The sequence below is a fragment of the Eucalyptus grandis genome, chromosome 3, assembly GCF_016545825.1.
Source record: "Eucalyptus grandis isolate ANBG69807.140 chromosome 3, ASM1654582v1, whole genome shotgun sequence".
NCBI lineage: Eukaryota > Viridiplantae > Streptophyta > Magnoliopsida > Myrtales > Myrtaceae > Eucalyptus > Eucalyptus grandis.
The window spans coordinates 33,516,258-33,660,436 of NC_052614.1; the positions used below are offsets into that span (position 1 = coordinate 33,516,258).

Consider the following 144,179-nt stretch of genomic DNA (forward strand, 5'->3'; position numbering starts at 1 on the left):
ATCCTTATATGCACCTAGGAGTAGTGTTTGCTAGGTAATGTCACCACCGTTCAACGTCGTCGATTAGATTTTGACGTCGTGTCCTTACATTCATCTAGGAAGAGTGTTCACTAGGTGTTGTTACCACTGTCCAACGTCGTTGATTAGATTCTGATGTTATATCCTCATAACCATCTAAGAGCATGTCTATTAGGTGTTATCTTCATTATCCAGTGTCATCGATTAAATTCCATCATTATGTCCTCAAATGTACTAGAGAGCAGTGCTTTTTAGGCATTTTGTTAATAGCTAGCGTTGTCAAAGCATCTTCGATATTATATAAACCACTTTAATCGTAACGGACTTTCATTATCATGTTAAAGTGAGTTTATATGACATTTGATTAAGTTTCGACATTGATTATCGTTGGTATTAAGCTCATATTAAGTTGACGACTTCTTTAGATTCGGGATTATATGGTGTATAGTCTCTTTCTCATTTGACCAATTTTATCCAAAGTTAACATAGAACCTGAGTCTCTTTTAATAAAAACTAATATATAACACTTGGTGAAAGATATTTCGTTGCGTGGTCCAAAACCAACCAAATATGTATCAATTCTGGGATTTAGGTGTCAAAGTATCAGCACTAATGAATTTAGTTTAACTTGTAACAATTGTATTTGAGTACACATGGAACTTTTCTAGACAAGGCAAATGATGCCACTGGTGTGATGTGATTTCTCGCTATGTGGTTACTTTTCCTGCCTATTTTGATTGTTAAAGCAAAGTTGGTGGGGACTGTGCTTAGCCCTGCTCTTTGTTTTATGAATTCTCCGGCATCTCTCCTTTGTAAAAATTAGCTTTTGTTTAGACTTCTGTTGATGTCTGCTCGAGTTCGTGACGTTTTGTTTGTTAGCCCATACAGCTGTGGATGTGAATGAAATGACCGCGTTCAAAGAAGCCGGCCCAAAGGAAGGCTAAGAGACGAGAACAGCAGCATAGTCAAGCATTGCGGAGGTGATGTAGGGTTCACTCGATGTGGATCGAGCAAGACATAGAACTTTAATATTTCGCGGACTACTTCTCAAGCTCTCAAGCATAATTTTCATCGAAACATCCTTATCAAGCCCATTTTCAAGGCCCTGATTACATTATCCGCATGAGTACAGAGGCATATGGAGAGATGAGATGGCGATGATTGACATGACACCTAACCTCATTCCTTGAATCATATGAATTCATGCCTTGACGAAACGATGATCCCCTTGAAAATGAAAAAGCCAAAGCTAACTAATGAATTCTTTGAAAGTTTGTTTGATCTCTTTTTGATTTATTGGAAAAAAAAAAGGGACTTGTCTAATCTGGGTAGATGTGATGCAAACTAAGAAGTTGAAGAAATTGTCTAATCTGGGTCGATACATGCACCATGATTAGAAGATGAAGAGTTCCAGATATTTTCCTCACCTGGTACTTTTTTGTCGGAATTGTTTCTGGTACTTGAGATGTGACTTTACACCCAAATCTTTCTGCGATGATGATAAAGATTTGAGAAAGAATTATTTTTTGTACTATCAACAATTAAGTAATTAAGCGCATGCTTTTTTTTTTCTTTTTAAGGATTAATGACAAGAAAAAAACTTTAAATCAGTATAATTATTACAAATTTACCTTAAACCTTAAATTGATATATTTATAACAAATTTATCATCTATTAATTTTCATTAAATAAAATTAATATTAAAAAAACTACAAATTGACGCACCTGTGATAAACACAGGATAAAAATTCAAACAAGTAATATACCCGTCAACCATCACTTATCATTCAACTCAGTATTTTGACAAACTGACCCAAAAAAAAAAAACTCAGTATTTTGACAAGAAAATTTAATGGAAACAATAGAGGGTAAATTTATTATAAGCGCTTTACCAAAAAAAAAAATTTATTATAAGCGCATTAATTTGAGGTTTTTGTGATATTATTCCTTTCGTTTATAATCGTTCCTCATGAGGATTTATAACTGTCGGATCTCATAATAATATTTCTTAATCATAAATTTATGTTTTTGTGTTGTTGCGATATTTTGTATGGGAATTCCCACAAAAAACACATGATTATGGTAAGTTACAATAGAAAAATCGATCTCTGAGAAACAATAAAAGTCCCTTGAGTAATCAATGTCATTTATGGCTTGTGCCGGTCCATGCGAATGTTGGGTTTCGCCCTTTATAAGAGTTATATAAGAGCCCGATCAAATGTCTTCTTCGCTAGATAGAACATAACAACGTCACAAGTTTATCATGAACCTATGGTGTCTAGCATGGGACGATGTAGAGGAAGACGTGTGCATAGACCTTCCATGCTATGCAGATGGGCGATTCAGGGGGTGCATGACAAACCTTAGTTTATGTTCCAAAAACAATTTTTCTATTATAAACTTGTTTCTTGAATAGAAATCCGTTTGATGAAATTATTTCAATTTTTTTTATTTCTAAAATAGATTTTTGTTCTATAAATAGGTTTGGAATAGAAATCAAAAGTAAAAATTTTATATTTTGCTATGTTTGAAATAGAAATAAGAAATAAAAATTATTCTCATCGTTTGTCTTTACTATGAATCGGTCATCCATCCGTCGACACCGACCATCGTCCACCAGTCGTCGGCTGCTACGGCCGTCGTCGATCGTTGCCGGTCAATACTACCGGTCGCTGGTCGGTCGTCGGTTGCGCCCATCATCCGCCAATCGTCATCCGCCAATCACCACTTTGTTTGAAAGGGAAAATTTTGTGTCGTTATCAAACGAATTTCTATTTTTAGAGTAGAAATTTTGTGTCATTATCAAACGAGTATTTTTACTTAGAAACTCATCTAAATATATAAATAGAAAAATCTATTTCTCTTCTAGAAATCAATTTCTGGCTAGAATGGTTATCATTTGTATCCTTAGTGTCACAACTTTAACGAAGTGTCAAAGAAGGATGCGATTACATAAATTGAATAAAGAAAGAAAATTATCCAAAATTTTTTAAACTTATTATATATTTTACCAATTTAATTGTAAATATTTTAATTATATCAATTAAATTTTAAACATCTTCATGTGTTGTTGATTGAGTCAATCCGACCAATTTTAACTGAAAATCATTGATGTCATCGCCAATCATCCTACATATCATGGCTAATGTTAAACATAAGTAATTTTTAATATTTTATTTTCCTTTTTCTTTTTCTTTTCCTTCTTCACTTTTTTTTTTTTTATTAAGAGCTACAAGGGGCCGCTGGCAATAACCTTCATTTACAACCAGGCAAGGACTGAGACCTTTGCCCAACTGTGAGCGAGGGGTGTGCAAAAGCCACAATCCTCACTAACTGCAAGAGCTTCATGGGCCTCAACAAGTGGCTCGTGAAACTACTTCGAAATGATTGTCAAATGGTCCAGTATTTTGCCAAGGGGCTTTGAAGGCTGAAAGCCTTTTGGGAATGCTGAACCAAATGCACCCTAACAATGCCAACATCATGTGCTAAGTCTAGATGTGTACGTACAATTGCATTCATCATGCTTCCTATAGCTAAAACATATGGAACACTTTCCATGTCTTTATTCTCATTATCAGTCATAGGACTTTGCTTTGCATTTAATTCAAAGTGGGCAGCAAGAGGAGTACTAACCACTTTAGTTTTGTCCATATAAAATTTTTGAAGAATCTTCTCGATGTACTCTTTTTGCGACAAAAACAACTTCTTAGCATCTCCATCTTGAATAATTTTAGTGCCAAGAATTTGCTTCATTGCGCCCGAATCTTTCATGGTAAAAAAACTTGCTCAATTGTTTCTTCAACAACTCAATTTGTGAAGCATTTCTGCCTTTTAACAATTTCTTTCTAAAGCAACAATTTCTTTGTTAGAAGATGGAGTCTTCTATGTACAAACGCTCTCTGCCTTTTCTCATGCGAGGAGGGCAGAGAGACCCAAGACACGAGAGAACCCTTTCTAGTATTCACTTCACTTGTCACCATCAGGTTTTGATGAGGATGCCCAAACAAGTGTCAATGCCTTCATATATGGGAGGTTAGGTTTCCTATGAAGTGGTAATAAATAGGAAGGAGATCCTGCGAACTGCCCATGAGTTATGCCTCTTACTCTTAATATAAGGAGGTACTTGATTATTTAATTAATAATTGATTCATAGGCTTTGTTTCGACGACCTGTTGTGCTGTACATCTGCACCATGGTCTTCCCCCTTAGTGTTTTTCCTACACAAGTAGGATTTGGGGACTTGTCTTTTTCCCTAAGAAAGAGAATATCTTCTCTTTTTTCTCACAAGGCCATTTATATCTGAGCAAGGCTTATCTTTAAATCCCTCATAATGGAAGATGCTAGAAAAATTTAATCTACCCCGGTAAGATGTGGACACGCATTCATGTGTGCGAGAAATTAGCATTTGAAACATTAAAGAACACCATTTAACTGAAAAAATAAATAAAAATTTATTAAACTTGCGTGCTAAAACCGTGCAACTGACGTGCGCACGCTAATTTCATTGCTTAATTATAACAAAACCCCTAATTTTTTTATAACTTAATAAATCATAATTTCTTCTATGTTACTACCAGTTTTTATCATCTTTCATTGTGTAATAAAAATCTCATTCACTAAAAAAGATAAAAATTTATTAAACTTGCGTGCTAAAATCGTGCAATTTACATGCGCACGCTAATTTCATTATTTAATTATAACAAAGCCCCTATTTTCTATTATTTAAAATAATAATTTATTCTATGATACAACTGGCTTTTATCACCTTTCATTGGTTCCCTATGAAGTGGTGATAAGTAGGAAGGAAATCCCATAAAATTGCCCCATGAGTTATATCTCTATCCTAAAAATGGTTGTGAGCTGTTGGACTATTAATGGATTCTTGAATTTTCCTCTAAAGTCCTTTATGGTTCACTGTACATAAATCAAGTGCGGCAGACTTGTCCCTCGCAGTGTTTTTTCTACACAAGTAATTCATGCAAGATCCCGAGAATTCTCCTTTTTGCTACCCTTGCCCAACTGTGAGCGAGGGTGTGCAAAAGCCACAATCACTGTTAGCAAGAGCTTCGCAAGCCTCGACAAGTGGCCAGCGGCCCCTTATCGATCCTTAACAATAAAAAAAATAAAAAAAAAAGAAGTAAAGAAGGAAAATGGAATATATATATATATATATATATATATATAAATTCAAAAATATTATAAAATACGAAGAAAAAATTGTCTATGTCAACGCATGTCGTGCCACGTAGGAGTTGGTATCTACATCAACGATTTTTGGCTAAAATTAACCAATTGGACTAAATTAACAAAATGTGAAAATGTTTAGAACTCAGTTAACGTAATTAAAAGGTTTAGGACTAATATGATGAGATTGCATAAATCGAATAAAAGTGTGGAGTAAACATTTTCCCTTTTCACAAATACATTGGTTATATATATATATATATATATATATATATATATATATATATATATATATATATATATATATATATATATGAAATTTTGGATTATACATTGACTACATAACTGTTATTTTTACACAAGCACCCTAAAATCAAGGTACGTGTCTATTATCATGTTATATAAAAGTTTTATGTGTACATTCGATATCACTTGACGGATTCTTCTATATAAACTTTCAATTTTCCTATATAATGCATGTCGTATGCGTTTTTTTTTTCAGATATAATTGCTCAAAACCCCTTGAATTTTGAGATGTTGGGTATTAACCCTCGAAATATCAAAAGTTATAAACTATTACTCCCTTGGACTTTAGCACCATTGCATAATAATCCCTCAATTTTGAAAATTACAGATAAACCTCTCCCTCCTCTCCCCTTGCCCCAGAACTTTTATCTTTTGTTGCAAGTACTAATTTTTTCTATCTATATAATTACAAATGTTGCTTGAATAACCTTTATTTTATGTTCAATGAAGTCGAGAAATTAAAAAGAATTCGTGGTTAATGAAGCTACAAATATCTAGAGGTTATATTTTGTCCACAAACAATAGTTAGTCCATTTTCATGTAGACAGAAAAACTAGTGATTGCAACATGAACTGTTAGGAGTAATATGTATCTTATCAAAATTAGGGACTATTTTACAACTGTTTTAAAGTTCATGGGGTCGGTCATCCATGATTTCTGAAAGATTGGGATTGGTTGTGCAATAGTTATGAAATTCAAGAGAATTTTGAATAATTATGTTTTCATTTTCTTTTCTATAGCCAAGCGATAATAGGGTCATTAAAGTGGAGGTAAGACAGTGCAAGTGTCATAACTTTTGTATGGTTTTTACATGAGTGCCATAACTTTTTTTTACTTAATTGAGTGCCACAAATTCGAAAATTCATTTACTTTAAATGCTATTGCTGATTTGCCTCTCAAAAAAATCTAACGTAAATGCTAGTCATCTTATGTTGCTTCATCGACATTGACGTTGCCTTTTTAAAAAAAAAAATTATTTCCTTTTTTTTTTTTTTTTTCCTTTTTCCTAGGCTAGCGAGAGGCCCTTAAAGAAAAAGGAAAAGGAAAAAGATAAAAAAAAAAAAAAAGCAAAACAAAAATAAAGTTCAAAAAAATAAATCAAAAATTAAAAAAATCCACGTCATATGGGAAATTAATAAAACAATATCTAAGTAGGATGTTTTATCGAAAATAGTGCTCAAATGATCGATTTTACTCCGATTTAACATTTAAGTGAGCGAAAAAAAAAAAGGTTACGATACTTAATTGAGCGTTGTACAAAGGTTATAATAGTTATGCTGTTCTTCTCTCATAAAAATGTAAAAAGATAAACCTGATTTACATGACTTATTGGTAGAGTTGGCAATATGGGTTGTAGGCCTACTTTTTAACTCATTTTTGGTGGCCAAGTGGGATGTAAGTTTCTTGAATTGGTTGTTGCATATTTAAACGTGTTAAGAAAATAAGGTGGGTTAAAGTGGGTTTGAAACAATACCCATTTCTAACCCGTTTCAATAAAAAGAGTGAGTCTGGGGTCCATTTGTCGCCATCATTCAAGGAAGGAAGTAGGCAACGAGACGATTTTGACCTAAAACAGAGGTAGAAAACAGCTATGCCTTTCTTTTCCTTTTACATTTTTATAATTTTCTGTTTGTTAAACTTTCAGAGATTGCGAATGCCAATTTAATTAATGAAAAATATCTGATTGATCTTAGCCTTCAAAACTTAACATAAAAACACAAGCCAATTAATTTAGTGAAGAAGTTGAGATGGGTCTATCAGGTAGGTATGGGTTTAATGATCGATCGGGTCAAATAAGGGTTACAAATATAAATAGAGATGTCAAGGTCAAATGGGTTAAAATGAATTGACCGTTAACAACCCCGACCCTAATATAATCATATCTTATCCATTTGATGCCTCTATTTGTTAGGTTTGAAGCTACTCGGTTATATAGAATTACATACCACCTAGAGAAGTTATTGAATTACAAAATAGCGATACTTATATGTTAATAATACATACGACGATATACTAGTTGCCGTCCGCCGATCACTGCCATCCGAAAGGAAAAAAAATTGTGTTGTTATCAAACAAATTTATATTTTTAGAGTAGAAATTTTGTATCGTTATCAAACGGATATTTTTGTTTAGAAACTCATCTAGAAATAGAAAATCTATTTCTTTTCTAAAAATCATATTCGACCAGAATAATTATCATTCGCACCCACAGTGTAACAACTTTAATGAAGTGTCAACGAAGAATGCGATTGCATAAATTGAATAAAGAAAGAAAATTATCCAAAAAAATTAAACTTATTATATATTTTACCAATTTAATTGTAAATATTTTAATTATATCAATTAAATCTTAAACATCTTCATGTGTTATTGGTTGAGTCCATTCGACCAATTTTGACTAAAAATCATTAATGTCAACGCCAATCATCCTACATATCATGGCTAATGTTAAACATAAGTAATTTTTAATATTTTTAATATTTTCTTTTCCTTTTTCACTTTTTTTTTTTTTTTTTTTGTTAAGATCTACAAGGGGTCGTTGGCAATAACCTTCATTTACATCCAAGCAAGGACTGAGACCCTTGCCCAACTGTGAGCGAGGGTGTGCAAAAGCCACAATCCTCACCAATTGCAAGAGCCTCACGGGCTTTGACAAGTGGCCCATGAAGCTACTTCAAAATGGTTGCCAAATGGTCCAACATTTCGCCAATGGGCTTTGAAGGCTGAAAGTCCCTTGGGAATGCTGAACCAAATGCACCTTAACAAATATCAACATCATGTGCTAAGTCTGGACATGTACGCATTCATCAAGCTTCCTATAGCTTAAGCATATAAAACACTTTTCATGTCTTTCTTTTCTTTATCAGTTATAGGACTTTGCTTTGCATTTAATTTAAAGTAGGCAACAAGAAGAGTACTAACCACTTTAACTTTGTCCATATAAAATTTTTGAAGAATCTTCTCGATGTACTTTTTTTGCGATAAGAACAACTTCTTAGCATCTCCATCTTGAATAATTTTAATGCCAAAAATTTGCTTCGTTGAGCCCAAGTCTTTCATGGCAAAAGACTTGCTCAATTGTTTCTTCAACAACTCAATTCGTGAAGCATTCCTGCCTTTAACAATTTCTTTCTAAATCAACAATTTCTTTGTCTGAAGATGGAGTCTTCTATGTACAAACGCTCTCTGCCTTTTTCTTATGCGAGGAAGGCAAAGAGACCCAAGACACGAGAGAACCTTCTAGTATTCACTTCACTTGTCACCACCTATAAATCAGGTTTTCATGAGGATGCCCAAACAAGTGTCAATGGGAGGTTAGGTTTCCTATGAAGTGGTAATAAATAGGAAAGAGATCCTGCGAAACTGCCCATGAGTTATACCTCTTCCTCTTAATATAAGGAGGTAATTGATTATTTAATTAATAATTGATTCATGGGCTTTGTTTCAACGACCTGTTGTGCTGTACATCTGCACCACGGTCTTCCTTCTAGTGTTTTTCCTACACAAGTCATTCATGCAGGATTTGGGGACTTGTCTTTTTCCATAAGAAAGAGAATACCTTCTCTTTTTTCCCACAAGGCCATTTAATATCTGAGCAATGCTATTTTTAAATCCCTCATACATCAACGATTTCTGGCTAAAATTAACCAATTGAACTAAATTAGCAAAACATGAAAATGTTTAGAACTCAATTAACGTAATTAAAAGGTTTAGGACTAATATGATAAGATTGCATAAATCGAATAAAAGTGTGGAGTAAACATTTTCCCTTTTCACAAATACATTGGTTATATATATATTTTTAAATGAAATTTAGGATTATACATTGACCACATAACTGTTATTTTTACACAAGCACCCTAAAATCAAGGTACGTGCCTATTATCATGTTATATAAAAGTTTTATATGTACATTCGATATCACTTGATGGCTTCTTCTATATAAACTTTCAATTTTTCCTATATAATGCATATCGTATGTGTTTTTTTTTTTTTTCAGATATAATTGCTCAAAACCCCTTGAATTTTGAGATGTTGGGTATTAACCCTCAAAATATCAAAAGTTATAAACTATTACTCCCTTGGATTTTAGCACCATTGCATAATAATCCCTCAATTTTGAAAAGTTACAGATAAACCTCTCCCTCCTCTCCCCTTGCCCCAGAACTTTTATCTTTTGTTGCAAGTACTAATTGTTTCTATCTATATAATTACAAATGTTACTTGAATAACCTTTATTTTATGTTCAATGAAGTCGAGAAATTAAAAATAATTCATGATTAATGAAGCTACAAATATCTAGAGGTTATATTTTGTCCACAAACAATAGTTAGTCCATTTTCATGTAGACAGAAAAACTAGTGATTGCAACAAGAACTGTTAGGAGTAATATGTATCTTATCAAAATTAGGGACTATTTTACAACTGTTTTAAAGTTCATGGGGTCGGTCATCCATGATTTCTGAAAGATTGGGATTGATTGTGCAATAGTTATGAAATTCAAGAGAATTTTGAATAATTATGTTTTCATTTTCTTTTCTACAGCCAAGCGATAATAATAGGGTCATTAAAGTGGAGGTAAGACAATGCACGTGTTATAACTTTTGTATGGTTTTTACTTGAGTGCCATAACTTTTTTTTTACTTAATTGAGTGCCACAAATTTGAAAATTCATTTACTTAAATGCTATCGCTAATTTGCCTCTCAAAAAAATCTAACGTAGACACTAGTCATCTTATGTTGCTTCACCGACACTGACGTTGCCTTTTTTTTAAAATATTTTCAATTTTTTTTTCCTTTTTTTTCCTTTTTCCAAGGCTAGCGAGAGGCCCTTAAAGAAAAAGGAAAAGCAAAAAGATAAAAAAGCAAAACAAGAATAAAGTTAAAAAAAAATCAAAAATTAAAAAATCCACGTCATATGGGAAATTAATAAAAAATATCCAAGTATGATGTTTTATCGAAAGTAGAACTCAAATGATCGATTTTACTTCAATATAACACTTAAGTGAGCCAAAAAAAAAAAAATTACAATACTCAATTGAGCGTTGTACAAAGGTTATAATAGTTGTGCTATTCTTCTCTCATAAAAATGTAAAAAGATGAACCCGATTTACATGATCTATGGTTAGAGTTGGCAATATGGGTTGTAGGCCTACTTTTTTAACTCCTTTTCGGTGGCCTAGTGGGATGTGAGTTTCTTGAATTGGTTGTTGCATGTTTAATAAGGGGGTTAAAGTGGGTTTGAAACAATACCCATTTTCTAACCCGTTTCAATAAAAAGAGTGAGTCCGGGGTCCATTTGTCGCCATCATTCAAGGAAGGAAGTAGGCAACGAGACGATTTTGACCTAAAACAGAGGTAGAAAACAGCGATGCCTTTCTTTTCCTTTTTCATTTTTATAATTTTCTTTTTGTTAAACTTTCAGAAATTGCGAATGCCAATTTGATTAATGAAAAATATCTGATTGATCTTAGCCTTCAGAACTTAACATAAAAACACAAGCCAATTAATTTAGTGAAGGAGTTGAGATGGGTCTATTAGTTAGGTATGGGCTTAATGATCGGTCGGGTCGAATAAGGGTTACAAATATAAATAGAGACATCAAGGTCAAATGGGTTAAAATGAATTGACCGTTTGCAACCAAGACCCTAATGCAATCCTATCTTATCCATTTGACTCCTCTATTTGTTAGGTTTGAAGCTACTCGGTTATATAGAATTATGTACCACCTAGAGAAGTTACCGAATTTACAAAATAGTGATACTTATACATTAATAATACATATTATGATATACTAGTTGCACAAAAGAAATGAGTTATTTTAGTCGAAAATTATTATTTTTCATTTATCATTCTTCAAAAGAAGTTACATTTAACACGAATAAGATACTAAATTCACCGACGCTTCAGTACTTAATTTTCGATAGGGATACTTAGAAAATATCTTTTCCCCCTATTTCTTTACAAGCATTTCAATCTTCAGGTCTTTCTTTTACGTTGTTGTTTTATTTTAATGACTAACATCTTTACACATTGTTAATTTGCCATTTCAACTTAATCCATGTAAGCATAATATTATCCCAGCAACGTATTTAGGTAAACGGGCGAGCACGGCTCTTCACAGATCGGGGTTTAAATCCGGAAAAAGTGCTCAATAAAGATATGGATTCGATTCGGATACGACACGGATCGATTCCGGATCACATCATTTTTTTTCCAAAGATAATTTCAAAAACCTCATCCGATTCCCCCCTGTTCAACAACCTAAATTCCAAACGTCCAGGAGGGAAAAGGAAAAGCTAGAGAGAGAGAGAGAGAGAGAGAGAGCGCCCAAATGGGAGGGGTCGTGCCGGCGTTGACGCGCATCTGCTCCAGCTGCTGACTCGACACTGAACCGCCATCCTCGTCCTCGTCCTCGTCCTCGTCCTCGTCCCTATCCCGCGCTCTTATCCGTGATCGCGACCTTCCTCTTTCGTCGTCGTCGTCATCAAAATCCCCCCAAGAATCCCTCCGTCTCTCCCTGACCAGAAGAAGCAGAAGAAGAAGCAGAAGAAGAAGAAGAAGAAGAAGAAGAATGAGGCTGGAGACGCAGGAGACCAGCGGCGTGTCGTCGCCCCGTAACCGCCTCGTCTTCGCCTACTACGTCACCGGCCACGGCTTCGGCCACGCCACCCGCGTCGTCGAGGTCCCCCTCTCTCTCTCTCTCTCTCTGTCTTCCCGTCTCTTTTCCCTCGCGATCGTCCTCCGATCGTCCTCCGATCGCCGCCCCGATTCGCCGGCCCGGCGGCGTTCGGGGCGTTTCCGGAGCTCGGTCTGGTGGTTTGACTCCCGTCTTTTGCTGCTGCTGCTGCTGCTGCTTTTTTTTTTTTTTTTGGTGATCATTTGCTTTGGATGTGCGGTTTGCGGCAGGTCGTGCGGCACCTGATCCTCGCCGGCCACTGCGTGCACGTGGTGACGGGCGCTCCCGACTTCGTCTTCACTTCCGAAGTCCAGTCTCCCAGGCTCTTCATTCGCAAGGTACTCCGCTCTTCATTTGCGCGCGCGTTTAGGCGACGGGCGGGATGTTCGGGTATTCGATCGGCGATCGGCGATCGGCGATCCCCTGGATTGTTCGGTAGATTGAATGATGTTGGAACGAAAAAAAAAAAAAAAATTGTTTTGGAATGAAGAAAAGGGTTCTGGCATTTTCATTTTCCTTAATGAATACGAGATTGTAGAAGGCTGGCAACCCCGGGTTCTAGTCATTTCGCTTTACGGGATTTTCTAAGTAGCCATTGCAACAATTCTCTTTTTTGTTTTTTTTTGTTCATGAGTTGCGATGCTGCGTGAATTTCAGAGGCTAGTTTGCAAGTTCCTCTTCATGGGTTGTGTTTCCTGTTGTTTCCCTGATCCTTTTGAGCTTTTTGGTATTGGCGAATTCATGGTTAAGCTAGTGGTCCCGCATTACCTTCGTTTCAAGGGAGCTGTCTCATTGAGCTTGTTGTTCTTAATCCGTGAAATTATCAGGTTCTACTGGACTGTGGGGCAGTTCAAGCAGATGCATTGACCGTGGATCGCCTCGCCTCCTTGGAAAAGGTACTATAACTCACTCAGTTCATCCTAAGGCGTGATGCTTTCTTAGTTATGTTCATCTATTTGGAGTTGATACTAGTATTTTCTTGGGTCACTGTATTGGTGTAGATTTTAAGAATTGATGATATGTCAGTTTTTAGTTTTTACATTTCCGCCACTTACTCTTCTATTATAATGTGGCTGCCTAGTACTCTGTGACGGCTGTGGTCCCTCGTGCTTCTATTCTGGAAACTGAAGTGGAGTGGCTGAACTCCATCAAAGCAGACTTAGTGGTAACCTGCTGACTTGTCTTCATCTATCCTTGAGTGTGAATTCAATCTCTGATCACTCAACTGATTACTAGAGCTTCAATGTTGACTGCTCTTGGACTGCTTGTTTTCTCTAAAGATAGTATTTGGTTTGGATCATCCACAAATCATGGAACAGTAAAGATGAAATTTGGCTAATGAACAGATCTCAGATGTTGTTCCAGTTGCATGCCGTGCTGCAGCAGATGCTGGAATTCGCTCTGTTTGCGTCACCAATTTCAGGTGACCCTGACTGCTACCTGCTTTACCTTGGATTGCAGTTGCTTTCTCGAGCATTCATCTATAATCGGTTTTAAAGTGTTTACATTACTGTTCTCGATTCTTTGTACTCTGTGTTGGGGTTATGCTTATCTCTATCAGCTACTGGCCAATCTTAATGGGTGTGAGGTCACTTCAAATTATTAAGTACTTTCTGGAAAATTCAATGCTTATTTATCGGAGATTATTGGCTTATTTTTGTAATTTACATAGTTTTCCTGTGAAACCTGTTTCTACATGTCTAAATATGCTAATTTATGAAAAAGAATATGAACTTTGGATCTTGGATTCCGTTTGATCTTTATCTGATGGGATCTGTGCAGTTGGGACTTCATCTATGCGGAATACGTAATGGCTGCAGGAAATCATCATCGTAAGATAGTTTGGCAGGTATTTATTTTATTACAAAATTTTCTTAGCACCTCTTTTTTGCTTGTTTGGAATGACCAATGTTGTGCATATGCAATCAGATTCTTTGCTTTACGCTCATCTTTTGTGGAGACCCCTGCTGAAAATTCTGTCCTTTTCATATTAGTGAGCTTTTAGTGTTACACACACACACACACACACACACACATATAGAGAGAGAGAGAAATATGGTGCCACTACTTTTTTAATTTGAATGACAGGGTTAGATAAATTGTGCAGAAGAAAGTAAAAATTGGAGGCATGGGCATCAAAATTACTCTTGACCTGTAACTTTGCAGAACCAATCCTATTGAGTGATTCAATCATCCTCAGGCAGAATAACGTTTCCCTAGTTAGTTAATTTCATAATTAAGCCTCTAATTACTTCAAAGAGAGAGGGAGATTGCCCTTCCGTTTTTGGGAATTCCTCTTCCTCCTCATCCTCTTGCTGAAACAAAATTCATACACAGTAACCTCATACACGGTAACCTTCTACTAACAATGATGGCTTTTTCTTACCAAGTTGAAAAACAAAGTGTACTAAATGTGGACTATGTAGTTCTTTGTGAATTTCCATTCTTCAGTTAGAAGGCCCTAATTATATGAAACTGAAGGTGACGATTATATAACCTTCACGAAGTTTAATTATCTGCCTTTGGAATTTTAAGTCAGTGAGATAATTTAATTCTGGAACTTGGAATTTTAATCTTCACTTAATTATGACTCTGTACAGATAGCAGAAGACTATTCACATTGTGAATTCTTAATCCGGCTCCCGGGATATTGCCCAAGTAAGTTATTAAATTGATCATTCATAGCGATGGGTGTTTATATTTATTTATCTCAGTTACAGCTGGACATTATCCACATTGTGATTTTTTCTTGACATACACCATTATTTTACAGTGCCCGCTTTCCGTGATGTCATAGATGTACCGTTGGTTGTTAGAAGGTTGCACAAATCCCGTAAGGAGGTTTGATCGGCAAAACTCAAATTGACCTCCTTTTTAGTCCAATATAGTGTATAATGCTGTATCTCAATGTAGGTGAGAAAGGAACTTGGGATTGGGGATGATGTGAAGCTAGTTATCCTCAATTTTGGCGGACAGGTGACTTTAGTTTGGGTGGTTGATAGTCTTGTATGTCTATTTTAATAGGCATGTGTTTGTCAGGTCATTGAAGTTATCTTGCAGTGATTTGGGTAGCCATTTTTTAAGAAACTGCTCTCTCTCTCTCTCTCTTTCTCTCTCTCTCTCTCTCTCTCTCTGTCTCTCTCTCTGATGATACAATGATTGATTTACTTTAAGAAGACAAAAGATACAATAATTGGAGACTGAAAAATTTCTCTAGATTAAAGGGTGAAGTATTGATAGTTGTAGCCAGTCTGTTTCTTCAACTACGTGACAACAGTACACTTCCGACTTGAGGTTTCATGTGATCTTATCATCTTTTATCTGATGATTTTACATATTCTGCATCATGTGTTCATTTAATAATAGTGTGAATATATTAGCAATTTGTGCTTTGGAGAATGCTGATATGTCACTAATTTTAAGCAGGAATTTTTACTTGTGCCAGCAGCATTGTTTGTTTCCTGAACATTTGCTCTCTTATTCATTTTTGTCAAAATTTGCTTTGCCTGCAGCCATCAGGCTGGAAATTGGAGGAAAAGTACTTGCCTCCCGGTTGGTTGTGCTTGGTATGTTCTGTAGCATGTCCTTTAGCCCACGTTTTGCAAAAGCCACTTTCATTATGGCCCTAGTTCACCTTCTTACGACTGATAAGATATTTAATTTAGGTTTGTGGTGCATCTGAGAGGGAAAATCTTCCACCGAACTTTGTAAAGCTTGCTAAAGATGCATACACACCTGATCTCATTGCAGCCTCTGATTGTATGCTCGGTGAGTGGGGAACTTGCATTGGCATCTGAAGTACATTATTTCGCGTCTCTTAGTTAGCTTATTTCTGTCATTATATCAGGAAAAATTGGATATGGTACTGTCAGCGAGTCTTTAGCATACAAGTGTCCATTTGTATTTGTGCGGCGTGATTACTTCAATGAAGAACCATTCTTGAGGAACATGCTGGAGGTACTTCTCACTGCATCTGTATATGTATATTTATCTGTAGTGGGAATGCTTTGATTTTTTTTTTTTTTTTTTTTTTTTCACTTTTTGGATTGATTTCTGCAGTACTATCAATCTGGAGTAGAGATGATTAGGAGGGACTTGCTCACTGGCCATTGGAAACCTTACCTTGAACACGCGCTCAGTCTGAAACCGTGCTATGAAGGTGGCATTGATGGTGGCGAGGTAACATTTCTGGAACTTATGAGACTATCTGGTAGGACATTACATCTTTATAGGGAACTTGAAGGGAATTGACAACCACTCAAAACATGTAAATCTCTTTAGACATCATACCTTAACCTTCTAAAGCATCATGCTTAGGGTTCTTTTAAGCATCACAGTCAAGAGAAGGAGGAGGAATTAAGTGCCATCACTACCAAAGGGGTCAATTCAAAGCAAAACTTGCTGATCTTCATAAACTCTATCAATAGAAGAAAATACGAGTCTACATTAGACTCCTCTGAAAGAGCCTTACTCCTAGTTGAAGTATATATACAAGAAACAGTATATTCTACTCATAATGAAAGCAGGAAATAAGATAATATCCTAATAGTTCTCTAATCCTAAATGATAAGAGTATTAATTTAACAAACAGAAGAATCCTCATCCTTTTAGGACTCTTATTTTAGTTGTGGATAAATGTAACACCCCTATCCACCAGAATTTGGTAAAAACAGTCATTTGCTTGAACAAATATGAACTTGTTAGCTGCATCAAAGTATTTGATTTCTTCCAACTTTTTGTGGCTTCCATCATGCGGCGAGCTAAAAGAGCAAAACTATATTAATAATGCCAAATGCAATGATGCTTTTTAAGCATTTTAATCTGTTCAGCTGCATGCCAGTGACATTCTATTAATTGAATTGGTTCCCAATACTTTGTGATGCAATTATCCAGGTAGCAGCTTACATATTGCAGGAGACAGCCGCTGGGAGAAATTATGCATCAGATAAAGTAATCTTAAATGAACTGTTATTTCTTAACCCTAGGTTATTCTTCTCTAGATGGTATTAATCTTGCTGTTCTTGCTGTCACAATGTAGTTTAGTGGAGCAAGTAGACTGCGTGATGCTATAGTTCTTGGGTATCAGCTGCAAAGAATGCCTGGAAGAGACCTATGCATCCCAGATTGGTATGCAAATGCTGAAAATGAACTGGGCCTTGGCGCTGGATCACCCAAAGTTGGAATGAATGAGAAAAATTCCCAAATGAATTTGTGAGTTAGTTTCACCATTTGCCATACACTTGATCAATTTTGGACTGAGTTGGCAGTTGTTGACATGATTTTTCTACCTTTTGTAGATGGTCTGATGATTTTGAAATTCTTCATGGTGATCATCATGGGCTCCCTGATACAGTGAGTTTCTTGAAGAGTTTGTCAGAAATTGTGAGTGAAGGTGGAAAGAGTCCAGAGAAGAGGCAGATGAGGGAGCGTAAAGCAGCTGCTGCACTCTTTAATTGGGAGGTCTGATTATCTTATTTGGATTAGTTTCTACATTTTTATTCCTCTTCCTGTTTGATAAATCGAACACTTGTCAGAGTTCTTAGGAGATTTCATCGGCGTGATGTGGGAGGTAATTGATTGTGTATCAGTTCTTTTAAAAAGGTCTCCAATGGGGGCAAAAGTCATGAATCCTTCTGACTTTTGATTTTCACAAAAGTCAGTGAGAGATGCACTGCAAAGGGTCCCGTTTTTAGTTTCAGTAATTGTAAGTGATGCTTAGTTGCGTTTTTGTGCAGTGAGTGGAGCTGTACGCTGATCATGGCCATTTTTTGACATTTTTCTCACTTCTACTGTATATGTGGAGTGGGTTGATACTTCCATATGAGATTTGGTGGCAAATGTTGTAATTTTGATTTGACTGTTTTCACAATAATTAAACAGGAAGAAATATTTGTCACAAGAGCACCTGGAAGGTTGGATGTAATGGGTGGAATTGCTGACTATTCAGGAAGCCTTGTGTTGCAGGTTAGAAAGTCCTTTTTTTACTACTTTTTACAATCCGACAATGGATAAAGTCAATTATGTAAGCAGAGTCTCACTAAAAGGAGAGCATTGGTCTTTGTTGCGTTCCTTTTGCATTATTTCAGGAACATCCTATTTCTCATATGATTTTTTTTTTTTTAATGTTACATATGATCTTACCTTATTGTAAAACTACTTCGAGATCTGTCATGGCAATCTAGATTGATAACAGATAAACAATAGATGATCTAAATTGACGGATGCTGAAATTCTTTTCAATTATTCAGAATAATTGTGCTCAGATGACAACTATTAATTGGCTTTTAATGTGGCTGCTGCTTAGATGTTTATGAATGTTCAGTTATCACCAGTTGTAAGTGCATATATTTGAATTGCTCTAGTAATTGTACTTTACCCTTTTTTTCTTTCCTTCTTGCTTGTTTCAATCTTAGAAGGATGTTGTGGATCAGCCCATAGAGAAAATGCCAATTGGGGCTAGACTTCATGATGATTTATAATCGTTATAAGGGTTCCAATTGGGGCAGGACTTCATGAGCTTTCATAATTTTTTAAGGATTTCCATCAGAAGCATAGTTGTTCTATAGAGGGAGAGGCTATTTTGTGAATGAATTGCAGATTATCAAATTTTATGAGTAACAATTTGTGTGGTGAATTGCAGTTTAAGCAAGAAAGGATTTGGGCTTTGCTCATCTGCTTGGCCTTCTAAATATCTTGACGCCCCTTGCATTTGCTTTCCATACTGCAAGTGTTTTTGGCTTTGCCTTGCCTTCTCAGGACATAACCCCTTTCATATCTTAGGGATAGAGTTATGGAAGGCATCCCTTTGCCAAAGTTCCTTTGTTTAATGCTTTGACTTTCATTTTCTTAGGTTCAATTGAGTGGACATGCGTGAGATATAATTGCATTGATCCTTTTACTGCTGTCTTCTTTTCTTCTTTTATCACTGCCTTTCAGCATAGCATAGTTTTGTCAATCTATACCTGTAATTTGTATTGAATGTGACCATGTTTCCAAGATCATTTGCACATGCATGTTTAAGCCTTGTCACTTTATATTCTCTATGCCCAGAATATGTTTTCCTTCTGTTCAGTTACAATTTCTTTGTCTCCTATTGACATGTTTACCTACAAGTACCACCCTATTTCCCACCTAGAACTTGAAGCTCTCACTTGTAATTTCACATTCACCAGTTAAAGCTTGTCATGGCATAAATAGTTTGGTCTTGCTCCAAGGTGGTTGCTTTATCATGGGTTTTTACTTCCTATGCCATTTATTTGTGGCTTGCTGGGAAACTTTATCATTTTGCCATGGCATGAACGAATTTGGATGTTGTTGTATCCTTCTCTTTTCTCACCTTTTCTTTTTTATTTGACACTGTCATTTGCATTCTCATAATTGAAGCCATTCCGCCATTCGATAAAACAGATCTCTCCAAGTTTGAGAAGTATTAATTTCAGTTGCTACCCTTCTCTCTATTACTTAACTCCATTAGAAATTGTAACTCTCTTTAGTCGAATTTCACTTTTACAAACTTTCAAAATACAAGTTTTATGGGACTTTTTCGCCACTTCTGCAAGTTTTGCCAATGGAGTAGACTAGTGTGAGGCATTATGTTATTTAGTCCAATAACATGCTTCTGCACTTCCTGCATTCAGATGCCTATTCGTGAAGCCTGTCATGTTGCTGTTCAGAGGAATCATCCAAGCAGGCACAGACTATGGAAACATGCTCTAGCTCGGCAACAAGCCAGAGGACAAGGACCAACTCCTGTTCTTGAGATTGTATGTTTCCAATTGACAATAAAAGCCTTTTTTCAAATTTCTACTTGTTGTTTAACAGGTATCTTTACCTTTTATTTGAGGACCTGAAGGAGACTTATATTTGTCTTATATAGGACAATTGTTAGCCTTTTGGCACTTTATCTCTAATTTGAACAGAATAAGTCTTGGCCTTTTAGGAATTTGTCTATATTTTTGAAGTGAACGACTCTTAAAGTAATTGTTATTGTATGTAGGCAGTACCTGATTTAATCTTTTTCTTTTGAAAATGCTTTTCTTAGGTATCATATGGATCAGAATTAAGCAATCGTGGACCAACTTTTGACATGGATTTGTCTGACTTTATGGATGGTGGGAAACCAATTTCATACCAGAAGGCAAAGGAGTTCTTTGCCTGTGATCCATCCCAAAAGTGAGTCTTAGATCCTATCTGATCTCCTCTTCTTTTTGGGTGTATACCTGCATGGTACTCACATAAATTCCCATTTCAGGTGGGCAGCTTATGTTGCAGGCACTATTCTTGTTCTAATGACGGAGTTGGGTGTACGCTTTGAGGACAGTATCAGTTTGCTTGTAAGGAGTTTCTCCACATCTGTTCAACATATGTTTAGTCACATATGGTTTTTTGACCATTTGAGTGTTTTCTCGACTAGTTTTTCTTTCTTCTACTCTATATTTGTTCATGTCCATTTTCTTTTTCTTTTTTTGCTTTATTGAGCTATCTTTATAAGTGGAAGATCTGTCAGTCCTTCAAGTCCATGCATATGAACATGCCTGAGTTATTTATCATTTTCAAGTTCTTGAACCTGACTATTGGCATCTCAGGGCTTAAGCAAGACAATTAATTCGGCATAGCTAACTCTTTTTTATTTATCGCATTAGTTTGTTGGAATCAGCTTATAATTCTGGACATAATTTATTGTCCATATGGTTGTTGGCAACTTTCTTTTGAGCTTTCCTTGTTTGGAAGTTCTTTTTTTATTACTCCATGACCAAAAGCATTTCATTGGTGTAGCATGGATACTTCATCTTTTGCTAAGAAGTATAGAGGCTACTGTGTTATTTTCTATAACACACTGTATCGTTGCAAATAGTTTTGACCATTAGAATTGTACATTTACTAGGGCATGTGTCAGATTTACATGCCTCTCCTACTATGCTGTTTAGACTACTGTAGACTTTTACTACCTTTCAAGTGTTCTCAACTTAGTATTGCACAGATGACACATGTCAACTGTTTGTTCAGATAGTTATTAGAGTCATTATTGTGGTAAATTTGTCTTATTTCCCTGATTTTCCTGGGATTTATGATTATGATACTGGTATTTGATAAATATTTTATCATCTATAAGTATTTGATATTCTTACACAATGCTGATTTCTCTATCCAGATACTGATTATTAGAATTTTTCACTTTCAGGTTTCATCTGCTGTTCCAGAGGGCAAAGGTGTATCTTCATCTGCCGCTGTTGAGGTTGCTAGCATGTCTGCTATAGCTGCTGCTCATGGTAAATTCCTCCGGTCAACGTGTCATATATGATTACACTTCAAATGTCGATGATTTTATGTTTTCTGGATGGATGATTATTTTGACTGCATCTCATTTGGATGAGAAATTTTCTTTCCCCTTACGATAGGTGAAGGGCATAGAGGAGCCAAATCCAAGACCTCTTGGATCTTGGATGAAAATATGGATAAAAACAACTTTTAAAAATTTCTTTGAAGTACCCATGTTTGCACATAACATTTTAGTGAAGAGTTCAACATTTCTTACCTAGGGGTTCATAGCAGGCCTAGAGACGTGGTCTCCCCCATTTAATAGATTAATCTTGGGAAAAATGAAATGTCTTATATGGTAATAGAGTCACAGGTCACGTGTTTGAATCCCGATACTTCCCTGTTGAACTATGCTTGTTTTCCCGCTTCCTCTAGTCTGTTTAATATGCTGTTGAACTGTTACTTGAGGATAAAAGGACTAGGAAAGATACAATTGTTTTTAAATGCTTCAATAAGAAGACAACTATATGAGAATCAAAGGTTAAGGAACTATTCAAGGAGACATGGTAGAAAACATTGGGAGAATACTAGAATAATTGGATCTCACTGACATCTGGTAGTGATGGAGCAGAATTAAATTGAAAATTTTTTAGGATTTTGAGGAGAGAGGGAGAGAGAATTAATAAAGAAGGCAAGATAGGTTTGTGCAATCTGTGACATCACTCTTCAGCTTTTCCACAACTACTCATTATAACAAGGAGTCTTGACCATATTCCATTTTGAACTTTGTATGAATTAATGTATTTAATGATCTTCTAAAACATGGCAGGGTTAAACATTAGCCCACGGGATCTCGCTTTGCTTTGCCAGAAGGTGTGGCTCACAGAACAATCTTCTAATTAATTTGTTATTCTATTTCTTGATTTTAGTTAAGTCATTATTTCTGTATCTTTGGCTTGTCTTGTAATTTTGGAAAACATATGCAATAGGTAGAGAACCACATTGTTGGAGCTCCATGTGGTGTAATGGACCAGATGACTTCTGCTTGTGGTGAAGCAAACAAGCTTCTTGCCATGATCTGCCAGGTAAGATTTTCAGGTCTGATTGAAAGGTCTTCTGTGCTTGTTGGATGAAAAGTCATGTGAGAATTATGCTGTGCAGCCTGCTGAGGTAATTGGACTTGTAGAAATTCCCAGTCATGTCCGATTCTGGGGAATTGATTCAGGAATTCGTCACAGGTATAATTTGTGTGTTTTATTTTTATTCTCTCATTCTGATTTATGATTCCAGCCTCCTTGCTTGATGCAAGCATGTACTGTTTCGTCTGATCAGCCAGTTGTCTTTTAATAGTTCATAATTGTGGGTTTTGACAGCAGATCTGCTGTCTTATCACTGGTTATTCTAGTTTTTTTCTTCTCTAGTGTTTTTACCTTTTTCCTCATTAGATCAGGATTGAATTTTGCATTTAAATCGTTCTTTCTTAAGCTAATTCCCCACCATCCCCCCCAAAAAAAAAAAAAAAAAAAAAAAAAACTTCAAATCTCATTTTTGGTTTCATTTTAGAATCTTTTATTTCTAAAAATGTAGTGCTGAACTTGAAAAATATGTGCACGTTTTCCCTTCTTGCACGCACCCTTATTTCATAGCTTCTTGGTTCCTCTCTACGAGTGGGATTAGCTCCTTGGCTTTCCCTGAAGAATGACTTTGGGTCCTCATTTGTTGGCCACTTTTTCCTGTGTCTCACAACCTTTCTACTATGTTCATGGCCCTTCCTTTTGAAGCACCATGTCACCCTTAATCAGTGCTTGTGGTTGTCTGTAGCTTGTGTGAGTTTGCTCTCTGTTATGTTTTCATTCTTTTTGTCTTTTAGTTGGCAATGTTTTAGCTTTGGATAAATTGGTCTTTTCTATTGGCAGTGTCGGAGGTGCAGATTATGGATCTGTCAGAATTGGTGCCTTCATGGGTCGAAGGATGATAAAGTCCACAGCAAGCACGATGTTGTCTGGGACTCTGTCGAATGGGAATGGGACAAACCAAGATGAACTGGAGGAGGATGGTCTTGAACTTCTTGAATCTGAAGCTTCATTAGATTATCTATGCAACCTGTCACCTCACAGGTGTCCTTCAAATGTGATAACATGCTTATAGAATGAATAGAAACTTTGGTCACCATTGTTCCCTAATTTTTCAATTTTCTTTCTAAACTGCAGGTATGAAGCTCTGTATGTCAGTATGCTTCCTGAGTCCATTTTGGGGGAGACATTTGTGGAAAAATATGCTGATCACAATGATGCTGTCACTATTATCGATAACAAGCGTACTTATGGAGTGAAAGCCTCTACTAGACACCCCATTTATGAAAATTTCCGGGTCAAGGTAAGGATTTTGACCTTTTCAGATGCATCTTTCCTCATTTATGAAGATTGGTTGCACTAGTATCTTTCTTTCTGGTTTCTGCTATCAGCCAGACAAAGGGATAAAAAGGAACCTGATTATAACCCTCGCTAATAAGGCACCACAAAAAGAAGTTTCAAGATGATATAAAACTCACCAATATCAGTTACACAAAAATTTGAAGTATGATTTCTTATGTAGATACTAGGTTGTTTCTCTACTTTGTATCACCCATAGCCACTAAAGGAAATCACTTGAAGAAGTTCTGTTGTTACTTTTTCCCTTGTTTATGCTTTTGCTTATGAGTAGATCTAAACCTGTCTGATAATTCGTGTATAGGCTTTCAAAGCTTTGCTGACATCTGCAAGTTCAGATGAGCAATTGACGGCACTTGGAGAACTACTATATCAGGTACATAAAGAATGTCAAGATTGCATGGCTTGTTGATTATGTCCTTGACTGTTGAATTGCATTTAAATAAACAAAACTTGAAAAAAGAGAGAATGTGGTGATGTCTGTTAGGCTAATCAGTTTGTCTTTAAATGAAGACCCTCATACATGAATTTTCATGAAATAATAGAAAAGTTTGAATTCTGCTGTCAAGGTACTCAGTAGAATAAGGAATTCTCATTATTGAACATGTATCATAAGCAAAATCATGATGCATATTTCAGGTAAAAGATGTCCTGTTTTGGAGATTGTGTTTTATAGCCCCGTCTCTACGGCATTAGATTGTTTCTTTGGTGACGGAATTTTTCTTATAGCATTTCATACAAAATGAGGTTGCTCTACTCTGTTTTTTGTTTCTGGTGCATGATCTGACTACTTTCTAGAGTAATTTGATGGTATCGCTGCTAAAGAAGCAAATAAATCACCGTCAACATGGGACCTGTTAATTTGGTTTGAGTTCCAGATAGCAGTCACATGCTCCTAGCTAGAGTTGCACTTCATCACCATGGTCAATGTGGTGTATGGTTCTTTGTGCGGGGACTGCGTCAAATGACTTCACGTCATTTCTGGATTATGGAATTGCTTGATGCTTCCACTTGGTAATTTTTAATCACATTCAGCAAGTATGTGGCTAACCCTGGAGCTTAAATTTTCTTTTGCAGTGTCATTATAGTTATAGTGCATGTGGACTTGGCTCAGATGGAACAGAGAGACTCGTACGGTTGGTCCAAGAGATGCAGCATAACAGACTAGCCAAACATGATGATGGCTCCTTATATGGAGCAAAGATTACTGGTGGTGGTTCTGGTGGTACAGTCTGTGTAGTTGGCAGAAATTGTCTGAGAAGCAGTCAACAAATTCTCGAGGTAGTAATATTCCTTTTCCTTTTCGTCAAATATTATTATAGATTCTTTTGTTGTGCAAATTTGTGACATTTCAACGTGTCCATTAGTTGATTTTGAAGTAATAACCATGGTTGGAATCCTTTTTTTTCTGAACCTACGTAATTATCAGCTCCTGCTTTTTCACGTGGCCCAGAAATTCATAGTAAGGGCATCTGTTGGGTTGAAAAAGGCTGAGGTTATTTATAGTTCAATAATATGGACTTCTTCCATTGAATAATCATGTTTTTCGTTTGCTTTGCAATTGCATTTTCCACAAAATACCTGGAAATTTTAGTGCAAATCTTTCCCTATCTGTTATGAATCTGTGGTGTATCAAAGCTCAATTGACATGGTAACATGATTTTGGTTGTCCAGATTCAACAGAAATACAAAAAGGCCACGGGATATCTGCCATTTCTTTTTGAGGGTTCATCGCCTGGTGCCGGGACGTTTGGGTACCTGAAAATTCGCCGGCGTAGCTCCACCAAGTCAGTTGATTCTTGTTAGCCAATAGCTATATTAAAAGTTAAACAGCCTCTACAAAATAGTTATATATGCTGGCTGTGCTGGATGTCCATTGTGAAGCTCGAAGTTGCATCTGGGTACATGTCCTCTGCCTTTGTGGACATCTCCACTAGTCAAATCGGTCACTGCTACAAAGTCATTTGATATGAATTTAGCGTCTTCCAATCATATTTCATGTGAATAAGAGTTGAAGTGTCAGCTTAAAGATTGAATAGCTGCTCTTCAAGCAGGATATGGAATTTGCTTGGAGACTATAAAGTCAATAAAAGAGCGGCAATTTGCCGTTTCCATTTTTCTTCTTCTCTTTTACTTAAATGCTTCTCTTCTCTGCGCAATTTTACTTTCCAATGCAACCCGCAGAGTCGGATTTTTCGGACCAGTTTGATGAAAGAAGCCCTCTCTCTTATCTTCAAGCGACGAAAGATGTCTCCTTTTTTCTTATCTTTTTTTCTGTTTTAAATAGTAGCGTCCTCAATCGTTTCGTGCCAAAAAGAAAAAAAAAATTAACTCTGATTTATTTTGTCATATCCCCGAAGCTGCTTACAGCATAAAGGAATTATAGAAGGGCTTTTGACTTCTGTTGACATTGATTTGGTCGATGGGGTTTAAAGTCAACATGTTAAGGAGGAACAACTTGGTTGAATTCGTGTTAGTTTACCTCGACCTAAGGTGGTTTGGAGGATATATGGTACATCTTTAGGTAGTAAAAGACTGTCCAAAATATCACGCGTAATTGCAGTGAAGATATATGGGTTCAAAATAAAGGAATTGAATTAATATGTATTTGAACAAAAATTTTATATAATTTGTTTAGTGAAATTTGAAGGTTTTCTTAACTTTTTTTTCCCCTTTTTTTATTGACATGGCACCATTGATTTCTAAACTTCCTATTTTACGTCATTTGTAATATGTTTTTTGGTTATACCTATAAATTATGAGTTTGCTATATATGGTATCAAGTTTATCATTATGCTAAAAGAATCGACGAAAGTGGTGAGGTTGGTGACAATGTTCAATGTTCCGTTGCCTAGATATTGGCAAGAGATTTTTAAGGTGCACTATTGCAGTGTACTACCTCATTTCTATGGTTATTATACAATTGATTACAATGAATCATCATAAATCAATTCTCTTTTAAGTGCCAATGTTCTAATTGGGAATCCACCAAATGATTGATACGGTGATTCAAGACTTGGTTTTCAAGTTGAAGGTCACAAATTTGAATTCAATTGCCCATGCTATTCTCAATCCCAAGAAATCTTAATAGGTCTGAAAAGACGGACCTGGACTTAGATGTATTATTGGTATTAGGCTTCCTCACTTGTCCTTGGTAGAGTTCTCACCCACTCCAATAGTTGTTGAGGTAGGTCTCAATCCCGTTCGAACCCTTTTTGGGGGTAAAAATAGCATAATATGATGTGCAAAAATTGAATTATTTTTGCAAAATAATGATATATCTAATTATTGTGATTCATATTAATGTCATTAGGACACTAGCCAAAAAATTAGTTGGATTATTGTCAAAAGTGCAACACTAAGGAAGAAAATTTTGGTACATCGGATTATCGAAGTTAAGTTTTAGTGACTTGATTTTAAAATTAACTATAATTTAATGATCACAAATGAAGCTTATCCAACGAGAAAACGAACCAAAAAAAAAAAAAAAAAAAAAAAAAGAGGGCAAGTTTCCAAATCTACCGGTAGAAAAAAATGACTTAGAAGGATTGTTAAAGGCCGATTGGTTTCCTTTATAGAAACAATTACTATTGGCTTTTAAAGCAAAATAACAGTTTCACTTGAAATTACCGTTTGGACGGCCATGGATGTAATTTGATTATTTCAAAAATTAAAATTAACATAACTATTATCTTGAAACCATAATTTTTTTTTTTTTCATAATCAGAAAACTTATTTGCCTATCTATAATTTTTTTTTTTTTATCAATTGAAGAAACATTTGGTGCCAAAAGATTACAAATCATTTCTATCTAAAAGCCCTTCCTTTTCATTACAAAATTAATTGAGATTTCTTGAAATTATATTTGATTAATACCATAAAAAAACTTTAAACTAGTACATATGTAATAAATTTATCTAAAACTAATTTTTTTATCATGAAAAACTCAAGATTAATACATTTATAGCAAATTTACCTCAAATTACTACAAAAAATTTAAAATTGATACACTTGTGACAAATTTATCTAAACTAATTTTTGTGACCCAAACCGATACATTTGTGACATATACCCATTTATTACCACAAAAAATCATAAAATTGATACAAATGTGACAAATGAAAAGTAAAATCCCAAACACGTGTTATCTAACTTAGCAGTTTAATAATAAAATGTAAACAAAACTAACATACGGTAAATTAGTCATAAGTATATTAATTTGCAGAAAACTTATCAAATGTATATCGATTTGAGATTTTTTTGTGATCAAAGCATTAATTTGCAGTAAATTTATTATAAATATGCCACTTTAGGACTTTCCATGATATTAACCCAAGTACATTCGACATCACTAAGAACCGCTTTGCTAGAATTTAAAAAGCGCTCGTAAGGGCCTGTTTGGCAACTTGCCCAACAAAGTCTTTGATTCGATTTTTTGTTCCGGGAATCGTTTGGGACGAGAATCGCGTTTGGTAAATTTTTTGTTCGGGAACAATTTTGGACAAGATTTGAGAATAAAAAAATTTGATTCTCGTCCGAGAATCGAAAAAAAGAATCAAAACGGTAAAACCTTCTTCTTCTCTTTTATCATCTCGGTTGCCATTCGCCATCGCCGCCGCCATCCGCCGCCGCTCTTTGCCGCCACCGCCGGTCTGAGTCAAGTCCGGGCCGCCGGGGCAAGATCGCCGGAGGCTCGCCCGAAGCCGGGCGAGGTCCGCGAGCTCGCGGAGGCAAGCCCGGCCACCGGTGAGGCTCGGCCTCGCCAGACTAGCGAGGCCCGGCCTCGCCGGTGGCAGCCGGCCTCGCCCGGCTGCCGCGGCCGAGGCCACCGACGGGCCGGGCAAGCCTCGCCGGTGGCCGGCGAGCCTCGCCGGCGGTGGCGAGGCTCGGCCTCGCCGGCTCGGGCGAGGTCGAGCCTCGCCGTGGCCGGGCGAGCCTCGCCCGAGCTGCCGATGAGGCTCGCTGGCCATCGGCGAGGCTCGCCCGGCCCGCCGGGTGGCCAAGCGGCCTCGCCGAGGCCGGGCGAGGCCGGCTGGCCATCGGCGAGGCTCGGCCTCGCCCTGGGCGAGGCCGAGCCTCGGCGGGCCGGGCGAGCCTCGCCCGGTTGCCGGCGAGGCTCGGCGACGGCAAGACCTCGACCCGAGGGCCGGCGGCGCCGGTGAGCGTGAGGCCCTCGCTCGGTCGCCGTCCGCGGTCCGCGACCGGCCAAATGAAGAAGAAGAAGAATAGGAAAAAAAAAAAAAAGAAAAAAAAGAAAAAAAAAAAAAAAAAAAAAAGTAAAGAAATTATTTAAAATTTATTTAAAAATCAAAAGAAATTATTTAAAATTTATTTAAAAATCAAAAGAAATTAATTTGGAACGAGAATCAATTAATACGGTGCTAAAACGCAATTCTGTATTCCGAATAAAAAATTTTGAACAGGTTACCAAACACGTGTTTTTACTCGAATCGGTTAGGAACGAGAATAAAAAAAGAATCCGTTGCTATCGTAATCGATTTAGGGAACAGAATCGTTACAAAGCTGGCTCGTAAGTAACAAGCTTTTGATATTACCAAAAATTATGGATCCAGACTCTAATATCAATTTCATTAAAATTAACACAAATGTACTGATTCCCATAATTTTCTCCTTTCGATCTCGTCCTTTACATACCATGAAATGCATTGTTTAATGAAAGTGTCGTAAAATTAAAAAAGATTGTCATTTTCTAACCAAGCATTGCTTTTCATCAGGAAAGGTTTTAATAGACTAAAAATAAGTAATATTTTCACTGTTCAACATATTATAAGGCCAAATATAATGAAACGTTCTAGACCATTCATTTGTCAGGAGAAATTAAATCCAGTCATGATGTCATTCATTTTACTTGATTCACTGATTCTCTTGTAGTCATCATAACCCACAAACAACAAAAGCCATCAGCAGCCAAGCAACTTGAATGGAGTTAATCATCAATGACTCTACACAGTAAAAGATATTCCATGCGCCAACGACACAGGTGCTGTATACAGTCTGCAAAGAGTTGCACAGAGATCCTGTTTTGGAACAACAGGGAAAGAGAGATTTGACATAGGCTAAAACTTGCATCCTGCGCTCTGCCAATTTAAGTGCTCATTGGCTCGGGGCTGGGAGCACTCAGAATATCCAGCAGTGAGTTCTGGGCTGGCAGCTCCTCATGCCACAGCGGAAGGGTGTCACCAGGGTAGAAGTTTCTAGTCACTCCCTCAGAATTTATCTGAAAGTGCACCAACGAAAAGAAGGGTTCTTTAGCAAATGGGCCGCAGTCGCGTTGCAAGAGTTGAGTTTAACTGGAATGGTTGAAAGTACGAAGAAGAAATCTTACAGTAACAGTGCGAACAACACCACCGCTAGCACCATCTCGTGCAATTGCAAGGGAAACAGCCTTGACCACCAGTTGCTGCAAAAGGGCAGTGCAAGGAACTAAGAGAGAATAAGGGCCGAAAATGAGGACAAATCAAAACGGCCTCATTATCTTTTGCTGACTCTTGTTTATTTACAGGCTACCTGCTTTTCCTTTATCCCTCATCAATTAAGATCATGAATACACAACTAAAAGAACAGCTCTCAATAGCAATCTCAGAATTCGTTTGACAAAAGAAACAACAGTAGCCAAATTAACTCTTAAAAATTAGCTCTATGAGAATGTCCACGACAATGCTCTGTCAACATGTGATTCTGCATATGAAATAACCAAATTTCAAGGCTTAGCTATGAACTGGTTCATCATCATCTACATACCTCAGCCTCCTCCTTGGTCATCCCTTCTTTCCAAGCTTGATCAAAGAATCCATACAAGTAGCTGGAGCCAGATCCTGAAGAAGTCATCTAGGTTATGCAGAGACAAAAGATAATAACTTCCATATATTGTACTCTTGAAATTTGACACTAGAGCATCCGCAATTCTTAGAAGTCTCTGCCACCAATGTAAGCGAGAATAAACGGCATAATTAAAGAAGTGAAGTTCACTTCCTGAACTGCCAATAACAGGAAGATGGGACTCTGTCGGATGCAGCAAAAAGAATCAAACTAGTCGATAAGCTATAAATCTAGAACAGAATTTGAAGGACTTGCAGAAATGACATTTCTCTAAAGCACTACATTTGAAAACCACAAAACAACCCCCACTCCTGCAACAAAGCAGAAAAGCGTCCCCCTCCAACCTAGGGCAAAAGAAACTGGATGGAACATGCCGCTCCTATTCCAAGCTCATTAGACTGACCAACCACGAAAACTGACAAATTGACTAATCTTTATCAAAGGAGAAATGCAATTTGCCAAAATGGCCATGTCACACTCAGTAAAAAAATTTCTCATAGGTTTAGCAATCCAGAGAAATTAGGTCCATTAACACTGTCGCATTTTCACTGGCGATTTTAAGTCAAAAAGAAGTCATTTCAATTATAGATATTAAAGTACCTCCAATAGCAAAAGGCTGCTCTACAATTGTACCACCGAGAGGAATTCCGTAGATTTTACCACCTTCATACTTGTCCCATCCACCAACTATGAGTCCAGTTTGCAACATGTTCTGCCATTTCCCAAAAGTTCAATCTTAGTAAGTGTAGTTGCTCATGTTCAAATCAGGAATATCAAAGTCTAATGACAAAATCCACAAAGGAGTTGAACTAGTACAAATTATTTTCTTTTGTTTAAATACCTTCCACATGTATATCCATATTCAAAAATCAAAGAACTTGAAAGTCATTCTCTGCTAAATATGTACTATGTTTGGACTTCTGACGTCTTCATCCAAGGTGGTCCCCAAACTACATTGGAATCTAGTCAAACAACTTACATAACATCTTCACTTAACAACTCCAGTTAAGTAATACCAAAACAAGAGCTTTGTTACTGAAGTAGCTCAAAAGAATAGGCTCAAGCATTTCAAGCATGTTTTAAGTTTACATTTGGAGGATACTGCCAACTACCAATGCATCCTAGATAACCTTTATAAATGATTTATCAAAAAAATAAGCTATCATAGCATTCTCAAGCATAAAGTATTTCACAGCAGCTTAGCACAAAACTGATCAAAGAATGCACTCATGAGCTGATGATGTCCTTTATGGCTATATGAAGTTGTAAACATCTTCTCGTCAACAAAATATAACTGCAATCCCATGCAGATGGCAAGATCCGAGGACGTCAATAATAAGTCATGCCTTGAGCTCAGTTTGGCAGAGTCAGTGTCGAACTGAACCGGCTTAATCATCAAGAACTTCAAATTTCTCCAACCAGCCCATGGAAATCATATTCCAATACGTTAATACGTGAAAAGCCCAAATAAATTAATAGACTGAGAAGAGGTATATGAATTGACAAAGGACAATTTAAAATTAAAACCAAAAACTTTATTGTCCTTGAAATGAAAAATCAGAAAGAATATTCCCTACAATGCAGTAGGAGTGATACGATAATTAGCACACTCCTGAGTTACAATTCATCAATTACCAATGCCACTGCTTCCGCACATATATGCATGCTGGACATCAATTTGGCACCAACAAGCAAGCTACAATTGCACTCAGAAATTCAAATTTGTCACTGCATTTCGTCAATAACTTGCCACCTCTATCGTCTTAGCATAAAATTAACTCTCAACTCTGGACTTTGCGACCAATGCCTGATGCTAACTAAGGTATTCATTCAAGGAAAATGCAAATGTACACCATGTTTCAGGATGATAAGGAACTTAGGAATTAGGGTGTACACGCAAATATTGATGCTAGTACCAGAAACCTCAAAGATACAATAAGATCTAAAGTATGCACCTTGTTATTGTAAGATATCAGCCTGACAAGATTTGCAGCAACTTTGACAGTTGCAGGCTGACCCAGCTGTATACTGCATGGAAAGAAATATATCATTACACTGCAATAAAATCCATATCATAGATCATACACATGAACTCGAACTGTCAAATAAATTAGGGATCGATGCATTTGTGGAAAACTGAAATTGATATACAATAACTCTGCATCATCAAACGAAACTGAAGGATGTTTACCAACTCGACACCGATATAAAATGCAGCGAATTAACTGCTAGCCACCAAACATATCTCTATATCAGTAGATGAAACTGAATAATGTTAATAACTTGACGTATGCAGAAAGTGACAGCCTGCCATTAAAATAACAACTGTATCTGGCTGGATTACCAAAAATTAAAAATAAAAAAATAAGAAGAAGAAGAAGAAGAAGGAAAATTCCAAGATGCCCATCAGTATCCCATCCACTTCAACATCAATATGTAGGAATGACTCATGACAAAGAGAAGAACTTCCATACTTCTACTTGAGGGTTTTTCAACTTAGCCTTATATGCAAGTACTGACTGAAGACAATGGTCAAATTGTGTCAACGCCACAAAACCAGGAATGACTCATTCGAGAATAGTTAGTCAACGTTAACAACAAGGAAGGACACTTTGGGGAGGTATTTTAGGATGAGTAAATGACGACAGTAAACAAAATCAAGAACTCTGCAGTTCTACTGAAGCAAAAAGAACAAAAAAGCTCCCTCTATGAGCCATCCTGAAAATAAGTTGCATGCACCACACCATGACCAATAAACATCCTTCAATGCACATTCCAATACTTCATTACATATGCATCAAAGCATATCCGAATGTTCTACAGAAAGCCACAACTTTTAAGTCTTAAGGCGCCAATACCAACTTCTAAGGGCAAAAATGATGTACAGGATAGCAAGCACAAAACGATAACTCACGTGTGTTGATGGAGGAAATAACGGACATAGTCCGAGAGAACCTGAGAATCTGCCGCCTGCAAAGAACAGAAACTGAATCTTTCAGATTATCTCCAACCCACAAGCGGTCGTCGACGACAGCAACCAAAAGAGATAATTCTCCATTTATAAAGAGACGGAGTGATGATCGGCTTAAATTTCAGACCAATTGCGAATTCAGGGAAACAGGGAACGACCGCATTCAAAATTTCAATGCAAGATTTAATCTTTCTCCACAAGAAAGCACTTCAAGCCACTTCCCGACATCCAAAAAAAAAGAATCTTCCGACGGCGGACCGACGCAAAAGGGGTACCACGAATCGACCCAAAAACCCAACGCCCCGGAGAGAAAAAGGGGGGGAAAAGAACCCACCGATCCGGAGCGGCAAACGTACACATTATCCGTCAGCTGGCTGATCTTGTCCGACGCCCGGTTGGCAACATACATCCCTACCAGCAAACACAAAAAACCCCCAAAACGAATCAGCAAAATTCGAACGCGAGCTCGCCAGCCCCGCCAGTCCAGTCCAGCCAAAAAAAAGCAATCGATTCGCATATCAAGATCCATCAAGAGATCCTACTGACAACCCATCACCCAAGATTGCCCGCCCGACGCGGGGCGGGAAGCGGCGAGGGGGATTTACCGGTGCTGGTCCGGGAGTCGGCGCCGAGGACGACGCCGCCGTTGTAGGTGACGCCGATGATGGTGGTGCCCATCGAGTGGGGCTCGTTGAGGTCGTTGAGGCCGGGCTCCATTGCCTTCGAGGGGGGTCGAATCGGAAACCCTAGCGGAGGCGCGACGGGCGAGGGAAGGGACTCGAGGTTGCCTTCTTCTTCTGCTGGTGGTCGAAGCTGGGGGGAGTTCTTGGAATGGAATGCAGAGCGAGAGAAGGGAAGGAAGGAAGGAGAGGGCAAAGGTGGAAGCTTTTTAACCCCCCTCTTTTTCGACTCGCGCTGGCGTTCTGCGCAAGTCAGATGGGTTTATTGTGAAAATTGCATTTTCTGTCTTCCTCTTGTAATTTTTCTGTTTTTTATTTTCTTTTAGTGGAAAAAAAAAAAAGACTTTCATATTTTTGGATTAATATTATAAAAATCTTAAACCAATACACTCGATAGTTCTTGAAATGGAGATCGAGAGAAAGAGTGAGAGAAGGAAGGAGGGAGAGGGCAAAGGTGAAAGATTTAACCCCCTCTTTTTCGACTCGCCGCGGTGGCGTTTGTGCAAGTTAGATGGGTTGATTGTGAAAATGCATTTTCTCTTTTTCTTTTCTTTTTTTTTGGGTGGGATGGAGAAGAGACTTTCGCATCTATTTAATTTATTTTCGCTCCTTTTAAGCTGTTATTCTTACTATTTTTTTTTGTCCAACATCAAACTTTCAAACGTGTTTGATGATGAGATTTACCCTCGTGAAAATAAGTTTTTAAGAAAAAAATGTGTTTTTCTTATGAAATTATAATCAGAAAAAAGCAATTCCTACTTTTATAATTAAAAAAAATTGATACCATAAAAAAAAACGTCACATTTGTTATAAAATTACTCCAAACTAATTTTTTTAATTAAAAAATTCAAATTAATATATTTATAACAAAATTTATCATGAAGAACCATAAATTGATATATCAACTACCATGTGTCCACGAACTTGACAATTTGATGATAAAATTTAATGGCAATTAATGGATGATAAAATTTATCATAAATATATTAGTTTATGATTTTTTATTTATTAACCCTATAAAATAATATGAAAAAAATTTGCATATTGATCCAATAAATTCATATTTACATGTTTTGAGAAAACTCAATTGTTTATAGAAGGAATATGGTGGGAGTTGGAAAATTTAAACGAAAAAAAAAAAAGAGTAAACGAAGAAAACATTTTAAGTTGCCCTAAGCAATTGTACACGACCAATCTCTGAATTTTCTTTTTATCGCTTTATTGTACCTGAGGTCCTTAGATCTTCTACAGCTAGATTAAGCATATTGATTAGAATGATTAAATTTTTTTAACAATCGTGCTAGAGATTCAATTGAACTGCAAGATGGAAGTACAAATTGACAGTAAATCTATGGTAGAGAACTTAATGGGCTTAGTATCGAGCCCATGGATGGTGGAAGTAATTTTGGAGGATTGCAGAGTATTGCTGGCTCAACTCAAGAGAGTCTAGTATCTTATGTATCTAGAGAAGCTAATAAGCCTGCATATCCATGAGGACAACTGCCTTCCTCATAATTGGGTTTTATATCCCCCTCGCTCACTATGGATTTTATTATGTAATGATTCCGAATTTAGTTGCATCTCAGCAACAAATTAGTAATGAAAACTATCTTCCGACCAAAAAAAAAAAAACCCCACATCTTGCCTCTAGATCTTGGCACATGTTGTAAGTGTCCCCGTGGCCTATCAAGGTCCACAATATCCCTCTTGAATCATTAAAATCCGTCCTGATGTCCTCCTAACTTCAGCTCAGACTAATATTTCATCAAAAGACCCTGTCACTTGTTTGTCACGTGATTAATTTCCTCCTTCTATTGAGGGCAAATCTGTCCAGCAACAAAATATAACATAAAAGAAAAATGTAAAGATGTTATTAATAGAACCGTTGCATGATTGGCTAGCAACGTAAGTTGGCAATGGTGGCTACCTCCATAAAGGGATAATTACCAAAAGAAAAGGTCTTAAATTTATTGTACAATTGCCAATTCAATCTTAGATATTTTAAATTGGTCAATTTAATCTTAAATCTCTTATCAATTTGCCAATGTAGTCATTTCACTCAATTTTGGTTAGAAATCACTAACCTAGACATTAATTATCTTACGTGGCATTACTAATGTTAACATTGACCATTGTTGCAAACTTCCTTATAAATTTCACTATTGGCTGAGGAGGGCTGGCTAGCACACCCCTCACTAGCTGTAGGCGAGGGCTCAACCACGGGTAAGGATTGACGGCTAGCGTACATGTTGATGATTGTTCGGAAGGACTACATTAATAAATTGTCAAAATATTTAGTATGAACTTGATTAAATTGAAAAACTTCTAATGGAATTGGCATCCATATAATAGATTTATGATTTTTTTTTTTAATTTTCTCCCTGCATATATGGACACCATCCCGAACCCTGATGAGGCCCTTTCCACATGTTTTGTTCTTTTCTGTAATTTTCCTATCAAGTACTTTTTCATTTTGAATTTTTCCCTTGTTGAAAAGTGATGTGACATAATGTGGGTGGAGATTTGGTCGGAATTTGGTCGGACCATATAAAATTTAGAAATGAGTAATTTCAGGGTGAGTAGGTTCTAGGTCTGAAATTTGAGACCTGCCTAGTTATAATTAATTCATAGTTTTTGGAAACTAGAATTTACCCTATTTGTTTAGAACCTACGCGTTTGTCTACTCTAGTTCCAAAGTTTACGTGGAAATGGGTTTCTATTTTTCCTTCTTTTTTTTTTGCTTTATTTTTTTTAAATCAAGACAAATGGCAGTTATGGTAAAACAGCATTAGTAACAAAATCACTCGAAGTAAATATTGATACAAAGTAAACAAAAATATAAAACAACAGGGAAGTTAAGCTTGTTAAAAAATAAATCTATCTTATTCCAACTTCATAAAATGGGTTTTAACCAATTTTTGGGTGGGCAAAACCTGTAAGTTGTAACCTTCCAGAACCTCTCTCCACTGGAAGCAGGAACCAGACCTATTTCCATGAGCGTCAGCCCAATTTTCATCGGAATCGGACCGGTTGCACGGCTCTTGTAGAAATGGAAGGCCATTTTAGTTGATGTTGGAATTTTTTTTTGTCCCTTTCGAAGGTATTAACTCTCGGGTCCATGGCACTCGCAATTTTATTCTGAAATGGGCCCTCGTTTGTAAAGAGCGGAGCCCCTCCTTAGAAGCTATGAGTCCTTGACTCTTTAATCAATATCGGGGTTCACCACTGGGGTTTTGCCTCAGTGGTCACCTTTCCAACTTGGAAGGGGAAGGTGAGGGGTTCGAATCCCCACTTTCTCATGGAATTGAGATGGGGATGATTTAGTTTTAGGAGTGGATTTTGACGCCTTACAAAGAGATATGGCAGAAATCTAAGAGTGAATATTAAATTAGGAGTAAAGTAAGATCGACCAAAAAAAAAATTAATATTAGGGGTGAGTGTTAGAGTAAGAATAAAATAAGACCAATTAAAAGAAAAAAAAATCTCAATATCCGAGATTCCCACATACGATTCCACCGACGTTAGGACTTTCTCTGTTAGGACTTTCTCTGGCGGCGGAATTTGCATGTTTCGTCACGAGATAATGCGAAGAGTTCCCGTAAATATGATAGTAAAGAGGAGATTAGACATATTGCACAGTTGGGTATGTAGAATCTAGTGCAATACCTGGCAACACGAACCAGGATTGAAATGAAAATGAAGACACTCGCAATTCGCTTGAACAGAAACAGGACATTCCCGGCAGCATTACAACAAATTGTAACACTCTAATGCGTACTCTATGAGACCACCATTTCTCTCCGTGGTCCATAATTTGAGTTTATTGGATTCCTAAACTTAGGTACTCAGAAATTAGGCCTAACCTAGGCATGTTAACACAGTGGTAAGATTAAAAGTCTGATTTGAGTGCTGAAAAGAATACAAAAGAACAGTTTCAGAGTGTAGAAGAGTTGGTGAAGACATTAGTAATCGGGTTGAGAGAGCCTCTGAGCTACACTCATCTCCGATCGTCGGCTTTACTTCATGAGGAATCTGTGGCTATGGCTCCCTGAAGCGGACGCAGTATCAGGGACGGAACATTGTCCTTTAATGGGATGTGGGATGGCCCAACCAACTTCTTATCAATCTTCCCAACAGTCCCGAGAACTTTCCTAACTTCGTTTGCGAGTTCGATAATATGATCATCTTCATGCCCTGTCCAACAGTTACCCAACATCAGTAAAATTCGATCCTGCTAGGAACAATGGTAATGCATAGCTGTTTGAGCTCAAGCATGTGCATGAATGCTCACCAATATCAAACAAGGCCTTCTCTAATAGGAACAGATAGTCTCTATTGTTTCCACAAGGTCCAAAAGCGGTGGCAATTTGCCTAAACAATACAATCAGAAAGGGATTAACAAAAATGTCAGAACCCTAACAGAAAGTAACATGTTAAACTTTGCCGTTTTAATTACCTTGCCATGTCCTCCAATGGAGCAGGACCCAGATAATATTTGTTTGATATTTTGTCAGGAGTGGACGTAAAGCTGCAAAAACATATGATTCTACGGTCATATAACTGTGACATAGTTATTGTGTTTTGCTTCGAAGACTTATAGCATATAAGTTGAAACAAGACACATACTGCCCCAAGAATTGCATCTTCTTTAAGTATACAATCTAAAAAGAAAGGATTCAACAAGCATCAACTGAGATAGAGATAGAGATAGAGATAGAGACATAATAGAGACACTTACACTATAACTCCTTGCAAAGTTGGTTGTGACATATCCTCTTCCTGTTTCAAGAATCATGCTCCAGTGAGATATGTACTAGGAGAATCCAGATACAGAGCAGAAATTGTGCAACTTCAAAAAAAAATCAGAAAAAAAACATGATAACAGTTGAAGTAAAACACCCTTACCTTGTAAAAATCAACCAGAGTCTTCTTGTCGTACTCGCATTCTCTGCGCTCCAGATACTGTGAACAAAGAAGAAAAAAAATGCTACTATTAGGGTGCTTCCAGATATAACCTGACTTACTAACATGCAACTCTATCTATTTCATCCTGCCCAACTCATGTGCACGTATGCGCGTACACACACACAGAATAAAAAAAATAAAACCATGATGACAACATGAGTGGGGAGATGGAAGTGTAAAAGGTGGTCTTCCATGGAGTACTTCATCGATCGACAAATTTTAAGGTCATAGCAATCACCAGTGTGAAGCAATTACATTGCAAATCATGGTAATGCTGAAAGGGGGAAAAACTGAATGATATGGAAGTTGTGAAGACAAACCTCCATTGCTGCTCTTTCCTTTTCAGGGTCACCACTCACACAATACGCAACACCCCACTGAAAATAAGGAGAAACAGAAGGAAGGAGAGTTTATCAGAAAACATAGAAGGCAACTGCTTCCATAACCAGAATCAGTATTTATTCATATGAAAATGGCATATGAGCACAGCATTTTCATTTTCCTTTTCATGTTGAGCTCTATATCGATTGTCACTTTAACTCCGTATGAGAATGCATTGGATTTTGTAGGGACAGTATACTTACGCAGATGGATCCTTCAGCTTCTTCCAAAGTGCATGTCCTAGCAGGATGGTCAGGCGTGCCTCTATGATCAATGCACGCTGTTGCAACGAAATATCAAGAGTTCAAATTACTAACAATGCACGGTGGTATGTAAGCAGGTATACAAGTTAAAGCTGTTCTGAAAAGGATGCAATGGTTCTTTTGCAATCAACAAAGGCTTACCAAGATCAAACACACGCTTATAATTCTTGATAAAGCCTTTAATTTTCTCATCAAACTCAAATCCAGGGTTCCATACCAGTGAACCATAACCAAAAACCCAAAACACCATCCTTGCAGACCCTGCAAATGAACTCCAGTTATTAATCCTTCAACAAACAACACTCAAGACAGAATGCTCAAACCATCAAACGTTAAAGTCTGTTTTGGCAGACCAAAAGGGTAGGTCACCACTCTCTCTATAATCCCAAGGTCATTATTACACTGAAGACAAACTTCCAAACACCAAATGGGTTCGCAGAAAAATATTCAATTGACAACATGGAGATCCGTGTGGAAACTTTAACTGCACCCTTAGGTCTTCTCAACTACGTGCAATAAACAAGATGAGGTCCTGTAAAAACTAATAGAGCTACCCCTACTATGGCAATGACCACCCAAAGAAAGGTTTTTGTCAACCAGAGCCGAGAAAATTCTTCCAAAGTATAAGATATATACAATCAACCTCCAATTTCAAACATTACACCGATTCCTTGTAAAAAAGCCTTCAAGATTGATTTCTCGAGCGGTCATAACTAATATTGTCTGCAGCGTACTCCATGAACAGAAACAAGAAATTCAGCCTCGAGATTAATTGCCTAAATCCTTAGACTCAAAAGTTCGGTCGGTGAAACAAATAATTGGAAATGGCAATTTACTGGCTCCTGTAAGCTCGAAAAGCCAAACAAACCCAGTAATCAAACACATGCTCTGAGGACCACAGAATCGACAAACACATGAGACAAACGAAGGGAACGCGTCAAATCTCACAAGCAACCAAAAACTGGATTTTTTTCTCAAGTATCAATGCAAGGTACAATCTCTAAACTAGTTGTTACTTCACCCAGACAGAGCTTCACCACAAAAGGCCAGGATCCTGAGGAAAATACAGCTCAAAGAGAAAAGACCAATACGTTCTGCCTCAGATGGAGCCGAACAGCAGCCGTCGACTCATCGGGTGCAGCTCGATATCTCCCGTTCGAGCTCAAGCAATGTCTAATCTAATCTAGCCAGCGAAACGTAAAGAGCAGCGACCCAGAACAGCGCTGCGCAGGAAAACCACTACCGATCGACCACCAGAACAAACAACCCAGAACCCAAAAAAGCCGACCCGAATCGCGGGACCGAAGAAAACGCCACGGAGAAAGCAAAAGGGGTAACGGGTCCTTACGGGTCCGCCGGAAAATCACAGGGGGATCTCTCCTTGAGAAGACGCAGAAGCCGACGACGACGGCGACGGCGACGGCGATGATGGATAGAGAGAGAAGCGAAGAGAGAGAGATTCGGGGAAGGAGCAAGGCAGGGGGGGAATGCGCCTTAAGATTCACGGAAAAACTTGGAAATTTCGGTCTGCGCTCTCCCCCTCTCGCTCTCTCTCTCTCTCTCTACTTTCTCTCACTTCGTGCGTGCGCTCTCGTCGCAGGACGGTGGTGCTGGGAGAGAGAGAGAGAGGGGTTGGCGAGGGGGAGAAGGAAGGCTATTTATACGCGAGAACGACGACCCTTCATGAGGTGGAGAAGGTTGCGCTTTGCATGCCATCATGCCATCCATGCCCCCCATGTCCCCCATGTCATTGTCATTGTCATGAATGATCCATAGAGTCAAGGAGTTTTTTTTTTTTTTGTTAATACTTGAAAAACCCAAACCTGGTATAAGCGTAACAAATTTACTCCAAATTATTTTTTTTTTTAAAAATTCCAAACTGTTATACCTTTGATAAATTTATGCTAAATTAGTACACTTGTGACAAATTTATCCTCCGTTAAATTTTACTATTAAATTATTAAGTTAAAAAACATGTGATAATTGATTGATATTTACGCTCCGTTTTTCACAGTTTACAATTTTTGTGATTTTTTGTAGTATTAATTTGATTTAGCGAAGGGTATATTTATCACAAATTTATCAGTTTTGGGTTTTTTGCGGTTGAATAAGTTAATTTTGGGTAAATTTGTCATAAATATATTAATTTATGATTTTTTTTTGAAAATTTGTCGCGCGGATGTCTTAATTTAGGGTTTTTCATAATAAAAAAAATTATTTTGTTTTGTTTTTTTTTCCCTTTTCTAATTTTTTTTCTCTTTTCATTATTTTCTCTCTATTTATTAAAAGCAATGCTAGTTTCGATGATCGCGTTATGTGCGCTAGTATACAATAAAGAGAATCTTGCTCACGAGTAGTGTTTTAGAGCACTCGATGAGCATATGCATCGATGCTAGTGTCGCGAGTACAACCGATGTACCATAAAAGTGCGATATTTTCTTATTTGTTATTTATGAGGTCCCCATGGACTCTTTGTACCAAAATTTCCATAAAAATATATAAATATAATTTCCTACTCCTCTGAAAACTATAGATATTTCAAGAAATTCTTCGATTTCTTACGGAACAGATGAATCTTCATCTCCTTTTCACATTCCATGAATAGTCAGGAATATCCAAAAAGGCATTTAGATAATCGGTTTGATTTTAGCTCTATTCGTTCCATTTGAAAAATAACACAAATAATCCTTAAACTCTAATTTAATGTATAATATGATCCATAAATTTTAATATATTTAATGTGGTATTTGAAATTTAGTCGAATATGCACTATCGTTTTTCAATTTTTAATTTGTTTAATATAGTTTCTCAACTTTTAGTACATATTCGAACTAGTCTTTGGACTATATGAAATTGTTCAATATTATCCATGAACTAAATTGATAAAATCAGAACATGAGATATTTTCACATAGTTAGGAATTTATTTGATCATTTATTATAAGTTTATAGATTATATTGAATAAATTAAAATTTTCAAGAGCAAAATTACACAATGTGTGAAAATTATGGACCACAATGAACATATTAAAAGTTAGGGATTGTATTACAAAATGGGTCAAAATTTAAGGATCATTTATGTTATAATCCCTTTGTTTTTTAGTGGGTGGTTGTGGATGATTAATTTTTGTTTTCAATCTTTTTGACTAGTGATGCTAGATAAAAACGTCGGCTCCCATACTTCAATGATCGATCATTATTTCTCAAAATCCATTTTTAGCTACACATCTCAAAGTCTTCACACTACTTCTGAAAAATGATTTTTTTAACCAATAGGCGGGGGATAGAAGAAAAACGTGTTTTTCATTTATGAGAATGTGAAAAGGACCACATAATAGATAAGGTAAGTTCTAGCATACTCTTTCTGCACTATGCTTTTGTTTGTGTTTGAAAAGAAACCGTATCAAGTTGTCGTAGGCTTTGCAATAGCTTGGGAATAGAGGGAAAGAGGGGCAAAAAATTGAAGAGAAAAGCAGAATTTTTTATGAGAAATAAGGGGAAGGAAATCTTAAAATCTCAGGCATTTTCAACCCAAATTTTCATTCCCTTTCAATCATATATATAGTTGAAATTTGCAGTTGGCCTATTTACATTAATATAAAGAGTTATCCATGTCCTTGCATTAAAGATAAGAATATTGTTGAGGAGCCATTCGGTGACCAAGTAAAAGTGGGCCTCTTTTGCTTCATTATGTGCCCTATACAGTAGATACACATTTATAAATGTGGTCCTATATTAAAAAGGCAATTGCTTCCGTGTACACACCTAATTTTTTATTAGGACTCGATCAAATTCTTAAAGGGATGAACCGGTTTTATTCTAATCTAAACGGAAGTAGTCCGAAGCAATTTGATCATATCCTTTTTCGATGAGCTACATCTTGCCCTCATCACTCTTGGGAGTTTGCCTCGATTCCCAGAAACTTGTTCTAGATAAGAAAAACGCAAAAGAGAGATTTAAGGAATTTATGTATGATTCGATATATTATAATGAACATAAAATTAGCTTATATATATGCTTTATGAGACAACTATCTAAAGTAATATATATCAATCAAGATATACACAATCAAATGAGATATTCGTGCAATCTTGATTAATATAAATAATCAACAATAATACCATACTTGTCTCTAACATAAAGGATAATATTTTATGGAAAATCTTAAGAATCTATAATATCGCTAACTGGTCTTTTGCTATTGATTTCTTCAAAGAGAACAGCTGCCTGGTACTTATCAGTGGCATATGCTCGTATAACTCCTTTTTCTTTCAGCACTTCGCTTTGTTTTGGTCTGTTCTTCTTTCCAAGGCGGAGGACCTTTTTTGTAAGAGCTTTTTCAGTGGATGCACAAAGTTAGAGGTTCTGGGAACAAAATCTCGAAGATAGTTCACAATGGCAAACGAAAAATAGACAAATGTTTCCATAGGCAATCGCAAAGGCCATTTTGCGAAAAGGAGTGCCCGCGTTCTTAAGAAAGGGCAGGCACATCCTCGAAGCTACAAAGAAGAAAATAGGAGTACCCCTCCAACGAGATGATCTCAAACAAAATTCTCCCACGAAGACGAGCCCTCCTCAAAGACCATCTGCAAAATACAAATTATTGCAGTGATAAATACATTAAGAGTGTTATAACTTTTATACAACATGCCGCTCTTACTTGAGTGCTATTAATAATTTATTCAATGAAAAGCAGACTGACATTAATTTACAGCAGAAGTAAGCACTTGAGAAGGCAAATAATGTCACTTCCGCGTATGATGTTGAAGGATAGCAAAAGTTTCAATAACTTCATAAGTAGGCATTTCGGTGCCATAAATTTTTAAAAGTAAACACTTAGGCTCATCGATTTTTTAAAGTGACAACTTAAGCTTTTAAGTTATTGGTTTCACTTTCTTAAACACATCCTATAATAACTTAATCAAGATTCCATAGGTCTCTCTCATTCTTTGTTATCCTATAACAGTTTATAAGAATCATTATTCCACAACCTGGGCATCATTGACAAAGGATAATCTCTACACTAGCAAAATAATGACATCCTTACATCAATCCTAGGATGACGTTCTTAACATTTTAACCGAACAACATTGCAACTAAACATATCACCAGCTAAAATGTAGCAAGAACATCAAACACCTAACAACAAAAACATAAAACAAACATGGTCACTCAGCAAAAGAAAAAAGAAAAAAAGATATAAACCCTCCCATTAGGTCCTCCAATCAGTCAAGCTAAACAACATTTTCCTTTTCACTTCCTTTTTTTTCTTTTTTTGGATGGACTCTTGACGTGATTCGATCCTTGCTTTCTTCATAACCGCAACTGTGGGCACATCCTTCAATGTTTCTTTTGCTAGGAATTTCATGTCTTTTGGTGTTTGGTCTTGGCGCTGTGGCAGTACGCTGAAATCGATGTACAGTGATATCTTCGAGAGCATTTGATTGTGATGGACTCGATATTGGGGTCTTTATTGGTGTCTATTTTTGAACTGCCCTATCTATTATCAGTTTTGGAGTTGCACTTGATTGCTTCCTCTTGGATTTCGCTCAAGTTACCATTGGTTGTTTATCTGTACTTGCCCTTGACTTCTTGTTCTACACGCAACCGATTTTTGATTTGGTCACCTTAGACCTTCTCCTAGGCTGCAATCATATAACATTGATTAGTTACCATGTCAATCAAATGACATACATTAAATTAACAGCACCTTGAAAACTTACATTCAAAGTTGTCGTGCTCGTATTCACGTCTGTGGAGCCCATTCCCTTAGCCTTTTGTCAATTGCACCATGTGTTTTTTGTAGTGCCAAACTTTGAGAAAATTCTTCAGTTGCTCTTCTTTTTCTAACCTACAAAATGACATAATATAAGTTAATTACTAAAATTGGCAAGAAGAGGACATAAAAAAGCAATGGCTACAATAGACAGTTTACTTGATCACGACATGAAATTGACTAAGCAATCGTCGATTTTGTCTAGTGAACATAAGATAGCAAATGTACCTCGCACAACACAACAAATCACTTACCTCCAATCTTTATCTTCCAAGCCATCAAAAGCCCTAATTTTTGCCACCACGTTGTGCCTTTTTTAGTCTCTGTCTTGTGAGAGAGGATGATATAGAGCAAGCAAGTGCAAGTAATGGAAGAGAAGACAAAGCCTTGAATATTGAGAGAGAGAGAGAGAGGACATAAAACAGTAGCGACCACAACAAACCATTTACTTGACCACACATGAAATTGATGGAGCGATCATCGATTTTGTTAGTCAGTGGATAAAAGATAACAAATGTATCTTACGCAAAACGACAAATCAATCCTTTAGTCTTTGTCCTCCATATTCAACAAAAGCCCTAACGTTTACTTTCACGTTGTCACCTACACATGAAATGGATGAAGCAATCATCGATTTTGTTGGTCAGTGGATAAAAGATAACAAATGTATCTTACACAACACGACAAATCAATCCTTTAGTCTTTGTCCTTCCAGATTCAACAAAAGCCCTAACGTTTGCTTTCACGTTGTTGCCTTTTGTAGTCTCTATCTAGTGAGAGAGGACGATACTGAGCAAGTGAGTATGTGTAAGAGAAGAGAAGAGTGTGCCTTTCCTAGTCTCATGCAAGACAACAAATCAATTAACTTTAGTCTTTGTACTTCAAGATTCATCAAAGCCCTAATTTTTGTTTTCACATTGTCTCCTTTTCTAGTCTCTATCTAGTGAGAGAGGATAATACTGAGCAAGTCAGTGCGTGTAAGAGAATACCGTAAATTAAGAGATAGAGAGAGAGAGAGAGAGAGAGAGATCACTTTGGTTCAACAAGAGCTTGCTACTATTTTGTGGTGGTGTTCGAGTTTCGAGTTTCAGACACAAAGCATTGAACATGTCATCTAATTAGGGAAGATTTTAAAGAAATGGCAAGAAACAATAACGTTTGTTATACTTTTGCCATGTTAGACAAATTTTTCACATTAAACTTCAATTTATTTTTAAAAGTTCCACGTCAAAATGGAAAATTAAGAAAAAATCAACATAAGATAGTTTGCCGGAAATGACATTCAAGTGATTGACTTTATATCAATATAGTACTTAAATGAGTGACATGCGAAAAATATGACACTTTTAACATACTTATCACAATTATAGCACTATCTAGTTTACATCGATTGGTCAATTGAAAATCCCTAATGGGTACCTCCATAACTAGTACCCATGGCTCAAATCTACCTTTATTATGGTTCCATTTCAAAAAGCGTAAATATTGAGATATGACAGACGATTACAAGACGAATTGACGTGAAAAATCTGCATGCATTGACATGTATGTTTTTAATGAAATACTAGCGAATGATAGATCTAGGTCAAGTGTAACAATTTGAGATTTTTTGTCGGATAAAACTTAGCTTGGGATAAATATAGATAGAGTCCCTGCCAACAAAAAAAAATATAGATAGTGTACCAATTTCAAATTGTTAATGATATTAATCCCTTTTTTCATTGCATACATGATATTTCAGCTACAATTATTGCCTCCCTCCTCTCTTTAACTTCCAAAATCCTCAACCATAATTGCTCAACAACCATTAAATGAGAAAATTTATGGACATGGGGAATGTGATGGATGATGCCATGGTATGTGATCGGCATGGTCATCATGGATGGCACGTAGGTTTGGCCTAGGCAGGTACATTGAACTTGGACAAGTTTTACAATTCAAGGAAGAGGAAAGAACTTGGACCAAGTTGTTGGGTACAGCAACATCGTTTTCCGCGTTTCTGACCAAGCAGTTTTCAGTCTCGAAAGCGTGGAGGCAGGTAATGCCCTTTTTTGCCCCCTTTGGGAGGGAAACGAGGTTCATCGCATGTGGACGGAAAGTGGGTATTTATTCATTTTACTTGCGGTTTCATTAGGCAACGAAAAGGATTCTTCGGGCTTGACTTTTTCACCAATTGAATTCTCATTTCCCACTTGAACGGAAAAAGGCAGCTGTCAATTGCCGGCTATTAAGATGATAGGACAACCCTGAATGCTGTCATTTCATACTACGCTCAATCGAGAATCGTGCCAATCGCCGTAGTGCCGTGATTTTCGTATGTAGTTTGATTACTCGTGCATCATAATTTTTAGCAAAATCTGACGTAATATAACACCTGTGATGGAAGAATATTTTATTTGAAAGTTATGATATTCAAATTATCAATTGAACCCACCAGTAGACAACTGAGTTGGTTTGATTTTGAGCATTTTATTGTAGAGGTCCTAAGATAAAAAATTCTACAACTGCTAACACGTATTAAGTGAAGAGCTATAATAATAGGATTATGTACTAGTCTTCCCCGAAATATAAGGGTCCGGTCATTCAGTGCCGTCCGAGCACGAAAGACTCATAATGAAGTCCTCGGTTATTAAAAAAAATAAATTATTGATCGAAAAATTATGTTTACCTTTGGACATCTCATCGCAAAGATCCCTAGAGTCAAAAACTCCACAACGGCTAACATGTCTTAAATGAAAACTATGATGATGGGGTTCTGTACTAATCTCCCTTGATATATAGGGGCTTAGTTGGTGGAGTTCTCGGTTATAAAGAAAACAAAATTATCTATTGAAATTTTTTGTTGACCAAGTATCTTGAAGTTGAGGTATTCTTATTTTTTTTTTTTTTGGTCAAACTCTTTGACTCAGACTTAAGGTGCGCGAATTCTACTGATTTATTCTTAATTCACGATTTTCTATTAAATCACGATTTTGTTAGGTCATGTCAACAAGTGGCAACATGAAAAAAAAAAAAAAAAGTGGCAACGTGCGGCCTGCCGTCGAAGAAATTGAGGTGGGTAGGTTGTCATATCTTATCTGTCATCCATTCACTGTACATATACTTACATATTTATTACCGACCAAAAAAATAGTAAATATATTTATCTATATATTACGTTTAGTGAATAAAAATTATTATTCATGTATGTTGTTTCAAAAGTCTCTCGAAAATTGTGGCGTTCAAAGAAGTACAATCTGGCGCTTAGGGCCTGCATGGTTGCACTGCATTTGTTCCCGGAACAGAAATTTCTGTTTTTTGTTCCAGGAACAAAAAGGAAGAAACGTGTTTGTGTGCGTTTATTCCTTTTTTGTTCTTTTGTTCCAGGAACAAAAAAAGAAACAGAACACTTTTTTTTTTTTTTTTCTCTTATTTTTTTGTTCTTCTTTCTTTTGGCGGTCGCCGGCCTCGGCCATGGCCGGCGACCGGCCCGACGAGGGCCGGCGGCCTCGCCCAGCCACGGCGAGGCTCGCGCCCCCGAGGCCGACGCTCGCCGTCCCCGGCGAGGCCGAGGCTCGCCGTAGGCTGGCGAGCTCGAGCTCGCCGGCCATGGCGGCCGACCTCGCGCCGGCGGGCGAGCTCGATCTCACCCGAGATCCGGCGAGGCCGAGCTCGCGCCGGCACAGGCGAGCTCGATCTCGCCGGATCCGGCCTCGAGCTCGCCCGAGCCGGCGAGGCCGAGCTCGCCCGGCGGCGGCGAGCCTCGGCCTCGCAGCGGTGGCCGCGAGGCCCGCGCGCCGGGCGAGCTCGGCCCTCGCCGGCCGGTCCCGGCCAAGGCCTTGGCTGGCGACCGGCCAAAAGAAGAAAAAAATGAAAAAGAAAAAAAAAAAAAAAGGAAAAATAAGAAAAAAATAGAAAAAAATAAAAGAAATAAAAAAATTATCCAAATTTACCAAACATGTTTTTCGTTTATTTTTATTCCGGAACAAGTTTACCAAACGCGTATTTTTGTTCAAAAATTGTTAGGAACAAAAATACTTTTTCTATTTACGTTCCTCGGAACAATTTTTAAACGTAAACACAACCAAACGCGCCCTTAGTCAGGCACCTTCGACGCAATAAAAAGAACAGAACAGATGTTCTCAACATAATATCCGTAGTTTCATGTCATCTAAAACGCTCTATAAGATAAAATAAAACATAGGATCATTATTACGAAAAATTTCAAATTAATATATTTATGATAAATTTATCATAAAATTTTTTTATTATAAAAACTCAAAAATGATATATCTGTAACAAATTTATTACAAACTAATTTTTTGACCACCAAAAACTCCAAATAAATACATTTGTGACAAATTTACCTTTGATTAATTTATATTAAATTGATTAATATCACGAAAATCACAAACCACTACATCTATGATAAACAGAGGATAAACCACTACATTGGTATATATGTCATTTAACTCAGTAATTTAACGATAATATTTAATGAAAGCTAATAAAGTGCAAATGTGTTATAAGTGTACTGATTTGGATATTTGATGGTCAAAAAACTAGTATATATGTCATTCAATTCATTAATTTAACGGTAAAATTTAACAAAAACTAATAGAATGTAAATTTGTTATAAGTGTACTGATTTAGATTTTTGATGGTCAAAAGTTAGTTTTGGGCAAATTTGTCACGTGTGTACTAAAAGTCCTTCATGATATCAGCCCTAAAATGAAATGTGATTTAATTAGTTCAAATAGGTGAATTTTAACAATTTTCCCTATAATAGGACGCGTATTTACTTCTTTTTTTTTCTTTTTTGCTATAGGCATCATGTTGTGCAAATTCGCTATCCTTTTACAATACTCTAATCGTGCATATGGGTTCCAAAAATATATATTTTTTTAAATGTTTGAATTACTTCTCTTATTTGTCCATTAGTTATTATATAAATTAAGCTATCAGATACTCAGGTAAGAAAATTATTGTGATATTGAGTCGGCTTTTGTTATGTTTTTAATTAAAGAAAAAAATCTATCTATATATCATTTGTCGCTATTTTCCATTTAGCTCTTACATAACTTAATTATTCTTATATAAAGCATAGAGGAAGGACAAAAGTAGAAGTAAAATTGACCAAAGACAAAGGATGAAAGATAAAACAAAGAAATTGACTACCCACTTTTCTTGAGGTGAATCTGATAAATTTACTTAAAGTTCAACTCTATGTATCCCACCATCCAATTTCCAAAAAAAAAAATTCCAATTATTTAGAACTTTCTATTTTTTGAATAGAATATTTATGGAATCCCCATCAATATAGGATCGAACCTTATTCTATAATATTTACATCAGATTCCTCTTTCTCATTGTTAAGTAAGCCCTCAAGAGGGTTTAGTTAATCCCTAATTTATGTTTCGCTTCCTTTTTGTTTGTTTTGATAAACATAAAGATTAATTCTGATTCTTTCTTGTTCTATTGATTCTCTTCCGATTGAGATATAGGATCCAAGGATCTATATGTCTATACAAATAATCTGTTTATGGGTTAACGAAAATCAGAAAATGCACAAAAACTCTATTTGCCACTGCCATACAAAGAGTCTCTTCCTTTTCGCACAACAGCCAATCTCATCCGTAATTTTACGTGAGAAACTTAGAATAATGCATCTCTGCTTTTCTTTAATTTTTTGAACTTCAAACAAATATTTGCTTCTAATTACTGAAAAATAGCAAAATGGTTGCGTAATAATTTATCACCACGTTAAAATTTCTAGAGTAGTAAAAACAATGTGATGTCCAATATTTCATTTTTTTCCGTGCAATCAAAGTCATGAATTTTAATTAGGTTATGACTTTGCACCTGTGACTAAAACTCAATTTCCCACGCGTACATGAAATCTAGTCAAGGAATCAAATAGAGGCCATTTTTTAAAAAAAAAAGGGCCACTTTTGAGGCGTGGGTTTGCTCGTAAACTTGAGCATCAGGGCAAATCGCATCTCACTTTATAAGCCTTGCCTCTCGAATATAGAGGCGTAAGTTGCGCTTTTAGATAAGGTGTGATCAACACGATCGAACTCGATCCGATCTGTTAATTCCTCGAGAGATTATCTAGGTGATGGCTCGTTAGCTCTATTTGTGCCTTAACCCGTCATATCATCATAATAAATAATAAAATTACAAAAAAAAGTTTTTTCTTAGATAAAATGTTCAGTTCATGCCAATATTGAATTAGTTTTCGAAATCCTAAATAAAATTCTTTACATGACGAAAAACCAACCTAAGGCCTAAGGGTTAATATAAAGCTCTACGAATAGTTAAATAATTTTTTTTTTGAATGTCACATTGTCGCGATAACTCCAAATTGCATGTGAGGGTGAGCCTGATCCTGCTTTCACAGTCCTTAAAAAAAAAAGAAAAAAAAAGATCTGTGCATGTGATATCGTGAATTTTTCCAGATCTAATAATGATATTTAGAATCATAAAGCTAAGTACCATTTAGTTTAGAATTTGGGTGGACACAGAGAAATCTTAGTTAAATCGTAAATTTTATGAGGTACATATGATGATTTTTTTCATGAACATGATTGTCCCCAGTTCAACGTGTTGAATTGAATTGACAAACGCTAAGATGCACGTTGAAGTTGTAAAGTAACGTTAAAATTTATAGTTATCTTAGTCGTCAATTGGACAAATATTCTTCAAATCGAAAATTTAATGTTTGTCAAGTTTTAAAACATACTAAATCGAAATTCTCCTAGTGTTCGACGTAGATTACCTACAATCCTGAACCCGGGTTGTCATGGATTGTATCATTTAAACCATAATTAATTAGTATTAATGGTTAATTACTTACACTAATGATTCCCAAGGTAGAAGAATTTGGTCTTTTGCCATAATTACTCACAAACTTCTTTCATTAAGTCACCTACACGCTACCTGTCCTTGTAATAAGTCATCCCCTCTTAGATCTTCTATCTGGCCAGGTACTAGATAAACCTTGTCAATATGCCACATCTAATTGGTAATCTACATGCCCACCTCCAGCTAGCATGTTAGCACCAAAGCGGTCACTTTCATCTTGGTTAGTTTTCTTTTTGGAACTCCTCTTATCTTGGCGGTAGAATTTTCTCTACCTCCCTAAAACTTCAAAAGAAACTATTTGTGCCTTTCAATCCTAGAAATGGAAATCTAAAGGTGCGTTTGGTAATACTTATGTTCCCGAAACAATTTCGATCGAAATGATTTTTTTTTATTCTCGTTTTTGGGGAATAATTTCTAAATATTTTAAGCCGTTTAGAATCGTCCAAAATTTCAATTCCTGAATAGAATTGTGTTTGGTACCGTTATAAAAATTTCTAATTCAAATCATTTTTTTATATAATTTTTAAATAATTTTATTACTTTTTCTTTTCTTTCTCTTTTCTTCTTCAATGTCCGTCGATTGCCAGCCTTGGGGTGATTGGCAACCGGCTAGACAAAGGCCGAGCCTCACCGGCAGCCGGGTGAGGCTCGGCTAAGCCTTGGTTGGGCAAGCAACCTTGCCTACATCCGGCAAGGCTGAGCTCGCCTAGTTGTTGGCGGGGCTCGACCTCGCCTTGGTCGGGTGATGTTGACCTTGCAATGGCCTGGCAAGATGGAGCCCCGCCGACGGCTGGGCCGAGCCTTCAACGAGCTTGTCGGCAACCGGTGGCAGTGGGTGGCAGCGACGGCAAACGGCAATGGTTGCGGCAGCAACACTTGAAGAACAAGAGAGAAGGAAGAAGAATAAGAAAAAGAAGAAAAAAAAAGAAAAAGAAAAATAGGTTGACTTGATTATAGAATTGTTCCGGAACAAATAATTAATTTTTTTTTATTTCTTGATTCTGTTCCAAATCTACTTCCGGAACCAAAAATAGATTTTTGTTCTTGGGAACGAAAATTTGACCAAATGGAGTTATGTTTCAAATCTACTTCTAGAAACAAAAGAATAAAAAGCATTGTTTGGCAAGTTGTCAAACAGGCCCCTAAGCTTTCCTTTTCAAGAGCTACAAGGTGACTATGGCAATGCTTGTTCAAATTGTTTGAGATCTGTGGGATGGATCTCTCACTACTTTTGCTTTCGGAAATTCTCATGTATTATGAGGATGTTAACGAGAGAGTGTTTATATTTGAGTCTAAAGTAGTATATACCAAACGTAGTTCTATTATATGGGTTGAAATGATTTTCATTCAGTGAATTACCTATCGATTCGTCGCATGGTACAAAAATCTTGACTGAGAGTTGGTGACCCGTTGAGGGGCTTCGATATTGATGATGCTAGGGACACAACGGAGGACGAAGTTATCAATCCATGACAAAAATATAGACTTTTCTGTAGGCGATCTTTTAGAGCATAGTGTAATATGGAGATAAATAACCTTGACCCTTCCCAGAACTTTTGTATTTTATGTTTTGCTCGAACAACATAGTAAAGTTGTAAATCTAAAATGTGATAGTGGGCCCGGTCCATCTTTCTTGACAACTTGAAGCCCATAAATCTTCTAAGTGGCCGGCATTAAAGCCCAACAAAGGCCAGAGCAAGCCAGACGACAGAACCGCCCTCGACGCAGTTCGGGATTCGCGCGAGAGGTGTCGCTGCCAGGCTGCCAGCAGCGTCGGCACTCTCGACCGCCGAAGGATTCTACAGAGGCTCCTCCGTTCTCCGTGCCGTCGCGTCTCAACTGGGTCGGCGCCAACTCGGTAATCTTCGTTCCCGAAACCCCACAATTTCGCTTCTTTTCGATCGATCACCGTTTGCCGCGCTGCTCTCTCGCTTGGGTTCTTTGCATGCTCGGTTTCTTGAACGACGACGGCTCCGATCGCGCTGAGAAGTCGTCTTGTACGTGGAATTGGATATGCACTTTTGTTTTTCGCGTTTCTCGTTCTTTTTTGGATGAACCCATTAGCGTTTAGATGATCAGAGTGGGCTGCGGAAGATGCTTGTGGGTTCCCTGTTTTCACAGATGTTTTCCTTGCTTGGTTCATGGGTTCTGTGTTCGATTGCGTCCGAGGCTTCGCTAGTTCGGTGAATTGCTGTTTGCATGTGATCATTTGATGTTGTGTCGTTTCTAAGTGCCCTTTCCTGTGGGCCGAATGTTGGGTATGTGCATGTAGCCCGGGAGAGTTGGTTGATCTGTGGAGTCCCCGGAAGGAAGAAGCCGAGCATGTGATGAAGCAGGAAATGGGTTCCGGGCCCCGGCGCACGCGATCTCAGGCGGCTCCGGACTGGAGTGCTGGCAATTTGCTAATTCTTGTGAATGAGATCGCAGCGGTCGAAGGGGATTGCTTGAACGCGCTCTCTTCTTACCAGAAATGGGAAATAATCGCGGAGAACTGCACCGTGCTGGATGTGGATAGGACTTCGAATCAGTGCCGCAGGAAATGGGAATCCCTGCTTGCTGAGTACAGAAGGGTTAAGCAGCACGAGTCACGGTCGGGCGTCAATTCATATTGGTCTCTGGGACGTGATAGAAAAAAGGTTTTGGGCCTTCCTGAGACTTTTGATAGAGAATTGTTTGAGGCCATCAATAATCTTCTTATGGCGCGGGAAGATAGAGCAGATACAGAGCCAGACAGTGATCCAGAAGCAGAAGGTGACACACTTGAAGCCGCTGTTTGCAAATCTGGTAATTTTTGTTTTGGCTTTTTACGTAACTTTTAGAAGTAACATTAAAATCTGCTGATCATACTTTATGCTTTTGAAAAATTTGGTATAGTTGCTGGAGGTTCATATTATAGTAGTGATTTTATTCCACAAAGATCTCATATGAGTCTTCAATTTGATTACCTCTAATATAACTTCATTCTTGGAGCTATAACGGTTACATCACGTGTGCAGCTTTCCCAACTGTCTGTATAAATAAGTTCGACTGTTTGATGCACGCGAGCCATTGTGCAGTTGCCTTTCTTCCCTTTGTCCTTCTATGTTTCTTTATTTTGGCTTAGGCTGTATCTCTTACTTCTCCAAAAGGGTCAAAGCAACTTCCAACTTTTAAACATTCCTTAATACTGATAATTGCCTAGCTTAAAGGTCAATTGAGAAATTCATAAATTTTAATCCAGAAGACAGTCTATGGCTGCACAAGAACTAGTTCCAACTCGTTATGTTTTCCTGTTAATTTGGTCAGAGTAGAATCTTTTCGGTTCAAGATGTTGATCGATAATGGACATTCACCATGAAGGTGAAGGTACTAAGTTGTACATCCCGAGACACAGCACTACATCTTTGCTGATTAATGTGTTATCTCGTCTAGTATCTGATATATTTTGGTGCAATAGTACGGTTGATTCTCTGTCATTTAAGTGTTTTCGGAGTTGCATAAACTTTATCTATTTTCAACTTGACTCTATTTCATTGAGTCTAGATCCATTCCAAGTGGGAATCGTTGATGTGCTCCACATTCATCGAACTTGTGGGAGGACTAAATGTGTATGTACATTCAACGTTGTTTGTAAGCAGAATCTGGGTCAATTGGTCATACTTTTAATCTGAAATGTTCTAGGGATGTAATGAAATTAACACGACTCTGTCACAGTGAGGTATGAATAGTTTATACAAATTAGAAAGATGTTTTTCTTATGAAACACTTTCAGAAGGCTATAAATTCGTTGTGAAGTGACTGGACCTACATGCTTGAGATTTCACATATATTGCATCATGCAAACTAATTTCTAGGTGAAATTGGTGGAGATTCTATGTGGTTGGTACTACCATAGATGGAAATAGCAGTGTGTAAAGAAGATTTGCATATACCAGGTTCTTGGGCCAGACACCACATTCGGCCTTAGATTTTGGAAATAGCATTAGCTGAAGAATGAATTATACCATATCCATTTACATTAATTGTTTAATTATCCCTTGCTTGCTGAAGCTTCCTGTCTTCAAGTTTGGTTAACTTGCTATGCCTCTTGTTTAATTCAAATATTTCTATCCTATACATCAAGCATCGATAATTGCAGTATGGATTGAAATTAATTTGCCGTTTTTGCACTATGTGATTATAATAATTTAACTAGATGTTCTGGAATTTTGTTCATAAAACATGTAACACAATAAGTATTTTTCTTGACAGTTCTTTTGCTGGCTCATTATGACAGAATTATGATTAATAGGGTTTAAGTGATACAATTGGGGGATGTCCATATGATATCATATTGCCAAATATCTATTAACTAGTGCATGTCTGTTCAATGCATAGGTGATAATAAATGTTGAAAGTACTTGTGAGACTGTTTTTATATGAATCGCTGAACTTATGAGCCAACTGAAGTTTTGTGTTGCACTTGACATGGTCATTTATGAACTATCTAATATGGTTGGTAGATGGACTTGAGAAAAGTTTTTTTGTACACTATTACATCTGTGAGTTATTATGATTTTTCTGATGGGTGTAATACTTGTGGTGGACATAGGTTACTCCAAAAATAGGCCCAAGCGATCCTGTAAATTTGCATTGATGAATTTATGAGTCAAACTAAGTATTACGATGGATACAATCCAATGTATCTAGATTTATGGTGTATCTTGTTTACTCCATGGATGTGCTGGTACATGTACGCCTAAGTGTCCCTGTGCCTGCACAATGTTAGATTTAATCATTGGATGATGTTTCAGCATCCATTATGTGGAAGATATAATGTTGCATTTATTATATTGATAGGTCCAAGGGATTTTGTGCATCTTTACTGTTGTTTTGGTCAAACTTTTACGTTAGGTCTACCTCGATTGTATTGAGCTGAAAAAGTCGAACTATTGTGTGTCTCATCTCAATTTTTTGAATGTGCGTTGCTCTTTCAAATATGTATGGATAATTTAAGTACATTAATGTGTTCTATTGCTGTCTACCTGAATGAATGATGTTCACATGCAATCCATGGATGAGCTTGTGTGGTCTGGTGCATCTAAACTAGGTGAGATTGAATGCTTTGAGAGTCAAATGTATTAATAGAACAACTAAGTACTCTATGAATGAGCTCAAGGACTCAAATGTACACATATCATGGAATTTATGAGCTTACCTGAATTTTGATGAGTCCAATGAAATGAACTTAAAATTTATGGTGGTTTTATTTACTTTCTAGATAAGGTTAACGGACTTAGTGAATTTGCAAGTGCTGGATTATTAGTTAACAAATATCTATGGAACCACGGTTTTTTATTTATTTTTAATATCTCTACTTCTATGAGCTCATGTAGTTTTGATGACGCATGCACTAAATTTATGGGTCTTAAGTACTCTATGGACAGGCATGAGAGACGTCATGTATCTACATTGCTCAACTGATGAGTCAATTTAAGTATCACAATGTGTGATGTAATCTATCTAGATTTAGTTATAGCCAGTGTTGTTTACTCAATGGATGAGGTAGGATGAAATGAGCTTGTATAAGTTTTTATAATGTGCACCTTTGATCTATCTAAATTTGTAGCAAGTCCACATCTTGTATAGATCATTTAATTATCCCGGTGTAATTTTATGCATCTTTTTAATGAAGTAATTTGGCTTTTAGAATGGGTTCAAATAATTGATTGAAACTTGTGGTGAACAAACTGTCTTTGTTATATATGCAAAAGCACTTGTGTGTTTGTAAATCTTATCTTCCTTTTTTTTTTTTTTCAATTCAAAGTTGGTCTCATCGGTTGATCGACACATGCAAATTATTTAGGTGTAAAACATAGTTGACATTGATAGTAGTGAGATAATCTCAGTTAGTTTATTTGTTTAAATTAAAATTAAAGGTCAAAACGTTTTGAAGAAGTAAGCAAGGACAGTTGAGCATGGCATGGGTGCAGTGCCATGTGTCAATGCATCATAGGATCTTTCTCTGGATACCTCAACTTTACTGTATACTGCAAGATTATAAGATTGTAAGATAAGATGCTAAGTTGTGGCTCTTCTTAAGCCAAAGCTTTCTCCTATGTCTGTTTTGTTTAGCACATTTATAAGACTGAGCTGCTTAGATGATGTTATGAAATTGTTTGAATGAAAATAGAAAGTCAAGTTAGTCATACAAATTTCCTTAATGGGGTGGACATATGGATTGAATTCAATTTGACTTACTGATTTCAGTAAAATGACAGCCTACCTGAGAGTTTATGTTGAATATGGTTTTGTGGGTGTGAATAGAGGCAATTGCAGTAGGTCATGCAGGCTTATTTTTTACTCAAGCCAAACAAAACCAAAATTTGAGGAGCCTAATTTCTGAAATGGCTGATCTTGAAATACCTGGACTTTGGTGTTAGAATCGTTCATGAAAAATTCTGTTTTGTGACCTGAAAAATACTTCTTACCACGCCATTGCCACCAAACAAAGAAGTTAGGCTACACATTTTAAGTGAAGCTACTGTCAGGTGATTAATGAATTTCCAGTTTACGTATTATCACGGGTTTGGCCCTGCTGCGCCATTTGCTATTTATTTTGCCACAGTTATTGTCTTTTTTATTGCCTGACATGCCTCATCTTGATTTGGAAAGATTTTGCATGATGCTTTTATTCTGATAACAATGCCAGCAATTGTTTAGTTATCTTTGTATCATTCTTCTGGTCAGTGCTTGTGGAGTGTTGAGCCTCTACCCTCTTTTACTAGTTTTCCATTCTGATTTGTTGTGATAGTGATGTCATTTCTTTAATCTGGTGCCAATAGTTTCTAAAAGGAAAAGAAAAAAGTCTCGGCACGTCATTGTGATGCGGGAGCATCCACACCCCATCACGCATCACATTGTCCAAGGATTGCCCACAACGAGCCCATTAAAGGATAAAAGTACGAAATCCAGTGTCCCCGGGGAGTGCAGTGAAAATATCTCAGGTGTGTGCATGGAGTCTAAAACTTCAAGAAGTTTCTACCATGTCAAAGCCTTTGTGCTGTTTTATTTGTTTCCTCATGTGTCGTGTAGTGTCGTGTTATGGTAGTTCATTTCTTTAACTTGGTATGAGCAGGTTCCAAAAGGAAAAGCGGGAGAAGCCTGAAAAGCGGGAGAAGCCTGAAAAGCAAGAGAAACAAGAAAAGCAAGAGAAACAAGAAAAGCAAGGAGTCTATGTCCCCAAAAATCGTCGTGCAAGGACTGCCCACGATGAGCCCATTAAAAGATATCACAATGGCACTGCCAACTACGAGCCCATTGAAGGACAATGCTATGGAACTCGACGTCCCGGAAAAGTGCAGTGAAAATATACTGGAAGAAAGGCCTCAAACTTGTCGTGCAGATGCCAACGTGACGCCTGTGGAGAACCCCAAGGGAAAGAAGCTCGAGGAAAGCGGCGTCGAAGAATCGGGGAAAACGAGCGAAGATGAGCAGGAGCAGACGATGGCCTCGACATTGCGAAAGAATGCGGAGCTGATCCAACGAATCGCAAATGGGGGTCTGGCAGATCAAGAGTGCATCGAGAACTCGAGAACTGAGTTCATCAGAAGGCAAGGCGATGAGATTATTGCGTGCCTTGGAACTATCATAAGCAACCTTAACCAGCTCTGCGGAGTAGTTCAAGTCAAAGGATGCGACTAGTTATTGCATGCCTGTATATAGTTTGGGATTATTGCGTGCCTTGGAACTATCATAAGCAAACCTTAACCAGCTCTGTGAAGTAGTTCAAGTCAAAGGATGCGACTAGTTACTGCATGCCTGTATATAGTTTGGGATTCTGCATCTAGATGCTTGACATGTTGAAATGATTTAGGGGCAAGAATCTTGACGTCTAATATCTCATTGTCTTTCAGATCCGACGGGACAATAGTCTTCTCTGGACGTGGCGAGATCTTTACAAAAAGGTCATGTTTTCTCCATCGTGTTGGAGGAACCTGTTTCTGGAAAACCAAAATAAGCTCCGACCCCCTCCTCTCTTTCTTTAGCGGTTCGATCACTGTTGTCAAAACTCAACTCTCCATCCTATCTTCAGTCGCGTCTGCACCGTCTCTGGCGGCGCTTGGCCTTGCTCTGTACGGTAGCGTCTCGTGGAAATCGTTGACCACCTTGACCATAGCTCGAGCTGCCTCTATTACGGTCCAGTCTTGACCCTAATGAACAATCGCACACAACAATAGGAAAAACCAACAAAAGAGTTTTGTACCTCTTGTACATGTGGCAATTTCATCTTTTTTTTTTTTAATTTTTAAAGTCAATTTAATCATAAACCTTTGGATAATTTGCAAATATAGTCCTTTTAGGAGAAAATTTACTATAAAAGTCATAAATTTGGGTTGTGCAAACCTCGCCGGCCTTTTGCCACCTAGATCAGGCCTTGCTAATCGCCCTCACATGAAGAAGATGAACAATTACGAGGAGGGGACAAAACCGGAAAACTAAAGAATTTGCGAGAGTAGTTTTGGAAGGAAAAATATTTTAATCCTAGTTTTAGCATTCTGTAAATGCTACTTTGAAAGGCTAGATTAGAGCAGCATTGAACTTTTAGCATTTTGAAGACTAGTATTTAGTCAAAAGTAGAGGTGTCAAAATGGATCATTGACCCATTTTTGAACTTATATTTTAGTTATATGGGTTATATATGGGTTAGAGCTTTTAAAAACCCAACTAAAAATGGGTCAAAAAAGTGAGTCGATTTAAATGAGTAAAAAATGAATTAGAAGACCCATTTTTGACCCATTTAAAATATCAAGTGGGTTGGAAGTTAGAACTCATTTCTAAATTTTCAATTCAAACCCCACACAATTTTTCCATCTTTAACTTTATAAAAATGTTCTTTTTATATAAAAATTGAAATTATAATTATCTTTCATATTTCAATTTCTTTTCTTTTTTCTTTTTGTTTTTTCTTTCTTTTTCTTCCTTCTTTAGCGGGCGGTCGGCGACAAGCTAGGTGAGGCTCGAGGTCATCGGCACGCGAGCTCGAGGTCTCGCCGATGACTAGCGAGGCTTGAGCCTCGCTAGATTTGGTGAGACTCGAGCTCGCTGGCGTTGGGCGAGGCCTCGACCTCGCCAGATTGGTGAGATTGAGCCGCGCCCGATGCCGGCGGAACCTCGGCCTCGCCGGATTTGGCGAGCGGCTGGTCGAAGAAGAAGAAAAAAGAAAAGAAAAGAGAAAAGAGAAAAATTAATTAAAAGAATTAAAAATTATTTAAAAAAATAAAGAAATAAAAATATTTTTAAAAAATAAAAAAATAAAAATTATATTTTAAAAATAAAAATAAAAAAATATATTTTAAAAAATAAAAAAATTAAAAAAAAAAAAAATTAAAAATTCGATTTTTTAAAAATATTTTAAAAAAATTATAAAAATTTTCCATTAAATTTGTATTGCATAAAAGTGTTTTAGCAATAATATTAGTTTTTTTATATAAAAAAATCATAAAAATGAGTTTTTTAGGTTTAGTTAAAATTTTTTCATGTTACAGTTTTTAGTTACTCAACAATATGTTCACTTCAAATAAAAGAAGCATGTGCATAGTTTAATTCTTTATAAATATTTCAATTTATAGGTTTTTTTATATAATTTTTTTAAATTTTATTTACTTTTTAGTTTAATTTGAAGTTTTAATCAATTAGCATATAGTAGAGGTAGGTTTTCTTAGAATATTAATAGGTTTTAGCAATACGGATCGAGTCAGGTATGGGTTGGGTATGGGTTAGGTCGGGTGTGGGTCACTTGATTTACACTATAAATATGGGTAAAAACGGGTTAAATTGGTCAAATATGGGTCGATCCATTTTCGACTCGACTCACTCATTTGACAGGTCTAGTCAAAAGCTATTTTAAAATGCTTATCAAATGCTCCAGCATTTTTGAGTTTTGAAGATTGAAAGTTTCTTGAAAAAATTGAATTAAATGCAATCTCTAGGAGTCCTCCGCGGACCAATAGAAGGACTTACCGGTCCCAGTAGGCGTAAGCAAGAATGGCACGTGTTTCTCAATGCGAATTCTCGAGAAGAGGAGAAATCCCCTCCAGCCCAAGACGGAAGAAGCAGCATCTCCTTCCCACCAGGAAATCGATATGCTACAAACGTATAGACCCCAGGTCAACGAAGAGTCCAAATAGCTCCGCCACCGCTGGCACTCAGCAAAGCTCATTTACTTCCGTCGTAAAACAAAAAACATCTACAAAGCTCGGTCCGAAAAACCTAACCAAAGTGATCTCTTGGACGTGCACTTGGGACGATCGAGAAAGCAACAAAACTCCCCCGCAAATACAAGAAAGCGACAGATACAATGCTCCTCGCACAACCCAGCAAAGAAAGAATCATTAAAAAAGCATATACAAAAGAGAGATAACGAAAGTTAAGAAAATCGATAAAATCTGAAGTTGTCAAGACTTGGCCGGCCGAGAATAGCTAAGCAGCAGCTCTCGTGGTTAGCAAAATGCATTGTCAGCCATTTAGATGCTTCAACAATCAGTGCAATTCAGTGGGCTACCAAGCAATGATCCAAACGCTCACATCGATGCTTTTCTTGAATTTATGACACCATTAAATATAATGGAGTTACAGATGATGCTATTAGATTGAGATTATTTCCATTCTCTCTTAGAGACAAAGTTAAGAGTTGGCTTTCTTCTCTTCCTGCAGGATCAATCACTACATGGAATGATATGGTTCAAAAATTTCTTGGTAAGTTCTTTTCACTTACAAAGTCTACGAAAATGATATTACTAATTTTATGTAAATGGATAATGAATCATTATATGAAGCATGGGAAAGATTCAAATAATTTCTTAGGAGATGCTCACATCACGGACTACCAGTATGGATGCGGGTACAAACTTTTTATAATGACTTTAGTACAAATCTTCGTTCTATGATTGATGTAGCTACAGGGGGAAATTTAAATAATAAAACACCATAATACAATTTATTAGATGAGATGGCGTCCAATAATTATCAGTGGCCTACTGAGAGACTACCGATGCGAAAAGCTAGCGGAGTTCATGAAGTGAATGCTTTTGCTGTAATTACTGCACAATTTGAAGCACTTAATAGAAAACTAGATAATATGAGTGTTTCGGCCATGAAAATTCAGAATTTGACATATGATTTTTGTGGTGGAGGACATGTTAGCACAGAGTGTCAGGTAGGTAATAATTTTAAATATCTAGTGAAAATTCTAACTTTGTTGGGAATTTTAACAAGTCACAGAATAATCCCTACTCCAACACGTATAATCTTGGATGGCGTAATCATCCAAATTTTTCATGGAATAATCATAATGTGATGAGATCACCGTGATTCAAACAATTAGAAGAGACAAAGTCCAATTTGGAAGATATAGTCACCAAACTTGCTAATACGACTCATGACTTCATCAAAAGCACGGATGTTTGATTTCAAAACCAAGAGGCTTTGATCAGAAATTTAGAGATGCAAGTGGGTCAGTTACCAAGCATAATGTTAGGGAGACAACAAGGTTCTTTACCGAGCAACATAGAGAAAAATCCAATTGAAAATATAAATGCTATAATCCTGAGAAGTGATAAACAAGTGGGAGAAGAAGATGTCAAACAAGAGATTATCAAAGACAAGGAAGAGGTGATCAATAAACAATCAAAGGAGACAAGCAAGAGTAAACTTTTTCTAGATAATCCCAAGCTATATGTGCTGCCAATTCCATTCCCTCAATAACTCCAGCAGCACAAAATAGATAAGCAATTTTCTAAATTTTTTGATGTATTTAAAAAATTGCACATTAACATTCATTTTGTAGATGCTTTAGTGCAAATGCCTAGTTATGCACAATTTTTGAAGGAGATTTTGGCAAACAAAAGGAAACTGGAAGATTATGAAACCGTGAAATTAAATGAGGAGTATTCAACCATCCTACAAATAAATTACCTCCGAAATTAAAAAATCTAGGGAGTTTTACTATTCCTTGCACTATTAGGGATTCTTATTTTGAAAAAGCATTATGTGATTTATGTACAAGTATTAATTTGATGCCTTATTCAATTTTCAAGAAATTGGGATTGGGCGAGGTAAAAGCAACCACAGTGCCACTTCAACTGGTTGATCGATCAATTAAATATCCGAAAGGTATCGTGGAAGATGTTTTGGTAAAAGTTGACAAATTTATATTTCCTGCAGATTTCGTAGTTCTTGATATGGAGGAAGATTTTGAGGTGCCACTTATCTTAGGTCGACCTTTTCTAGCAATAGGAATAGCTCTTATTGATGTACAACAAGGGGAGTTGATTCTTAGAGTTCAAGATGGTCTTGTTTCATTTAATGTTTTTAAAGCAATGAAATATCCATCTGATGATAATTCTTATTTTAAAGTTGAGACAATTGATAAGTTGGTGAATAAGGTTTTTTAGGAAAATATTTTTAAAGATCCACTTGAAGCATGTCTAATTCAACCAAGGGACAAAGATATTTAGAATGAGGAGATAAATGAGTATGCAAATTTTATGGAGGCAATTCCACCATATTCAAGGCAAAATGCAATTAAATTCGAGGAGTTGAGACAACACATTACAAAGCCTAAACCATCAATTGAAAATCCTCCAATTCTTAAACTCAAACCCTTACATTCTCATTTGAAATATGCTTATTTAGATGGAGTTTCTTCTTTACCGGTAATTATATCTTCTTCTTTAACAGATTTGATGAATGAGAAACTACTTAGAGTATTAAGAGAGTATAAGGGTGCAATTGGATGGAAAATAATTGATATTAAGAGAATTAGTCATTCATTTGTATGCACAAAATTTTGATGGAGGAACAATATAAACCCACTATCCAATCTCAGAGGTGTTTGAACCCGAAGATGCAAGAAGTAGTGAAATATGATGTAATTAAGCTACTTGATGCAGGTATCATTTATCCTATCTCTGATAGTTCTTGGGTAAGTCCTGTACAAGTTGTGTCAAAGAAAAGTGATATGACTGTTCAGAAAAATGACAAACAATGAGTTGATTCTAACTAGAACAATTACTAGGTGGCGTGTGTATATGGATTATAGAAAATTGAATGATGCCACTAGAAAAGATCACTTTTCTTTACCATTTGTTGATTAATTGTTAGAAAGACTTGCTAACAATTTTTTTTTTTTTTTTTGATGAGAAACCCGGCCAGGCCGGGCGGGAAGAACCGGGGGCAGCATAGGTGAAACCATTACCCCGGTGGCATGGGGTGGTGGTTTCACCTGTGCTGCCCCCAGCTTCCCGCCGGCTGCCGGCTGGGTTTCCTGGGTCATCAAAAAAAAATTGTTAGAAAGACTTGCTAGGCATGAGTTTTATTACTTTCTTGATGGATATTCGGGTATAATCAAATTCTTATTGCACCAGGAGATCATGAGAAAACTACTTTCACTTATCCCTATGGTACTTTTGCTTTTAGAAGAATGCCCTTTGGTCTTTGTAATGCACCAGCTACTTTTCAAAGATGCATGATGGCTATTTTTTCTGATATAGTTGAAAAATATATTGAAATTTTCATGGATGATTTTTCCGGTTTTGGCTTATCATTTGATTCTTGTTTAAATAATTTGGCTTTAATCTTACAAAGATGTGAGGAGACTAACATTGTTTTGAATTGGAAGAAGTGTCACTTTATGGTGCAAGAATGAATAGTGCTCGGGCATAAAATTTCTCGAAATGGAATAGTTGTCAATCGAGCCAAAGTGGAAGTCATTGCAAAATTGCCTCCATCAACATTTGTGAAACTTGTTAGAGGATTTTTGAGGCATGCAAGATTTTACAGGCGATTTAAAAAAGATTTTTCAAAAATTGCTAAAACCTCTTTCTAATTTTTTTGGAAAAAGATGCTCATTTTAATTTTTCTGTTAAATGCATGCAGGCTTTTAACGCTTTAAAGGAGAAGTTAATATTAACACCAATTATGACAGCACCAAATTGAGATTTACCTTTTGAACTAATGTGTGATCCTAGCGATTCTACAGTAAGAGCTGTTTTGGGACAAAGGAAGAATAAATTTTTTTGAACCATATATTATGCTAGTCGAACCTTGTCAGGTGCACAATTGAATTATTCAACAACAGAAAATGAACTTTTGGTGGTAGTTTTTGCTTTTGATAAATTTCATTATTATTTAATTGGCTCAAAAGTTATAGTTTATTCGACCACTCTGCTCTTAAGTATCTCGTTTTTGAAAAGAAAGAATCAAAACCTAGGTTAATCGGGTGGATTCTATTGCTACAAGAATTTGATTTGGAAATCAAATATAAGAAGGGGACTGAAAATCTAATTGCAAATCACTTATCAAGAATTCCAAATTCAAAGGAAAAGGTAAGACCAATTTTGGAAGAGTTTCCTGATGAAATTTTTTTTCCCATCAAGTCCACAAAAATTTCTTGGTATGTTGACTTTGTAAATTATTTAGTAATAATGTTCTTTCTCCTAAATTATCATATCAATAGAAGAAAAAAAAAATTCTTTTATGATTTTAAAAATTATTTTTGGGAAGAACCTTTCTTGTTTAAAGTATGTGCAGACCAAGTCATAAGGAGATGTGTTCCAGACGAAGAGAAGCCAAACATTATATATCATTGTCATGATGGAGAGGCAAGTGGTCATTTTGGTGTCACCAAAACTGCAGCTAAGATTTTATAATCTGGATTTTATTGGCCTACACTTTTTAAAGATACATACTCTTATGTAGCTTCATGTGATAGGTGTCAAAGAATTGGAAATATTTCAAGAAAGAATGAGATGCCTTTAAATAACATTATTATGTGTGAATTATTTAATGTTTGGGGTATTGATTTCATAGATACCTTTACACCTTTTTGTGGAAATTTATACATTTTAGTGGCTGTGGAGTATATGTCTAAGTGGGTAGAAGCTGTAGCATTGCCAACAAATAATGCTAAGGTCGTGGTCAAATTCTTGAAGAAAAATATTTTTACCCAATTTGGCATTCCTAAAGCAATCATAAATAATAGGGGGACACATTTTTACAACAAACAATTTGAAGCACTTTTGAGTAAGTATGTAGTCACACATAAGGTTGTAACCCCTTATCATCCTCAGACTAGTGGTTAAGTAGAGATTTCAAATAGGAAAATCACAAGAATTTTAGAAAAAACAGTGAATGCCTCTAGGAAAGATTGGTCAATAAAACTTGATGATGTACTTTGGGCCTATAGGACAACATTCAAAACTCCAATTGGGATGTCTCCTTTTAGGCTAGTGTTTGGAAAAGCTTGTCACTTACCAGTGGAATTAGAGCATAAAGCATATTGAGCATTGAAATTTCTGAATTTTGAAATGCAGTTTGCAAGTGAAGAAAGATTATTGCAGCTGAATGAATTGGAAGAATTTTGCAATGAGGTCTATGAAAATTATAAGTTGTACAAGAAGCGTACAAAAAGATGGCATGACAAACACATATTCAGAAGAGAGTTCAACATTGGTTAAAAAGTCTTACTTTATAACTCTCGTCTTAAACTTTTTATAGGAAAGTTGCGGTCTAGATGGTCTGGTCCTTTTACAGTTACACAAGTATTCTCATACGGAACAGTTGAAGTTGCGTATGACACTGAGGGCACATTCAAAGTGAACGGTCAACGTTTGAAGCCCTACTTTGAAGGTGGTTACAATAAGCAAAAGACCACCATTGAACTTTATCCTCCAGAATAATGACATCCGAGATAATTTGGCTGAAAACTATAAAACAAGCACTTCTTGGGAGGCAACCCAAGCATTTTAATTATTATTTTTTTATTTATTGTTAAGTTTATGTTTTGCCAAAAAAAAAAAGATGAACTTTTCTTTATTTTATTCAGGTTAATTTTTTAGGGATCACATTTCAAGAGTTTAATTATCAAGGTCATCTATGAACTTATCTTACAACTAGGGAGTTTTCTTCTTCCTCTTTCTAATTTTCGCATTGAGGACACTGCTTCGTTCAAGTTTGGGGAGGAGACAAAAATTTTGGCTAAATTTTATTTTATTTTATTTTATTTATCATGATTGCACTCCGGTTGTAAATTTTTACGATTCCTAGGAAAATTTAAATTATTTAAATTTGCAATTGAAGTGTGAGTTAATTTTAATTCCGATTATGTTGATTCACTTACTGAGCACTAAAAGTCCTTAATTTTTGAATTGTGTGTAAATTTAGAGAACATTCATGTGAAGTATGTGATTTTCTTAAATTTCACCTAAATCTTTGATTTTCTGATTTTCTCTTGAGGTGAAATCCTAAGCTAAATATAATTGAGAAAATGATTTAGGCAATTTTTGGATCGATTGAGCCTTTCAAGCTAACCTTATTTATTTATATCCCTAGTCACCCTGTTGCGTCTTAATTATTACCCAATTTTTCATTGGCATCCATATATATTTAGCCTAACTGTTATGAAATTATATCATTGTCCCATACCCTATGAATACGTTGATTTCTTTTGGGATAAAAAATTATTTGAGCTTAATAGAAATTTGGAAGGAAGGATGGAGTATGAAAAAAAAAAGTGATTGCAATGGTTGTTTGGGGTGTATAAAAAAAAATTGCTTTTATGGTTCCCTATTCAACTTTCAATTGAGTGAGCCTTTTGGATACCTAATGGGTTAGAAATTTTCATGCCATATTAAAAGGGACTTTAAGAGAAACTCCACCATAAAGCAATTCAAAAAAAAAAAAAAAAAAAAGAAAAAAAGAAAAAAGAAAAAAAAAGGAATGATGATATATGGTGGCAGAGAAATTATCTTGAAGGAGTGAAATTTGACAGTGACATTAGCTCTAATTAGATGCTAGAAATCAACGTGTTGATGGACGATTTGAGCTTAAAATTCCCGTTATCTCACATTTAGCTCAGCCTTATGTTACAAACTGAGAAAAGTCCTATTGATTTTTGGTTGGATAATTAGCTTACATTAGTGGAGAGAGGAATGAAAAGCAAACCTATGAGGTTTGGTCATAATTATTAAGAATTTTTAAGAGGTTGCATGTCAATGTGAATTTATTTGGATTGCATATAATTCAAAAAAGATGATGACTCACACACACACACTTGGATCACATAATTAGAATTGGTCTTAACTTATAAATCAATTTTAATGTTTAGATGAAATTTGTGTTTTTATTTGAATTGTGAATTTGAGCAATTATGAAAAGATGTCACGGAGGAGGTTGTTATGTTGAGTATGTGTTATGTCTTGATTTTGCTCGAGGACTAGCAAAATGTTAAGTTTAGGGGTTTGATAACTCTATAAAAATAGAGTTATTTTACTTATTTTAGGCAACAATTAATGCAATATCTATGAGAAAATATTTGGATTTCTTTCTGATTATTTGAATTTTCCTTGTTTATGCAGAATAATGAGATATAGAGAATATAAGAAAAAAATGACAAAAATCAGGAATTCAAATCACGAAGTAGTGGAAGATAGATATCAAATCAGAATCATCTGATTTACTCCTGATTTTATGCGCAATTGCTTGGAGCTTGGATATATCCTCTAAATGGGAGAACATTGAGAGCTAGAGAGAGCAGTTAGGTTTTTGTTAGATCGTTTTTCATTTTTCTGAGAGTTTTTCAAGTATTTTAAAGAGAAGACAAAATTTGTGACAAAATTCTTATTCTTTGATTCAAGATACTGGGTTTGATTTATATTTTTATTTCTTACTCTACTATGTTCTAATTTTCTTTTGTTAGGGCTACGGTGTAGCCTAACTATGATGATGTGAATTTCATGATTTTTATGTTTTGCAATTGATTTCATTCATGTGAGTTATATATTTTTGTGCATAATGCTTTTGAGTGACTGGCCACTACTTGAATGATCTGATGTGCATGTTTGAGACTAAAAAGTGATAATATGCAATTGCTCATTATAATATATAACCATGAATTAAACGTGGATAGAGATATACCATATTATTTGTGTAGCTTTCGGTGATAAGGTGATCCAAAAGACTCATTGTAAGCTGTGAATATTCATAGTTTTTAATACACTCATGTTTATTTTAATTCACATAGAAATATAGTTGATTAATAAACTGAGTAGGTTTGCTATACATAGAAATATGATATTAAATAGATTAGGAAAGTTTGCTATCACATGTTTGATATCGTTCTTGTACTCACAACAATCTGAAATTTATATCTAGTGGTTATGGTGAAATGAGATACTCTAACATATTTATCTGATTGATTTACTGCATTTAGTCTTTAAATTTTGTTTTTATTTATTTATTCTAAATTATATTTTGATATGTTAGATAAATTTTAGAATTAATTTATTTTAGTATTTAATTAGTTTATTAATCATCGATCTCCGTGGGATGATACTTTTTCTTATCATTATATTACTTGTTCGACACGTTCACTTGCGTTTAGAATTTTACGAACATAGAGCTTGTCTAGGCTCTAACTACACTAATTATTCACCTAAGATGCATCAGTAATTAATTAAATTCACTAAACCATTCTAACTATCCACCTAATCCTAGCTTTGTCTAAACTAATCAACCCATAAACATAATTAACTTACTAGCGAGGATTAGTGAGTTAAACTCACTTGATCGACGAATGGCTTGAATCAAATTGATGAGGACGAGGCGAGGAACGATCTACTCCAAAGCGGGCCTAGCTTTCGAGGCCGAGAAGCGGGCCAAAACTACCAAAACAACCAAAATAGCAGTGACGAGACTCACTTCTTCAGTTGTTGTTCGGTGGCTACAACGGCTGAACGGAGGCTCGGTTGAGGCGAGCAAGGGTCAAGATGGATGGAAGGGGTCGAATCGGGTCCAAACGGTGGCGGTGGAAGCTTCGGCGGTGGTCCATAGCGGCGGAGACAAGCTGGACAGCTCTGGCACGGGCCGAAGCAGCAAGTTGGGCGGGGGAACAGGCGAGACGGGGCTGGCGGTGAGGCGTGACGGCCAGGTGAGCGTGCGGAGCAGCGATGGCGTGCAATAGTGGTGACTTCGGCTTTGGTGAGCGACGATGACAGTGAGAGGACTTGCTAGTTCGGCTGCTCTAGTCTTTAGAAGCTTGTAAAGCACAATGATGAAGAAGAAGGGGCTGGTCGACCACTTGAGGGGAAGGGGGAACCGGTTCAGCTAGTGGGGTCGGTTTTGGTCCCCTTGACCGGTCTCACCTCATCCCTTTGGCCTCCCACCAACTGGTGTCCACACAACAATCTTAGGCCAATTTACCCTCTTCTAGAAGCTTGAGAAGGTCCAAAATGTTGGGTCCAATGGGTGTTACAGATTTGCAAGGTTTTCCCCTCAATTGGACCTTAATTCCTCTTTAAATAAACACCAATCGGTCTCTATAAATTCAAATGTCAAGTCCTCAATTAAATTGGTATTTTTCCTTACCAATTGATCCATCTTTCTTCCCAATTGTGCGATAAAAAATGGTCCCTGACAATTTCTGGACAAAAACGGCCCTACGATCCCAAAAAGTCTTGTTTTGCAGAAAAATCTTCTGAGACTGGGTTGACGTTCCTAAAATGATTTGTGACATGACAGAACTTTCAATTTCTGAAATCGGATTTAAATTCGCGGTTAATTTCACTTTGGTGCATTTTTAGCGTGACCTAGGCTACTCGGTAGCTTTCAAAAATTTTTAGTGCAAAATGACCCGTGGTCAATTTTCTTCGAGCCACAATGAACCCACTTGACACATTAGCAATTCTCGGTTGTTATGAAAATCTCGAGGTTTCAAATACGGACATAGGGTACCAAAATGATAGAATAATCAGTCTAGTGCCGGTCGACGAGAATTTTCAACTTAGTGGAGTCACCCACGTTTAGCCACATATCTCAGTCGAAGCAATTTATCTCAAATCTCAAATCGATTTTTAATTGTGCCGTAATGATCTCTAAAGATGAGCACGATTGAGTGGCCGATTCTTGATCGAATTCTCAAATTTATTGCGTTAAAATTCCTTAATGGCTTCCTTAGATAATCTAGTTATCTCGAGAGTGATTGGCTCTGAGAACAGCCCTATAAGCACGTCAATAAAATGCCCCATTATTTTAATTGAAAACAAAACTGAAAATCTGGGATGTCATAGTGCCAATTCGGCCATAAATCTTACAATTTGACCAATTTATTATAATAAAATATTAGTGTCCTTTTCCCGTTTATGAATTTTTGTTTGATGCATGAACTTACAATTTATGCAATGTGGTCTCTGAACTAATTTATTCAATGTCGCCTTCGAACAATTGGTAAATGTCCAATTTAGTCTCTAGTCTATGTGAAAATGACACAAATGGAAGGATTACATCGAATATTTATAAATAGTTTATGAATCAAATTGAACAAATTAAAAGTTTGGGGATATCATTGCATAATGGGTCAAAATTTAGGGACATTGCATAAATTAAAAGTTTAGGAACGACATTACATATTGGATCGAAGTTCAAAAATTATTTGTGTTTTTATCCTTAATTTAAATGAGTGGGTCAGAGTCACTAGGAGTAAGACTTAATAAAGAAAAAAAATGGCCAATGAGTTGATTAGATGGAAAGTAGGAAAAAGCATACAATTATTAAGGTTTCATTTATTGCATTAAAAAATGTGACATTTATGAAAAAACATTTTGAAGAAGTCATTTTTTAAGAAAATGACAATATTTGATGGTTTTTGGTTAAAACTTAAAAATGAACCAAATTTTTTTCTGCTTTTGGTATTAACAATTTGATTTCATTGTCCTAGGGAAAATTATCAAAAAATATTCTAATTCTAATTTTAATTTTTTTTTTTTTCCTTTTTCCTTTTCCTTCTTCTTTGGCCGGTTATTGACCACATGCGAGAGACAAGCACAAAGTGGTGGCTTAAGCCTTGCCAAAGCCCAACGAGATCATAGGGTGGGTTTGGTTCAACTTTGCAAAAGGGTTTTGGGTGTAATGCAAATGCTAAAAGCTAAGTTATTTGGGATAATGTAAATTGTGTTTAATAAAAACTCTTTATAAAGAAACTTTGGTTTCAAGTAATGTTTGGTAAGAAAAAAAAAATTTATAATAGGCTTTGGCTGTATTTTTATATTAGATTTTATTAAAAAGAACTCAAACCTTTTGCTAGCTTTGGCGAAGGTTTATGGTCACCAATGAGCCAATTCTAGTGTGACGGCCGAGGTCGCCCAACCTTAGGCGACTTTCGATCTAGGTGATGAGTTGTGAGGGTCACGCGAGGCCTAGGTGGCGGTCGCCCGAGGTTGTGCAACCTTTGGCGGAGGTTGCCTGGGTTGGCAAACCTTGCCGGTCTTTTGCCACCCAAATCAGGTCTTGCTAATCGCCCTCACATGAAGAAGATGAACAATTACAAGGAGGGGGCAAAATCGAAAAACTAAAGAATTCACGAGTATAGTTTTGGAAGGAAAAATATTTTAATCTTAGTTTTAACATTCTGCAGATGCTACTTCGAAATGCTGTATATGAGCAGTATTGGGCTTTTAGCATTTTGAAGGCTAGTATTTGGCAAAAGTTATTTCAAAATACTTGTCAAATGCTCTAACATTTTTTTAAGGAGCGTTGAAGACTGAAAATCCCTTAAAATAAAAATTGAATTAAATGCAATCTCTAGGAGTCCTCCGCGAACCAATCGAAGGACTTGCCGGTCCCAACAGGCGTAAGCAAGAATGGCACGTGTTTCTCAATGCGAATTCTCGAGTAGAGGAGAAATCCCCTCCAGCCCATGACGGAAGAAGCAGCATCTCCTTCCCACCAGGAAATCGATATGCTACAATCGTATAAACCCCAGGTCAACGAAGAGCTAGCTCCGCCACCGCTGGCACTCAGCAAAGCACATTTACCTCCGCCGTAAAAAAAAAAAAAAAAAAAAACAGCTACAAAGCTCGGTCCGAAAAACCTAACCAAAGTGATCTCTTGGACGTGCACTTGGGACGATCGAGAAAGCAACAAAACTCTCCCGCAAATACAAGAAAGCGACAGATACAATGCTCCTCGCACAACCCAGCAAAGCAAGAATCATTAAAAAACCATATACAAAAGACAGATAGCGAAAGTCAAGAAAATCGAGAAAATCTGAAGTTGTCAAGACTCTCGGCCGGCCGAGAACAGCTAAGCAGCTCCACTCGTGGTTAGCAAAATGCATCGTCAGTCTCACCCCCTCCATTTGTCCCCTTCCGTCTGCTCTCCACGTCTTTAGCCCTCTCCCCCTTCGCCCCCTTCTCTCCTTTCATGACCATGGAGCGCAAGAAACCCGCCGGCTTGCAGTCGCGGCAGCGCTCGTGGCCCTCGTCCTGGCCGCCCAAGGCTTCGTCAGCTGCGGCGCCGGCGAGACCCAGAGCCTGATCAAGTTCAGGGGCTCCCTCTCGAACGCCACCGCGCTGAGCAACTGGGACGGCTCCGCCGACTCCCCGTGTACCGCCGCCGGCAGCAACTGGGCCGGCGTGTGGTGCAATAACGGCAGCGTGTGGCAGCTCAGGCTCGATGGGATGGGCCTCGGGGGCGGCCTCGACTTGGACTCTCTCGCCGAGCTGCCCAGCCTTCGTATCCTGAGCATCAAGGGCAACAGCTTCGAGGGGCCGATGCCAGAGGTGAAGAAGCTGCTGGCGCTCAAGTCGGTGACGATGTCGAGCAACCGGTTCTCGGGGCCGATCCCGGACGACATGTTCGACGGGATGAGGGCGCTGAAGATGGTGTACCTGGAGGGCAACATGTTCACGGGGCCAATGCCGAAGTCGCTGGCGCAGCTGCCAAGGCTCGTGAACTTGAACCTCGCCGGGAATCAGATCGGAGGGAAGATTCTGGATTTTCCGCAGATGGAGCTGCAGATGGTGAACTTGGCTGACAACCAGTTCGAGGGGAAGATACCTCGGGGGCTTAGCAACATGAACGCCTCCTACTTCGCAGGTGATCATCACTTTTTCTCATTTTTAACGACTTTCATGGCATACACCGTCAACATATGATTGTAGACGAGGCCGTTGGTTAGGGTATTTGCGGATTTCCGACTCAGGAATTGGATGTCTCCCGTTCAAGTACCATCAATTTCGTTCGAACTCTTACGTGTCAAGGTTACTTGCATAATTCAATTGGGTGTCACGGGTTTTTTAGGATACTTCATGAGTTTCCAGATAGCCAAATCTCTGCCCTATGATCTTGGATTATCGAAAAGGAAAAATCTTTAGTGTTTTAGTAACGCTTTCATCTTATCGACAGAAAATTATTCACGGTCTAGACTGTTTGTGTTATTTATGACGATTACGTGAAAAGTTTTACAGAATCACTGCTAAAGGACATGATTAAGATCACAGGATGATCTGGGATTATATTGTAACGCTTTCGCCAAATGCTCGCATGAAGCACGTCATGCATCGCACGTCATTCAACATATCTATAAATCTCTCTTTCTTTTTTATTGCTTATATAAATATCAATATTTATTTCGTTGACAAAGTCGACAATTCACCTAACGAAGCTGCATTTCTTGTGGGCCTTATGACAATGATTTGGTGCGACTTGATCAAACTCGGTTTGCATTTTGACGGACCATTTGAAACTTTAGTATTTATTTTTATTGATATATATAACGTGTAATATTTTTCTTTGGTATTTATTTTGTACACTGTCGGTGGAAACAAAGATATATTTCACAAGCTTTGACATACAGTCATGTGTACAGTTGAGATATGAGAAGTCTCAAAATCGATTTCAATTTCACACATGGTTAGACGTAATGAATGAAGTGAACCAATTTCTTATTAGCTTAATGAGCGGAGACATCTAACGAACTCTCGTGTGATCAAGCAGGGAACAAGGACTTGTGCGGGAAGCCTCTTCCCCCGTGCAAATCATCGAGGAAGCTACTCTTCATTGCCATCGGAGTTGGCGTCGCACTCGCCGTGTTGCTCATCGTCGGCGTCGTCCTATACAGGAAGAAATCGAACATCCACGAAGCCCACCCCGTGAAGGTCCAAAGGGGGTTCGGCACCTACGATGCCGGGCTGGCGGACGCCCAGATAAACCACCAGCAGCCGCAGATGAAGAAGAGAGGAGGAGATCACCAAGGGAAGCTGGTATTTGTGAGGAGCGACCGGGGGAGATTCGAGTTGCAAGACCTGCTCCGGGCCTCCGCGGAGGTGCTGGGCAGCGGTAGCTTCGGGTCGTCGTACAAGGCAGCACTGCTGGACGGGCCGGCGGTCGTCGTGAGGCGGTTCAGGCAAATGAACAAGCTCGGGAAGGAGGGGTTCTATGAGCACATGAGGAGGCTTGGGAGTTTGTCTCACCCTAACTTGCTCCCTCTAGTAGCTTTCTTTTACAGGAAAGAGGAAAAGCTCCTGATTTCGGATTTTGTCGAGAATGGAAGCTTGGCCAGTCATCTTCATGGTATGTACTCGGTCGCATTAATTAGAATTCACTTATTAAATTCCTCTAGGAGAAACGTATTAATTAACTAGAAATTTATTTGACTCTACTATGTACGGTGGAACCAAAGTCTTTTGTCTTCTTGGTTCTCGATGAACATCGGATTATCATTACATAGGCCACTCCAGACAGTTGATTTCTTCATGTACAGATGTATGTAGTCACTAAGAATGGTAATAAATGTGTATTTTGAATAGACAGTGTTGAACAAGTATTTTGTCCAATGAAATCTTGACAGTATTTGACTTTGGTTTATCGTAGCAAATCGTAGTACGGGACAACCTGGGCTCGACTGGCCGATTCGTCTGAAGATCGTCAAGGGAGTCGCAAAGGGTCTCGAATACCTCTACAAGGAGCTTCCTGTCCTCTCCTTGCCCCACGGTCACCTCAAGTCGTCTAACGTTCTTCTGGACCGGAACTTCACACCACTCCTGACGGACTACGGCCTCGTGCCCGTGATCAACAAGGACCACGCTCAACAGTTCATGGTGGCGTTCAAGTCTCCCGAGTTCAGCCGCAGCGACCGCACGACTAAGAAGACCGACGTGTGGAGTCTCGGGATACTGATCCTAGAGATCATCACGGGGAAGTTCCCGGCCAACTATCTGAAGCAAGGGAAAGGGGCGAACGCCGACCTGGCGACGTGGGTCAACTCGGTGGTGAGGGAGGAGTGGACGGGGGAGGTGTTCGACAAGGACATGAGAGGGACGAAGAGCGGGGAGGGGGAGATGCTGAAGCTCCTGAAGATCGGCATGTGTTGCTGCGAGTGGGACATGGAGCGAAGGTGGAGCTTGAGGGAGGCCATGGAGAGGATCGAGGAGCTGAGGGAGAGGGATAGCGATGAAGAGTACTCGTCTTACGGAAGCGAAGGAGATTTGTACTCTTCTAGGGCAATGACGGAGTGACTTCTCCTTCTCGGTTACCCATTGATGGGCTGACTACGCTGCTCGACACTACTGTTCAAATCGTCTGTTATCATGTTGTTGAAGATTTATATATTGACTTGAGACAATAGTCCGACATTTATAGAAGAGTAATTGCATAGAGAAATCAAACTTGATGAACTATTTTACCAATGTTTAGCTAATTCTAAGTGCATTTGTCATTTAAATTTCAAGTTTGCTCCCAAAATCTCAAGCGTTTAAATTGGATTAGTCTTTTGCTTTTTCAGATTTAGAAGTTGAGATTTTCATTTTTACTTGAGCCCTTTGCGAGCAACTCGCAACTCTCCGACTGCCGGATCTCGGCTGTGGTCATAGCAAAGGGGTCGTCACCATTGTTGGCAGCACCTTGGCTAGCGCTGCTTCCATTAGCTGAGCCGATTACTTTCGCCTCTCAACTTGGCTGAGAACAAGTTATTGGCATGCGCGACGATGACAACACTTGCCTAAAATGTCGAACTGGATTGGCTCTTGGCACAGTTAGCTCTCCCTCCATTGCGAAATTCGCATTCTGTCTTGACTTTGTTAAATTGAACTTGAGTTGCTTGTCCTGGCCGTGTTATTCATTACAAGATTCAACTCTTAACATAGCCCCAAATTGTCTCGGTTTGAATTAAGGTTTGAAGAAGGGGGGAAATGGCTCAATTTATCTGAATAGGGTTTAAATTTTGCACAAACTTGTTGGAACGACAGATTGAGAGTGCGGGAGCCACATTGGTCCCAAAAAACGATAAAATATTGCCATGTCGGATTTTGAGCGATTCAAATCGGCGATGGTACTTAAGTAATCATTTTTAACAAAAGTGGCACATAAGTGATATGTTGAAAAGTTTTGCCATTAAAGTGAATATTCTACGAAAAGTTATGGCTATTTTTCCATCAATAATCAATAGGAATATATTCAATAACTATCTATCATTTTGAATATATTGGTGTCGGATATACATGAAGTGGTTGCAATTATCAAGCGCAAGAGGCTAGATGCATGTGTTATGGGTCGATAGATCTAATGTTCTCTAACCCATGCGGCCTTAGGAATTTCTTCCTAAGTTAATTTTATTTACACTCGACTCACAAGGATCATAGAGAGAACTTTAAAGAGAGAAGCTCTTCTTGTATTTCACTTGTGAATGTGATAATACATTTTAGGGGAAAGAGGCCCCTATATATAGAAGTACGGGGCTAGCCATAGCCGTTGATCTCTTTGATCTAACGGTGGGTGTTTAATCTCTTGCAATCATTACGTAGATGTACAATTAACACTCGAAAAAATCCTAAAACTTCAGGAAGCTGGAGGGTTGCTTGCTCATGAATGGGCCATGGCCCTCGTTTGGGAAACTTCTGGAGCGCTTCAATTTATCGAACCCTGACACATGCTTGAATGCACATGAGTAATGTTAAACATAATGGAATTGATCTATTGGTTTAGTGTAATGCGCGTGGTCTATTCATCGGCCAACAAAGATTTGGCCAATCAGTGAGATTGTGGTTTTCTTTGAGACTATAAATCGGCCACTTTAAGATATTATTTGAGACAAAGTCTATTTAAGCCTTTTTTTTTTTTTTTTTTTGTAAAAATGACCCACTCCAAACCGTAATTTTTGCACACGAAAAGACCCTTGATTTGAAATCATTTCAAGAATAAGGGTCACTACGTAAAAGTTTCAAATAAAAGGAGTCAAATTTACAGAGGTTTTTCCATGATTAATAACTATTGGAGAGATCACCCGGTGATATATCTCACTTAAATAATGACTTTTTTCCAATGAATATTCATAATGCCCCTTTGTAAAGTTAATGTGCTTGATACTTAAACCCCTCTCTCTAATATTGCCACAGTGTCTATTCAACATAATTTGATAGTGCACCTTATATTTACATAGATATCATTTTAAGGTATCATTATAGTTCGCTGTTATGATCTTATTTGTAACTGGAATTGTAAAGTAATCTATTAAAGAATCGTATCATCATTTCCAGCTATATATAATATAAATGATCAAGGTTGAGGCCATTTCTGCCCATAAATTATATTGTACTATTACATGTATAAATAAATGCAATCGTGCGCCATTGGGATCACTGGCATCTTCAAGACTCGATCGGTTAAAGTGTAAAATGGAGGGGCTTGGACAAGTCATTTCGTTCTCGGGCTCAACCCACCTAGTTAGGTTTGCTCAAAAGCCTAACTAGACCCAATCATGTTGATATTACAAATATTTAATATCTTCATCATCACGGATATGGTCATGGGGTATCATTTTGAGGCATAACCGCAGGCACAACGTACACAAGCCCTTCCCTTGATTAGTTCTATTTATAAACTTATACATCAGCATTGCACACAAGATATAGTTTTTTAGGTGTGAGATAAGTTAAGGCAAGCCGGATGGAAATTGATGCTAAAAATTCGTTTATAAGAAGGGTACAAGAGCAATTTTCGGGTGAATTTTAGACACCATGGGAAAGGGAGCAGATCCCGTGGGAAAAGGAGGCACACGTGAAAAAAAAACGTGCATAATTTCACAGTGACATTTGATATTATGAGTATAGACAAAAATTTAATGGCTCCGTCCGTCCGTACCGAACAAACACTAAAAGAATGAACTATCATTTATTAAATTAGAAAAAAAATATGACTTCAGAATTTCTCTTTAGGCCCCATTTGTTTTTTTTTATAAAAATTAATACCATGAAAAATTACAAACTAATACAATTGTAACAAATTTACTCCAAATTAATATAGATCACAAAAAACCTCAAGCTCTATTAGTTTCTGTTAAGGGTTAATATAATGAAAAATCATAAACTGGTACACTAGTGATAAATTTCCTTCAAACTAATTTTTCATTAAATTTTATCATCAAATTGTTAAGTTGGATGACACGTTATAGTTGATGGGTTTATTAATTTAGGGTTTTACTCTCTGTTTATTAAATGGGGTGATTTTTCGTGATATTAAGCAAATTTAACGGATGATAAATTTATTACAAATATATCAGTTTAAGATTTTTTGTGGTCAAAAAATTAGTTTGGAATAAATTTGTTATGTATGTCTCAGTTTGAGGTTTGTCGTGGTATTAACTCTTTCGCTAAATTGGATAAACGTAATGAAAAATCATAAACTAGTACACCTATAATAAGTAGAAGGTAAAATAATTAATATACCTATTAACTGTCACGTGTAATTCAATTCAGCAATTTGATTATAAAACTTAAAAAAAACTAAGGTTTTTGGTGGTTAAAAAATCAGTTGGGAATAGGTGTACCGATTTGGGGTTTTTATGATATCAACAATTTTCCTCAAATTTCCTTAAACATTTTCGTGAACGATGAAATTTTTTTCGCTAAGTGATTATTTTTAAGAAAATATTCAAATCATTCATCTTTTTTTTTTTTTTTTTTTGGGTGAAATGATAGTTTTTCCAAATTCTCTATGCTATATAATGAATAATTAATGATCATTCAAGAATACACACACGCATATCATGTGCCATAACATTTGTGTAGCATTTAGTTTGGTGTCATAACTTTTCAATCGATTACTTAAGCGTCTTAACTTTTGAACTAACTATTTGAGTATAACTTCTAAAAATTGTTCAGCACAAGTGCTGTCCATTTTGATGCCTCGTCACATTTTCCAGCTGCCTAAAATCTTTCTCGTGAATACTTGAGTGGTTGATTGAAAAATTATGACATCGAAGCCGGAAGTTATGACACTTTCTTGGTGGCCTTTTCTCGACCAGTGTCCAATCCTTTTTTCCACCGAAAAAGGAAGAACCTTCCATAATTAAAGGAGCATCAAACCCTTGTGATTAAAAAGAAACAAAAGAAATAAGAACGAAGACAATGTATCAACAATCGTAACCACGAACAACTTCAACGAAACATCAAACCTGCGAGTCACTAGCTATGAAGTCGCGTCAACTAATCGAGAGAAAAAAAGTTGTCACCCGAGGTTTGACCTGCCGAAACTTGTTAAGGGAATGCCTTGCTTTAATCCGGAGAACATGCAGCGTTAGCATGCAGCCGCTGATTGCACCTGAAACAGACCGAAATGCGTGCTCTCTCTCTCCCTCTCTTTCTAGATTGAGAAACAGGAGGTTGGAGGGTTCTCTAATTTGAACTGATTAACGCCTCGGGTGCCTAATTCGAGGAGAGAGAGAGACGCGAGAGAAGAGGGAAAGAGAGAAAATTGGTGGTTCATCAATAAGAGGGAGGAGAGGGCGAGAGAACGTGGTGAATTCACAGGAGAAAGGTCGAGTTCGAACATTCGTCGTCTCTCTTTCGCCTCTCCAGGAGGCGGAAAAGTGCCGTCGCTGCCGAGTCGAGAACCAGAAAGCACGCCGTGATCTGCTGGAGGTTCGACTTATTCGCCACGAGCGATATTTGATTCCTATTTTGGTTTCTGGTCTGTTCTTCTTTCGATGTCAATCACGCGCCGATCTTCGTATTGCTGACTTTCCAGGGTTTCGGACACAGAGAGAACAAATGTGGCTTGCGAGAGAACAGTCGGAGAGAAAGGGAGGGAGCGGGTTGGTGGCCGTGGCGATCGATAAGGATAAAGGAAGCCAGAATGCTCTCAAATGGACCATCGATAATCTTCTCCAGAGAGGCCAAGTCGTCATCCTCGTTCATGTCAAGGTCAAGTCCCTCCCCACCGCGCCTTTGGGTTCTTCCCCTAGTAAGTCATCGAACTACGTTGAATTGCAACGATGAGTTTTCTAGCTGATGCATGTGCATGTCGAATTCGAGAGATCAATGTGTATAAGCCGAATGTACGCGGATTATGATTTTCAGTGCGATAATCACCTCTAATTATTCAATGTTTAGCGGGTATCTATGGGGGTTGGTTTCAACTATTTGATGCCAACAAGGCTCTTCATATGGCAGGACACGAGCTCGATCCTAAAGAACTCTTTCTTCCCTTCCGATGCTTCTGCACGCGCAAGGATGTAAGTTAGATGCTACTGCTTCAAACAAATTCAACAGCAATGCACAATCTGTTTGGTTAGGTGTTCACACATTCATTTTGACGCCAGATACAATGCAAAGATATTTTGCTGGAAGACACGGACGTAGCGAAAGCATTGATTGAGTATGTTTCTCACAACTCCATTGAGAATCTAGTCCTCGGTTCCTCGTCGAAGTCTGGCTTTCTAAGGTTTGTATTGCTTGTTGATTGATCTCGCATGAATAATCAGCGGATCAGATAATTTGTTCACATACAATGACCCCTCGCATTTGTTTTGCACGCAAAATGCATCTTTTGTTGTTTTAAAATTCACTTATCTTCCAGGCAAGACAAAAGCAACTTGGTGTGGCGTTTCGTCTGTGTTTTCATAGGCCTTCGAGAACTATAAGTTTCTCACAAGTTAAGATTATATAGCAATCTTTCTTTCAGAAACACAAAAGAAATATGCATTGGCATAAGCCTATGAAGTTCAAGATGGGATTGATTTAGTGCAATGATAATAAGTTATTTGCTAAAGCTTGCGACTCTACAACTACATCGAACACTTTAACAATGGCTACTAAGAAATGACAACACATGCTTGTGACATTGACACAAAGGTAACTGAATAAGTATACCAATGTTCATCTACATATGTGAGGTACGGATCTAAACGAAAAAACTACGCTCAAATACCTAGTTAAAATGATTTCGTAAGGCGATTATTTTAGGACTTAACTTGATAGCCTGATAAGTGCTTATCGACAGAACCTTCAAGGCGACAGATGTGCCAAGTAGTGTGGCAAAAGGAGCACCAGACTTTTGTACGGTTTATGTCATAACGAAGGGGAAGATAACAACCATGCGGTCGGCCACCCGTCCAGCTCCGATGGCCTCGCCACTATCTAATCAAATTCACAATCAATTGGTTCCACGGGCACATCAATCAGAGCCGCGTGTCCCCCAAACTAATAGTATAAGAGGTAAGCGTTTTTGCACATTAAATCTTCGTTTCTGGTTCCCCTTCATCTCGCCTCTTTAGACACCTAAGGACGGACTCTCCATTAGGATTTGCAAGGGCAATGAATGAGATGCCTCATAAGTCGAATGACAGCTTAGATTTTATAAGGTAAGTCAATCTTATTTGAAACGACCATTTCCCAATTAGAGGAAAAAAAGACTAAAATCCTTTGCAAACAGATCACCATTCACAAGAGGAAAAGGTTCTAACGGCAGATTGTACGGGGAGGTTGGTACTCCGGATACTGATATATCCTTTGTCAGCTCTGGTAGACAGAGTGTCGACCGAATGTTCCCATCATTTTATGACAATCTGGACGGTGGCTACTCCCCGAGGTTGTCTAACACCTCCAACACAGACTACAGACAGGGCTTTGATGCTGCTCTGCTGGCGCAGAGGTCAGTAGATAGCAGCACAGTTCGCGAAGTGTCGCCTATGTCACATTTTTCACAGGAGAGCGAGAGGTCTTATTCATATTCATCACCCAATACGGTAAGAACAAGATGAGTGTGACATGCTTATAGGATCTATTTAACGTTTCTCAGAAGAGAGATGTAGTTCAAAACATTTTGAAACAAAAGTGAAGGATTTTCAAATTTGCAGGATGATGTGGAAGCTGAGATGAAGAGGCTAAAACAAGAGCTTAAGCAGACAATGGAAATGTACAGCAAAGCTTGCAAAGATGCTCTCTCTGCTAAACAAAAGGTAAGGCAGATTGAGTTTCGCTGGAGGAATTACGTTTCCCTGTTCAAGACTTTAAAGTGATTGCCTTCCAGGCGATAGAGCTCCAGCATTGGAAACTAGAAGAAGAAAGGAGGGTCGAGGAGGCACGATTGGCTGAGGAAGCAGCTTTAGCACTTGCGGAAAAGGAGAAAGCCAAGTCCAAAGCAGCGATGGAGGCTGCTGAGGCTGCTCAGAGGATTGCCGAACTCGAAGCCCAGAAAAGGATTAATGCGGAAATGAAAGCCATCAAAGAAGCCGAGGAGAAGAAAAAGGTGCTCGATGCTCTTGCACAGTCAGATGTCAGGTACAGAAGATACTCGATTGAGGAGATCGAAAATGCTACAGAGTTCTTTTTGGAGTCCCGCAAGATTGGTGAAGGAGGTTATGGCCCTGTGTACAAGTGCTACTTGGATCACACGTTAGTTGCAATCAAGGTCTTGCGACCAGATGCTGCTCAAGGCAGATCCCAGTTTTTGCAAGAGGTACGTCATCAGTAAAAACTATGCAGTGTGAATGCAAGCGTAAACAACAAGGGTTATACTTCCCATTTTTGTATTTGGGTCTAGAAAATGTGATTTGAGAATACTTGGGGAGATGAAACATCCAACTGATAGTGACTGAGTTTATTAAGCTAGAGATCGTTTAACTTTGAAGAGGCTTACATAATGTCAGTCAACCACTTTCAACTTCAACTACTATGTTTACTTTTGACGAAGATCATTAAACTTCTTTATCTATTCTGTGCCAATTATTGCAGGTTGAGGTGTTGAGCTGCATAAGGCATCCAAACATGGTTCTTCTCCTGGGAGCTTGTCCAGAATATGGATGCTTGGTGTACGAGTTCATGGCGAATGGAAGCTTAGATGACCGCCTCTTCTGTCGCGGAAACACCAGGCCGCTTTCTTGGCAACTCAGGTTCAAAATTGCAGCAGGAATCGGAACTGGCTTGCTGTTCCTCCACCAAGCGAAACCTGAACCACTTGTGCATCGCGATTTAAAACCTGGAAACATTCTGCTCGATAGCAACTTCGTCTGCAAGATCAGTGATGTTGGTTTAGCTCGGCTGGTCCCGCCTTCTGTTGCCGACAGTGTGACACAATACCGCATGACGTCCACGGCTGGGACATTTTGCTACATAGATCCCGAGTACCAGCAGACGGGAATGCTGGGGGTCAAGTCTGATATATACTCTCTAGGGATCATCTTTTTGCAGCTACTAACCGCCAAACCTCCCATGGGATTGACCCACCATGTCGAGCGGGCAATCGAGAATGGGACTTTTGCTGAAATGCTAGATCCAGCGGTGCCTGATTGGCCCTATAATGAGGCTCTGGCCTTTGCCCAAATGGCACTTAAGTGTTCGGAGTTAAGACGGAAGGATAGACCAGATCTCGCAAAAGTCATTCTCCCCGAACTTGACAGACTGAAAGCATTGGCTGAGAGAAGCATTCATCCCTCGTGGCCTAGTTATAACTCGAGCGACTCACCCAATGACAGCCAGGTTTCTTTGCAACTGGTAAGTTAAAAGACATTCCGACAAACAGCAAATCTCACACCAGCGCATGAAGTATCTCTTGATAGATTCTAGATGGTGGCATGAAAGATGACCAAACTCACCTTTTGTCATTCATTTTCTTAACATCTTTCTTATGCAACTTCCACCAGGGTTCAATGAGTTCTCCATCACTCGGGGAATCGCATTGCAGTTAAACTATCTCATGGTAGAGTACCTGGAGCAATGGAGACCCAAAACATGAGAAGATTACGAGTTTTTGACTGCTTGCAAAAGAAGAATATAGGGTAACCATATGATAAAATCGTTGCGGCCTGATGAAAGATAAGCCGCTGCAGGACCCACATCTCTTCGCTTCCATTTCACCATCTCTACTTTTTAAGGTTGGCCAAGCTTCCTGGACTGAGGACTTCTATCTATTTGACGACCGATGAATCAAGTGAACATAACTATTAGAAAAGAACATTGAAGAGCCTCATGGACCTCATGACGGTATTCGATCACGAAGGATGCTTCCCTCAATATTCGACATCGACCATTGATTGAATGAGATACCTCTTTGTAGGTTATGGTTATGTGCTGATACTAGAGTAACTCAGACTCTGAAGTTATGATAGACTTTGATTTCTTATCCATCATCCATACTGAGGTAGGTGTAAGCTGAAGCACAGAAATGATTAAAGTCAATGTTCTGAAGGCTCTGATATTGCTACGTGAGTGTTGGCAAATAAAAAAGAATATAGCAAATAATGGCCGATTTTTATAAGTTGGACATATTTTATAAAGAACATTTTCATCACAATATGTGTTGCCGGCGATAATTTTTAAGACCTGTCAACTGTTTTTTATATTTGGCTTTGATTGATAGTGTGCAGCACAATCGGTAGAGTCGGCATACAACCCGAAGTCAAGCCTGAATGCGAAGATTCGTACAGATGCCGGAGCGGCCATTTTTGTTCCGCATTACAAAGTCTAATTGTATGTAAGGAGCTATCTGCGAGTACGTATGAAAGAAGGCATCACATCAGACAATTTCTGTCCTCAATTTGTTGTGACTTTCCCTCAATTTACGCTTTTCTCTGCTGCATCTTCGTTTGAGTTAGTTCAATTAGTTTAGTTTGCCACAATTTTTGACGGAAACTTCACAAATCCAGGATGAATTGGTGATTCCTTTCTCGATATTAATTGTCTTTTTCGTGAATTATCTTTTGCATGAGGGACAAAAGGCACCGGAGGTTTCTGAACTATTGTAAATCATTCAATAGGTCCTTAACTTTTTTTATACAATCATCCCCACAAAATTTTTTGTTCAAATTATCCCTTTCATTGGGAAACAAACAATTGTGCTAACATAACTGCTAAGTCTCCATCAAATGCCAAAGTACCAGTAAAATGGTTTTTTTTTTTTTTTTAAATTTATTTTTAAATAAGGAAAATTGTTGAGGGTAACTATGCAACCTAAAGGGTGTAAATATATTGTTTAAATATTATGAAAATTTTTGTGGAAATTGACAGCCAACACTTGGAAATCAATTGAAACTGAAAATATCAAGTGTGTGTGGTGCTATTGCGAAGACATAGATGATAACCAACGAGTAAAGACGATCACATCAAATTATACTTATCTCCAAGTTTATATCCATTCTTCATACTAGAAGCCTCAATTCGAGTTGGAACCCATTGGTAATCTTCTAGACAAGTCACAATCACTGAGTATCAATCTTAATAGTGATAGATTACACTATTGGAACTCAAGTGCTGCTATCAATATTGTACACTTGATTTTATCACAAATTTTTTTTTTTTTCGGTATCATAAGTACAAAGCAGCAAAACACCACCCAAACTCTATCGACCATCTCTTCTTTGCTTGTCCCATCTCGGCGACTTTTTTTTTTTTTTTTGGGCCAGTAGATGTAATCTTCCATGGCGTAATAGATCTTGGGCGGAAAATAACCTCTAGGCTTTGAATTTCCTAACTAGTAAGGATTTCTTCCATTCCGTTGCTCGGTTCTCTTTTTGGAGCCATGTGCTATTAATTTGGAAAAAAAGAAATAGCATCATTTTCCGGGGTGAAACGCTTGAGGTTTTGGCTTTGAAGAATCAACTTGTCAAAGTTGTTAAAGATAAAGTGTTGACCTTCAGCAACGTGCTGGACAACTTTCGTAACAGGCGTCTTCAACGAGGGTGGGGCTTTGACTCTTCTGTTTTTGTTGCGGGCCTGCCCATTCTCCTTAGTGGTGCTTCTTCTGTTAGGGTTGGTCAGTTGGTGCTGTTCCTTCTGGGTTTGCGGCCCCGTTGCTGTGTTGTGCTACCTTGCTGACAGTTTTTTTTTTTGGTTTGCTTGGTGGCGGTATTCTTTTGTTTGCCGGTTTGTTTCGGCTTCCTTGTTTTCCATTGTTTTTGTTTTTTTTTTTACATTGGTTCCCTTTCACTCTTTTTTGCTCATGCATTATGAGTGAAAGTTTTTGGCGCCGGTTTTTTTTTGTATAGTTGGCTTTTGCTCTATAAATTCTTACCTTACCAAAAAAAAAAAAAAAAAAGCAGCAAAACACTACATTGGAAATTTTAGATAAACAGATATAATTTGATTAACACAGAGTAACAATGGACACCATCGGCTTTCTCTATTTTTTGTTGCAACTCTTTGAGCTTCATTGATCCTCCTTTACATAGACATCTTCAATCTTCCCATAGGAGATGGTCTTGAGGAGCAATAGCAAAGACCTGTTAAGAGTTGTTAGGAGTAGTTGTCCAAGAATAGGATCGTCCGTACAACCTTTTTCCTTGAACATCAACGCGGTTTCCCAAAATGGAGTCTGCTGGATCTGTCCCATCACTGGATACTCTAGCAGTCTAACTAAAAAGCTATCAACTATTCTCTAACGATTTTCACTTCTCCTGCGATGGTCTTCCCAACTGTCAATGGCTATAATTTTGTCTCTAATGGTCATCTTCATATGAACGTACTAACAACATCACCAACGACTCAATATTAGCATGATCTATTGCTTGTAATAGGCACGTGCACAATAAAATTGATCTGTCAATATTGTCCATGGACAAGCCACATGAAATGACTTGCGATTCAATTTCCAATGATACTTATGAGCATATCAATTTTCAAAAACTAAAGAAATCAGCCATGGTCCTTCCAAGTTATTATGAAAACATCGTGATATCTGACTTATATACCTTCTTTGGAATTATCACCATAGCTAGTCATTGTCGAGCTCTTTAGATATCATGGATATCATCACAATCATTTAGATAACACCACAAACATCTATATTTATCATACTAGATATTACATCAATGACAATTTTGGAATCATAAAAAAATCATAGGGATGGTTAACAATAAGAATAACAAAATGAAAAAAAAAAGTATTAAAAAATCAAATGAAAAAGAATTTTGAAAAAAAGAGGAAGAAAGAAGTTTGGATTTGTGGCCAGGAAAAAGAGACTATGAAGGTAGAGCAATGCAATATTGGGGGTTGTATGGCCCCAACTAGGTGTTAATGGTCATGCGACACCGGTGAGAGCTGGCATGCTGCATAATTAGCATAGTCAGTAGCTTAATGAGGTAATTCGCATATAGTTAGGCTAGAACGGTAATATTTTTTTTATCTTAATTTAAACTGTAATTACATGTAAGTGTCACGGGCCGATACTTGAGATTGCAAACCGTGAAGCACTTTGGCTCCCTTTGCTCTTGTGTGGATGACAGAAAGTATTTAGAAAAAGAAGCTCTAGGAGAGAATGTGCTTCTATTACTCAAATATTGGGTGATACAAATTAGGAGAACATTCCTATTCATACATAAAGCCTTCCAATTACTACCATAGACCCCTTGATCAAATGGTGGAAATCCACTCACCCCAACTACCATATATTCTATTAAATACAAGACTACCATCTACCTTATTAAGTATAAGAAATATCTTGAATACAGATATACATTTCCCATACCATCCCTAGAGTATTCTAAAATCCTCATGAAGACCCTAGAGCCCAAAGCACGTCAAGGCTTGCCAATCATTTAGGTTAACTCTTCGGCTAGTTAGGTCTGGAAACCTCCAGTTTATGACACAAGGATGTATATAAGTACGAATAAATAGTAGCAGAAGGGGAAGAAAGGATAGCATATATCATATCACACAAATTTCTCTTTCAATTCGTTAAAGCTTTCCCTATAATTTACGCTTGCCTTTACTGCAACTTTGTTTAATTTATTTCAACTAGTTTAGTTTGCCACAATTTCTAACATCAACTTCACGAATCCAAAAATCAAGTGGCGAATCCTTTGTCGACCATCAATCTTCTTTTTTCACAAAGATTGCAATTGTCTGTTTCCAAGTTCTCTAAAAAAATTATATAGCAAACAATGAGAATGAATTGTTTGTTTTTTTAAAAAATTTAGCAAACAATGAGAATGAGAATTTTTAAAATTTCATTCTCATTTTCAAAAGAAATATGAAACAAATTGAGAAATTACATTTTGTAAACTTTTTAAGAAAGAATTTCAACATCTCTTTGTGATATACTATGAGGTTTGACTTTTTTTCTAAGACTAGTATAGCAACCTTAAATCTTTTCTTTTTTGGTGCACCTAAAAGTTTGGGGCCAGGAGACATTAGACTAACCTCATGGACTGAGACGGAGTTTCTATATATTGAGTAGGATCAATTGATTCCATCCAAATTTTAGTTCATGTATCACTGTAAATTCAACCTCAGATTAACTTCTAAAACCATATTACAAGGAAAAGGAAGTTCATTAATCTAAATATAACTACAAATGTTTTTGTTTGACAAAAAAAAAAAAAAAAGAGATGAAAAGAACAATACTTATGGCATGCTTAATTTTTAATGGAAAAAGGGCATACGAATCTCCCTTCTCGGTTTTATTCAAAAGAGCTCTCTAATGTAGATCTTAAGACTCTTGGGAATGTGCCGATTTCGAGTTTGAAACCTTGAGGGTTGCTCAAGAGGTAACGTGTTTGCTTTATTCGTTCAAAGCTCGTGTTTGAATCCCAATATTTTTGCATTCTATTGTAGCCACCTAATTTAGATCTCTTTGCCTTCGGGGATTAATCGGAATGTGCAGAATCAAGGAACTATCGCATTAGGTAGGAATTAGGTGAGTGCTCAAAGAGTACTCGATATCTCATTATTAGTGAAAAAATAAAATAGTTAAAGTACAAGTAAACACATCAGTTCATGAAGCCAACTAGCCAAATTAATTGGACAAATGTGTGTCAACATGTATTTCTTGGTAGATGAACTACGGATAGAAGAGAGATAAATTATTGGTAAAAAAACTCAATAATTACACCATTTCCAGACTACTAGTAGTCTTCTACTGTGTCAGTATCTGCTGAAATGAGTTTTTTGAGACGAGTTTTGCATGGGTTGCATAAATAAATGTCTTCCAATCATACTTTTTTTTTTCTAAACATGAAATGTAATTAATACATGATGTCTTAGATTGTCAATGTCAGTGCAAAATCTCATGCAAGGAGTAATCCGTTTTACCCATGGCTATCGATTAAGTTAAAATATTCACCAAGATGTCAGTAGATATCCAGAGGATTTCAATGCGCTCTTTCTTTCATATATGTGAAACTCATGAGCAGACAAAGGGATAACAGAGATAAAAGTGACATAAATTGAATATTGCAATAGGCTGTTTTCAACTTCTCATTTTTTTTTTCTCCTCAGTCAAAGAATATCACGTCATTCATTATTGTATTTATTAAAGTAAATTCTAAAATATAAAGTAAATAAAATAATAAATCAGTCATGCATAGTTGGTTTGAAAAAAAGTTCTTGAGACGAGACGAGACGAATGAATGTGTTTTGAGAGAAAATAACTTAGGGATAGAAGAGTTCACCACCAAGAGATAAAACAATGTTCCATTAGATAAAAATAAAGATCTTTAAGGTTCACCATTAAAGTATTAGATTAAAAATGAAGAATTCTCATATATTGTGTCATCTAAAATCTAGATTCTTACAATTGAGAATACAATTCTCATATATTCCCAAATTCCTTTGGCAGAAAATCTGGAACCTCAACACCATGGCAAAAATTTAAATTTTCATTTGGAGTATGTGCCATAAAAACTTACCAACTCGCAAGAACTTGTGCAAGCGAACAATCGCGCCCGATCCTCTCTACCCTATTTGCCGCCAATTCCCACATACCTTGGAGCACCTACCCTTGCTTTGCGACTGGACAAAAGCAGTTTGGTCAGATCATCAACTGCAAATCTGGATATACAACTATGGAATTTCTAGAATGAACAGATGGGTATTGGACACCATGCTACAAAGTACTAGCTTACCCTCAATCAAACTAATCACCGGGATACTGTAGAAAATTTAGCTAGCTTGCAACGGCTTCATCTTCGAATCGAAATCCAAACTCGAGCTCGATAGTCGATGAAGCATGTGCCATAGACAAGAACTTTAAGCTCGAACAAACGAGAGGGGCGAAAAACAAAAAAAACGCTGACCTGATTCGTAGGCTCCTCCAAAAATTGGCGCCTTAAAGTTTAACATTGATGGTCAGTCATTGAAGGGGAGAGGAAGGGAGCTTATGCTAGTATTTGCCAAGGCTCAGCTGAGAAAGTGGTTGCTGGTTTTGTTGAAAGAGTATGTTGGAAAATAAAGAAGAGGAGGAGAAGAAGAAGAAGACAAGTATTGGGGGAAGATACGTAACACTGTTTGTTGTAACTAGTGAATTTATCGAGAATGTGACAACAAAATAAACAAGAATTGAAGGTAAGGTACGGTTAACTGAATTTCCTTAAGACAATCAGTTCATACCAACGGTGCTAAGCAGCTTCACAAACTTCATCTCCCAAGATAAAACACCTTTATCAGCATTACATGAATTCGAGAAATACACAAATTAATGAGATACGTGAACAAAAACAACATATCTCATTTTGCTTACATTCGTTGATATATTAAACCTATCAAAATTATAACAATCTCCCACATTAATGGATTAGTAAAACATTTTGACTCGAGGAACTTTAAATGTGCTTGTGGAAATACACTAGATCAAGATAAGTAGTTTTCACTTTGAACCATTCTTTAGTGAAAGCCTATCGGACATACTTAACCAGTTGGTGGACTAGACCATGAATCGCCAATTGTTGGTGTAAGTTCGGACAGTAGATCTCACACATAGTATCTTTGAATCAAGATTGGTTTTTGGTTGCATTTATTCTTTCGGCCATGAATCTCTTAAGATTCATGCGTGCTTTAAAAAATCAAGCCTTTAAAGATTTTCATAGAGTTAGCCAGCTCCACCATATGGGTGCATTCCTATCAAATGTATCTATCATACCTCATTAGATGTTGAAATCTAAATTATATGAATCATTAAACGCATAGCATACCCTTAAAATGGCATGAAGCATTGTTGCATTATAGGATTGGGAGATAGTGCTCACACTAGAATTTCCAAATTTGCATTGTCCTACTAGACCTAGTCCATGGGATCTCCAATCAGTAGGTTAGGTTTCCACCATGGAACCTCTTTATTGAAGTTAAGACTTTTAACCTCATTCCCCTTGATGCACAATTTACATGCTCAATTGACAAACCTTTTGTCAATAGATTCACAATATCTTCCTTTGACTTCACAAAGTCCAAAGAAATTATTCCATTCGAAAGCAACTGCCTTATGGTATTATCCTCACGACACATATATCTAGACTTACCATTATTTATTACATTTTGTGCCCTCATAATTACTGCTTGATTGTCATAGTGATGCATATTGGAGGCACAGGTTTTGGCCACAATCAAACATCCTTTAAAAATTGTCAAAACCACTATGCTTCTTCAGCAAACTTATCCAAAATAACAAACTCTAATTCCATTATAGAGTGCACTATCAAATTTGCTTTGAGGATTTCCACGATACTGTGGCACCTCTGAATGTGAAGAAATATCCGCTAGTCAATTTCGATTCATCTGAATTTGAAATCTAGTTGGCATTATAATAGCCTTTCAAAACAGCTGGATATTTGCCATATTGTAGAACATTGTCTTTAATTCGTAACAAACAGCCCAACACTCTCAAAAGCACATTCTAATGTTTATGACCAGGATTATTTGTATAGCGGCTTAATTTCCTATTGAGTGCGCAATATCTTGTCTAGTGCAATTTATGATGTACATGATGTTGCCGATCATTGAAGAATACTCCAACTGCTTGATGTTATTTCTAGTATTCTTTCTTAAAATTAGGTGTGGAAGAAAATGATTACCCACATATTTAATGTTGAATCCTTTAAACCTCTCGATTACATTTTCAATTTAATAAGATTGTGTTAAACATAGATTGTCAAAATTCTTTAGAATTTTAATGCTAAGTATTATCGGCAACACCTAAGTCTTTCATCTCAAAGTTCTTCTTAAGAACCCTCTTGGTGATTTTGATAACCTCAGTGTTATCTCCAAAGATCAGCAAGTCATTGATATATAGACAAATAAGCACATATCCAACTAACGCGGATTAAGCGTACACATATTTGTCATACTCATTTATTCTATACTCATTTTGGATCATCACACAGTCAAATTTCTCATGCCATTATTTAGGAGCTTGTTTAAGTCCATACAATGATTTGACAAGTTTACACTTTGTGTGTTTGTCCTTTGATCTTGAATTCTTCTAGTTATTCCATATAAATCTCCTTGTTGAGATCACCTTCCAAGAGTGCAGTTTTCATATCCATTTGATGTACTTGAAAATTGTATATCAATGCTACGGCATTTGGCATTCTAACTAATATTATTCTCATTACAAATGAGTAAGTATCAAAGTAGTCTAGACCTTCTTTTTGTCTAAACCCTTTGGCAACAAGCCATGCTTTATACTTTTTTATGGAACTACTAGCTGTATGCCTCATTTTGAAGATCCATTTACATTCAATTGGTTTATTTCTTGATGGAAGATCAACTAATTCCTAAGTGTGATTACTTAGGATAGAATCCATCTCATTGTCGATAGCTTCTTCCTAATAAGGAGCATATGGAGTCGGCATTGCTTTTTGAAACGTTTGAGGCTCACCTTCTAACATGTACGTGATCCAAAAGATTTTTCAATCCGTAACCTCTTGCTCCTTTGAAATTTAGCTTCTTCGACTTGAACTTCATCATTCTCAAATTCTGATTTTCTAGATCTCTTTGAGAAGGTTCACCTTGAATTCATTTCGTAGGATATATATCCTTAAAGAATTCAGCATCTCTTAATTCTAGAATAATGTTGGCATGGATTTCCACATTTTAGATTTGTTAACCAAGAATCTAAATGCATTGCTATTTTGAGCATAACTGATGAAAATGCAATCCACCGTTTTTGGCCCCAATCAAGTTTGTTTTAGAGGAGAAATCACCACTTTAGATAAGCACTCCCACACTTTTAAGAAATTGTAGGATGTTAACATTCCATTTTATAACTCATATGGAGTCTTACCTATCTTTTTATGGGGTACTTTATTAAGAATAAAGTTCGTAATTAAAATTACTTCCCTCCACAAGTTTTGAGGTAAACCTGAACTTCAAGAGCATGGCATTAACCATTTCTTTTAGAGTTCTATTCTTCCGTTCAGCAACTCCATTTTACTACAGAGTGTAAGGTGCAATTGTTTTGAGTATTATTCCTAAATTAGCACACCGCTCTTTTAGGTTGGAAGAACTATATTCTCATTTTCTGTCAGACCTAAGCACTTGGATTTGTTTGTCAAGTTGGTTTTCAACCTCATTCTTATACTTAATAAACATACTCATAGCCTCATCTTTGCTAGTTAACAAATAAACATAGCAAAATCGAGTACAATTATCTATAAAAGTGATGAAGTACTTCTTTCCTCCTCTACTTTCTACAAACTTTCCATCACATAGGTCACTATGGATTAACTGAAGAGGTTCACTCGTTCTTTCAATAGATTTGAAAGATTTCTTAGCAAACTTAGCCTCAACACAAGTCTCACACTTGTAATGGGTGTCCAACTCAAACTTTAGAATTAACCCAAAGTTTGCTAATTTCTTCATTATACCTATTTTACATATCATAATCTACCATGCCATAAATAAGGAGACACAACAATGTAACCTGAAGATTTTTCTTCATTACTAGCTTTTGGGTACAAGAATTTTGCGTTTACATTAACATTAGCCACATTGGCCTTGAACAGGTCATTGTACAAGTACCCTTTCCCCACATACATCCCCCTTTGGAAAGAACAAACTTGTCATATTTAAATATAATTTTGAAACCTTTCTTGATAAGTATGAAGCCAAAAATGAGATTCCTCCAAATCTCCTATACATGTAGCACATTGAGCAAGGTGACTTCCTTATCGGAGGTGAATTTTAGGATCACCTTTTCTCTCTCGACAATATTTGATGTTGTAGAGTTAGCCACGTAGAGTTTCTCTTCATCTTCAGCCTTCTTGTAAGATGAGAATAGATGTTTATTCACACAAATGTGATTTGTGGTACTTGTGTCCAACTATCAATCGGTATTGTTTGATACCAAAGATACCTCAAATATCACCATATAATCGGTCTCTTAGCATCTTCTTGCTTTGTCGGATGCAACTGCTTGACTACACCACCACCCTTGCCTTTGTCTAGGCACTTCTTGCAATCCTTAGTCGAATGACAAGGCTTATTGTAGACAAAACATATTCCTTGGAATTTCTAGGATTGTTCCTTTTGCTTTGCCTTTACCTAGTAAGGGCTTCTTCCTCTTCATATCTTGATTGGAATTGGAAAGCTCCACAGTGTTGGCTTTCAATTCCATGGAAATGTTTGCATTTCTCCTATTGTTCTCCTCAATTTTGAAATGCAGAATGAGAACTTCATGACTTATCTCTTTTTGTTTGATGCTTCAAATAATTTTTGAAGTTTGACTAGTCCGAGGTAGCTTCTCAATAATAGCTGTCACTTGGAATGATTCACTAAGTTTCATTCCCTTAACAAATATGTCGTTCAAAATTATTTGCAATTCCTAGAGCTGGTTCATGACAGATTTAGAATTCACCATCTTGAATTCTAGAAATTTGGCAACCACGAATTTCTTGGTGCCTATATCCTCAGTTTTGTATTTCTTTTCTAAGGACTTCTATAACTGTTTAAAACTTTCAATGTTACAATGGACATTATAAAGGAATTCACTGAACAATTAAGAATATAGTTTCGGCATAAGAAGTCTTTGTCCTTCCAAGCCTCCAACGCCCTGAGGGTCGTGACATCTTGCTCTAGACTAACAATTGGGCACATCTCCGATAAGTATTTGGTCAGATTCAACGTAGTCAAATAGAAGACCATTTTCTTTTGCCATTGCTTAAAACCCACGTTGGTGAATGTTTCCAGTTTCTCACTTAGTATTAGTGGAGGTGGTACCATCAAACTAGGCAAAGTCAATTAAACCATCCCTCCAAAAATTGGACCATACGTTATTTAGCTCGTATTGTTTTGAAAAATAGTTTTGGGCATGTCGGTCAAGCGTTTCGTACCCGGATATCCACTCTCCTTTGACCGATAGCTGGCTTGCTTTCTTGCCTTGTGAAAAGTGCTCTTGCTCTGTCTCTTGTTCGTCATAGATGGTTTCAGCAGCCTGAAGGCTTGCAGCATTTGGTGCCACAACACTAGGCAACAAGGTTTGAACCTCTTAGGTTGAAACAACCATAGGAATGTCTCCAAGAATATTCTAGACATCATTGTTATCAGCTGTGTCGAGTTTTTGATAAAACCAACAAACAATGAGAACGATAATTGTCTTAAGATTGTTGGAAAATAAAGAAGGGGAGGAGAAGAAGAAGGCATGTATTGGGAGAAGATACGTAACATTGTTTGTTGTAACCAAAAAGTTTATGAAAAAAGTGACAACAAAATATACAAAAATTGGAGGTGAGGTACGGTTACTGAATTTCCTTAAGATAATTAGTTCCTGCCAATGATGCTAAGTAGCTTCATGAACTTTGCCTCCTAAGATACAACACCTTGAACCTGTTGGTATCAGCACTATATGAATAGGACTCTATCAAACACATTTTCAAACCGAAACACTTAGTGGAAACTTGAAGAGAGGAAATGTTGGTGATTTTTGCTTTTTCTTAGAATGAAGATTTTGAAATCTATTTATAGAGTTTTCAAATTCATGTATAGAAATGGTACATGAACTATGAAATAAATAGATATAAGAATCTAGTAGATACATAATAAATAGATACAAAAATCCAAGAGATACACAAATAAAGAATTAAGTAGATAAATAAATCCAAGAAATACATAAACTCGAGAAATACATGAATTAATGAGATACATGAATAGGAACAACGTATCTTATTTTGCTCATATTCGTTGATTCATTAACCCATCATAGTTACAATAGAGTAGTCGCTGCATCGGCACCGGAAGTGGAAGCCCTAGCTCTGCGATCTGTCTTGCTGTACTTGGAAGTCGATGGTGATTTTAGGAGGGTAACTGATCTGCACATGGAAATTGCCCCGGCTAGCTTATCATTAATGCATGTGGTTGTGGGCCAAGAGCCAAGCCCATGGGCGCTATGACCCATCATTGAAAAATGTAAAGAGCAGCTTGCCCCAGTCCAATTTAGTTGTGTTGGTCTCTAGAACACACTAGTCAAATCAAGTAACAAGCTGGATCCCCAAAAATCATCCTAAGAGCCACCATTACCTTTATAGGATTTTTTATGTCTAGAAACCCATAACCTATATTATCCTTTTTAATGAATGAAATGCCTCGTTTTGAATGAACTAAAAAGGAAATTTGATAATTTTAGTAAACTTAGTTGTCACCGCAACCAGTGCTTAGGACTACATCTATTTGCTTTTGGAGGTTCCCAGTTTAAACGATGGGCAATGGAATGAACGGTTCAGATTTAAGTAATTGGATCCAATGTTGGGAGTTTCATGGCATAGAGCCCTTCAGAAGGACTTCACTCCATAAATAGGTGGAATGCACAATCTATTTGGTAGCTAAATCCATACTCTAAGGAAGAGTGCAAAAACTCTCTATGGCTTTAAAATTACTATTAGGGCATCTGATTTTTTGCAGCGTTTACACTGTATGTGGCAAGACCAGCATTTTCCAAGATGATTTGGAGTTAGAGAGACAACTGAAGACTATGAATGAGTCACCCATCAGGATGTTTGTGGTAATTATATACTTTTTTTTAAAAAGTTTTTATTGCAAATTGGCCAGCTTGAACGCGTGTTAGTTGAATAATACCATAGGATTTATGCGTTCTTGTTTAAAAAAAAAATCAAATATTGCTTCTTCGATCATCTTTTTCTTAGCTATTTTGATGTTTTCTACGTATTATCCTCCTCAGCGATATAGGTGTTTCCCCAGATTGATGATTTTTCTTTTATAAATGGTAATAATTGGAGATTCAACTTTGATAATAACTGAAAGAGTGCTACCTTGAAATAGTGTTTCCTAATGTTAGAGTTTTCTCTCGATTATGTTAGAGTTTTCTCTCACGTGATGCTCGAGCTTTTTCACCATGTCTTCGTTTTCCTCAGCTCCTCTTCTGATCTTTGTGGTTCATTTGCATCACCGACGTTCTTCGCCAATTTCACCTTAACTACTTCTCCTCCTCTTTAATTCTTCCGCATGCGCAATTTCTTCTACCCCCTTCAACTCTCACCGTTCCCTGGTTCCGCCGTTCTTCCGCTATCTCTCAATTACCCGCCATTCCTGCTTTGCATGTTGCCGATCTGTAACATGCAATCCTTGCAACTCTTAGTTTCAGTCATCTGTTCTTCAAATTATCCATATTAGTGTATTTCTGTTTACTTTACTAATGGAAGAAAGTGATAATACCTCACGAATTGCTTCCCTATGCAATCGCCTGGGACGTTTATGCTCAGAACAGGAGTTGGAGGTTTGGGATGACATCCCTGCGTCGGCCAAACTAAATGATTGTCGCCTCATTCTGGTGGGTAATATCTTTACCAATCCTTCTGTGAATTTATCAGCCTTTCAAGTTGCGATGAAGAAAGCCTGGCGAGTGGATCATGTAGACATTACTTCGGCAGATACAGGGCTATATATAATCAAATTTAGAACTGAAGTGGAAAAACGTCGCATTCTGGATGGTAGCCCTTGGTTATTTTCTGGTCACTTAGTTAACCTACGACCATGGCAACCTAATACTCCCTTGCAACATTATGATTTTGGAAAATGTATGTTTTGGGTGCATGTTATTGGCTTACCTTTGGAGTGGACTTCTCCTCCTATTCTGCGTAGAGCTGCATCCCAGATAGGTAAAGTACTGGAGGTGAAAACTGATATTTCTGCAAGAATACGGATTGAATTAGATTTGAAAGAACCTTTGAAAAATGGCAAACTTATCAGTATTGAAGGCAAAACCTTATGGCTTGATTTTAGGTATGAGAGACTATCCCATTATTGTTACTCCTGTGGAAAGCTTGGTCATTATGCAGCTTCCTGTCCAGAGTTTCCATATATTGAAACACAATTTGATGGCCGTGACACGATGATCTATGGACCTTGGCTCAGAGCAGAGATTAAACAATTTAGCCCTTACTGGGATGCCTTTTATCATCCTAAAATACAAGTTGAGTCAATGGAAGAGACAGTACCTGAAACTCCTCCTCAAATGCAGCCTGCCCTCCCAGCTCTCCCTCCTATCCCTGCTACAGAGGTTGTTACTTCGAACCCTGATATGCCTCAAGGGACTTCCAAGCAAATGTATCCTGTCACTTCAACTACTATCACTACTGATTTAGTACCTGCAGCAGCAAAGATGAAAAACACTCAGGCCCTCCCAGTGGATAAACAACAACAGAAGAGGCCGAAGATTCCTCGGCCAATGCCACTTGGGGGTTCCAGTAAGAAAACAAAAAGATACACACCCTATGACATTAAACTTCCATCATCAACAGCTTTTGATGAGTCCCTCCTTCTTGATACTCCGGTTTTGGAAGCAGATATCCCTGATCTTTGGGCTTTGGCGGCTGGCCCTCAACAGCCACCGTGTTCCAAATGAAGCTCATGAGTTGGAATTGTCAGGGGTTGGGCAATCCCCTGACAATTCAAGCATTGAAGGCGATGTTAGCCTGTGATAAGCCCGATTTTGTGTTTTTAATGGAAACGAAGAAAGATCAACACTTCGTGTCTAAGCTACAGCGTAAGTTTAAATTTTCTCACTCTTTTGTGAAGGACCCAGTTGGATTTAAGGGTGGTCTTGCTCTGTTCTGGAATGATAACTTTGAAGTTACTTTGGTACACTCGGATGCTCAGTTTGTTGATTTTATGGCACTTGATCCTAGGACGAACTTTTCCATGCATATCACTTGCCTGCACGCACCTCCAATATATCAGCTACGTTAGGAATTCTGGAATACCATTAGAATTATTCATGCTGCAAATCATTTACCGTGGCTGTGTATAGGTGATTTCAATGACTTCCTTTCTCCCTGGGAGAAAATGGGCAAGCGACCTGCAATCACTTCGCGCATGACCTCCTTTCGGAATGTAATCAATGATTGTGCATTATTAGAACTACAATGTAAAGGTTGCGAATTCACCTGGTCCAATAATCGCGAAGGGGATGCTCTAGTAAAGGAGAAGCTTGATCGTGTGTTTTGTTCACTGGAATGGCTGACGTCTTACCCTTCTGCAGAAGCATTTGCCCTTCCATCTGTTGGTTCGGATCATTGTCCTCTATTGCTGCAAGCTCAGCCACCATCTGTCAAGCGTGCAAAGACTTTTCAATATGAAGCATTCTGGAACCAAGATAAAGAGTGTCAAGACATGGTTCAACAGGCATGGGAAAATAGTAATACCTCATTGATGTCCAAATTACAGGCAGTTGCAACGCGATTAACAAGATGGAGTAGAGCACGTTTCAGCAATTGTCATCAACGAATCTCTCACTTGCAATCTCAACTGCAGACGATTATAAATAGAACATCCTATCAGGAAGGGGATAAGGAGCACGCCAATGCAATACGATGTGAAATTCAGAAACTATGGACTCAAGATGAACAGTTCTGGGCTATGCGTTCTCGCATTCAATGGTTGAAGTGGGCCGATCATAACTCAAAGTTCTTCCATGCATACACTATGCAAAGGAGACAACGGAATCGAATAACTATGCTAGTGGATACTCACCAGCAATGGATCAAAGAACCAGAACAGCTAAAAGAACTCACTCAGGGATTCTTCTCTCAGCTATACCGCTCTGTGGGCTACAGGGATTTTAGGCCTTTCTTAGACCAATGTCCACCAGTGGTAACTCCTGAAATGAATACACACTTGATGAGCAGGGTAACAGAGGAGGAGATTTACCAGGCTACCTTCCAGTTGGGAGCTTCAAAGGCTCCTGGTCCTGATGGTCTTCCAGGCCTCTTCTATCGGCATCACTGGAATGTTATCAAAGCAACCATTATTCAAACAGTACAAGAGTTCTTTACCACAGGTTGTATGCCCCCTACACTAAACAGAACAATCATTGCCCTAGTCCCTAAAGTCCAGCATCCATAAAGTATTGAACAATACCGGCCCATCAGTCTTTGCAACTTCGCTTATAAGATCATTTCAAAAATTATGGCCAACAGACTTAAACCTCTGCTGTCTATTTTGATTTCCAAAGAGCAAGCAGCTTTTATTAGCGATAGACAGATACAGGACAATATTATGGTGGTTCAAGAAGTCATGCATCAATTTAAAGTGCGAGCATGCAAGAAACGCTTTAATCTTATTCTCAAAACAGACATGCAGAAAGCCTACGATAGGGTTGAATGGGACTTTTTGGAAGCCTATTTGAAGCAATTGGGATTCAATGACAGTTGGGTTACTCAGGTAATGGCTTGCGTTACTACAGTCTCTTTTAGTATTCGTTTTAATGGTGAACATCTCCCTTATTTTGAGCCTACTAGAGGAATTCGCCAAGGAGATCCCCTCTCTCCATATCTCTTCATTTTAATTGCCAATGCCCTATCCACTACTCTCACTCAAGCTGTCGCTATTGGCCATATAAAGGGGATTCAATTCAATAGAGACTGTCCTAAGTTATCTCACCTATTTTTTGCTGATGATTCAGTATTTTTCCTTAAAGCCACTCTTTCTGAATGCCATAACCTTGCCAATCTCCTAAACCAATATTGTTTCGCTACAAGCCAGCTCATTAATAGAAACAAATCTGGTGTGTTCTTTAGCAAATACTGTCCTATTTCGTTACAACATAATCTTGCACAAGAGCTCAGAGTCCCTATTATCAGTAAGTATGGTAAATACCTGGGCATTCCCTCGGATTGGGGCCGTTCCAAAAAGGAGATGTTTTCTTGGATCCTGGCAAGAGTAAATGCTAAGTTAGCAGGTTGGCAGGAAAATTTTTTATGGAAAGGTGGCAAGGAAATCTTACTGAAATCAGTAATTCAAGCCTTACCACAGTATGCCATGTCTATCTTCAAGCTTCCGCTATCTCTCTGCAGATTGATCGAAAGGAAGATCTCAGCATTCTGGTGGAGTAAACAAAATAGTCAATCTGGAATTCACTGGAAACATTGGTCAGAATTAAAGCTCTCGAAAGTTTCAGGGGGGATGGGATTCAGAGATTTAATCAACTTTAACAATGCAATGCTTGGAAAGCAAGCGTGGCGTCTTTTTCAGCAACCTCAAGCTATATGGAGTCAGCTCTTTAAGGGTTTATATTTTAGATACTCCTCTTTTCAATCTGCTCCCTCAGGACGTCGTCCTTCTTGGGGATGGCAGAGTTTATTGAAAGGTCGTCAAGCAATTACTCCTAAACTACGTTGGTTAGTCGGGGATGGATCGCAGATACACATCAGAGAAGATAATTGGTTACCAATAGGTCCGATAGGAGGCTTACTAGAGGAGGGAGAACCTGAACTAGTTGCTGATCTCATTGATTTACAGCATTCTGAATGGAAATCCTCCCTTGTTACTGCATTCTTCGATGCCCAGGTCAGTGCAGCAATACTCAATACTCCCATCAATCCGTCTCTCCTTCAGGATCAACTGGTTTGGACAGAAACACCTTCTGGTACCTATACAGTAAAGAGTTGTTATCATTCTCTATCTATACAATCTCAGCAACCAATACATCAACCCTCATCCTCTTATACTAACCCACCCATGTTATGGAGGAAAATTTGGCATATGTGTACAGCCCCAAAGCTTAAGGTTTTTCTCTGGTTAGCTTGCAAAAATGCAATTGCTACAAAACTCAATCTTTATCAACGCCATATCATACCGCATCCCTACTGTTCTCTATGTAATACTTCTGTTCCCGAATCAATAGAGCATCTGTTTTCTTCTGCCCGTGGACAAATGATATTTGGAATCACGAAGACATTGGAGTCAATATCTTACCTACCTCAGTGAGCCGATTTGATGCCTGGATTGTCGACAGAGTTTCCCTCCCACAAGCATCTCCTGAGTTTGCCATGATCGCTCATATTCTGTGGGAGATCTGGCGCCAACGAAATAATGCTGTCTTTCGTCAGATCCCACTGGATCCCCTCCAAGCCGTCAATGATGCCCTCACCCAAAGCACCATCTTCAAGGTTTTACAGTCCTCGCCACAGAAGATGGAAAATACATTGGTCAGTTTAGACCAGGGATGGAAACCACCAGCGGAGGGATATATAAAGTGTAATATTGATGGGGCTTTTCGGCAAGAATCGGAGAAAGGATCAATCGCTTGTATTTTCAGAGACAGTAAAGGCATTTTAACGGATGTGCTTACCAGATCTGTGCCTGCCCAATCGGCATTCCAAGCTGAGATCTACGCCCTTATATCTGCTCTTCAACGACTGTTCCAGCAGGATCTCCATCTTCAGCACGTTGTGATCGAATCTGATTGCTTAAAATTGGTGGAGATAATTCGGACGAACCAGCCGCCGCCATGGATGGAACGCCATCTATTTGCGATCCTCAGCGATCTTCTTCAGCAATGCCCTAATCTTTCGCTTCAACACATTCGGCGTCAGGCAAACGGTGCAGCGGACTGGGCCGCTAAAGCCCACAGGGATCAAGGCCCACCTACAAACCGGCTACTCTTCCCTCCTTCTATTTTCCTAAATATTCTCTCTACGGATGCTTCGGCTCTTGCTTGTAATGTTATCTAATATAATACAAGTTATCTTTCGACCAAAAAAAAAAAAAAAAAACTTTGATAATAACTAATCTTGTATTTGAAAAAGCAAAAAAGAAGAAGAGAGGGTAGGAGTTTGTGGGACTTATAATTTTTGTGAGATTATTGTTAGCTATTTATAAATTTAAGCTATTAGATGAAAGAAATAAATGATAAGATACTACGGAAACATCAATTTAGAAAAATGTGAAGGAAAGTCATATTTTGTTCGAAATCTCCAGCATCTTGCATTTTGAAGATTTTTACAAAGAAAAATATTTTGGGTTACAATTGGTGGCTCTTGTTGAGTTTGAAGACGTGAAGGATTTTTCCAAAATACTAATTTCTTGCACTTTTCCTTTGTGAAGACTAAGGAAGGGGAAACAATTGATTGTATTGATGGGAACAAACAACCATCGCTTGATCATCCTCTACTGAAGAATCATAGAATTCAGGTAATTATGCATCTTTACTCTTCGATTGAAGGAATGTATGGATAATTGAGTGTTAAAATTAGAATAAATATGCTGAGATATCTAATTCCTCTCTTATATTCCATAAACTTTCAAAAACCTCATTTTTTTTTCATTGCTTGTATTATTCTAATTCCGTAACCAACTGGAATTATTACTTTTTCCCTCATTTTAAATCATTTACTATGGCTCATGTCCTATTGACAATTGTAACACATGCGAGATTGAACTGAGAAACCTCTTATTAGGCATTCATAAATGCTTTTCCCATTTTTCTCAATCATGGTTGTAGCATCCTCCTTGTCCGACATGTTCCAAGGGGCTATTATGTAAAAGTTAAGACTAGGTTTTGGAAAACATTGTTTTGAAAATCCGATGGATGTGATTTCTTGGGTGAATGGAAAATTTGTGACTTGATCTTAAATGTGAAATTAATCAATTAGATCAAACCAGAAAATTCATAGCACTCACAATTGAAGGACCGCGTATAAAAGTTTTAATATCTTGAGATTTGGCTGTTCGATTTGGGAAAATTGAGTATTAGGGGAAAGCCTTTGATTCCGACCCAATTATTTCCTTCCATTGAATTTTTAATGAAATTTTATTGCTAGTCAATTTTAGTCAAGTCTTAGATAAAGTAAAATAAAATAATTTGGTGTCTATAGTGACTAATTCCATATTTGGTGTCATAGATATTTCTTTTTATAACTAGTTGTTTGGTTAAAAGTTTGACTCATTAACTCACTAGTTGAATAAATTTTGATAAGCACAATAGTCTTAAATATGCTGTCCGTTGATCGATTGAGTCCTTAGCGCTCTATTTTGATCCATTATTTACCTAACTTTTCAATTCAGTCCATTAATTATGGTCAAATCTCTTGTCCGACAAAAGTGATGTGAATTCTATTAAGTGGCCATTCGTCATTTTTCGACTGAAAATTCCACCAGCATTAAGTTTAGCACTTGATTGACCAGAATTTAAAAAAATTAGGACTTAATTGATCTTATTAAGCCATTAAGGATAGCACGAACAGCTAGTTTAATACTACCTAATGGCGTGCGATAAAACCTGGGTTCACTCCTAAGTCACAGTTCTAAATAGAATTCTGACCATAGTTCAATAATTTTAGAAAAAGTTTTAAGGATGTGTTTGGTTGCAGAAAACACGTCCATTTTTTAAACTAAGGACATTGCGTAAGAAACCATTAGTTCTCTAACTTTCTCTTTTTTTTTCAGAGGATGTTTTTAGCATATTGTCTTAAATATGGACATCTTGAATTTTTTTCTCATTTTCTTCCAACTATGGTTTCCCTTAGCAAACGCGAAAAAATTTGCATTTGATGTAGATTTAATTCATCGCACAGCTTACACTACAAATTTTTCAACGATGTCCGCCTTTTTTTCCTGTAGAGAAAGCCGAGCGCGCATATTGTCAATTCGCCAACATCTTCCCCTATCGGCAAGCTCGTTGCGTTCGGATCGAGGGAACCATGTCCTGCTGGGACAGTGCCGATACCTCGAGTTCGAAAGGAAGACTTAATAAGGGCTAGATCTCTCCTTAATAACCCTTCTCCTTTTGTCAGCATGGACAATGATGTTCCGTCGCATCATGTAAGTTCGATGTCGTTTAATGTAAGTACATTGGCGTATGCTCACATAAACTGATCTAATTTCGATCAAAGTCAAACCATTCGTTTTGGCAGATGGTTTCTATACTGGTGGACGACCTGGACACCAAATACGGAGTCGATGCACATCTATCCGTCTATAATTTGACAGTCGCGGAAGATCAATTCAGTGGGCATAGACTTCACATTGAAAATGGTCCGTCGGATCATGTGAGCGCGATCTTTGCAGGATGGGCAGTAAGTTTCAAGCTTTTATTGTGTTGGAATAGAGTTCAACAGTCAATGTAGATTTTTATGAAGACTTAAAAGTTTGTGAGAATAATCATTCAAAAAGTCCTAGACTTATTGTACGGCGACTAATTCAACCCTTTAAATTTTTAATTTTACCAATTTAGTCCTAAATTTTTTGATGATTTGCCAACTATACAATAGTTTTAGAACTTTTTGGACAATTATCTCAAAGTTTGTGTTACATGTATATTGTTTTTATTTTCATTTTCAACTTGCTCTGTTGCTTTCCTATGGAACGTGAGCAATCTTCTCCATGTCTTGTCTGGTTAGTTTATCCAAGCTTGAATGGTGATGGTCTCACACGGTTTATTACGTACTGGACGGTAAGATATCAAACCCCAAGAGTGCCATCATTGTGATTTCTTCTGTGAATAAAAATTTTGTGCAATGAGCTAAGTATGTCATGTGAATTTCTGAAATTGATCATATACTTTGGGGGTAATAGGGGGATGGCTTTCGCAATGGGTGCTTCAACATCTTGTGTCCAGGGTTCGTGCAAATACATAGGACACTCACACCTAACAGTCCCATCACTCCGACATCCACATACGGCGGACAACAGTACGAGATTAGAGTCCATGTTGAGCAGGACCCTGGTACCGGGAATTGGTGGCTCGTTGTGAACGGAGACATCGCTGTCGGGTATTGGCCAAAGGAGCTGTTCGTCAACTTAGGCGACGGAGGCAAGAGAGTGTCCTGGGGAGGAGAAGGATTCTCCGGGAAAACAAAAAATTTGCCCTCCGTTGGGAAGCGGGCACACGCCGGACGGCAAGTACGACCACGCCACGTTTTTCCGCCAGATCTATTACGTGACGGGGTCCAACAGAAACCAAACTCCTCTGGCCGTGTTTGAGTGGGTGGACAAGTCGAAGGTTTATGGCCTAAAAAATGACATGTATATACCCAAAGAAGGATTTGGGTATAGCTTTACGTATGGAGGTCCAGGGGGTACTTGTGATTAGTTGATGTCTAACTAGTGAAGAGGCTGCATATTATATGAAGCTAGGTGTGTTAATCAATAATTTGCAAATGCAAAGTTGTGTGGCGATGTAGAAATCAGTCAATGATTTGGAAGATTGGCCATTGTAGGAGTCCCGGACATCTGGAATACCAAAACTTAGCAGGGGATACTTTAGTACCAAAAGTTAATAAAGTAACATTTAAGTACTAAAATCGGAGCAAAATGAGCTAGTTAAGTGCTAATAACAAGAAAATCCGGCCAAGATGCATACGTGGCGATGTTTTGCTAACGTGACTAGATAATTAATATAAATTTTAATTAAATTAATTAAAAAAAATTTTTCCAGGTGGCTAAAGCAAATGCAAAATGATGTCATTTTGCGGTGAGGGCGCTGGGGCGAAACCAAAAGTTAATGATTAAACAAATGCAAAAATGACGTAACGTTTTGCTAACGTGACTAGATAATTAATATAAATTTTAATTAAATTAATTAATTTTTTTTAAAAAAAAAAGAAGGAAGAAGATGAGCAATTGCAGGTGGCTAAGAGCTTAGCCCTCTCCATCGCCTCCTTGCCGTCGCCGAGAAGGGTTGGTGATGGTAGGGGGAGGGTCGGTTGGGGTCGCCGAGCCTTCGCCAAGGGTTGGCGACCTTGGCGGAGCAGCGGTGAGGGCATGCGAGCCCTCACCTAGATTTGGGGCGAAGGTCACAACCCTCCCCCTAGATTGGTCAAGGGTCGCCGGCCCTTGCTCAGCTTAGCCAAGGGCCACTGCTCATTGAGGCTTAGTGGCTGGCCCTTGGCTAAGGCTCGGCGACCGTAGCTGATTCTCCCTTCATTGTCGTTGGCTCTTCCTGACGACGTCGAGGAGGCAATAGCGAGGGCTAAGCTCTCAGCCGCTTGCAACTACTCATCTTCTTCCTTTTTTATTTTTATTTTTTAGATTCTAACTACTCTCATAGTTCACACAAAGATATAAAGACCAAGTTGAACTAAGTATCATTTGTCTCTCCATATAACATTCATCAAGTTTATGAAGACTGATAATTCATGCAAAGGGGCATAGCAAATCAAATATGCAAGATATTTCAACACTTACAAAAATTATAGCCTTAGAAATCAGTTTTCTTGGCTGATTTTTTCTCTTGATTTTTCATGGTTAGGTCATAGTCAAAATTGAACAAATTTACATCTAGGATATTTACCTTGCTTTCTAGTTATTGCGTGAAGTGACTCTTGGCTAAGGAAGCCAAGAAATTGTCCTCTAAAGGGTCAGAAGCTGGCTCATTCAAACTAGAAAATGAGATTTGCAAAAAAGAAAGCTGTCCATGAAAGTTTTGTTACCCTCTTGGCTAGGACTTTTCTCGCCTACACAAATGACATCTACTTCAACTAGACATATCACAGCTTAATTTTAAAGTCATCTTTTGCCTCAGATGTCACTCATTTGTCTCGAACTCTTTATCCCTAAAAAGAGTGTTCTTCAAGAGCTTATTCACTAAATTAAGCAAGCTTTTGGTTAGTACTTGCCCACATGCCAAACTTATCAACCGAACTGTTTCACTTGCTCTTTGACTTGGCCAAAATTTACAAACTTCTACAACTGTTTGAGTGAGTTGCTTTGGCAACAACTTTCATGTCCCTTTTGTAAGAGTTTTCTTAATGTGGACTAAATTAATTGATATTGTAATTTACTGTTTTTACGGTTACCGTAAAACAGGGTTGGTCTAAGGTGAGAGAGAAGGTTTCTTAATTAGTCTAATATGGGCTGGCTAGTGTGGGCTGAGTTGAGTCTAGCCTCTATAATGAGAGGGACTGGCTCGAAACTCTATAAATAGTGCTCAAGTCTCTTCTCTAACCCTAATTCTCACATGTATCCTCACCTAAGGGGCGTTTACCTAACGCTAAACGTGAGGGGAGCCGCCTCATTGAGCCAGTGATATGGAGGGCAATAGAGGAGAAGGACTTGTGCGTGGAACATTGTGTTTCTGCTTCCGCTTCAAGAACAATGGATCCCAAAACAGGTGCGTTAATTTTTCTACTCAATTATGCATATTCTTGTTCTAGTTATGAAGATCTTGGGGTTACACAATTTGCGTCCAACATGTGGTATCAGAGCAACCATAACCCCAGAACTTGAACGCATAAAGTTTTTGCCCTAATTTGTACGGATTAGCCCTAATTAGTACAGATCTTGCCCTAATTTGTGATTTTCGAGACTTTTTGTTCAATAAAAATAAAATAAAATCACAAATTCAGACTGGGCTTGACGAGACGAGCAAGACGGTCGGAGGCGCGTCACCGAAGGAGGCCGCACGCGCTGCCACGCGCCGCCTAGGCGTCGAACGCGCGCCGCGCACCCAGGCGGCGCGTGTGGGCGCGTGGAGGCTCCGATCGGCACGTGGTTGGCGGCGTTGGACTCGTATGGTGATTTCCTATATGGTGGTATATTTATTTTATATGTTTGATGGTTTTATTGATGTGAAATTGCATATGAAACCCTAAATACGTGTATTTTAAATGAATTTTTGCTTATTTTTCCTTGTATTTTTATGTGATTTTGGAAATACAAGTGTTGGGTTATAGATATATTATCACATAATCATTATAAATGTGTGATTCATCAATAAAAATCAAACTTTATTGTGAATTGAAGTTGGCTTAATGAGATACAACCATTATGGAATAGTAATTGAGCTATGTATTGAGCTGATGAGAAACAGTAAAGGTTATGAAACTTTTGTTGCTCAAGCATACTCCTTGACACGCTGGTAATCGTGACCAAACTGAATGTACTGATTAACATATTTGCTATATGTGGGTAATGCATGTCAATTAAGTTACTGCATATTGTACATGAATTCATCTGGTCACTTGTTAATGTCTATCAAGTTGAATATCTTTTTATGGTTAAGGAGTATGATAATATTTATGCATAGCAATAATATCTACTGTTAAATTTTAGATATTTGGTTATGTTTTTTGACTCAATATTATAGGCCATTGGTTGATGCAATAATAATTTGTTGCTTAAAATTGGCTAATAAATTAGCTATTGGTCTTGGAGTCATGTTTTGCCTTATGAAACTCATGAGCAATAATTGATCAGCTATCAAGCTTGTCAATCTGGAGTACCATGTATTACTATTGATGTTATTTTAGATCATCATTCTTTTTATGTTGTTCTGGTAATATGTAATTGGGGTGCATAAGAGATGTTTTATTCTCTGTTATGAGAAGTTTCTTATGTTACTGTGATCAATGATATCATTGGAATCTGTCTTTCAGGTTCGCTGTATATATATTTATATATATATATATATATATGATTAATTTTTATTAATTAATAAAGTAATGTAATTAGCATGATATGTGATTTTTGTGATATGCTGCCCCTATCACTAAAGTTAAAATCACATGTATATGGTGTATGTGAAGAGTGAAATTTATATCCCTGGTATGAGAGAATTTCAATGATTCAATTGAGTAGTGATCGCCAAAGTGGTACGCTTGATTCGGTTTGAGAAATTTCGGTTTCGTATGATGATTGGGATGTCTCTTGGTCTAATGCGTAGTCATACTCCCAAAGGAGGTGATTGTGTATTAGTTCATGGAGGGATGCATGATAGTGTGGTGGAGGAGTGCCTGATTCTAGTCATTCATATGCCCAAATGTGATGAATTCACGAAGAATTAGAATATATTCTCATAACCGCTATCATGTGGGGAGTGTACAATTGCATGTCATGTATTCTGCCCAAAGGTAATTATATGATTATGCGTGTAACTCTCTGGATGTGTACTTGTATGTCAAGTTACACAGTACTCACATGATGCTAATTATATATTACTTGGTTTTCAGTCACATTTTCTGTAATTAATAACTTCATTATTATTGAGGTTTTTACTGCTTCAAATTTTAAGTTGTGGACATATGATTTGTTGCTTGAGAAAAAAGCAATTGAATTTTGTTTACTGTCCATGAAGCGTTCCATTCTGGAACACTTGAAAAGAGGTTTGCCTACGGACTGCACTACTATAAGATGATGTAAGCTTTAGTTGCTTGAAATTATGTCTTGTCTGATATTGAAATTAGGATACATCTGCAAAGATTGTGTTTAAGTCCTAATGACATATACATCTCGTATATGATTAAAAGGTTGTCAGGTTTAACAGTGGCCATGAGTATTTTGGCAATTATGATAATGCGAAATAGCTTAAAGGGTCCTTTGTCAAATACTTAGTAGATTCTTGGGTGGTAATTTAATTACTATACTTGAAAATTCTAACAAAAAGATTTGGCCGAAAGGCATAAATGCACCATATTGAACATGGTGATGAGTATGATTAGTAAGACTAATTTATCTGATTTTTGTGGGCTGATATTTTGAAAACAATTTTTTCACATACAAAATGTGTCTCTTATCAAAGTTGTTTCATAAACTTCTTTTGAGTTAAAGATTGGACATAAATTACTTGAATCATATCTAATCCACTATTAAGTGCATTGGAATTCAGATCCACTTGGAATTATTTTGTATCTTATCTAGATTGTTAAAGGGGTATTGATTTTAAGATCCTAAAGAAGATACAAGAATTATTGAATCACATACTCTAAAGTTTCTAAATATTGACGTAATTGTAGAGGATAGCTGCTCTCAAACTATTAAAGATAATAGTATGATGGAGGTTATTATGTTTTTGTTTTTACCTATACAGATAATTATGAAATCTCCTGTACCATAGACTAAACTTGTTGAGGTTTAAGGTATTATTCTTGATATAGTTTATAATGAAATTTCTCAAACCTCTCAAGTGCAGAATGAAGTGGTGGTAACTTTATTAAGGAGATTTGTTAGGGAAAGACGATCAGTTATATCATCATACTATATAGTCTATTCGTGAGAGCATGATTACAATATCTACTACATGGTTGTTTTAGCAACTTATATAAATGCCGTTTCTTGTTCTCAATTAAGTATGTGATTAAATGCCATAAAAAAAATAATAATGTTTTCACTCTAAAAGAGGGGTGGATTGTTTATAGTGAAGAAATAATTATTTCTTTAAATATTCTTTCAGAGTGAACTTGACATTAATAATTTATTTTGATATAAAGTTACGCCAAATAGATACAAAATCTATATTGTGCAACTGGATGATTTTGCAGCAGATTCAAGTAAACTTGTGTGTAGACTGAAAAGTTCTAATTCATGGTTTTAAGCAAGTTTCCAGACAATATTATTAAAGTTTCATAATATTGTTATTTTTTTCAATTGGGAACAAAGTAATTTAATATACTGCAAGGTTAGTGGGAGGAAATTTATTTTTTTCTCATACTTTATGTATATAATATTTTGCTTACAAGTTGTGACCTTGAGACATCTTATATCCTTTGTACTGAGGTCTATAAGGATTGTTTTTTGCGATATTATATTAGATTTTCTCGGATGACATTTGTTGATTGTATATTGGAAATATTCAATATACATTATTGCAAGCCAGAAATTGTTCCTGTTGTTAAGGGTGATGGACTAAATCTATCACATTGTCCTTATTTAGATATTGAGAAAATCTAATTAAATTGTGTACCTTGTGTCAGTGCACTTAAAAATATAATGTATGCTCGAATTTGCACTAAACTAAATGTTGTCTTTGTGACGGGACTTCTAGGCAAATATCGGTCAAATCCAGGACATGATCACTGAGTTGCTGTCAAGAAGGTTTTAAGGTACTTAAAGAAGACAAGAGATTATATGCTAATTTACAGACATGTTTAATTCTTGCAATGAGTAAGGTATTCATATGTTAACTTTGCTGGCTGTTAGGATGATATAATATCAATAACAAGATATAGTTTTATGTTAGTAGAAAGTGCAGTAAATAAAGTTCTATGTTATTTTCTATTATGTGTGCAGTGTTAGTAACATTCTTTTAGGTTGTTACTTGGGCTATTAGGCTCCAGAACCTCATGACGGAGTTAATCGTTTTAACTTGATGGATAGACCCATACGGTTGTATTGAGATAACAAATTTGTAGTATTATTTATTTACTACAGAAGTCTTAAGGAGTCTAAATATATGGTGATCAAATATTTTTGACCATAAAGAAACGGTACAGAAAGATAACTTATAATATAATATATTTTCACAGATGATGTGGTTACAGATCCACTAATGAAAGGCCTACGCCCATGTGTATTTGAGTGACATGTCATTAGCATGGGCCTAGGAGTATCTTCGGATACTGTTATTTAGTGGGAGCTATTTTGGCTTTACTCTGATAAAGGTTTCATCTGTGTTCGTTACACTTTGTAACGGTTTGATATGTATCAACTTTTGCATTCGATAAAATATTTTGAATGTGTTGTTTTTATGTTGAATACATATTGATAAAGTCTCAAGGGATTGTATAAACCTTGAGTGAAGGCTAGGGGCATCCGGGCATCCGGTTACTAGCCTTGTGCATATGTCTTGTGATACATAAAGAAAGGTTAACCATAAGGACAAGACATATGTGGGTTCATTAAAACCATAAAGCATTCTCTAGTGGCACAAGTTTTTGTGCTAGTGGCACAAGTTTTTGTGACACCTAAAGTAAGAGACAAATGGGATCTCTCTATGAGAGATGTTATCCATTTTACACACTACTATATTGAATCCATATCAATAAAGTTGAGAACATTCGTGACCATGGAAGGCTCTGTGTGTATACATGCAGTTACCGCCATGATTCGGTGTTTAAGACTTTATGGGATAGGATTGACTATTAAGAATTATCTCGGAACCAAATGTGCACACATACAATACGATTTCAATTAATATAGTCCAAGTGGGAGAATGTAAGAGTTTTCCTAATGTGGACTAAATTAATTGATATTGTAATTTACTGTTTTTACGGTTACCGTAAAATAGGGTTGGTCTAAGGTGAGATAGAAGGTTTCTTAATTAGTCTAATATGGGCTAGCTAGTGTGGGCCGAGTTGAGCCTGGCTTGTAATGAGAGGGACTGGCTCGAAACTCTATAAATAGTGCTCAAGTCTCTCCTCTAACCCTAATTCTCACATGTATCCTCACCTAAGGGGCGTTTACCTAACGCTAAACGTGAGGGGGGCCGCCTCATTGAGCCAGTGATACGGAAGGCAATAGAGGAGAAGGACTTGCGCGTGGAACATTGTGTTTCCGCTTCCGCTTCAAGAACAATGGATCCCAAAACAAGTACGTTAATCTTTCTACTCAATTATGCATGTTCTTATTCTAGTTATGGAGATCTTGAGGTTACGCAATTTGCGTCCAACACCTTCAACAAATTGTCCCTGGCTAATTTTCATCTATTTGCACACCCAACAATTTTCTTCCACCTCAACAAAAGATTAGGCATATTGGGCAGTTGAGTAGGATATGATGGGACCATGAAGTTTCTTATTCAACAATCTTGAATTGAGATCAAATTGTGGACTGAGTTTTGGTAGCTGATATAAGTGCTTTGATCCATCAATTTTGGTTAATTTTTTTTTAATCAATTTCCAAGCTAATATGTATTACCTTAGGCCCATGACCATACTTTGCAAGTCTCTTGGCCCAATTTGCAAGAATGTCCTTCATAGTTGGCCATTTTCTTATCCAAAATGCTCAATTTGATTCAATATAATCATTTTGGCTTGATTTCATCAATTTGACCTAGCCCACGTTCAATTTCAAGCATAATTGGGGGCCAAAATGATAATGTAATAATTTAAGGACTTGGGTAAAATTTTGTAAAATTTGTGAATTGGTCCCCTAACTTTTGAAAATTGTATATATGTTATGTAGTACAAATACTTAGTCGGTTTATGCACAACCCAAAGCAATCACATATGAAGACAACAGCACTGAAGGTTGTGAATTTAAAAGGATGTCCGGGACTTAGAATTCTGCTATCTTGCGACTGCAACATGAAGATGATGGCCTATTGTGATACAAATTATGCCACATGTCCAATGACAAGAAGATCCATTACGGCTTTTGTATTAAGTTGGGAAAGTCATTAATTTCATGGAAGACAAAGAAGCAATCGACGGTTTCATTGTCGTAAGCTGAATCAAAATATCGAGCCATGACAAAAATTGTGTGAAATACTTTGGATTCGGGGATTACTTTCAGATCTAAGTGTGCAAGTCAATGGTACAAGTGAGTTGTTTTATGACAATGATGTTGCTCTTAAATTGGCTGCAAATCCAGTTTTTCATGAAAGAACAAAGCACATTGAGGTTGATTGTCATTAATTATTCGAGAGAAAATTTGGGAAGGGATCGTTTCCACTTGAGGAATCACAATTGTGGAACAGCTTGTAGATATTTTCATTAAGCCCTTATGCTAGAGACATCACAAATATCTATTAAGCAAGCTTGGCGCCTTTGACATTTATAAGCCGCCAACTTGAGGGGGAGGGATAAGTACACTAATGGTGCCATAAGTTGTGTACGACGCTCACTTTGGTGCCAAAAGTTTCCGTCGGATCATTTAAGTGCCAAAAAATTTGAAAAACACTCACTTTGGTACCAACGCCGATCTGATCGGCCGGAAATCTGGCGTGACCTTTTTTTATTATTCTTATGCTGATGTGGCTCACTGAAGTTTCCATTAGATCACTTAGGCCTTCAAACGACGTCGTTTTAGCATCCTAACACCAAAACGACGCCATTTTGTGTCTTTCCTCCAAATTCAAAACCCTAAATCTCCAAACGATGCCGTTTTGTGTCGTCTTCTTCCCCGAATAGATCTAGCAACACCAACAGCACCAAACCAACAACACCAGCAGCAAAGAACCAGCAACACCAGTAATTTTCCAGAAAAGAAACCATGCATTCACCTTCACCCTCCCCCAGTAGTTTTCCCCCATTTTCAATCACCTTATCAACCTTTCAAATCCCTGAATCTCAGCATCACCATGGCCTTTTCCCAAGAAATATTGTTGGTGCAGAGGAAACGCGAGCTTGAAGAATCCCCAGAAGCACGAGCGATCTAGCCAATGGTAGCCGCGAAGATCTAGAACTCCACGAAGGTTGTCGGCGAAGCCAACTACTACGAAGGCGACGGCCGTGGCCCCGCCATCCCCTCCTCCGCCCTCATCGTCGACACCTCCCTCTTTCTCGGGATTTTCTGTTCATTTTTCTTTTATTTCTTTCTTTTGTCTTGTTGTGGCAAGCAACTACAATGGAGGTTGAGGGATGGCGGCTGAGTGACGGTGGCCGAGGGACGGCGGTCAAGTGACGATGGCTGAGGGACGGCGGCCAAGCGACGGTGGATGAGCAATGGCGGACAAAAAAACCCTAATTTCAATCTCCAAATAAAATTAACAAAACGCGTCGTTTTGTGAGGCTATCCATGTAGGATGGCAAAATGACGTTGTTTTCTTAAAAAGACGGAAAACGACGCCGTTTAAAAGGCTTCTCATTTTTTTTTTTTAAATATAAAAGTCACGTAATCATTTTGGCCGGAATCTATCGTCGGTGGCACCAAAGTGATCGTTTTCCCTATGATTTGGCACTTAAATGATCCGGCGGAAACTTTTGGCACCAAAGTGAGCGCCGTACACAACTTATGGCACCATTAATGTACTTATCCCGAGGGGGAGTGTTGAAGAAAGAATCTGATTAGTTTGAATATTGATTTCCAATCTAGATTTCTATCTCGTGATTGATTCGGCAAATCATAGATAATCATAGGTTTAATTTACTTTAGGAAAAATAATATTGTGTAAATATTTTCTGATTCATTCATTGTACTACAAATATGGTCATACACTTGTACATTGAATAGTAGAGAAATACATAATACAAAATTCCTCTCTATCTTTCAGGATTCATGTCAAAAGTTTTAAATAGATGCCAAGTATGAACTTTACGTAGATTGAATCTTCATAGTTCTGACATTTTTATTTCTCCAAGTATGTCTTTATTTTCTCAATCTTCTCCCTTACAGAGTAGACTGAGCTCACATATCGTAAGATCACCGACATATCGCCCGACTAGCAAGTCCGTCGCCTTCGGATGAGAGAACCATGTCCTATTGGGACTGTTCCGATACCTCGAGTTTGAAAGGAAGATATGATAAAGGCAAAATCCATTCTTAAGAACCCCCCTTCTCTTATTGGCATGAATGGTGAATATCCAGGTGAATATCCAGGACACCATGTAAGTTTCATATTATTTTTCATCGATATAAATATTAAATAATGATGTTAATGGTCCAACTTTGACTTAATATGTAATGTGATATTTGAATTTTACTCAATATGTCATGTCGTCCTGAGTTTTTAATTCATTCAACGTGCCTTTGATTTTTTTTTTTTTTTTTTTTGTAAATATTCAATATAATCCCTAGATTACTATATCTTTGGATTTAATCTAGTCTTAGATTATTATTGCCCTGAATTTAATCCAATCATTGGATTATTTAATCTAATGACTAAATTGAACGTGTACCAAATATTTGAGGACCATATTGCATATTTAGTTAAAATTCAGAATCACATTGAACAAATAAAAAAAACTTAGGATGACATTGCGCATTGAGTCAAAACTCAGCATAATCTTATATGATTTTCATAAATTATTTGTTCCTTAAATAATTTCATCAAATTGCCCACTCTTTCTCATGACAGATGGCGTTCGTACTAGTGGACGACATGGACACCAAATATGGAGCGGAGGCACATATGTCAGTTTATAACCTGACTATCCCTCAAAATCTTTTCAGTGCACATAAACTGTCCATTGAGAATGGCCCAGATGATCATCTCAGCACGATCCATGCTGGATGGGGAGTAAGTAAAGTGTTGTTTATTTATGCTGGGAAAAGTTGAATAATGCTTAGAATCCATTTATATTACGAAAAATGAACGATTCAAAAATATCTTTTAGAAGATAATTATTTATATCATTTAAAATAATTAATCAATAAAAAATATTTTCATTAAATTTATGTCTAAATATTTTCATAGAAGATGAAAATATTTTTCATTTATTCATTTTTGTAAGTGATATCAATGATTTTTCTAAAAACTATCACCTGTATCCTTCAAAACAATAAACCAATAGAAATTATTTTCATTATCAACAACAGTTTATATTTCTATTTTTTTGGACAATGACTATATTTTCGTCTGTTCATTTTGGAAGCATGCAAACCATCGTTTTTAGGAAAATGTCTTCAAAATTATTCATTTTTCGCAAAACAATAGAACCTTAATATATAAATGTTCATTTGTTAATCATCTATATATATTGAAGATGAAAATTAGTTTCGAGAATATGTAATTAATTTTGAAAATTAGATATTTGTGAGAATACAGTTGACAATGATCTTCATTATTTAAAGTTGTGATTTTGTCCATTCTATTGCACCATATTCATGTATCCATCTTAACAAAAGACACAAGCACTTAATGGAATTAGTGCACAAAAGATTGAACGTGAAATTCTAGGCAATTTTTGTTTTCCCCTTCAACTTTGTAATGTTGTATCGCTAACGAATGTAAACGACGTTTCGATCTATCCTTCCTGGCTAGGTTCATCCGACCTTGAACGGCGATGGTCTCACTCGGTTGATTACGTTTTGGACGGTAAGAAACAGCAAGAATTCATATGATCATGATCATGTCTTCAATTGATAAAATCTTCCGTAACAAGTTCGTTTTTGTCACGTAATCTACTAGTGGACTTCAAGCTTTGTCTGCTCAATCTAATTCTATCGTAATTGATTAGGACGGTTTCCGTAACGGGTGCTTCAACACCCTCTGTCTGGGGTTCGTGCAGATACGCCAGGAAGTGACCCCAAACTATCCATTGACCCCCACATCGATTTATGGCGGAGACATATATGAACTTGTCATCCATGTCGAGCAGGACCCCTACTCGAAATTGGTGGCTCATCGTGAGACATGACATCGCTATCGGGTACTGGCCGAGCGAGCAAATCATGCTCTTTCCCCAAATTCGAAAATCCTAATTCAAAAATCCCAAAATAAAGAGCTGAATCTTGCAACAAAGAGCAGGAGCAGGACAAGCAGCTCAAATTGGGAAACCAAGAATCGGTTCAACGTGGACAAAGCACTAACATCGTCCCTGTTAAGAGATTCCTCCCATCGGCAGCGAATCTCAATTTCTTTTCTCCAAGCATCAAAAAGTAATTGTTCCCTCCAAGCATTGAGTCCTAATTATTTACAACTCGGATTGAGCAAGTGAGTGGGAGAGGATGACGATGGTGGGGGGAGAGAGAGAGAGAGGGAGAGAGAGAGAGAGAGAGAGAGGACAAGCAAGTGAGCGAGCGAACGAGGGCAAACGGCGACTTCAAACAGTGAACAGGAGCGAGTGTGAAGTCCAGGGAAAGACAACGATCGAGAGATATCTTTTTTTCTTCTTCTTCTTTATATATATATAGAGAGATAATGACTTGGTGCGGATTGTTTAAGCGGAGACCGACCAATCACCTCGTAGTCCACATTGAACTTCGTTTAATTATAATAATAAAAAAACAAGCCACGTATGAATAAACTTTTCATTAAAAAAGCTACCTAGGATTTTTTATCAAAATTTATTGTTGGAGATACTTAAATTGTTATTTTTCTCCAATTTAGCATTTAAGTAATCCAAAAAAAAGTTCTAATATCAAAATGAATGACGTACAAAAATTATGGCACTTCTAATATATTTGCCCATTATTTTGTCTCTAAACTAATGCAGCTGAGACAAGGATAAACACGACCAAAACTCACAAAACGCATAGGAGTGCACACACGCTCAAAGGTGCAAATTAAGTGAAAATTCTCTCATAATTACATCTTTAAGCAAAAGGATAAGTCTAATTACCTGAAAAAATAGATACCGCATAAAACCCTACTCTGGGAAACTTGAAATAAAGCCTAACAGTTATTTAAGTTCAAACAAAACGTTATCATCTAAGGGTCCATTCGTTTCACGGAAAATGGACTATCTCCGGAAAACATTTTCCCAAAAGTCATTTTCAGGAAAATGGCTATATTTTCCAATGTTCAGCTGAAACTTAAATTTTGAGTGGAAAACATTTTTAAATTAACTAATTTAATTGTTTATGAAAATTATCAAAAAATTAAATTTTAATATTTTTAATTGACCAAAAATATTTGTATTTTTAAAAAAACAATTTTTATTATTTTCCACCGTTCATTAGTTTTATTTTTTTATATTTTTAAAAATAAAATTTTAATTATTTATATTTTAAAAATCAAAATTTTTATTATTTTTTCTTTCTTTTTCTTTTTCTTTTTCTTTTTCTTTTCCTTCTCCTTCCTCTTCTTCCTTCCTCCTCCTTCTTCCTCCTCCTTCCTCCTTCCTCCGCCGCCGCATGCCTGACGATGGCTGACTGCCCGGCAACCGACCAAGATCCGGTCGCCAGATTCGGCGAGCTCGAGGCTCGGTTGATCTCGCCCGAGCTCGCCGGAGGTTCGTCGGGCTCGGTGAGCTCGGGCGAGGCCCGAGCCCCGCCCAGCTCGCCGGATCCGGCGAGGCCGAGCTCCACCCCAGCCGGCGAGGCTCGAGGCGGGCGGGCCAAGCTCGGCTACCACGGATCGGGCTAGGCGAGCTCGCCGGCTGGGGCGGAGCTCGCGGCTCGGTCGGCGGCTGGTCACCGGCCACCGTCGGGGGGCCGGCCACCGGCCAAGGAAGAAAGATGAAAAAAGATGAAAATGAAAGAAAGAAAAAGCATAAAAATAAAACAAAAATGTGTTAGTAAAAAGATATAAGGTGGAAGAAGTTATGGAAAATGAAACATTTTCCTTATCTTTGAAGGTAGTTTTTTCCATTGATGGAAAATATTTTCCTTGAGTAGTTTTTTTTTTTTTTTTTCCGTGAAACGAACACCGGAAAATCCGGAAAACATTTTCTTGAAAGTTATTTTCGTGAAACAAACGGAGCATAAGATACCAAATAATGTCCGAAACGCTACAGTTAAGGAAATATAACAAAATAAACTAGATGGCATGTTCGAGGCTGCGAGTATGCATAAGGTTTTCATACTAAATAGTTACACCAAGAAGCAAATCGTCATTGGGACGAAATCACCTTATTTTAGGCAGAACAATGACGATTTATGACGACATTAACATGGGTAAGTACAATTACAAGAAAACTGAGTTATGCATTGTCCTGTGGCAGTCTTGCCTACTTTCTGAGTGCACACATAACCGCACAGGATCGTAGTGCACTCCGGTAGCGCAGGGGCCGTAGTTGAACATGTTTCCGCTCTCACCATCGTCACCTCATTGCCTGCATCCCAAGACAGAAAGAAAAACGCAAAAATCAAACTTCAATTGTAGAGATGATTTATATAAGTCTTAATATTATCTGTCCAAGACACCACAGTTAGTATCTCCGCAAGAATTATATAAAAGAAAACATGTTGACATTATAGTGAAATACAAGAGACGTGACACAAAAATAAAAATAAAAAGCACTTTCTTATGAGCAAATTTGATTTACCAAAGCTTATTAAGAGAAAGAGGACGAGGAAAGACATGCTGAAGCCCTTCATCTTCTGGATCTTTTTGAAGGATACTGGGGAAGCTGCAAGGTTTTCAGGATGTGCAGTGATACATGCTGGGCTAGTGGGGATGATGTGTTTTATATAGTCATTCATATCTCGCTGTATAAGGCAATATATCCTTCATCCACTCTCAATTTGTAATTTGGGAAAGTGTGGATTATCATTACTGAGCTATTATGAATGAAAAAACAGTCTGGATCTCGCTACTATATATTGTTCATGACATTTATTAAAAATAAAATTCAGATATAAGTCCACATGAGAAAGGGCACACATAATATAGAAAAAATCAATAAAGAAAGAGTAAGTGTTGATTGAAGTGAATTATGTCAAATTTCTCTAGAAAGGGTAAATCATTATTTAATTTGTTATTATTATTTTTCTTTTTTCTCTCTTTTTTTTTTTCCCTTCTCCCTTCTCCCTTCTCCCTTTCCCTTTCCTCCTCTCCTCCTCCCTCCTTCTTCCTTTGGCTTCGATGACCGGCTAGATGGAAGAGCTGGCCCGTCGCCGAACTGAGGCAGCCGAGCTAGCTCACCTCACCGTCGCAAGGCGAGGGCGAGCTCGCCCAACCACTGGCGAGGTGAGCCTCGCCAAATCCGGCGAGGGGGCCTCGCCGTCGTTAGGTGCAGTGAGGCAAGCCTTGCCGACTCTAGTGAGGGCCCGCCTCACTAGTCAACAAGCTCGCGCCTAGTGACAGCAAGGCGAAACCCCACCAAATCTAGCGAGGCGATTCGGCAGGCTTGCCTCGCCAATCAACGAGCTCGCGCCTAATGACGGCAGGGGGAGCCCCCGCCAGATCTAGCGAGGGCTCGCCTCACTGCCGAGTGAGGCCAGCCCTCGCCGGATTTGGCAAGGGCTCGCCCGCCAATGGCGCGTGAAGGCGAGCCTCGCCGAGATCCGGCGGGGGCTCGCCCGCCATCGTTGGGCATGAGCTCATTGACTGGCAAGGCGAGCCCGCTGGATCACCTCAGTTAGACGACCAACTAGGCTAGTTGATCGCTAGAGCCAAAGGAAGGAGGAGGGAGGAGGGAGGAAGAAGGAAGAGGGAGAAGTAAGAAAAAAAATAAATAAATAAAAGATAAATAAAAATAAAATATATATTTCAAAAAATAAAATATTATTAAAAAAAAAAGGTTGCCGGCATCGGCCAGCTAATTTTGGTTGGATGGACTGATTGGAAATAATTTCAAAATGTTTAGGATTTACTTGGTCAAAAAATAAGTTTAAGACTAAAGTGGCATAATTGAAATAGGTTTAGGATTTTTTTTTGTAATTTTCCCCTCAATATATAAATGTTCATTTGTTAATCATCTATATATATATGGAAGATGAAAAATTAGTTTTGAAAATATGTAATTGATTTTGAAAATTAGATATTTGTGAGAATACAGTTGACAATGATCTTCATTATTTAAAGTTGTGACTTTGTCCATTCTATTGCACCATATTCATGTATCCATCTTAACAAACGACACAAGCACTTCATGGAACTTGTGCACAAAAGATTGAACTAGAAATTCTAGGCAATTTTTGTTGTCCCCTTCAACTTTGTAATGCTGTATCGCTAACGAACGTAAACGACGTTTCGATCTGTCCTTCCTGGCTAGGTTCATCCGACCTTGAACGGCGACGGTCTCACTCGGTTGATTACGTTTTGGACGGTAAGAAACACAGAATTCATATGATCATGATCATGTCTTCAATTGATAAAATCTTTCGTAACAAGTTTTTTTTGTCACGTAATCTACTAGTGGACTTCAACCTTTGTCCAATTGATCTAATTCTACCGTAATTGATAAAATTGTAAAGTTTAGGGTTGAATTATATCCATACGATTTAACATTGATTTGATAATCATGTCCCGAAATGTATTTAGGCATCTATCTTCTGTGGTTCATTTTAGTAATTCCATTCATTGAAACCGATGAAAGTGCAAAATGACACAGCTACATACATAAGAATCACTCCGAAGAGGATTTACTCCATGGCATGAGAAATTGGGCCATATGTGCTTGGATTTTCGACGACTTCTTTTTTTAATAAAAAAACCTTCTTGAGTTTTAATGACTCAAAGTCTCATCTGATTTTGTGCTCTCTCCATCGGGTCGCATAATTGTTGACTTGTTAAATGTAGATAAAAATTTATCATCTTTTCATAACATCTCAACATTATGTAAGTCCCAAAAGATCGATTTTTTTTCAAATTTATAGCTGGTCTCTTGTACTTTTATCAAAAGGTATTGAAGACACCGACTTTTATGTAGTTGATAGATTCACGCTAGAAAGACTTTTTGATCAATTCTTGCTTTTTCTTGGGGATAATCTCTCGCGCTTTACCAACAAATTGATATACCCTAAACTGTTTTTCGACCCATAAAGCCCTCAAGATGGTACCACATGGACACGATTACCCCCTTGCGCTTCCATCCAAATTCGCCGCAAAATATGCTGTCTAATCCCGACGTGGAAGACCCATGCTCAACGGATCCGACGTGCATTTTTAGCACGTCAAGACTCCAACGGAGGGCGTTGCTTTGCCCGTCAGACGAAATTGGCATTCATATTAGGGTTCTCGGTTGAAATTTGGGGCAAATCAAATACAGGTTCCTCATTAATTCCGCCAAATTATAATGGCACGGTTACAAGAAGAATCACATAATCTAACATAATCTAACGGCTCATGTAAATGAAGCAAAACTGTATATAATACATTTTTATATACTCTGGTCTCTTATTGTTGCTGGTAAACCAATTTCACCACAACCAAAGTTGTAACCTTTGTCTCTAATTGTCCCCAAATGCTTAAAAAGGATGTATACAAATAGGCCCTTAGGACACCGCAATTCAGCAGCATCCACAATAATGCAGATATCCAAATGTGGATACATCATGTACACATTCTCTCATCTTCTACATGTCCCCGGTGCCATTGTGGTTCTAACGTCATCTCCCGCGACCAATGACAAGGGATCAGAAGGGAACCAATCAGCACAATGACTTCGCAAAAGGGTCGGTCGACCCACACATCTCTGCGCTCTTTCTGATCTTTTTCCCAAAGCTAATAGACCTCAGAGCTTCTTCGCTTTTCGGCTTATTCTTAGGTCGGCCACTACGTCTTACATCCTTCCCTGATAATAGCTCCAAGGCTTTCTCCATAGTGACATCCGTTGGCTTGAGGTTCTGCATTATTTTCAACATCCACAATGAGGACTACCAAGGCTCTATCTTACTACAGATCATCAGAAAAAATAGCAAACCAAAAAATCTGCCTCACGTTCATAAGTTGAGCAATCTAATCATCTACTTCAATGCATTTAATCAAACAGTTAAACCACCAAAAAGTGAATGAATCAGAAGCCAAATATACAAAGCTTCAATGTTGAAAGGAAAAAGCAACTATCTGAAGTTATTTAGCTGAGGCGGAAATAAGTAGATGAATGCAGGGAAAAAATAATTTACTTGCTTTATGAACTTCATTTCAGGATTACACCCAATGCAATATAAAAACAACAAAGAAATATGCAAAGATCTTCTATGAGTTTCATAAAACCTGAGACCATATAACCTAAGACTGTAATTGCTAAACCATGCCCAAAAATTGGCCAAGTATGTGAGCTGAATTTAAATAAAAAGACTCCATGAAATCTATTTCCACTGATTAAAGAGCAACTACTTGTCTAGATTTGAGTTAGGACGTGCTTCTTCTTTCTTATTACCAAGGACCAAGAAGAAAGACATGGAGTTTCCAGCATCACTTGTAAGTCACAACACGCTGATAAAAAGAACAGGTGCAAAAAAAGATAAAGCAAATTACTAGATAAAATCATCAACATCCTTCAATTGAAAAAATTGAAACCCTGGACTCTTGATGTTCTCAAGATGAATAATAAGTAAAAGAGGAGTAACAATGAGCTTTGCCTCACCAAGTGAGGTTGGCTACTTTGCTACTCACTACTTAATAATTCCACATATTCAAAATGCCTTCAGCAACTGTCTTCTGGCAAACTCAAGTAGAAACTTTCTATGATGGGCTTCTTGTCGGTTTGTTTAACGAACTTTACCAAAGTATGTTTTGTTATTCTCAGTGAACATACTGCCAACGCTGTTAATGAATGAAGTTAGTTCTCAGATCTAAAGGAAGCATAAGTAATCCTAATCGTGTGAGTCTGATTGGGCTCCATGGATTCATCCATATCACACACAGGATTCCCCATGCTGGAAGCAATTCCTTTTAAAATATTGAGAAAAAAATTTCCGAGCCAGTTAAACCTAATCTATAAGGGTGGAGTCAACTTACATCCTAAAGGAAATAATTAACATATTGCACTAAGAATACTATCAACTCACAATATAAGAAGCAGAAATAGATGAATCACTAGACTCACAATCTTGATATAATACCCAATTCAGAGACTTCTTCACCACTTTTATTGCTTCTGCATAATATGCTACACTTCTTTAAGACCAGGAAAGCAACACATGCAAAAAGAGAATGAAAGTTGATTGTGATCACCAAACAACGGAAGAGTATATTAGAGACGACAATCACCTTAGGAACAGAAGCCATTGTGCGTCTATGTCTGACGGTAAATCCAACCTTGGAAAGCTTCAAAATCACAGGCTGCCCATCCTTTGGGTGGTTACCCTGCAATAATCACAATTAAAATTGAGCATATTTGTAACTAAGAATAAAGAACAAATGTTCTAGTAATGTAGACATACCAATGTCACAGGATATCGCAACAACTCAAGAGCATCCTCGATGGTAATAGAATCCACCTCCTTTGTCTGAAGAAGACAAACTATAGTTAGTACTAATGCATAGATTACATATCCATTTATATCTCTATGGATTTGGCAGTGCAGTCTAATTATGTGGAGATATTGATGTAAGAAAACCAAAAAACTACAAGGAAACAAAAAGAAAATGCTCTGACATATTAAGAAATTACAGACTTATCGACTAAATTATCACTCAAGCCAAATGTGCAGTAAGAAAAACAAAGAAATGATATCTAAACCTCAAGAGATATAAGCTGGATACAGTGTCTCAAATCATGTAAGATGAATCTTTTGGTAATTCATTTTGATATTTCTTGCTCAATTCTGCAGTCATAGCATTTTGAATCAAATAGTTGAGTTGTAGGTCAATTTAAGATATCGCCTTCTGTGAAATCCTCTCTTTTTAGCTATATATTCAATTTGGACCTTTTTTAATTTCCATCAGGAAGTCCTTTGACACTTTATAGGCTTGTGAAATTCTGGCCTGTAAGGGCAGCCCCTTTCGTGTCCTGATTTTTTCTTGTCTGCGCCAAGGTTCTACACAGACTTCAGGCCTACTGGTGCTCAGTAATCAGTACCCAGACCATGGAAATTTTTGCTCGAACATGTCTTCTTTCAGACTCTAGGGTTTATTCTTCACCTTCTCCCACCTCTATCTCTCTCAAAAAGAGAGACTACAGGGGAGAAAGCTTTGTCCCAATAGCTTCCCCACAGAGCACAAGTCCAAGGGCATTTGGATGCACCCAACAATGACGGGGTACTGGTGTCGTCTTGTGTTGACACCAGTATTTCCTGGGTACAGAAGCCTGCAAAATAACCTCACAAATACGGCTATGGAATCAATTCTGATTGGTCTGGATCAATTTGCGAGGCCTACACCGAGCTATCATACATTTGCTGGAAACTCAGTTAGCAAACAGATGGCAGTCTCACAATTTAGTGCAGAGGCCCAGCGATGCAGCTAGAAACGTCGGACATCATTGTTAATTAAATTTACATGAGCAAAATCTGGCAAGCAAAATGACACTTTTGCAGCACAGACACAATAAAGCATCAACAAATACTGCTCTCAATGTCATAACATGACACAGCAAAGGGTACTGCACACTTCATCAAGCAAAAGTAAATGACAAACAAATAATTATTGCCTCAGATAAACCAAATGATCAGATAGCTGATTTTTTCACTAAGTGGCTCACTAGCTCAATAGGCCACTCCTTTCCAAGATGGACATCAATAGTGGCTCCTCTGTTATTTGGAATTAGGTGTGGTAACACAGCAAACATGTTTAATTCTATAAATCTATGGACTCAGCTGAAAATGATCTAAAAAAGGGGCTTGACAGTAATATTGATAGTAAAGAAAGAAAATTTACTTTTCAAGGAAGCTACGGTAAATATTTCTAGCTTCATTTTTCCATATGTTACATACATTGAAGATAGTAATTTATTTTTCTATTAACTCAGCTAGGTTGCTTTAGCATTTGTCTAAGATAGATATGGGGGGAATAAACTGAGGGTCTGTTCGGAAGGTTTCCTTTAATCTATGCTTACAATTCTTAAAATTTTTAACTATAGCTAACCAGTGTGCCCACTGTGGCCCTAGATGCTAATATGAGGCAGAAGACTTAGGCCTAGAAAGAACATCATATATAAAGCATGTAAAGATTGCCAAGTTCATGTGAGTTTTAATCGTACAATTCAAAGTGTGACCATCATCTCTATGTGCGATTTCTCTTTAGGTGTCCAAGACAACCCAGATCCTGTGCCCAAACCAGAATCCGCCCATGTCTTTAACAGTATTCCCAGTGGAAGAGACAATTCCACCGCATCAGGACTGTTCCATTGATGCAGTGGGGAAGTGAAAAACAGCCGAACAATTAAGAACAAAAAAAATCAAGGGCTAGAATCAAGACAAACTGCACCTACAATAAAGATATTCTAGGGTTTATAGAAACCCGGGATGTTTATTGAATGTGGAAAACTAGTGACAAAGTGACATAAAGACCTATTTGTACTAGGATTACAGATGTAAGAAAATCTCAAGCCTTGATCTAACATAACAGCTTCTGATCTCATTGGGTCTTGTTAAAAGTCACATGACTGCCTATGACTATTTATTAACCTAATAAAGAAACAAAAAACTAAATAAAAAAGAATTTTCTCTAAAAGCAAAATAATAGAATTATGCTCTGCATGACTCATCTTCAATGGGAGTGTTGACAGACGATGCCAATCTTAAATACTATGGAATGATAATAACGGGAATGGAAGAATCATAGCTTGCTCTCATCTGTGTCAAGCAAGGAGATCAAGCTGTCTAATTCCGAGTGAATGTAGCCACAAATATTTGGATCAACTAAGAAAAAATTTTCAACCCTTTCCACATTCTTTTCTCTGCATTGCAACCGTTAACCTCTCATTTTCCACTAAAACTATGCCAACACACTATTCCCTTCTACTCTGTGGGGAAAATAGAATGAAAAAAAAAGAAAAGGAAAAGAACAACAGTGGATAAAAGTACTATTGTATACCAATTGGAACAAAAAGAAGAAAAAAAGTATTACAAAAATTGAACATTAGTACGAAGATTGCTTTGAATTAGATTTATTTGAAAAAAGAAATAGTACCTGAGAAATAGAGGCTCTTTTTGGAATGTACCCCTTTCTATCTTCACCAAGTTGTACATAATATCCATATGGCCCATTCTTAAGAAGAATCTAGTAGCATAAAAGGATTTGAAGAAAAAAAGTTAGGTGAATGTATTAAGCAATTACCTCTCAATAACAAAGGACATAGAAGCTAACCTTTTCATTGGATCCTGGATGAAGACCCAGAAGTTTTGGCTCTTCGATTGAGTTGTTATTCTGAGGAGTAGCATTTTCTTCTTCTTCTTCTTCACCATATAGAGTCTTAGCAATATACCTATGTATCCAACCAGAGAATATCATTGGCAGCAATGGACATAGTGGAAGACAATATTAGATGTGCATTTTCCATTCATATTGAGAATCACAAGTGGCAAAGCAGATGCAGCTGAGACAGGACAAGACACTAGAAAGTTAAACTCAGCTTGTAATTTCACTTATGTAGCCGGAAATGGGCACACAACAATGCTTAATGTTCAATAAGCTAAGCAGCTGACAATTACATATCCATAGAAAGCTAAAAAAGAAATTATCCTATGAGGGAATAAAAAGAGGGCATACTGCGGTTCATGATTTGAGTAAGGACTTCACTATAAGAAAATAGCAATTAAAGTCATTTCTGAAATATGAATCTTCAGTTGAGGTAATGCAAGCAAACAATACAGAATTCCTCACACAAGCTGCAGTATTCGATTATTATTATTACATATTAAAGAAATATTGAATTAAGTTGTTTCGGGTTGACTGTCATACTTGAGTTACTTCTTGTAACAAAAGGCAGAGCAAAGAAATTACAACATACCTCTTCAACCATTTATTTGGTAAGTTATTAGATTTTGAAAAAGGTAGATTCCATAGGCATCAAAGACAAAGATCCTCAGCATCATAAAAAGAATTTCTTGCAAAAAAGACTGATATGATCAAAACTAAAAAACTACAATAGATGCAAGTACATCACCGACACCATTGAGATACTTCAATTAGTTTTAGCACCAAAAAATCGAAATAGCAATACAAAATAAGATCCTAATAGACAAATGCTTAACTAGATTTGGATCAATGTTGGTGATATGCTAGGGGTCCTGGTATGAGGATGGGGATGTAGTATGACAGTTGTCAAGAAAGCAGCATCCAAGGGGTAAGCTTAATTTGTCGATTTGGGTCACCATATATTTGAAGCATTCGTCAGGATCATTCACTGTTTTATATAGGAAGTAAAATGTTCCAGTTGATAATTTCGCTTTGAAAAGCATTGACTGTACAAAATAATAATGCACTGAAGAAAAGGTGTGTTTGGAAGTGTTTATGGTAAATGCTTATTTTGCTTTCCGTCCGAAATTGATCCCACCAAGATGAGGAAACACATTCATATTCTTTTTAATTTTAAATCGGGAAATAAATTGTTATTTCACTTCACATTCCAAGCCTCTAAGATCTTAAGGTTTCAAGCCTTCAAATATTAATAACAACCAGATTTCAAATGTTAGAAGAAAAGGCCAAAGAACAAAAGCAAAATAACCCACTAAGCCGCAAAGGGTCCAACTTATTTCCCGCTAATGAAACAGCCTAAATTAGATAATAGAATGCGTACTATGTTCATATTTTAAAATAAGGTAGCCTCACTGTGATCAGAAAGTGACTTTTGGTGCAAAATTTTGGTGGTAAAAGATTAGTTTCGTAAATTTTCAAATTAATAGGAGCAGGGAGTCACTTACGAAGGATTGCTACCAATTCAATCTTGGAGGGCTCTCCGGGGAGATTGATTTTTAGAGCCAAGCCCAAGATTGGGAGTTAGAAGCTTTTGCTGATTACTTTAATTGTTGAATGATTCTTACAAATACTTGGACTCTAACATAAGATGATTTTAGAATTGTGTCAAAGATTGTCATTAAGATCCTTTCACTGCCTGAAAGAGAAGACCGGTGATTGTGGTAAAAAGCTATTTGGAATGCAAAAATTCCACTACCGGTTGCTTTCTTTAATTGGGAAGCTTTTTGGGAACACATTCCTACATTGGACAATCTAAAGAAGAGAATTGTTGCCCTATAGACGTTTCCTTCCAGGAAAAACAATAGGAAGAAAAATAACTTGATGCATCTTATTCATTATCCCTGGATAAGATCTGTTGGCAATTGTTATGCCCCTATGGGGCTATGCTGGGTTATAGCTGGATCCAGTTAGCAAGAGCTATGGGAATGGCAGGGTATCAAATCCGTCTCATTAGGATACTCAGTTCCTCTTTCTACTTTATGGTTGTTTTGGAAACAAATAGGTAATTAAAAGATTGTTTAAAGTTTTATATCTTTGATGGAGTGGGGATTAACTTTTGGATCTAAAAGCTTTGATTAACAATGTGAATTAATTGTCATGTAAATGAGCTCCGTTTTGGCTTTGAGATCTTTCTGTAAATGTATTGGCACACCCTCCCCCCAACTATTTTCTCTCTCCCCCAATTGACCCATAGTGATAATCTTTACTGGTAGGGGCCAATAAAAGAAAACTAACACTAAAATTTAATTTGTTGTCTCTAAATAGATCAGCATGTTGTAGTATTGTTCCAATCACCAAAATAGTAACTGTGCACAACATACGACTCCAGTTCCAGTTCAACCAGAAGCATGGCTTCCCATTGACAATAATCTAGATCATCTCAACATTCCGAGTAAATTAACTCAATTTACCACCAACAGATAGCACTTGAAACAGAATCAAAAGTAGAAATCCTTTCAAGAGATTTGCATCTCAACTAATCATTTCTTCTTCAATGATAAAACAATATTTCTGAGGTGAATTGACCAATTATACATTGAAACGATTTACATGCTATACTACTACAAGGTAGAAAGTTTTAGGTAAGCAGAAAATAGTGATGACAGGCCAGTTAATATTAGCAAGTGGAACTCTAGCTAGAGACAGGTGACACAACGAAGGATTACTAGTAGACCAATCTGGAAAAAAATGTGTTTTACAAGCTTATCTGGTCGTGATGCCACATCATGCTCAATAATAGATCAAAAGTCCCAATGTCAATAATTTGCATAGTTAAAAATACAACTCATCACTCAAATGTCTTGTGCTCTCCGTGAGACACTAACAAAATGCTACAATTAGGACATAAAATATTTCCAACCATTGTTGAAATGTGAAAAAGATCAGGAAATAATAAAATCTAGAGCATATAATCTAATGACAGATCAAATCTGTCAAGCCTGAATTGGGTCAAATCTTAAATTAGGTTGATAATTCATGTTGGCATGAAATACATTTGTCTCTACTTTGCATCATTCTTGTTAAAATACCAAAACAACTAAGTTTCATTCATCACATCCGTGTGGTATTCTGGTGGAATGCATTATGTCATGCCTCCCAAGCCACATCAGAAATTTCTTTGGTTCAATGCATTATGCCGTGCGAATTTAAATCATGTAACGGAGTCATGGCTAATTTTGCCAACACTGATACAAATCTTATGCTCAATACAGTCTCATTTGCTGGCCCAAAAAAAAAAAAAAGTCTGACCCATCCGCATTCAAGTCATAACTTTGGCCTAACTTAGACATCGTGTAGTAAATACAGTTTAACACATCTGCATTCAGGTCAAGAACATCTGGATTCCAATCTTATGTTCTCATGAAGAATCATTACTGGCAAGATGCAAAAGATAATATGAAACAGGCATGCAATCTATATATACACAGAGAAAGAGACTCACTTGCACTTAGGGTGCTGATCACAACCTATAAAGTAGCCAGCACCAAACCTGCTTACTTTAAATATCAACGTGCCCTCCATACAACTGCAAAATCAATGGTTATAAATTATAAATTAACAGTGACTACAAAGGACAATAATATACCTTCATGTAAGCAAAAAGTACAGCATCTTTTTCCAATAGATGACAGACTCCATAAATTTACATCAAGCAAGCAAAAGCACATACAAACTGTCCACCAGATCAACTGACTAGACCAATCATTTACAATGAACAGTTTATAAGTTGCAATCTCGGACAATAGTCATGGCTCAACTTCTACAGATGAATTAAGAAAAAAAGATAGATTGATAAATCCAATGACAAGCTAGATGTTCAAGTAAATCAACAATTTGGAGGATAAAGCTAGATGCTTCTTACGTTCCATGAGATGTTCAAGTAAATCAACAATTTGGAGGATAAAGCTAGATGCTTCTTACATTCCATGATCAACACAAATAAACAATGTTTGCTTATACCTTGGACACGTCCTACTTTTATCAGGAAGAGAAGCAAATAAAAAGTCCCCAAATGTCTTCTCCAACATCTTCTCCACCTGCCAATTTGAAAGCATTCTATTGAGATGAAATTACTGTAGGCTCAAGGGGACAAAAAACCAAAAGAGCCATACCTGATGAATATGAACAGTGGCAGTGCGGTTGCAATATGAGCTAAATCGTGCCCAATAATCTTTCAGGAGACCTTTCCACTCCGTTAAACCAGCTGACACATTATCAAGCTGAACAGTAGTACTTATCAGACAAGGTCAGCCAAGATCAGCAGATATGCTGAAAATTGGAGTCATCATTTACAGAAAACACATTTTATGAGTTAAAAGAGTTTACCTCGGTCTCCATATCAGCAGTAAAGCTATAGTCCGTGACCTCAGAAAAATGGTGAGAAAGAAATGCTGACACCTAACATCAAAAAGCAGAAATAGATAAAGAAGTCAGGCACAGACAATTCTTTCAGCTGAGGGCCAAGCCAAGTGGAAAAACAAACTCTAACCCATTTTTCGTTTAGATGACATTCAAAGTACAAAGATAAAACAGAATAAACTGCACATAGGAGCTTTAAATAAAAGAACAAACAATAAATAAAAGCCTTAAATCACCTGTGTCACCGTGGAGCTTGGGACATTCAGCATTCAATATCAAACCAATGGTGATTTAAATAAAACCCAGTTCTTGTTATTTTTAATTTTCATTCAACACTAGAATCAAAGATCCATCTCCAGGTAAGTTAAAACTATGAGATTTGTGGGATCACAACCAACTATTCTAAATGCTTAAACTGTTGGACGAATGCGTGGTTTATTATTTAAATATTCTAATACTCCCTCTCATGCTTAGTCTGGTCTTTTGCCTAGTATTAAGCATGGAAATTTAATTGGGGAGGCAAATAGGGGCCTGGATGATTCGAACTCAGGACCTCCTAGCTCTAATACCATGTGAGATTTTGTGGGACTGCAACCAACTATTCCAAAAGCTTAAACTGTTGGACAAAGGCGTGGTTTATTATTTAAATATTCTAACATAAACAATTAATCTCTTTCATGGATAGTCTCCTATGGATCTAGCACATGCCTAGTCTAGATAATGACCAAAGAAACACTTCTTATTTTAGGGGAAAAATGACAAACCCCAGTAACAGACGATCTCTTTTGGATTTCCCAGGAAACTCTAACTTAAGCACATTTGCTGTCCATGGATGCAATTTCTTAAGCTACTCATAATACACCTTTGCAATTTTATGATTTCAAGAATCAGACTATCACAGAGCACTCTTTTTCCCAAAATCATTGAACCATCCTATTTGTTTACTGTGAACAGCCTTTAATCTCTTTCATGGATAGTCTCCCACGGATATAGCACATGCCTAGTCTAGATAATGACCAAAGAAACACTTCTTATTTTAGGGGAAAAATGACAAACCCCAGTAACAGACGATCTCTTTTGCATTTCCCAAGAAACTCTAACTTAAGCACATTTGCTGTCTATGGATGCAATTTCTTAAGCTACTCATGATACACCTTTGCGATTTTATGATTTCAAGAATCAGACTATCACAGAGCACTCTTGACAGCTTCACAGGTAGTATCTTTTTCCCAAAATCATTGAACTATCCTATTTCTTTACTGTGAACAGCCTTTAACTCTTAAATGCAGACTCATTCCACCTGACATTTGAATATATCAACAGAAATTTGATTTCCATCTCTTTACCATTCACCTTAAATCTTAACTAAAATCTTTTAAGCTGCATCCAACTTCACTTAAAGTAATGCTTAAAATGAAAACCATATGCTAATGATCAGACAACAACTGCTAAACCCTTTTACCCCTTACCATACAATTGAAGGGATCCATCCGTGTCCTACAATACGCATGCAATTCCACAAGTGCCAGCTGAGCAATTTCTAGTTACATCTAAGGCCTTCTCCCAAGTCTCACCCTCTTCATATGAGCTCACTTCCCTAAACCTCCTCTTCTCACTGAAACATCTAAAGTTCACCGTCTAATCTAACCAAAACCACCATAGACAAGTCAGATATCGTAGATGGAAGTCCTACTTTTCCAAATATTATTCCAGTAAACCGTAGTAAAAGAAAGAATCCGTTCATTCCTGTAGCCTAACACCTGAAAAACAAACATTCGTGATTTTCTTTTTCCAATTAACACAAAATTTCATTAAGAAGGTACCCAGGGGAATTACCTCTACAAAAAATTGCCTCAAAAGGAAAGCCACCCATAAACAAAATTATGCGTAAAAATGTTGCTCCTAACATTCCAACAAACTAGAAGTATGTGATTTCACTTTCCCACTATACCAAAAATGAAGGGTAGTTAACCAATTAACCCTAAAACAATCCCAAGAGAATTCAACTCCTTGAAACACCCTCTTATTTCTTTCCTTCCGATGAGACAGAAGATAAAGAGGAATCATCTTGGTTAATTTTCTTCTTTCCTAAGTTCCTAACAAGCATGATGCATAATATCATGTCCTCCACTCATGTCTAAAATGGAAGCATACTCTAGGCCCCTAATTACCTCATGGAAAATATTTATAAAAAAAAAACTATTGTATATTGGAAAATTTTTAATAGGTGGTTTTCTAATTAAGCTTCGCTCAAATAACCACTTATGCCGTCAGTCATCTTAAGAATCTCAATGACAACGTTCTCTCGCTACTGCATAAACAAATGCTTTTGACAAGGCTTTACCACCGAACCTTTTTACATCTAATTTGGGTTTACTATTATGCGAAATTTGTAACATAAAGCTTCCAATTTCCATCCACTCCCCTGAACAATTTTTACTGACAAATAAACTAAATTTTCTATTAACCATCATAATAAAAATCTCTAGTTCTCTCTCAACATACCTACAGCAACAGAGACAAGGTTAATTACCAAGGACTGAGTCATCCTACTGTATCTATCAACATGACACAATAACCTATTCTCCACTTATGTTGCTAAGAACCTACTCTCATTTGCTTTGGGAGATAGGTATGGTTTCTTGCAAGAGTACCTAGGGTACGCATCCCCAGTGCAGACCAACCGCAAGCAAAAAGATTCTAAATATCTGGAAAAAGATCCGAGTCAAATACCCAAGACAAACTAAAGGAAACACACAGCAATTTGCCCTTAACAATGTTAAGGAGCTTTCTTTGTTCTCCAGAGCCCTTGAAGAAATTTTTTCTCCAATCAACCTAAAAAATGGAATGAGATTCTTTACAAGCCACTAAAGATCAGTCCCTCAAAAGCTATATCTCATCCAACATAGAACTGACCACTAACCCATTAACACCTAGGAGCCAAAACACTATGTGGACAAGCATCAGTATGATGACGGGATTCCATTCATTACTGGAAGCCCTCTGGTTTCTCCATGAGAGATCCAGCAGTTAATCTCTGGGAAAAGATGAGCCATTTTGAGGAGGTGCTGACAAGTGGGAATAAATGTTTCTTTTGTGACCTCACATTAGTACTGGCTGTAGGCCTGTCTGGAATTTCTTCCTACATCCAACATAGTCCAAGTTTCTACTTTTCTTACCTCATTGTATCCATCTAGTCACATTCAAAAGATTCAGAAGAACCTAACACAGAAGAAAACAGTCTACAAAATTCATTTCTGAAAGTCATCACGTCGTACAGTCTATGCCTACGTAAGTCATTTTTATAGTTCAAATTGAATTTAGCAATGATTACTGTGTAGACAGAACTTTCATGATGTTATTCAGTAAAAAGCAACATACCATGCGGCCCCGAAACTCAGGATGTAGGACACGGGCTTTTACTGTCACATAATGTCTGTCCTGAGAACCACAAAGGAAAAAAAAGCGCATAATTAATTTGCTGCTAGAATAGTAATGACAAGGATTTATAGCCGACAACTGCAATCGCAGGAAACATTATTTAGAGGAATGTCTTTTCTCCATTTTTGGACAAATGTGTCTCCGATTAAGAGGCAAATTAAGCATGAAAGACTAGTAGAAGTTGAATTTGTTGCCATCAGGGTCCCTCCAACTGGATCAGACCATGAACAGACCAGATAGCAATTCAACCAGTTTAATTATTTAACTGACCACATCTTAAACGCTCTTTTGGTCTAAGTACTATTACTCCATGGTGATTCAAGAGCTCATATTTTCCTCATATGGTACAAGACCAGAGAATGGTGCTGGACCACTGTTTCACCACAATTTGTTTTTGCACTCAAATCTGAAGCGCCATATTTCAGAGGTAGCATCATCATTCACAAGATTGCAAAATTCACCAAAATGAAGATGGTAATTTTAGTTATGCAAGTAATTCAAAAGCTTTCAGTTTATGAAAGGATAATTATGCAATAGCAAAGTTGGAGTTAATATTTATTGGAAGAAAGATGGACAAGCATAGCCCATCAAGCACAGAAGGATTAAAGGCTCCGATGGGAAAAGAAGAGCCCTTAATTGCATTCAGGACCACTGTTTCAAGGAGTCAGATCAGCCTGGATTTTGGGAAAGCAAAAGGGGATGACTTTTATCTTACTCCATTAACTCAAATCAAAACTTGGATATACGAGGTAGCTCAAGATGAATTTCAATATTCTCTGTTGGCCAATTTTTAGTTGTTCATAATTCAATCAGATAAAAGACACTGCCATTTAATTATGATGCAAACGCTAATATACTTCTTTGGAAGTTCATGAAATCTGAAACTCTGCAACATTCTTTAATCTGCCTTGTTTTAATTTGTAACAGCCCCCTGGCCAATATCTCAACATGGATAAGGTGATAATTGTATGGAACACTGCATGTTACAAATTTAGTTTGATTAAAATTCCCAAGCTCACTCATGTTGATGATTTCCAAATTAAAATGACATTCATAGAAAATCACCCTATGTACATTCATGATTCTCAAATCTCAATGCTATTTGCCATCATGACAATTGCACAGTATCAGAACATTCACTGCCTTCTGCATGTTATTCTAGGAACTTACCTGCAGCACTTTCAGTGTGCTCGCATATGTAGACGGCCTCCCAATTCCAAGCTCTTCCAGCTTCTTAACCTTTAACACTTAAGATTGTAAACTTGCAGAATAATGCATCCAAAGGAAAAAATTACAAAAACTAGCATCAACAGTAAAATACACAGCTACCACTTTTCTGATCTCAACCAGAAAATTACTCTAGATCCAGTCAAAGGGATACTATATAGACCCCTCCGTGCCTTCCTATCTCTATGGAAAAACCGTCATGAAAACTGGAAAACACCAAATAAATATAAATATTTCACTCGTAAACCCTCCTAAACACCGTGAAAAACACCAACACATATTGTTATAGAAAGAGTAGAACTTCTCAACGATGCATGTCACAAGTACATCAACAAAATAATAACCTCCAAAAATAATATCGTTCTAATGAACTTCAGCTTTTCAGAATCATTCCAAACGTGAGAAGATGGAGTCTTTGCCAATAGAAGGCACTTCATGAAGATTACCCAAAACCATTCAGAAGAGTTCAATTAATATAAATAAAATGACAGGAACTTACTAATGCACCCTCTGAGTAGTGAGATGGAGGCTGAGTGTGGTGTTGCTTGGATCGCAAGTCACTGAGAGACAGTAAATCTCCAACCTACAAACAAATATACATTGAAGTCTTGGTAGAACTTGAAAGCAATCCAGCAATTATAAGCAAAAGATCATCATGAACAAACTCTCATATGCTGATATAGTTCTATCTCCTTATATGGATTTACTTAGCAAGACAAACATAAATTCTTCTATATCTTCTTAATATCCTACGTGGTTCTATACCTTCAGAGAGCTCAGTACTCCAAAAGCTTCATCACGTTCATTCCCTTCATTTTCTTTAGACCTCACTGTTTCTGCTTCCATATCCTGAAAATAGAAATACAGCTGTATTAAAAGTAGCTCGGCAAAAGGAAAAGTACCCATCCACAAGAATCGATCAGTCTAAACATTGGCCCTCACCAAAAGACAAAGCCTTTTAGGGTTAATGTTGCACTATACTACATAAAAACAAGCAAACGCAGTCAAAACACATTTAAAACTCAACTTTCTTAACAAACATTAGCAGATTCCCAACTATGCGATACTACTCAAACTTATCAATGGTGTTAAGTTACTTTAATTGAGTTTCCTTTGTTATTAGAGTTTTATTTCCTTTATTACTTACATAAGGGTATTATTGTCATATACAATTTATATTCAATATAAATACAATGGGTGTAGGGTTTTTGTTATCACAGAAAATCTACAGCCCCCTCTTTGTTTCTTTCTTTTACGTTCTCTTTCTCCTCCTTCTCTCTTCCTTCTTTCTCTCTTTCTACTTGCTGCGGGTTCTCTAGTAAGTTTTGTGACAAATGGCACTTAGCTCTTTCATTTGAAGTAAGGTTTATTCCTACTATGGATTCGGTTCAGACATTTTCAGTGCAGAAGCTGACTAACTAAGATGCTCTTCTGCAAAACCATGGTTCCATAGACCAAATTTTACATACAGATATATAAACCAATTAAAAACCAAACTCCTTGTCCTTTTTTCTTCATTAATCATCTATTAATGCCTAGTATGTAGGTCAGAATACTGGCAAAGAAAATAATATGTTTGACTTTTGATCTAGCTAATACACTCGGAAGTAGCATAATATCCAATTATAAATGTTTGCTTATGCTGCAAGTCTCCACATGGTTATCTTCATTTAAGATTTCAGTTAGCTTCTAATTAGGGAGAAACCCTTTCAGATTCTATTTTAACCACTTGTAAAATCCAGCAAGACTTCCTAATCAAAACAAGGTTCAATTTTACTTTTTCTTGCACTCAAAACCATGACTCTACGGATACTCTTGAGTGTGCTGCTATATCTATTTGAACATCCTCCATATGAATGTTATTCCTCATCAAATTCCTGAATAAGCTTGTTGGTCTTTCAGAAATTGCCAGTACCATTTCGTACATTTGACAAGCATGTTAGTTAAACTCTACCCATTCCGAAATAACAATACTTTACCATAACAAACTGAAATGGCACTCACAGCAATAAGCTGCTTGGAATTTCACACATTTTTCAACATAGAAGCCATGACACAGTTGTAGCAAGCACAACATTGCTAATAAGATTTTATACCTTGAAAACTGCCTGGTAACCAAGAAAGTCAATTTTTGAGCTTGAAGAATTCAACATAATAGACCCATCTGCATTCCCAATCTCCACTTGAATCTGGATTAGAAGAAGACTTAAGTCCGCGATCAACGACCTTCAGGAACAAGATAAAAGCAGGTACGAATAATACAGTTGATAAAAGCAACAAAAACTGAGAAGACTATTATAGTTGAACTTGCTTCAAATCTAATTCAAAAAGTTGATATTGCTGGGGAAGGATAGAACCTCTTCCATTTCCATAACCATGTGCTTTATGGATATCACTCCTAAATTTCCAGAACTGAGGTCTAGTACTCTCTCATCAAGAACAAATTTAGAGTAGAAGTTTACAAATGGTACCGAATTTAAGCAACTTCACTTAACCTTGATTATCAACATCGGCCAAGCATGCATTCCACTAGTCAGCGAAGGGGCGGTAGAGAAAATTATCAGATATACTTCATCCTAAAAATTTTCATCTGAGGAAGAGACCATGGGAACACATTGATAACCCTTCACAGTCCATTCTGGGGCTTTTCCTTCATTGTAACTTTTTGTTTTTTCCTAGGGCATTTTTGGAATGGGATAGGACAAAGATACTAAAGCAATTAAAGACATTGCGTATTATACCATTCTATAGAGTATTTTCATGCTTGGACAAACTGAAAAGGCCTACACTAGTTAGGGAGAAAAGGAGAAGGAAAGGAAAGGAAAGCTCTATAGTAGAAATTCATGAAGCTTATCATTAATCAACCAGTTAAGAGTGTACAACTTATCCTTACCTGTTTAATTACAGCAGGTTCCATTTGGCACGCAACGGTACGAGACCAGATAATAGTGTACAACTTCAAAGAATCCTCATCAAGTATATTAACTAGCGATGCTACAAGACAATAAAAGAACATTAATAGCATGCCTCAATCTGTATTACACTAGTCAATATATCTTGGAAAGGTGGTAACTTTACATGGTAACCTCCGGATATCAGTTGGTCTAATTGCTTCATGAGCTTCTTGAGCATTCTTCACCTTCTTAAAGTACTTGCGTGCAGTCTCTGCTGCAAAATCTGATCCATACCTGCATTACAGACCAATTCAAGCATATTAGACCTGCTATCTTCATCGTTTACATTAATTTCATAGTTAAATTTCACAAGATCAAAAGTCAACTTGATGATTAAACTACATGCCATTCATAGGAACATCAAACAATTTAGCTGACTGTAAAATTGCTGTTACACACATATGCATTACTTCCTAAGTTCTAGCTTCATACACTTTATTCCATTCCAAGAACCAATTTCATGGTACAATAAAATAATCTCCAAATGGTAAGGATGCTTTGGTGTATAACAACGAAAGAGATTGGATCTTGTCTATAAAATCTTGCTACAAGCTGCTAGATAGGGAGGTTGTTGGTGGTAGAACAGAGTTTCCTTGGAAAGCAATTTGGAAAGTGAGGGTTCCAACTAGAGTTTCTTTTTGTTGGTTTTTTGTTTCTCTTGGGAGGCAACTTGAGAAGATTCCTTACTTTAGATCATGGTTTAGACAAGAATTGTCTGGACAATCTCCTATGCTTGCACAGAGTCATGTTGAATTACTGGAGGTTCTATCTAGCAAACTTTGAGCTTGGCAGGGCATTTTTTTTACAATGGCAACAAGAAAAGGACTACCTCAATTTCTCTCTCTCTCTCTCTCTCTCTCTCTCTCTCTCTCTCTCTGTGCTGTTTGGTAGATTTTGGAAGGTGTGGAACAAGAGATCTTTAGATGGAGAGGAATCTTCCATTTATTTTTTTATTGAAAATTGGCTTGGCAGTCATATACTTTTTGTATAGTGGATAATTGCAAAAGGATGTAACTGTCTTTGTTAATATAGCTGATGATTTACTTTGCCAATCGTTTTGCATATAGCTTAAAGTTATATACTTTGGAGAACTGTCCTGCATATGGCTTTAGTTGGGCTCTTTTGCATGAGGGTTTGCACCCCTCGGTGCCTTATCGTTGAACTTTTTATATATCAAAGAAAAAGTAATAACAACCTCAAAACAGTGAAATGACCACTCTGATGATACATAAAGGCAAAGAGATCGCTACCCCATTCA

At 37.3% G+C, this 144,179-nt stretch overlaps 8 protein-coding genes and 1 non-coding gene across 9 annotated transcripts in view; 5 read left to right on the top strand and 4 right to left on the bottom strand.

Annotated features, from left to right (window-relative positions):
* The first annotated feature begins 11,864 nt into the window (after positions 1-11,864).
* On the top strand, positions 11,865-25,990 carry LOC104437270 (L-arabinokinase). The gene is made up of 29 exons (XM_010050187.3): positions 11,865-12,193; positions 12,418-12,525; positions 13,015-13,083; positions 13,269-13,352; positions 13,534-13,610; positions 13,970-14,036; positions 14,788-14,845; positions 14,961-15,028; positions 15,101-15,163; positions 15,700-15,753; positions 15,853-15,955; positions 16,035-16,144; positions 16,247-16,366; positions 17,081-17,137; positions 17,226-17,398; positions 17,485-17,647; positions 18,068-18,151; positions 19,825-19,950; positions 20,229-20,359; positions 20,439-20,520; positions 21,369-21,456; positions 22,275-22,318; positions 22,435-22,530; positions 22,607-22,683; positions 23,362-23,562; positions 23,656-23,821; positions 24,179-24,250; positions 24,952-25,155; positions 25,549-25,990. Exons 1-29 carry the CDS (start codon positions 12,083-12,085, stop codon positions 25,678-25,680), a joined length of 2,988 nt encoding a protein of 995 aa, XP_010048489.2. The 5' UTR covers positions 11,865-12,082; the 3' UTR covers positions 25,681-25,990.
* Positions 25,991-29,698: 3,708 nt separating this feature from the next.
* LOC104437271 (proteasome subunit beta type-6) lies at positions 29,699-34,595 on the bottom strand. Its single transcript, XM_010050188.3, has 8 exons — positions 34,291-34,595; positions 34,020-34,096; positions 33,629-33,684; positions 32,670-32,742; positions 31,315-31,426; positions 30,637-30,710; positions 30,221-30,295; positions 29,699-30,112 (listed from the first exon to the last, which is right to left on the bottom strand). Exons 1-8 carry the CDS (start codon positions 34,400-34,402, stop codon positions 29,981-29,983), a joined length of 711 nt encoding a protein of 236 aa, XP_010048490.1. The 5' UTR covers positions 34,403-34,595; the 3' UTR covers positions 29,699-29,980.
* A 3,437-nt stretch (positions 34,596-38,032) lies between these two features.
* Positions 38,033-41,606, bottom strand: LOC104437272 (gamma-glutamylcyclotransferase 2-1). Its single transcript, XM_010050189.3, has 9 exons — positions 41,323-41,606; positions 40,116-40,235; positions 39,915-39,991; positions 39,651-39,707; positions 39,271-39,327; positions 39,104-39,144; positions 38,822-38,893; positions 38,657-38,736; positions 38,033-38,559 (listed from the first exon to the last, which is right to left on the bottom strand). The coding sequence occupies exons 2-9, from the start codon at positions 40,222-40,224 to the stop codon at positions 38,387-38,389; spliced, it is 666 nt and encodes a 221-aa protein (XP_010048491.2). The 5' UTR covers positions 40,225-40,235; positions 41,323-41,606; the 3' UTR covers positions 38,033-38,386.
* Positions 41,607-54,290: 12,684 nt separating this feature from the next.
* On the top strand, positions 54,291-60,467 carry LOC104437273. The gene is made up of 4 exons (XM_010050190.3): positions 54,291-54,450; positions 54,865-55,376; positions 59,396-59,557; positions 59,689-60,467. The coding sequence occupies exons 2-4, from the start codon at positions 54,920-54,922 to the stop codon at positions 60,252-60,254; spliced, it is 1,185 nt and encodes a 394-aa protein (XP_010048492.2). The 5' UTR covers positions 54,291-54,450; positions 54,865-54,919; the 3' UTR covers positions 60,255-60,467.
* Positions 60,468-63,329: 2,862 nt separating this feature from the next.
* Positions 63,330-63,437, bottom strand: LOC120292340. The gene has a single exon (XR_005550135.1). It is a non-coding gene; the product is annotated as a small nucleolar RNA R71 (small nucleolar RNA).
* A 7,765-nt stretch (positions 63,438-71,202) lies between these two features.
* Positions 71,203-78,068, top strand: LOC104437274 (probable LRR receptor-like serine/threonine-protein kinase At4g31250). The gene is made up of 5 exons (XM_010050192.3): positions 71,203-71,538; positions 74,020-74,077; positions 74,658-75,482; positions 76,383-76,958; positions 77,259-78,068. The coding sequence occupies exons 1-5, from the start codon at positions 71,203-71,205 to the stop codon at positions 77,900-77,902; spliced, it is 2,439 nt and encodes an 812-aa protein (XP_010048494.2). The 3' UTR covers positions 77,903-78,068.
* A 4,361-nt stretch (positions 78,069-82,429) lies between these two features.
* Positions 82,430-87,125, top strand: LOC104439554 (U-box domain-containing protein 52). The gene is made up of 10 exons (XM_039309569.1): positions 82,430-82,622; positions 82,772-82,893; positions 82,981-83,102; positions 83,661-83,875; positions 83,961-84,021; positions 84,093-84,405; positions 84,517-84,618; positions 84,690-85,118; positions 85,394-86,152; positions 87,018-87,125. The coding sequence occupies exons 1-10, from the start codon at positions 82,430-82,432 to the stop codon at positions 87,123-87,125; spliced, it is 2,424 nt and encodes an 807-aa protein (XP_039165503.1).
* A 20,094-nt stretch (positions 87,126-107,219) lies between these two features.
* LOC104439556 lies at positions 107,220-108,780 on the top strand. Its single transcript, XM_039308108.1, has 4 exons — positions 107,220-107,416; positions 107,509-107,669; positions 107,993-108,047; positions 108,170-108,780. The coding sequence occupies exons 1-4, from the start codon at positions 107,390-107,392 to the stop codon at positions 108,575-108,577; spliced, it is 651 nt and encodes a 216-aa protein (XP_039164042.1). The 5' UTR covers positions 107,220-107,389; the 3' UTR covers positions 108,578-108,780.
* A 17,127-nt stretch (positions 108,781-125,907) lies between these two features.
* LOC104437275 (DNA topoisomerase 1) overlaps positions 125,908-144,179 on the bottom strand; it is a 25,162-nt gene continuing 6,890 nt past the window's right edge. Inside the window, exons 7-22 of the mRNA XM_010050193.3 lie at positions 143,046-143,155; positions 142,861-142,961; positions 142,064-142,156; positions 140,733-140,816; positions 140,467-140,550; positions 139,911-139,979; positions 138,681-138,740; positions 135,267-135,338; positions 135,053-135,160; positions 134,901-134,977; positions 134,383-134,466; positions 130,830-130,947; positions 130,653-130,742; positions 127,964-128,029; positions 127,791-127,886; positions 125,908-126,421 (exon numbers count right to left, since the gene is read on the bottom strand). Coding sequence (XP_010048495.2) covers positions 126,227-126,421; positions 127,791-127,886; positions 127,964-128,029; positions 130,653-130,742; positions 130,830-130,947; positions 134,383-134,466; positions 134,901-134,977; positions 135,053-135,160; positions 135,267-135,338; positions 138,681-138,740; positions 139,911-139,979; positions 140,467-140,550; positions 140,733-140,816; positions 142,064-142,156; positions 142,861-142,961; positions 143,046-143,155 — 1,507 coding nt within the window. The 3' untranslated portion in view covers positions 125,908-126,226. The remainder of the gene's footprint in view (positions 126,422-127,790; positions 127,887-127,963; positions 128,030-130,652; positions 130,743-130,829; positions 130,948-134,382; positions 134,467-134,900; positions 134,978-135,052; positions 135,161-135,266; positions 135,339-138,680; positions 138,741-139,910; positions 139,980-140,466; positions 140,551-140,732; positions 140,817-142,063; positions 142,157-142,860; positions 142,962-143,045; positions 143,156-144,179) is intronic.

What these genes read in the sequence shown, in the direction of transcription:
- LOC104437274 (XM_010050192.3), top strand. Translation starts at nt 71,203, where the DNA reads ATGAGGACGAGGCGAGGAACGATCTACTCCAAAGCGGGCCTAGCTTTC. An exon ending in GAACGCCTCCTACTTCGCAG is followed by an intron (nt 75,483 to 76,382) that starts GTGATCATCACT and finishes GTGATCAAGCAG; the next exon opens with GGAACAAGGACTTGTGCGGG. An exon ending in CTTGGCCAGTCATCTTCATG is followed by an intron (nt 76,959 to 77,258) that starts GTATGTACTCGG and finishes GGTTTATCGTAG; the next exon opens with CAAATCGTAGTACGGGACAA.
- LOC104439556 (XM_039308108.1), top strand. Translation starts at nt 107,390, where the DNA reads ATGGACAATGATGTTCCGTCGCATCAT. An exon ending in ATGATGTTCCGTCGCATCAT is followed by an intron (nt 107,417 to 107,508) that starts GTAAGTTCGATG and finishes TCGTTTTGGCAG; the next exon opens with ATGGTTTCTATACTGGTGGA. An exon ending in GCGATCTTTGCAGGATGGGC is followed by an intron (nt 107,670 to 107,992) that starts AGTAAGTTTCAA and finishes TCTTGTCTGGTT; the next exon opens with AGTTTATCCAAGCTTGAATG.
- LOC104437272 (XM_010050189.3), bottom strand. Translation starts at nt 40,224, where the DNA reads ATGGTGTTTTGGGTTTTTGGTTATGGTTCACTGGTATGGAACCCTGGA. An exon ending in CTCTGGTTGATTTTTACAAG is followed by an intron (nt 39,145 to 39,270) that starts GTAAGGGTGTTT and finishes TTCTTGAAACAG; the next exon opens with GAAGAGGATATGTCACAACC. An exon ending in GAAGGCCTTGTTTGATATTG is followed by an intron (nt 38,560 to 38,656) that starts GTGAGCATTCAT and finishes ACTGTTGGACAG; the next exon opens with GGCATGAAGATGATCATATT.
- LOC104437271 (XM_010050188.3), bottom strand. Translation starts at nt 34,402, where the DNA reads ATGGAGCCCGGCCTCAACGACCTCAACGAGCCCCACTCGATGGGCACC. An exon ending in TGATATCTTACAATAACAAG is followed by an intron (nt 31,427 to 32,669) that starts GTGCATACTTTA and finishes GGGAAATGGCAG; the next exon opens with AACATGTTGCAAACTGGACT. An exon ending in GTGTTGTTCGCACTGTTACT is followed by an intron (nt 30,113 to 30,220) that starts GTAAGATTTCTT and finishes GTGCACTTTCAG; the next exon opens with ATAAATTCTGAGGGAGTGAC.
- LOC104439554 (XM_039309569.1), top strand. Translation starts at nt 82,430, where the DNA reads ATGTGGCTTGCGAGAGAACAGTCGGAGAGAAAGGGAGGGAGCGGGTTG. An exon ending in CTCTCTCTGCTAAACAAAAG is followed by an intron (nt 84,619 to 84,689) that starts GTAAGGCAGATT and finishes ATTGCCTTCCAG; the next exon opens with GCGATAGAGCTCCAGCATTG. An exon ending in GATCCCAGTTTTTGCAAGAG is followed by an intron (nt 85,119 to 85,393) that starts GTACGTCATCAG and finishes CAATTATTGCAG; the next exon opens with GTTGAGGTGTTGAGCTGCAT.
- LOC104437273 (XM_010050190.3), top strand. Translation starts at nt 54,920, where the DNA reads ATGAAGCAGGAAATGGGTTCCGGGCCCCGGCGCACGCGATCTCAGGCG. An exon ending in AGCCGCTGTTTGCAAATCTG is followed by an intron (nt 55,377 to 59,395) that starts GTAATTTTTGTT and finishes TGGTGCCAATAG; the next exon opens with TTTCTAAAAGGAAAAGAAAA. An exon ending in GTGCAGTGAAAATATCTCAG is followed by an intron (nt 59,558 to 59,688) that starts GTGTGTGCATGG and finishes TGGTATGAGCAG; the next exon opens with GTTCCAAAAGGAAAAGCGGG.
- LOC104437270 (XM_010050187.3), top strand. Translation starts at nt 12,083, where the DNA reads ATGAGGCTGGAGACGCAGGAGACCAGCGGCGTGTCGTCGCCCCGTAAC. An exon ending in ATGAAAATTTCCGGGTCAAG is followed by an intron (nt 23,822 to 24,178) that starts GTAAGGATTTTG and finishes ATTCGTGTATAG; the next exon opens with GCTTTCAAAGCTTTGCTGAC. An exon ending in TTGGAGAACTACTATATCAG is followed by an intron (nt 24,251 to 24,951) that starts GTACATAAAGAA and finishes TTTCTTTTGCAG; the next exon opens with TGTCATTATAGTTATAGTGC.